Source organism: Gordionus sp. m RMFG-2023, chromosome 3 (assembly GCF_954871325.1).
Source record: "Gordionus sp. m RMFG-2023 chromosome 3, tfGorSpeb1-WG-v2, whole genome shotgun sequence".
Taxonomy (NCBI): Eukaryota; Metazoa; Nematomorpha; class Gordioida; order Chordodea; family Parachordodidae; genus Gordionus; species Gordionus sp. m RMFG-2023.
In genome coordinates, this window is record NC_088777.1 from 27,477,845 (window position 1) to 27,622,023 (window position 144,179).

The 144,179-nt window shown below is 28.5% G+C and overlaps 4 protein-coding genes and 3 long non-coding RNA genes across 15 annotated transcripts; 5 read left to right on the top strand and 2 right to left on the bottom strand.

The window, feature by feature from the left end:
* Positions 1-42,131: 42,131 nt before the first annotated feature.
* On the top strand, positions 42,132-44,004 carry LOC135926840 (52 kDa repressor of the inhibitor of the protein kinase-like). The gene is made up of 5 exons (XM_065462771.1): positions 42,132-42,192; positions 42,609-42,694; positions 42,740-43,591; positions 43,634-43,814; positions 43,856-44,004. The coding sequence occupies exons 1-5, from the start codon at positions 42,132-42,134 to the stop codon at positions 44,002-44,004; spliced, it is 1,329 nt and encodes a 442-aa protein (XP_065318843.1).
* Positions 44,005-50,923: 6,919 nt separating this feature from the next.
* Positions 50,924-52,068, top strand: LOC135926841 (uncharacterized). Its single transcript, XM_065462772.1, has 4 exons — positions 50,924-51,175; positions 51,262-51,510; positions 51,621-51,727; positions 51,981-52,068. Exons 1-4 carry the CDS (start codon positions 50,924-50,926, stop codon positions 52,066-52,068), a joined length of 696 nt encoding a protein of 231 aa, XP_065318844.1.
* A 26,155-nt stretch (positions 52,069-78,223) lies between these two features.
* On the top strand, positions 78,224-78,837 carry LOC135926567 (uncharacterized). Of its 2 annotated transcripts, none has more exons than XR_010571914.1 (4): positions 78,224-78,303; positions 78,354-78,425; positions 78,616-78,682; positions 78,729-78,837. It is a non-coding gene; the product is annotated as an uncharacterized LOC135926567 (long non-coding RNA). The 2 variants fall into 2 exon arrangements; XR_010571915.1 differs by having other exon boundaries at positions 78,237-78,311.
* A 1,111-nt stretch (positions 78,838-79,948) lies between these two features.
* LOC135925854 (protein mono-ADP-ribosyltransferase PARP16-like) lies at positions 79,949-93,650 on the top strand. 4 transcript variants are annotated; one of them, XR_010571745.1, is made up of 8 exons: positions 79,949-80,116; positions 80,156-80,293; positions 80,334-80,522; positions 80,565-80,724; positions 80,769-80,889; positions 93,030-93,142; positions 93,233-93,299; positions 93,349-93,414. XR_010571745.1 is itself a non-coding variant. In XM_065461380.1 (7 exons), the coding sequence occupies exons 1-7, from the start codon at positions 79,955-79,957 to the stop codon at positions 93,379-93,381; spliced, it is 870 nt and encodes a 289-aa protein (XP_065317452.1). In that variant the 5' UTR covers positions 79,949-79,954; the 3' UTR covers positions 93,382-93,650. The 4 variants fall into 4 exon arrangements, 2 of the variants coding, with proteins under 2 accessions (XP_065317452.1, XP_065317451.1); XR_010571744.1 differs by having other exon boundaries at positions 93,233-93,366; XM_065461380.1 differs by lacking the exon at positions 93,030-93,142 and having other exon boundaries at positions 93,349-93,650.
* Positions 93,476-109,624, bottom strand: LOC135925856 (uncharacterized). Of its 2 annotated transcripts, XR_010571747.1 has the most exons (8): positions 109,454-109,624; positions 109,332-109,384; positions 94,601-94,661; positions 94,458-94,551; positions 94,267-94,404; positions 94,085-94,193; positions 93,729-93,832; positions 93,476-93,687 (listed from the first exon to the last, which is right to left on the bottom strand). It is a non-coding gene; the product is annotated as an uncharacterized LOC135925856 (long non-coding RNA). The 2 variants fall into 2 exon arrangements; XR_010571746.1 differs by lacking the exons at positions 94,085-94,193; positions 94,267-94,404; positions 94,458-94,551; positions 94,601-94,661.
* Positions 109,625-112,369: 2,745 nt separating this feature from the next.
* On the top strand, positions 112,370-116,386 carry LOC135926842 (uncharacterized). Its single transcript, XM_065462773.1, has 5 exons — positions 112,370-112,605; positions 112,857-112,929; positions 115,566-115,733; positions 115,836-116,189; positions 116,232-116,386. The coding sequence occupies exons 1-5, from the start codon at positions 112,370-112,372 to the stop codon at positions 116,358-116,360; spliced, it is 960 nt and encodes a 319-aa protein (XP_065318845.1). The 3' UTR covers positions 116,361-116,386.
* A 751-nt stretch (positions 116,387-117,137) lies between these two features.
* LOC135926397 (uncharacterized) lies at positions 117,138-118,641 on the bottom strand. Of its 4 annotated transcripts, none has more exons than XR_010571852.1 (8): positions 118,265-118,640; positions 118,154-118,222; positions 118,057-118,093; positions 117,967-118,008; positions 117,877-117,918; positions 117,787-117,828; positions 117,610-117,738; positions 117,138-117,407 (listed from the first exon to the last, which is right to left on the bottom strand). It is a non-coding gene; the product is annotated as an uncharacterized LOC135926397 (long non-coding RNA). The 4 variants fall into 4 exon arrangements; XR_010571853.1 differs by lacking the exon at positions 117,138-117,407 and adding an exon at positions 117,539-117,565 and having other exon boundaries at positions 118,265-118,641; XR_010571854.1 differs by lacking the exon at positions 117,138-117,407 and having other exon boundaries at positions 117,488-117,738; positions 118,154-118,180; positions 118,265-118,641.
* Positions 118,642-144,179: the final 25,538 nt, after the last annotated feature.

The following is a 144,179-nucleotide window of genomic DNA, read 5'->3' on the forward strand; positions in this document are numbered from 1 at the left end:
AGGGTTGACTCGAGGAACATCGACATGTTGTTCGACACAGGGGCTAGCATTTCCATAATGTCTAGAAAAAATTATTATAAGTATTGGCCTGGGGGTAAACTTGAAAAAGAATCTATGTGTGTCAGACAATTTGATGGGTCTGAAATTGTAGTTTTGGGAAAAACTAAGTTGGGAGTAATTCTCCATGATACCACATTTTTCCTAGATTTATGGGTAGTAAAGAAAGATGTGGAAACTTTTTAAGTATTAAATACAAAAAGAATAAGAAGAATAAGCCTTTAATAATTCCTGAATATGTTATCCGAATTTTACACTCTTTAAAAACTTTATTTCATACTCATAAAAACAAAAGTTACAAATTTTTTCAATGAATTAATCTTTACAAAATAAAAACTAAAATTATATAATTATTATTTCTTCTTTTTTTTATAAATTTAACAAAAATTCTTCAATTAATTCTTTTACAAAAAAAATAATATATTATCTTTTTTAAAAAAATATATTATCATAATATTTATTATCTTTTTACATTACATAATAATAACTCTTTTTTTTTACCAATCAGATGTCTATAATTCATCTGATTGACATTTGGAGCTTATCTATATATATATATATCTATTTTTTACATACTAAGACATGTCACCCCTTTATGGGTCAGTGACACTCCTTTAACAAAAACGATGGCGATAATATAAAACAGATTTTACAAAAATTATTATACGACAATAAGAAATTTTTATAAGCAATTACTATACTACAATAAAAATCTTTATAAGAAATTACTATACTACAATAATAATAAAAAAATTTTACACCTTCTTTCATTCGCTATCTGAGCTACATTAACAGTAGATCCTCCCATAGTTCTTCCTCCTGATCAGTTGATGCCAGCATACCGGTCGTTACCGTCAACGGGTTGGATTCAGCTGCTGCAGGCGCTACTGGACCCATCTTACTCGCTGCTCGATGCTGCTCCATCACTGTCCGAATATTTACGTGATCCATTCTTCTGATACTGGCCTCTTGGTTCACTAACTTTGCCGGCGTAAGCTGAGAATTATCCTTTCTTGTTCCGCTGATCACACTATCGACGAATTCTCTGGCCAATCTTTTAGTCATCCTTTGTTGTGTGCCCCAAATATTCGTGTCTTGTGCCCCCAACGGTACCCAATTCTTTTTAAACAACGCCGGACATTGATTCTTCAAATGCGTTTCAAACTGGCAATTGAAACATCGCCTTTTCTTAATAAGTAAATTGCTTGATGTGGACGGATTCTCCATTGGGCGAATATCCACATTATTATTCAAATCCATAACCTTAGGGATCAACGTGATCTGAAGATAGTGGTCCTGGAGATGTATTAATTTGTGTTGGGTTTGCACGGTTTTTTTATCAGGCAACATTTTAAAGAAGAGGAAAAAATAATCTTATTCAAAAATGCAAACTAATTTATGTCTTTTTTTTTCTTGTTTGTTTCACAATTGGGAAAAAAAAATATTATAACCAATATTTATTCTTTATCTTTCCTTTTGTCTTTCACAACAACTCAGGATTTTAACAACAAATAAGACAAATACTAAAAAAAAAAATATTATAACCAATATTTATTCTTTATCTCTTCTTTTGTCTTTCACAACAACTCAGGATTTTAACAACAAATAATATAAATACTTATTGATCACAAATCCCAACCTATTTACTACAATTTGTAATTTTTATTTATTTTCCTTTCCTAACTTATAACCATACTCACATCAAAGTGAACCGTTCGTGAAAACAAAAAAAACATAACTTTCTTTTTCTTTTTCCACTGACCATCCATCACAAAAATTTACATTTTTTTATTAACTTTTTCTTTACTTTCCTTGAAAACAAAAAAACAACTGCTCGGTATATAATATAATCATAAACGATTCCCTCGTTATACCATTTAATAACTTATATTATACTCCAATCACTCTACAATGAGGATACTTGAGTATATAAAATAATCAATAAATTAATAAAATACTTTCCTCTGATGGATTTTAATACCATTTAACCGAAAGCATAAATTACCAAAACACCCCCAGTTACTCAGTATTCAACTAATTCATTAATTTATATAATTTTGTTTTGTACTCCACTAATTTTATCAATTACGTGATTATTTAAATAACCAAAGGAATCTCTTCCTTCAAGGGAAAACAAAAAAAATTGTCTTTGCCCTTCAATACCCTGAGACTCAATTATAATCCCGTATAATTATAGGATGTTGAGTTCTCCCTCCGAAATATAAAAATCCCTTTATTTTCCGGGCTTTTCAAAGTTTCAATTAAGCATCCTCTAATGGATTCCATTAACACTTAATCCCAAAGAGCCTATCCCTATCTTTATGATAGTATCTTACTTCCAATACTACGCAAGTATCGTTATCAGAGTATCCCAAAAGAATCAATATTTTCATTATTCACATTTAACATATTATGCTATATTACTATAATAAATTTCACTATTCATCTTTAACACATTATGCATTATGATTCCAATAATCTAAGATTCTGGAAAAATAATCAGATAAGATTAATATTTAAGCATTTTCACATTATCCTTATCCTTTCTTACTTTCTCCTAACCTTACGTGATCATTATGTCTGATTACCGTAATTCCATTTATTAGCAAAATTTCATTTAATTTGGAACCAAGGTTTTCTACTATACGACCTTTTTCCCATTTCTTCCCTTTGTTATCAAACAAACGGGCCCATATAATTCTTCCCACAGGATATTTTATTACAATCTTATCAACCGAAGGTACACCAGTTCCATCTTTGGATTTTAAGAAATCCAACGGCATTCTGGTCCTTCTTCCCAAAAATAACTCCACCGGAGTAATTCCCTCTCGGTTTCTGGAATTATTATAATATAAATGGGGCATCCAAACATCATTATTTTCTTGTTTGGCCTTTTTAATCCAATTTTTCACGATAGCTACCCTTCTCTCCGCCTGTCCATTGGAACTGGGATGATATGGTGGAGCTAATACGTGTTTAATTTCCAACGCATTACAAAAATCTCTGAAACTTTCACTTACAAAGGCCGGACCTCCATCAGACACAATTGTCTTTGGAATCCCAAATCTAGCCCATAACCTTTGTAACACTTTGATAACAATCCTAGTGGTTAATCCATGAACCTCTTCATACTCAATCCACTTAGAATATGCATCAACAACTAAAAAATACGACTTCTTGTTTAAGTCAAAATCCACGAGAATACGCTCCCACGGCTTTACAGGTTTCGGCCAATAACTACCTATTTCCTTCCGGGGCATAGCGGCACACGAATTACATGGAATACAACTTCTCGTAATTTTTTCAATATCATTGCTTATTCCAGGCCACCGTACATACTCACGAGCCCAAGATTTCATTTTATCCCTACCCTGATGTCCTGCATGCAACAATCGTACAATTTTACTCCGTAATTTCAACGGAATCACGGCTCTATTACCCCGCATCAAACAATCATCCACTACGGACAATTCCTTTTCAATTTTTTTATAAACTTTACTATTATTTTTCCACGGTTCTTGTCCCGTCAAAAATAATTTTACTCGACCCAATTCCTTATCCCCTAAGGTATTGCTTTTAAGATCCTCCCAATTCGTAGGACCACCCTTTAACATATGTGATAAAGAACAAATTAATACCCTGTCTTCATTCACCATTATACTTTTGTTACCGTCAAGATCCCCTTCACTGGATCCTAACCTAGATAAAATATCAGGCAAACAATTTTCCTTGCCCCTGCGATATCTGATTTCCACATTAAAACTTCCCACCAGTAACAACCAACGTTGCAACCGGGAAGACAGCATTAACTCTTTATTATCTTTTTTAAATAAATGAATTAACGGCTTATGATCCGTGTAAATTATAAATCTTTTACCGATCAAATATTCACGACATTTGGTTAATCCAAAGATAACCGCTAGGGCTTCTTGTTCAATAACCGAATATCTAGTTTCCACTTCCATGAAAACTCTCGAAAAAAATATGATGGGTCTTTCCACACCATCCATTAAATGTAACAATGCACCTCCAACCCCCTTGTTGGATGCATCAACTGCCAATGTGATCTCTAAATCATTATTAAAACATACCAAAATCGGTTCCTCACCAATTTTTCCTTTTAAAATATCAAAAGCATTTTTCTGTTCAATTTTCCACACAACATGAACACCTTTCTTTAATAAACCATACAATGGAGATGCCAATTTTCCAAAATCTTCCACAAAACGATGATAATAATTTACCATTCCCAAAAATGATTACAACTCCGCTTTATTGGTTGGCGGATTCATATTCGTTATATTTTTTAAATTTTTTTCCAGAGGTTTCACCTCCATTCCATTTATGCGATGTCCTAAGTAGATAACTTCCGTTACCCCAAGAACACTCTTTTCCTTGCTGGCCCTCAGACCCTTATCACGAATCCGCTTGAAAACCTCTTCCAAACGTTGATTATGTTGCTCTGGTGTTATACCAGTCACCAACACATCATCCATATAATAATAAACTCCTTCTAGGCCCTGGAAAACTGATGCCATAGTGCGCTGAAATATCGGCGCTGACACACTTAATCCAAAAGGTAGCCTACAAAAGGCAAATAATCCTTTCGGAGTCGTTATTGTAAATAATTTATGAATTTCTTCTTTCAAAGGCAATTGCAAATAAGCCGAAGAAAAATCAACCTTGGAAAAATACTTGGCACCTTTTAAACTGGCCAAAATTTCCTCAATCCTAGGCAATGGATATTTTAACTCCACTACCCATCTATTTAATGTTACACGGAAATCAGCACATAGCCTTAACTTTCCATTCGATTTTCTAACAGGTACCAATGGTGTGGCCCACTCACTATATTCCACAGGAATAATGATGCCATCTCTAACCCATTGATCCAATTCTTCATCGATTTCCCTTTTCCACTCAAAAGGAACTCTTCGACAAGCCAAAAAGATGGGTGAAAACCCTCTTTCAGTTTAACGTCTACTTGATAATCATTTAAACGTCCTAATTTTTCTTCAAAAATTATACCATATTTTCTAACCAAAACAGGTATAGCCAGATCGATCTTTTTTAATCCATCGATTTCAATTTCCATAAATTGATCCCTATCAATTTTACCATTTATTTCTGTATGATCAGAACTGATCCCTACCCTTTCAGGAGTTTCAATAAAATTATTATTACCGACAATCCTATTTTCATCATTCAATAATTTATATATCCCTTCTTTCTGAAGTTCATCTCGGATATTATCTGCCATTAAATCTCCTTTATCACTAGCTAATCCGCTATCAATAATAAATAAATTCCAATAATTATTATAGGGTCCAATTGTGGTAATCCAATCCCACCCCATAATAGTTTCCACTGCTTTTCCCACTATCCATAAATCTAAACTTATGATAGTATCATTAAAAACCACATACCATTGAGTTTTACCCAAAACCTCAATTTCAGAACCATCGAACTGTTTTAAACACATATTTTCCTTAATAATCACGCCATTAGGCCAATATTTATAAAAATTTTCACAAGACATTATCGAAATGCTCGCACCAGTGTCAAATAGCATATCAATATACCTGCAGTCAATTCTCAAGTTAACCCTAGGACATTGACCCAGTCTATTTATTCCATCAGTCCTTAAAATTTAACAAGTTTTAAGGGGCTGATCGCTATATATTCCCTCTGAAATATGCATTTTATTAAAATTTAAATTTCCTCCTAAATTCAACTCAGAATTTCGAGGCTTTTTACTAATATAACTATATTTTTCCATAATATCCCGAGGATATTTCTCCCATTTAAAATTATCAACATTTTTCCTATTTGTATATTTCACAATGCTCCCAGGAAATCTTTCCCATTTAAAAGCATTATTTTTCATTATATTCACATTAAAACTATAATCAACCGTTTTAACTTTATCTTCATGATAACAAACATTTTCATTAAAACCATTAAAATTATGAGAATCCCATCTCTTTTTATTATTATAATATACTTTCTTAAAATTTTTATTTCCCTGTATTCTAACTGCTATATGATTACATTTGCTATCATATAGTCAGTGTAAATCACAATTTATAGCTATATGTCCCGTCTCTTTACATTTAAAACATAAACGAGACCCATCCAAATTCGATTTCAACGAATCAACTTTATTTACATCTAGGCCTGAAATCTTCCTTACATTGGAATTTTCTCCACTAGTTTTTGCAATGGAAAACCCATTCTAAAATTCTGTTCCTTTACAATACAGGTTTTGGCATAATGACCCTTGTAACCGCACCGATTACAAACTATGTCAGCAATAATTTTTGGAAAACTCTTTCCATTCGAAATAATTCTATCACCGAATTGTTTCTTATCCCCTTGATTATTCATACTAATCAACCTGGATACATCACTATAAATATCTTTAATAGATTCTTTTATATCTTTTAATTCCTGGAGGATAACCACTGATCTCTCCATAAATTCCAAACGATCATCAATATTATCTTTCATCGTTTCAACCATTCCTGGTTTGCCGTTCTTGATTTCATTTAAAATTCCATTTAAACTACTTTCCAAGTCCGAAATTCTTTTAAAACAATTCAGACACCAGAGTGTCCTTTTTCCAATTACCATATACCTAAGTCGCAACCAAAGTACATTTTCCACATAAAAATTTCAAAAGTATATATATTGAATATAGAATTATTATTAATCCTAATGTAACTAAGTGATGACCTATATCCAATTCATTAAGGTTCTGATACAAGATTTTATAACCCATATCCTTAAAGATGGCAATTTTATTAATAAAAGTAGGCTCAGAATACTTATCGAAATACACAACCATCGCATATTACAAATTTCTACTTTAAAATTACGTTATTACAAAAAGAAAAAATATTTTTCCAAACTACTTTGTTAATTAAAATTCACAAAAAAAAATTTAAACCACAAAAACGTTATTATTGCGTTGTGTCCTAGGGTAACCTATAATATGTAAAATAAAAAAAAGTTTTATTTTTTTACCTTAAAATAATGAATACCCTTGAATTTCCAGGTTCGGATCCTGGTCACGGCACCACTTTTTAAGTATTAAATACAAAAAGAATAAGAAGAATAAGCCTTTAATAATTCCTGAATATGTTATCCGAATTTTACACTCTTTAAAAACTTTATTTCATACTCATAAAAACAAAAGTTACAAATTTTTTCAATGAATTAATCTTTACAAAATAAAAACTAAAATTATATAATTATTATTTCTTCTTTTTTTATAAATTTAACAAAAAATTTTCAATCAATTCTTTTACAAAAAAAATAATATTTATCTTTTTTAAAAAAATATATTATCATAATATTTATTATCTTTTTACATTACATAAAAATAATTCTTTTTTTTACCAATCAGATGTCTATAATTCATCTGATTGACATTTGGAGCTTATCTATATATATATATATATATATCTATTTTTTACATACTAAGACAGAAACCATCATGGGGTGGGATTGGATTGTTCAGTTATGTCCTTTCAATAATTATTGGAATATTTTTGCGTTAAAAGAAAATTACAAACTATCATTGAATCAATCTTCCACCTATTTTTTTAAAAAAATATTATACAAATAATATAATTATAAAAAAATGTTTCAAAATAAATTAGTCATTATTATCAATTATCGCGATATTCGCTATAATATTTTCGTGATATATGTTCCACGAAATAATTGTCGCTATATTGTCTTCGCGGTTTGGGTTTCGCGATAATAACTTAGCTATAAAATTTTCGCGATTATTGATTCGCGAAATAATTGTCGCTATATTGTCTTAGCGATTTGGGTATCGCTATAATAACTTGCTATAAAAATTTTCGCCATTATTGATTCGCGATAAAACTTTCGCGGTAATGTATTCGCTTTAAAGGTTTCGCGATAAAGGTTTCGCTATAATTTTCGCGATTATTGATTTGCGATTAAAGTTTCGCGGTAATGTATTCGCTTTAAGAATTTCGCGATAAAGGTTTCGCTATAAAAAATTAGCAATATTTGTTTCGCGGTAATGTATTCGCTATAAAGATTTCGCGATAAAGATTTTGCTATAAAAAATTTGCGATATTTGTTTCGCGATATTGATTTCGCGGAATAGTATTTGCTATTATGGATTTGCGATAAAATTTTCGCTATAAAATCCATTCGCGCGAAAAAGTGTTTCGCGATAAAAGTTTCGCTGAATTGACATGAAACCTCTAAGGAATCTTTCTATGGTTTTCCATAAATCTTTATCTTGGTGATTTTTTACTCTTAATTCTAATATTTTGGTTCCGTAATCCCGTATTCCCATTCTCTAAGGAGTTGATCACATCCTTGACAAGAGGGAGTTTTAAATTTTTGAAAATATGTTTTAAGTTAGGTCATCTAGTCTATTTTACAATAGCAGTACAACTTGTGTTTTTATTTATCTAAATGTCACTTTTAATCATCATTTGTCATTTAATTATTTTATGATCAGAATGAAATATTGATGGTAATAGACTTTTATGCCGTAAACCCAACTATGAATATTAGACAATATAAAATCAATATGTGAAAAGTAATTATTCCTGCAAGGTGAAAATTTGTTAGTTTTTGGTTCTTGTTTTTACAAAATTCTAGTAGGGAATAACTATCTGGACTGTTAGGGCAAGATACAGTCACATTGCCAATAATATTATTTTAAAAATAAATTTCGTCTTTACCAAATTTAATATTAGATCTCCTTACATTATCTAAATGTACTTGAGTAATGCAACAATGACTTTTCTAGTTCATTATAGAAAATAATTCTGGGCATGACTAAAATATGCGCCTTCGGAAACTACGCGCTACCATGCGCTCCCTATCAAAAAAACGTTATTTAAATAATATTAATATAGAATCGTGTTTAGCTTAATAAGATGATTTAGAAAATGTTTTTTTTTAATTTAAAAAAAAAGGTAACAATAAAATTTAAAAAAATAATTTTTTTTACATGACTAAAATATGCGATCCTACGCTCGCTCTCAATAAATATGCACTATTTATAAAAAATGAAGGCAGATATAGCACATTAAAAGATTCAGAAAATGTTGATATTAAATTTTAAATTATAACTTATTGGGCTTTTGAAAAGACCCATTTTTTTGACAAAACTACGCGCTCTTGGACGCGCTCTCGGTAAATATGCGCTATTTTTAAAAATAAAAGCACCATCATGTTTTTTGAGGAGATTCAGAAAATAGTAGTATTCATTTTTTTTTAAATATTTAATTATCTAAAAATAACATTTTCTTTAACTAAAATACGCGCTCTCAGTAAAGATACCCTATTTTTAAAAAATGAATGCAGAATCATGTTTAGCTTTTTAAGAAGATTCAGAAAATAGTAATATAATCATTTTTTTTTTAAATTTTAATTATCGAGAAAAAAAAATTATTTTGACAAAAATAGGCGCTCCAAGGCGCTCTCGGTAAATATACCCTATTTTAAAAAAATGAATGCAGAATCATAGTTATATCTTCAGAAAAGGGTAGTGTTCATTTTTTTTATTGACTAAATACGCGTTCTCGCTAAATATACGCTATTTTGCATGTTTAGCTTATCAATGGAATCTAGTCATTGTAATTTATTTTTTCCAATCATGTTATAATTCCATCCGAGCCCTCGTTATATATAAAATAAGTTTTTAAAAAAGAGAATCAAATAGAGCCGTTTAACAATACTACTTATGATTTGAATATATAATGTAAAATTAAATATTATTGGATTGAGCTAATTTTTCAATGATTTCATTAATGCTTAGTGTTAACTCCTTATGTATATTAAGAAGAGCTAACACCTATCCAATCTAGTAATATTTTTAAACAGCTCAATTTGAGCTGATTGGTTTTAGTACATGAATGAAACATATTTTAACTATTTAGTTGAAAATGTTTTTAAGGTATTTAATTGCACATCTCATTAACCAAAATTATATTGTTAATACATTATTTTTTATTAGTTTTACTGCATTGACAATAATACTGTAATATAGTGATAACATTTTTCTCATATGTTTTTATAATTGAATCCCTAACAAATATTATACAAGCTCAATTAAACTATATCAACTAGTGATCTCGGGCCTAATTTTTCAAGTCCGGACTTGCCCCAATTTTTACAATTTCCTGCCCGGCTCGGCCCGAATTTATTTAATTATAGAAATTGTAATAATTTTTTGATTGTGAAAAATATATTCTACAAATAAAATATATTAGCGTCTTATTAAATTTTTGTATATACATATATCAATAAAAATTGCTTAAGTCTTGAGATTTCGCTAATAGATGTCTTTAAACCTTTGCGACATCTATGTACAATATCTTCAGGCATACATTAAATTTTTTGGATAAAATATTGAGTTAGCCATTTTAAAAATCGTAACATTTAAAAAACTCAACAACACTAGTCACTAGACATAATAAATTTATAAAGTTTAAGTTATTCTTATATTACTCCTAATTATATTTTTAAAAATTAATTATTCCCCCCACCCTTTACAACTGTATCTTTAATTAACACATTACAATAATAAATTAGAAAGTTAAAAAATTTATGATAGATGTTATTTTGTAAAAAAAATTAGTTATATTTACTAATTATCAGCGGTTTGTCTTTTTTTTTATAATAAATAAAGAATAGTTGGGGGTTAATATATTAAAACAGTTGCATAAATTTAATGATAATTTATAAAGATCTATATTAGTTGGATTTTTTATTTATTTTGATTTATCGTAAAAATATTTTTCCAAAAATATTTTTTTTTCCAGTAATAATGTTTTATTAGAAAGTGTTGGCACTTTGCCAAAACCGAAAATTTAAAGATCATGTTCTGAAATTTGGCAATTATTTAGAATTTAATTTATGCTTTAATATTCTCCAAATCAAATATCCCTATCACTAACCGTAACCGTCATATCCATTTAAAAATATGGCGGCACACCAAACAAAAACTAGGACAGTGACAAACATCCTATTATTGCCATTATTTAGCTATAAATTAGTTAATTTAAATTACGTAAATGATTTGGTTAACCACATTATAAATTAATTTTTATAAGGTATATAACTGCTAAAATTCAAATTTTGACCTGAGAAATTATAGAAGCATTAACGATGAAACTTATATCATTCTTTAGTACACCAAAGTGCTTTAATCAGTTTAGTAGCCGATTAAAATAAAAAGTTACTAACAAAATAAACAAAAAAATGACCGCACACAAACAAAAATGAGTATTAATTTATACGGAAGGCACTTATTTTATTATTAAATTTTATTTTATTAACACTCAAAAATTATATAAATTTATTGTCTATATTTAAAATAATATTATTTACAAATTAAATAAGTTTTTACATATAAGTTTTTAAAAGGTTATATAAATCTATTTCAAAAAAACGAAAAAGAAAGAATGAATAAAGTTCGTCCGAACCTTATTTGTCAAAGGTCATTTAAATTATTTTACAAAAAGAAAAAGAAAGAAAAATATAAAAAGTTTTAATATTCAAAAAATATATATTTAACATTTCCCTCTTTTTTCAAGTGACTTCTTTCCTCATTTTCTTATCTTCACCACCAGTCATTTGTTTCTCAATTGCTCCATTAGTCATTTGTTAGTACGTCTTGAGTTTGTTTGTTAGACCATAGAATTATCATTTGTTGAATTGTTTATTGAACATCATTGTTAAATTGAAACATCGTTGGTTGAACATTGTTTGTATTGATCATCCCATTTCCATTTAGCTTTCAAATTTTTATATATATTTTATTATCAAATTTTTATTTATTTATAACAATCATTTTCTAGGTCGTAAGTCATATTCTCGCTTTTGAACTTGACTTTGAATTTTCGAATTTTGAACTTGAATTTGTTCACTTCTTCCCCCTCTAAATGTTTTCTCCTTGGCGTACGCAGCGGGGGGGGGCCCCCAAAGCCAAAAAATGCAGATGCCGGATTATATTTTTCAAAAATATTATTGTTAATATTAATTTATATTTGTTAATATGTATTCCTATCTCATATATATATATTTAATTAGATTTATTTATCACATTCATCGACTAAGTTATTTTATCAATTAATTTCGATTTCAAGTTTTCCTATTTACCTATTATTTTCAAATTTTAGTGGCGTAATATTTATCTAAATTTCTAGTCAATTAATAATTATCTCTGAAACTCCTTGTCCAACAGGGAGAAAGAAATTGCAAGCTTGCCCAACGAGATCGAGTCTCCACCATCAAGCAGTAACAGCAATTATGGAGTTAGAAGAGCCGATTATTAATGCTATTACTGAAATATCACAATGGCTTGAAAGAAATATTTCATCAGAAGCAAGAAAATTATTGGATTCAATACTTATTCCAAATTTTTTTCTCATTAGAATTTATTATTTAATTATACAACTATTTTATGTAATACTTTTCAAAAACATAACATTGACTTGATTAAGAAGATGAGAATAGCGGAGAGCATTTTATTAGAACTCAAGGGAATTAGAGCTAATGTTGATGAAGAATTTCATATATTATATGTTATTGTTGAGTCAAAAGAAGAGCTAAACGTGTTTAATATTTGTCCCCCTCGACTTGCAGCAAACAAGCTCATCGTCAAAACATTAATATAGGATCAGTAGAAGAGTATTATAAAACAAATGGCCCCTCTCCCAACCTTTTCCATATGGTGATAGAAAAAAAATATAAATATTTGTTAGATTTTTATCATGAAGATGTTAAAATATCTATGCCTTATTAGCTGAATAACTTTGATTAAAAGATTAACTATGATTGATACAGTCCCAAAAAATGCTACGGATGCTTTGCATTATTTCAAACACATTTTAGATTATACTCCCAATGTATTAAAATGGTTATATATATATTAGCAGCTCTTTAGTAAACTAATGAGAGAATATTCTCTTTTTTAAGAAGAATAACAGAGCCTTGCAGAGGTACCATTTGCAGGACACGGCTCAGATTCTTTTTAAAAAATTTTTCCGGCTCGGGTTTTTTTAAAAAAATATTTTTAGGTTCGGCCCGGCTTTTTTGAAAATAAAATTTTCAGGCCCGGCCTGAATTTTTTTAAAATAAATTATATTTATTTTTAATTTTTATAGCTAATAATGGCGATTTCAAATATTTGGTTTTAAAATATACAGCTCGGCCCGGATATTTTTTCTAAAAAAATTTTCAGGCCCAGCCCGGGTGTTTTTTTTTAAAAATTACGGGTCCGGCTCGGGTATATTTAAAAAAATTAAAATACGGTCCGGCTCGGGGGCCAGGCCTGCAAGTCTGTGAAAAACATACCTATGAAATACAACATCTGAAAGTAGATTGAATGATTTGATCTTTTGAATATTCAAAGGCATTTAACGCAAGCAAGGATAGATAATTGAAAAATTAGCTCAAAACATACAAAATACAATTATTCCTAAAAAACTTTTTGTGTATTAATTTATATTTCCAACATTTAAATTTTTTATACTTTATATATTTTAAAAGCTCAAAAAATTCAAATTTCAATTTTGGGTCATTTAAGTGATTCATATCGTGGGTTATATTCATAATTCACATTTATTTTATAGTTTTTCAATGCCGGTTTATATATATAATTTTTTTAATTCACATTAGTTTAAAATTGTGTATTAGAAAAGTTATTAGTCCTAATAAATTTATGCTTAGTATTTTTAATTAACAATAATATTTCTTAAAAAAATTTATTATCCCCCCCAAACCAAATTCCTGCGTACGCGCCTGCCTTTGTTGTAGAATTTTCATTTGATATTATGTTTGTTGTTTAGCCTCAGTCATATATTTTTCATTGGTTTGTTCGTAGCTTGTGTCTAATCATACGCTTGAACATCAACTCACATTAGTTTATTCATCTCGTTATTATTATCATTTGTATTTATTTATCAATGTTTGTAAATTAATATTATGATCAATATATCTCGAATAAAATAATTTTGGAATAATTGAAATGATAATGGAATAAATAAATTATCGAAATCATTCATAAGAATAAGAATCATAATTTGGAATATAGAATATTTTGAATCTCGTTTTATATAATAATTTTTTATTTATTATTTAATTATTTTTATTTTTAAATTTTACTCCTTTATTTTTCAATTTTAACAATTTTTTTATATCATAATTCATCTTCAACTTGTTCTTTATAAAAAAAATTCTCTTTCTTCCATTTTCGACATACGATCTCCTTCTTCATAGCATACTCTTAAAAACTTTTTCAACATCAAGATTTTTAATCACCTTGATTCTCAATATTTGTTTTAATTTTCTTTATTTCAAAGAAAGAAAGAAAGAAAGAAAGAAAGAAAGAAAGAAAGAAAGAAAGAAAGAAAGAAAGAAAGAAAGAAAGAAAGAAAGAAAGAAAGAAAGATAAATTTTTTATTAATTATAAAATTTTTTATTTTATTATTTTCTTTAATTTTTATTTCATTATTGTCTTTAATCACTATTATTTCTTCCAGGGTTTCGAACCGTTAAGCATAACGGTTCGGTTTGTTCCGGTTTTTAGTTTAAAATTTTATAAAGGTTTTGTTCCATTTCGGTTTTTTTAAAAAAATTCATATCGGTTCGGTTCGGTTTATAATTTATAACGGTTCTTTTCGGTTTGTTCCGGTTTTTATAAATTTGATTTTAAAAAAAATTAATCATTAACCATGTATATATTAATTTTAGAGATCTTTTCAATTTATAATTCCTTATTTAATTTAACCATGATAATCTAATAGATATTTTTATTAAACTTAGTAAATATAAATTAGACAAATTAATTTTTTTTATTTTATAAATAAATAAGATAAAAACAAACATGAGTAAATACAATTAATAAAAGGTATACTATTTATGTTTAAAAAGAGAAATAGAACGGATGACTAAAATATTTTATAATATTTCAGGATTTAATTTAGTCCCCTGCGCAGAGAGTATAAACTTAAGGCTAGAAAATGCTCTTTCTACGAATACCTGCATAACTGGAACTGCTAGCACATTTATAGCTAACTTATAAAGTTCTGGCATAATATTCTTTACATTTTCCCAATAATTCAAAAGATTAGTATCTTTTTCTAATCTCTCTATATTATCAAATGACCGAATTGTATATACTATTTCTATACATTTATTATAATTTTCTATGCCCTGAGAATTATTCTTATTAAGACTTTTATGCGACTTTAATAAATCTTCAAAATCATCGTCTAAATTATCTTTCTAGTGTAAACACGTAGGCATAGTATTTAGAATTTCAATATTCTGATTTAGACTTTGTGTCAAGTTCCAAGTTTTACAATGATGTTTTCTGGCGATCTCTCTTTCTTCAAATGTTAAAAATATTATTTTAATAATAAATAATTTATAATGACTTAAATGAATATTAGAATTCTGAATTTAAAAAAACAATATGATTATAAATAAAAAATTATCATATCATTAAAATATTGCTGACCATTTTATTTATTGTCATTTAAATTGAATGATCCAAGTTTTTATAATGAGATAAAAAATAAACCACATAATATAAAAAAAAGTACCCTATTTCTATTAGATGTTAGTTATTAATAGTAGATTTATTTTATTTTTTCCTAAATTATTAGCAAGTATTATTATAAAAGCTATTAATAACTTATATATATAAACTTGTAAATTTAGCCAAGAATAATTATGTGTGATTTTAAGATATCTTATCTAATTAACAGATAATTAGCCTAATCTCTAATAAAATAAGTATTTAAAGAAAAAAAACAATAAACTTGGTATTAATTGATATATAATGTTGATAATATAAAAATATTTAATTTGAAAAGAAATCACCAATTTAAAAACTTCCCCCAAAGAAAACTAAAATTTAGATTAATAATTTAAAATTAATTATTTTTTAAAACCGTTTTGAACTGGTTTAAACCGGTTCAAAATATTTATAACCGTTCGGTTCGCTCTTTTTATATTTTCTTTATAACGGTTCGGTTAAGGTTACGGTTCAGAAAATCATAACGGTTCAATCCGGTTTAGCGGTTCGGTTCAGTTCGGTTCGAACCCCTGATTTCTTCAATTGTTATCATATGATTTATTTCTTTTAATTTATAAGAATTTATTTCTTTTTTAACATTTGGTATTCATTTACATAATTCAATTTTATTCAAGTTTTAATTATTTTGACTTGGATAAGATATATTATTAGATCTAGATTTTTCATTTATCTCCTTTACCTCTTTATAATTACAAAAACATTTTAATATATATGTCGTAATTTTTAAAGGGATCATGACTATCTGGGATCTTCACGGGATTTAAAGGGATAATAAAAATTAGGGTTTTAAATTAAGGAATGATAATACGGATTATCACGTTTTAATCGTGATAAAGAGGAATCTTATTTTAAAAGCGTTTTCCACGAGTTTCGTTGCGTTTTTTAATTTTCAATTTTGTTTTTTTAGGCCTTATGATATAAGATATGTCTAGTATAGGGTATCAATCGATAGCTAATCAAAAGATCTATTCAACTGGAGGTCAATCTCTGCCCCATAATGGGCGGTCTAGGTGGTGGGGGATGGGGGGGGGGGGGGGGTAAAAAATAATTTTTTTGATATGGGTATTAAATAAAAGCTAATTTTAATATGGTGTGACTGAAAGTCTTTATTCCTGGTCTTGATGGGTATGACTTGGTCTAGGGAAGTGGGGGGGGGGGGGAGGGGGGGGGTGTAAAAAATAATATTTTTTGATATGGGTATCAATCGATAGCTAATCAAAAGATCTATTCAACTGGTGGTCAATCTCTGCCCCATAATGGGCGGTATAGGGGGTAGAGGTGGGGTTGTAAAAATATAAGTTTTTTGATATGTGTATCAATCGATAGCTATAAAAATATATATTCAACTGGATGTCAATCTCTGCCCCATAATGGGCGGTCTGAGGGGGGGGGGGATTGGGGGGTGTAAAAAATAATTTTTTTTTGATATGGGTATTAATCGATAGCTAATCAAAAGATCTATTCAACTGGGGGACAATTTCTGCCCCATAATGTGCGGTCTAGAGAGGTGGGTGAGCGGGTGAGTTATTAAAAATATTTTTTTGATATGGGTATTAAATAAAAGCTAATTTTAATATGGTTTGACTAAAAGTCTTTATTCTTGGTCTTGATGAGTATGACTTGGTCTGGGGGGGTGGTGGGGGGTATAAAATAATTTTTTTGATAGGGGTTAAATAAAAGGTAATTAAAATATTTTTTTTATTGTAATAATAATCACTATAGAGGGCGGGTCTAGGTCTTGGAGGGTGACGAATATTTTTATCAACATAAAATTGATTATTTTATTTCGGTTTGTCTGAAATTTATTTTTCCATATGGGTTTTTCATCGAATTTAAATTTAATAAATGATATCAATTAGTGATCTGCTTCGGAATTAATATTTTAAGCATGATCCATTTTTTTAAAAAATTTGTTAGGCTCTGCCCTATCCCCATATTTTTCATATATTTGTCCAGAAAAACGCAACCCAATATAAAAATTATTTGTCCGCCCGGCTCGGTTCGAATTCATTTAAATATAGAAAAAATTAATAATTTTTTAATTGTAAAAAATAAATTTATAAATAAAAATATTACGTCCTATTTCTTGCAAGTTTTAAAATATATTAATTTATTTCATAAAATTGAATAATAAAGCCTGACCCAGGCAGAATTTTTTTTAAAAATATTAGGCCCTACCCAGTCAGAAAGTGCGGGAGGACCATAAATCATGGATATTATTTTAATGTTAGATAATTTTGCAATTTTCATTTTAGATTATTTTACAATATTTTTTTTAAGATTATTATAAAATAATTTATCATTTTCTAATAATATACAAAAAAATAAATAAATTTTAAGTAAATCTATTTTATATTTCTAATTTGATTTGGAATTTGTCAATTATGTTGTGGTTAGAAATTTAAGGGAAAAATTTTTTAAGAAACCGGTAATCTTTTTCCCCAAATATTTAGGAGTGAAAACAACTATCAAATCGATTGAAACAATATATGCAACTGTTCCAGTGAATAAGCTCAAAGATTATATAAAAAATTGCGAGGTATGCTCATTGAAGACGACGTTGCCGAAGCCAACTGGTAAAGCTTTAAAGTCAACGGCAGTATGGGGTCGAGTTGTAATGGATCTTATTGATTTTAGTAGCACTCCTGATGGAGAATTTAAATACATAATTCACTTTAAAGACCATTTTTCTAAATTTACATACGCAAAGCCTCTTATATCAAAACAAGGGGAACAAACAGTAAAAGTTATACGGAAATTGTTTTTTACTTTTGGTCCTCCAAAAATTTTACAAAGTGATAATGGACGAGAATTTAAAACTAAATAAAATTATTGATTTGTCTAAAAAAAACTTGTAGATTAAATAGTTGAATCTATGTTAAAGGATGAACCAAAGGTAATATTTGCACATTCGCGACCACGCCACCCAGAAATTAATGGTTTAATTGAGCGAGCAAATTGAACTTTAGAGTCAAGAATAAGCGGATACATGCTGGAGACAAAAAAACATTATTGGGCGACTGCGCTCCCTAAAATTGTATTTAATATCAATCTAGGATATTCTAGAACAATTAAAAACACCCTATTTAATGTTTTTTTCGCTAGAACACCGGAACTGACACAAAAAATAGTTGATGTGGATTCTGCTCATGAAGAAATGAGTAAAAATTTATATTATTTAAGAGGGCTCAGTTTAAAAAATAATCTATCGAAATTTTTTTTAAAAAATTAAAATTCTTAAGGGACCCCATAATTTTCAGAAAATTTGAACCTCCGCATCGCCACACTACTCCAAATAAAAAAATGATTATTTTATATTTATAAAGGTTTGGTTTATACTCTTCCGAGGTTAACATCAAGGAAAAACTCATTGATAGAATATGATCCTGATGAAATCGGTAATAATAGAACTAAATATTTAATTGTAACTCCTAAATCTTTTAATAGTTTAATTCAAAATTATCGATATTTATAAAAAATAATATTAATATTTTTACAAAATTTAAACCTCCGCATCGCCACCAGTCTTTAAATAAAATATGATTATTTTATTTTTAAATATATTTACCCCCTAATTCTATAAAGGTTTGGTACTCTTCCAAAACTAACATCAAACGAAAATTCATTGATAGAATGTGATCCTGATGAAATCAGTAATAACAAAATATGCTAGAATAAAAATATAAATGTAACTCCCAAATTTTTTAATGGTTTAATTCAAAATTATCGAAATTTATAAAAAATAATATTAATATTTTTACAAAATTTAAACCTCCGCATCGCCACCAGTCTTTAGATAAAAAATGATTATTTTATTTTTAAATGTATTTACCCCCTAATTCTATAAAGGTTTGGTTCATACTCTTCCAAGACTAACATCAAACGAAAATTTATTGATAGAATGTGATCCTGATGAAATCAGTAATAATAAAATTTGCTAGGATTATAATATAATTGTAACTCCTAAATTTTTTAATGGTTTAATTCAAAATTATCGAAATTTATAAAAAATAATATTAATATTTTCACAAAATTTAAACCTTCGCATCGCCACCAGTCTTTAAATAAAAAATGATTATTTTATTTTTAAATATATTTACCCCCTAATTCTATAAAGGTTTGGTTCATACTCTTCCAAGACTAACATCAAACGAAAATTCATTGATAGAATGTGATCCTGATGAAATCAGTAATAATAAAATATGCTAGAATAAAAATATAATTGTAACTCCTAAATTTTTTAAAGGTTTAATTCATAATGTTACACCTAGTTCAACGTTCAATGATAACTTATTGATCGATTCTAATCCTGATGAAATGAGTAAAAATTGAATGATAATAAATATTTTAAACTTAAAATTAAAAGGTTTAATTCAAAATTCTATACCAAGCTCATCATATAATGGCAATGGATTGAGAAATCATTCCTTTTATGATGAAAGTAATAAAATCAATAAATATTTTACTAACTCTTATATTTTTTATTTTAGACAAGATTTCACCATAGTTTCTAATGAGACTTGCAATAAGTTATACCTACTTTATAACAATAATACTGATAAACCTGAGGGTGTTCTGATTGCTTACAAAATAAGAAGGGCAAATTCTTATGAATCCTTTTACAATATTGAATATATTCTTTCGGAGGGAACAAAATATAAAATTGGAAATATAATATTATGGAAAGATGATTATACTACAAACTCGATTGGCAACAGAATCAAAAATATTTTAACCAGACTACCTTCGTTCATTTCATATTTAATAGATAGGAAGAAGCAAGAGAATGCTTATTAAAATTAAAAAGATAAAATTTTGCATTGGGAATCACGTACTGATCCCAATAAATAAAAATGATAGATCTAATCTATGCCCCAAAAATATTGAGGCCGAAATTATACAAATGGAGGGCGAGAAATTATGGGTTGGAACTAATTTGGGAAAAATTGATTCCCAATTTTTAAAAATGAACATTCATAAATCAATAAAATTTACCAATTTTACCATTCCTAATAAGACAATCTCCATAATAACAGCATCAAGAAGTGCATCTTCTTATGGTAGTTTTAAATCAATTTGCAATTGCCAGAAAAGTTGCAACAATAAGAGGTGTTAATGTTTTAAAAATGGCATTTAAATATTATTTGTGTAAATAATAAATAATTGTTCATATATTTTAAATTAGTTATCGAAATCAATAAAATATGTTGTTGATTATATGGCTTGAAAAAAAATATGATAATATAGATGATTTGCTTATAAAGAAGTGCAATAAGTTATAACTGCAATAAGAAAAATTTATAATATCATTTTAAAATTTGTTCGATGGTTTCTAATATAGCCAAAATTTTGAGATTTAAAAATATTACAAATTAGATTAAGTTGCTAGCAAATAATTTTATCATTAGGCTACAATGAGTTTATAAATAGCAATGACTATATTTAACCCCTGCTTATAATTGTATTTAATAAGGAAGTCTAAATGTATTTAACTTTTATTTAATACCCATGTTTATGTTCTGCGTGAATAATAATATTCATTATATCTTAGGATGCCCGCTTAGCCTGATAAAATTAATATATTCAAAAGATTTTTTAATTACTATTTATTAGATACCATAAAAATTCACTATCTTATGGCCAGTTGAAATATAGTATGTTTAGATTAGGCCAGAAAATCAACTTTCACTTAAACTCATCTAACTCAAAAACTATTATAGATGCTCTAATTTTTTTTAAAGATTAAGAATTGAGCTATACATTGATATTAATTTTTGGTTGATATATTACCTTTAAATGTTTTCTCAAGTTGAAGCAACTAGTTTTGTTTGATGATAAAACCTCGGCCACATTTTACAGCAAAATTTATATATTGTGTTAATTTTTTTTATCGAGATTAAAATAATTTGTGAATTAAGGAAAAGAAAATTCCATATCATCATCATTTTCAAGGGATATTTCTATGTCGATATGATCTGTACCAAAATTATTTTCATTATCATTCTATACTGTCGACTAAAAAACCCCTAAACAAGCACACAAACTAAAACAAAAACCAAACAACTAACAAAAATAACTCAAAAAGAAAACTACTGTCACGGAAAAGGAAAACTATACGAAACCCCAAAAATCAGAAAGCAGGAACTTAATCAATGCTCTTATATATATAATTAATTAAACACACTAAATTTTCACGAATTATTTTCTTTATTAATACTTTTCACACAACAAATAATAAATCTTTTAGTAAAAATATCTCAAATTAATTCACACAAAAAAAAACAAAAATCTTTTTTTCTTATATAAAAAGAATTAATTTCATAAAAAATAATAATAATAATCAAAATGATTTTACATATATGTATTACATCTAATCTTTCTATCCAATCAACCTTATTTTAATTGGTTGATTGGCATTTCGCGTTAAAAAAAAGTATAAAACATTCACGTATTTACAAATACGACATGCCACCCCTTTATGGGCTCGTGGCATGTCGGCATATACATATTTTTGTTAAAAAAAATAATCGATATATAACGGTGTTGCATGATCAATCAAATTGCTATAACAAATTTATAAAATTTTATAAAGTCCTTCAATTTTATATAATTAATTCAATAATATCATGATTACCTTGAATATTTCAAAAAAAAATAGCTAATTTCAATGTGAATGATCCATTGTGATAGTGGATATAACTATGAGAAACACCAATCCGAAAGGAACAATGGATATTTCCTAAAGTATTCAATTTCAGAATCGTCATTAATATTATTTTACACATTAACATTAAGTTGTTTTGCCGGTGATAATACAATCCTTGTCAAATCATCTGCTACGTTTCCTGCTTCCTTTTTTTTTCTTTTGCGATATCCATTCATAATAAAGAAAGTTCATTGACTAATCATTGATGGAACTGTGATATTCCTTCGTGTACTGCTCAAATCAACGACGCAGAGAAATATAGCCGGGTGGTTGTCATTGCTCCGATTAGTTGATTAAACGCTAATTCATGAGCATTGGCTGGATAATTAACTTGACACGAGTTTGTTAAGACTGTAATCGGTTAATACGAGTTTTTTGGAGAATTTAAAAAAAATAAACAATTTTATAATTAAAAAAAAAATCTTTTACAAAAAAAATTAATTAAATAAACACTTTTATAATTTAATTTTCATAAAAAAAATTAACACTTCATACACAAAAACAAAACCAAATCATGATTGCATTCCGAAACATAAACACATTTTAAACTTTTCATATTTCCTTTTACGGTATTCCACACATACACAGACCATTAAATTATAAACAAGAGAAAAGGGGGGAGGGGGGGGGGGGGGAAGGAAAAAAAAACTCAAACAAGAACTTTTAATTAATTATATTTTTTTTACTTAAAAAAAATATTTTCCCAGTACCAATACCAATGTTCAACAACCATGATTTATCCTATAAGGTTATGAACAAAAATGTATTCACAAAATGAATTACAACTTTTCTATTCCTTTTATTTTTTCACACTTTTATTCATTTACAATACATATATTACCACAATTTCAATCTTTTCCCTTGTTTATTACCGACAGCCGGAACATTAAACCAGTTTAACTTAACATTACATATACATACATATACTTCAATTTCCCGTAATATTACCGAGATAACCTCCTTATTCAATTTCACTTTTTTACATAACATCTATCAATAAATTCTAATACCATCATATATTTTACTCCTTCATGCTTTAACTTTGCATAAATATATATATTTACCACTTTAAGATGAGCCCCTCTCCTATTTGATCCTTTAACTTCCCATTCTCACATACAATATGTAACCCAAACCTTCATTTACACATTATATATTTGCTCGGAAACGAGTCTAATCCTTCGGGATGCACCTTCATTTTATTTATACATATATTTTCATATTTATATAATCATATGAGGTACCTCAGATTTACTTCCGCGGTCTTATATGATCATTGTGGCGCATCACTGTGCCGCCCATTTCTAATTGAATCAAATTCAACTTTGAACCTCTGTTTACCTCAACAATGCCCCTGGCCCATTTCTTGCCCTTCCCGTCAAACAAACGAGTCCATACTTTTTCTCCAACTTCAAACCTAATCCTTCGGTCCTCCAAAACTCCCTTCTCGTGACTCTCGGCCCTTAGAAAATCTAGGGGAACCCTAGTCCTCCGACCCAAAAACAATTCAGCAGGTGTCACTCCCTCCTTATTCCTAGAATTGAGGTAATACAACTGGGCCAAATACACCCCATTCCCCTGATTGCCGGCCTTTCTTATCCAATTCTTAACAATTGCTACTATCCTCTCAGCTTGACCATTTGAGCTGGGATGATAGGGCGGGGTCAAAATGTGTCGAATCCTAGACTCTTTACAAAACTGCTTGAAATTTTCGCTAACAAAGGCAGGTCCTCCATCAGATACAATGGTATCCGGCAATCCAAACCTGGCCATTAATGCCCTCAATTTCCTTACCACAATTTTCGTGGTATATCCATGTACCTCCTCGTACTCTATCCATTTCGAATACGAATTCACTACTAAAAAATACGACCTTTTGTCTAAATCGAAAAAATCAACATGTAAGCGTTCCCACGGTTTTCTTGACCTAGGCCATATCTGACCCACCTCCTTTGGGGGCATCGCCGCACACGAATTACACGGTTCACATGTCCTTGTGATATTTTCAATATCTTTTCCCATACCCGGCTACCAAACATATTCACGGGCCCACGATTTCATCTTCCCTTGACCTTGATGTCCAGCATGTAACAAATTTAAAATTTTACCCCGTAATTTGAACGGAATTACAGCATGATTACCCCTCATTAAACAATCATCTATCACAGACAATTCCTCCTTAACCTTTTTAAAAACTTTACAATCCTCCTCCCAAGTCTTTTTCCCCATTACACATAACTTTATCCTAGTCATTTCTCTATCTCTCAATGTACTCAACTTAAGATCCTCCCAATTGGTAGGACCCCCTTTGAGCATATGCGAAAGCAAACAAACCAGGGCTTTTTCACTGTTCCGAACCTTATCCTTGTTCCCTTCATCATTTTCTTCCCTTAATCCTAATCGGGACAAACTATCAGGCAAACAATTCTCTTTCCCGCAACGATATCGGATCTCCACATTAAAGCTGCTCACCAACAACAACCAACGTTGTAACCGAGGAGACATCATTAACTCCTGATTGTTTTTCCGAAATAAGTGAATTAACGGTTTGTGATCAGTAAAAATTACAAATTTTTTACCAATCAAATATTCACGACATTTTGTCAACCCGAAAATCACAGCCAGGGCCTCCTGTTCAATCACAGAATATCTGGTTTCCACCTCACGAAAAACACGCGAGAAAAACAATACAGGTCTCTCCAAGCCCTCTATTACCTGTAATAACGCACCACCATCCTTTATTTGAGGCATCCACCGCCAACACAATTTCCAAGTCATTATCAAAACACACCTAAATTGGCTCTTTTTCAATTTTTTCCTTTAAAATTTCAAAAGCAATCTGCTGTACATCCTTCCACTCATAATGAATTCCTTTTTTCAATAAATCATATAACGGCGCCGCCACCTTTGCAAAATCTTCCACGAACCTATGGTAATAATTGACCATACCCAAAAAAGACTGCAACTCAGCCTTAGTGTCAGGCCGTTTCATGCTCGATATATTCTTCAAATTTTTATCCAAAGGTTTCACTTCAATTCCATTAATCCGATGACCCAAATATTCAACCTCCATTACCCCCAGAACACTTTTCTCCTTACTAGCTCTCAAGCCTTTATCACGAATTCTCCTAAACACTTCCTCCAAACGTTGATTATGCTGCTCCGGCGTCACTCCAGTGATTAACACATCATCCATATAGTAAAATACTCCTTCCAATCCTTGGAAAACTGACGCCATGGTCCGTTGAAAAATGGGAGCAGATACACTCAACCCAAATGGTAATCTACAAAACGCAAACAACCCCTTTGGAGTCGTTATCGTCAATAATTTACGGATTTCCTTTCTCAAAGGTAACTGCAAATACGCCGACGAAAAATCCACCTTGGAAAAATATTTCGCACCCTTCAACTGAGCCAAAATCTCTTCTATCCTAGGCAATCCTCCACCACCCATCGATTTACCGTGACCCTGAAATCCGCACAAAGTCTCAATTTACCATTTGCCTTTTTAACTGGCAATAACGGAGTTGCCCAATCGCTATATCCCACAGGAATAATAATGCCGTCCTTCACCCATCTATCTAATTCCTCATCGATCTCCTTCCTCCATTCGAAAGGAACTTGCCGACAAGCCAAAAAGATCGGTTAAAAACCCTCCCTAAGTTGAACATCAACTTGATAATCATTTAAACAACCTAATTTTTCATCAAAAATAATGCCATACTGCCTTACTAGAATAGGAATAGCTTGATTAACCTTATTCCAATCCTCTTTTCCCCCGGCCACAATTTGCTTCTCATTTCCCTCATCATTATGATCCAACTTACTCGATTTCTCTATTATCTCTTCCGAAATTTCACAAATTTTATTATCAGTATTATCCAAATTTTCACTCTCTCCAACATCCATTATTACATTATCACTAGTATCAAAAGTATTCCAATAATTATTGGGAGGACCAAGCTTGGTAATCCAATCCCACCCCATAACAGTCTCAACATTTTCCTTTTCTACCCATAAATCAAGAAAAAATATAGTATCATTAAGATTAACCCCCAATTTGACCTTTCCCAACACAGCGACTTCCGATCCATCAAACTGCCTGACACACATAGCCTCTTTTTCCAGTTTGCCCCCAGGCCAATACTTATAAAAATTCTCCTGCGACATTAGAGAAATACTAGCCCCGGTGTCAAATAGCATTTCTATATTCCTATGATCAATCCTCAAACTAACCCTCGGACACAAACATGGTCCATCTAATTTTTCCGTCATTAAAATATTATATGTTTTAATCGGAGACTCAGCGTTTATTTTATCTAAAATAATAATTTCATTGGCATTCTCATTGCCCCTTAAATTCAACTCGGAATTTAAATTTTTATTACTGACACTTACATTTCTTTTAACAAGATTCGTGGGACATCTTTCCCAAATAAAATTCTTAACATCCCTTCTAAAAGAATAACGGACAATATTCCTCGGATATTGTTTCCACCTAAATCGACTAACTTCCCTCTCAGGGAAATTACGAGAATGATTTCTTATTTTAATTCTATCCTTTCCCTCATTTCGACTAATAATATTAAATGTTTTATTATACAAATTTTTCCGAACTCTCGGAGCCCCAACTCCTATATGATTCACCTTGCAATCATATAGTCAACACGAATTTCGTGATACTTCCATGCAGTCCACAGCTACATGTCCCGGCCTTTTACATTTAAAACATAATCTGGCCCCATTTAAACTAACCATTATTACATTAGCATTTCCTATTTCAGGTCTCTTTAACGGAAATCCATCTTTAAACCTTTGCTCTGGGACTACGCAGGTATCCCTTTTATGTCCTCGCCATCCGCAACGATGGCAAATGATCATTTCAACAAATCTTTTATTTTCCTCGTAATCATTAAATTTCTTATTCATATTTCTATCACTCACCTGGCTCTTAACCGGACCTTTGCTCTCCTTCATCAACGCATTGATGGCTTCTTTCATTTCTTTCATTTCCAGGAGGATCCTATCTGACCTCTCCCCAACATTTCCAGCCTTGATTTCCTCTAAAACATCTTTTAGATTACTTTCCAAGTCTGCTATTTTCTTCCCATAAATATCTGATATTAAATTAAAATATGTTTCCTCCATTTTCTTTTTATAAACATCTGACACCGCAGTGTCCTTCTTCCAATTGCAATACATGCCTGCCAGTACCGCAGTACCCCTTTTTACCAACAATTTCAATATAATAATCAATAAATACATCATTAATAATATTCCCACAGTAATCAACTGTTTACCTAAATAAAATTCATTAAAGTTCTTATACATAACTTTATAACCCAAATCCTCATAAAAGAGAACCTTATCCCCAAAACTATGCTCCCCACTAGGCCTAAAAAAATAAACCATTTGCTCATAAATTTTTTAATTAATACTAATAATCAATTACAAAAATTTAAATATTTGTAGAAAATATTAATACAGCACCTTAAATAAAAACTTCTCTATCAGAATCGTATAATGGTTAGTACAAATGCGCAGTCAAGAATTCTTAAAAAAATTATATAATTAAAAATTTTTTGTTTTACCTTCTAAACCGAATAACTTCTAGGAAACTATCAGCGTCACAAGGCACCACTAAAAAAACCCTAAACAAGCACACAAACTAAAACAAAAACCAAACAACTAACAAAAATAACTCAAAAAGAAAACTACTGTCACGGAAAAGGAAAACTATACGAAACCCCAAAAATCAGAAAGCAGGAACTTAATCAATGCTCTTATATATATAATTAATTAAACACACTAAATTTTCACGAATTATTTTCTTTATTAATACTTTTCACACAACAAATAATAAATCTTTTAGTAAAAATATCTCAAATTAATTCACACAAAAAAAAAAAAAATCTTTTTTTCTTATATAAAAAGAATTAATTTCATAAAAAATAATAATAATAATCAAAATGGTTTTGCATATATGTATTACATCTAATCTTTCTATCCAATCAACCTTATTTTAATTAGTTGATTGGCATTTCGCGTTAAAAAAAAAATATAAAACATTCACGTATTTACAAATACGACATCGACATTTAAAAAATTTTATTTTTTTGAAAAATATTTTGCATATTTTTAAATGTAAATTTAAATTTTAAAATTAAATAAAATAAAATTAAATAAAATAAAATTAAATAAAATAAAATAAAATTAAAAGATTATGATTTTAGAATTAATTATAAATATAATAATTTTTGCTATTTATTTAGTCGAGCTACCGTTATCTCTCTTTTTAAAAAAATGTTGCACGCTAAAGATATCGATTAAAAAAAATACCTATGGAATATCGTGCTAATATAGAACACTGCATATTATATATTTTAAGTTCAGGATTGGAACCGAAAAAAGATTTAAAAAATTGTTTTATCTTCATTCTCTTTTATTTCTGTAAATTCTATCCAACTAGACATTTTGTTAATATGTTGACCCCCCCCCCAGACCAAGTCATACCCATCAAGACCAAGAATAAAGACTTTCATTCAACCCATATAAAATTAGCTTTTATTTGATACCCATATCAAAAAAAATTATTTTTTACTCCCCCCCCCACCCCCATTTCCTAGACCGCCTATTATGGGGTAAAAATTGACCTTCAGTTTAATAGATCTTTTAATTAGCTGTCAATTGATACCCATATCAAAAAAAAAAATTTTTACACACCCCCCACCCCACCCCCACCCCAACCCCCCTAGACCGCCCATTATGGGACAGAGATTGACCTTTAGTTGAATAGATCTTTCGATTAGCTATCGATTGATACCCATATCAAAAAAAAAATTTTACACCCCCCCCCTCCCATCTACATCCCCCAAACCGCCCATTATGGGACAGAGATTGACCTTCAGATGAATAGATCTTTTGATTAGCAATCGATTGATACCCATATCAAAAAAAATTATTTTTTACACCCCCCCTTCAGACTGCCCATTATGGGACAGAGATTGACCTTCAGTTGAGTAGATCTTTAGATTAGCTATCGATTGATACCCATATCAAAAAAAATTAATTATTTTTTACACCCCCCCCCACCCCCTAGACCGCCTATTATGGGGCAGAGATTGATTTCCAGTTGAATAGATCTTTTGATTAGCTATCGATTGATACCCATATCAAAAAAAATTATTTTTTACACCCCCTCCCACCTCCCTCTAGACCGCCCATTATGGGCAGAGATTGACCTCCAGTTGAATAGATCTTTTTATTAGCTATCGATTGATACCCTATACTAGACATATCTTATATCATAAGGCCAAAAAAACAACATTGATAAAAAACGCTACGAAACTCGTGGAAAACGCTTTAAAATAAGATTCCTCTTTATCCTTTAAAAAATTGAAATTTTAAAGGGATCCCTTTAAATCCCGTTAAGATCTGGAATAGTCATGATCCCTTTAAAAATTATGACATATACATTGCTTTTTCATAACTTGAACTTCCATTTCGGTAACATTGCGTCCATAAGCAAATATAAGTCATCTGGTAGATTAAATGTTAAGCTCAAAACATCTTTACTCTCATGATATATTAAATAATCTTCTAAATGCATTTTGTTTTATTCTTATTCATATTTTAAATATTTTATTATTAAAATTTTATTAAATTTATTTTTAATTTTATATTTTAATCATCTCTTACGTGTTTTAGAATTAAATTAACATCATTTTCCATAATCCTCTTTCTTGTAGTTCTGCCACCATATTAATTTATACGGAAGGCACTTAATTTATTATTAAATTTTATTTTATTAAACATGTGTTTAGCACAGCGAAAGTTGAACACTACGCACTCTTTTTATCTGTTCAAATTTTAAAAATCATGGGTTGTTAAAAATAAATAAAAATTATTACAAAAATATCTTATCTTATAATATATTATTTTATTTATAATTTATATAAATTATTATAAGAAGATATCTTAATATATAATATTTAATTTTTAAGTATCGAGTACGCGTTACTTTTTTAAATAACCAGTAAAGCGCTTTCCTTTTTTCACAAGGTAACGAGTAATGCGTTTCTTTTTTGAAGTAGTGTTTACAGCAATAATTCTTAAGGACATGATTAAATATCCTATAGTGAAAAATAAAAATATTAGTTCGAATGATATTATTAATATCATTTTGTATGTGCAATTTATGATACAGTAATTTAAATTAACTAATATATCGCTAAATAATGGCATAAATTGGATGTCTGTCCTTGCTCTATGTTAAATATATATTTTTTGAATATTAAAACTTTTTATATTTTTCTTTCTTTTTCTTTTTGTAAAATAATTTAAATGACCTTTGACAAATAAGGTTAGGACGACCTTTATTCATTCTTTCTTTTTCGTTTTTTTGAAATAGATTTATATAACCTTTTAAAAACTTATATGTAAAAACTTATTTAATTTGTAAATAATATTATTGTATATATAGACTGTAAATTTATATAATTTTTGAGTGTTAATTAACTGGCACAGAGAATAGCAAGGTTGTATTATATTGGATAAATAAACATTTTAATTGGGGGAATTTATTAAAAATTAAAGAATAATCTTTATTATGGAAAAGCTTGGTTCTTCTTCAAAAGAATCTTCATTCCTCATCCAATTTTTTTTTATCTTTATTAGAAAATAATCTGTACGTGTATTGTTTTTTAAAAGAATCAAATCTCTCTTTTATTTGTCAAGAAGATCTTTTCTCAAATAGGAAATAATTTCAAACCTCCTTCATTCGCTGACATCTAGTTTTATGAGGATCATTCTGATTCAAATAGCGGGTGAATTGTTGCTGATAATATATATTCAATTGAAGTATAATATTATCAAAATATAAATTGTGAAGAATACTTAAACTGTATACCTTTTATCTTTGTCTTGCAGAATTGCATTAATAAATGGCTTACAAAATGAAATTATTTAAAGCCATTTTTTAATCTATTATAATAATCTCAAAAAACGTCAATCAAATTTAGCTAATAGAGTTATTTTAAAAAATATTCGTCCAATAAAAATGATCATAGCATATTCGTCAATGATAATATCATACCAAATTCAAACATTCATGCACTTGCTACCATTTACACATCATAAACATCTTTTTATGCATCAAAAACATCTTACACAATCTTCTATTAATATTTTCTTCCACAATCTTCTATTAATATTTTACTTCTTACTTAATCTATATATTAATTAATTTTTTTTAGAATATCTCATATGAAAAGAAAAAAAAGCTAAGTATAATTTTTTCAGTATTTTTGTAATTATTATTTTATAAATTAGCTACACGATTCATACTACCAAAATCTACATCAATAAAAACAAACCTTAAAATTTTTAATCACACCTCAAAATAGGAAAATTTCTGATTCATTTTGAATTTAGCTAAATTATTTGACTTTTTTATAGGTATTGGTTTAATTATCCAAAGTCGTAAAATATTAATGCCTTCAACTTATAATATTTATATTAATAAAAACAAACCAAGTTAAAGATTTTAATTTATATAAATTACAAAATCGCACCTCATAAGATAGGAAAATTTATAATTCATTTAGATTTTAACTAAATTATTTGACTTTTTTATAGGTATTGGTTTAATTATCCAAAGTTATAAAATATTTATACCTTCAACTTATAATATTTATATTCATAAAAACAAACCAAATTAAAAATTTTTAATTTATATAAATTACAAAATCACACATAATAAGATAGGAAAACTGATTTATTTTGATTTTAGCTAAATTATTTGACTTTTTTATATGTATTGGTTTAATAATCCAAAGTTGTAAAATATTTAGGCCTTTATTTTTATTCATAAAAAAAACTAATTTTAAAATTTTAATTTATATAAATTGCAAAATCACACCTCATTAGATAGGTATATTTATGATTCATTATGATTTTAGCTAAATTATTTGACTTTTTTATAGGTATTGGTTTAATTTAGATCTTGGGCGGGTTTTTGAACCATAAGCCCGTCCACCCAATGTTTTAAAAGAAATATAACCCGCCCATCCATAGTTTTCAAAAAAAATACCCTCCCGCCCATTAGTCTAAAACTTTTTACCCACCCATTGGTCTAAAATTTTTTTACCCTCCCGCCTATTATTTATAAAAAAATTTAACCCAAGCCCGCTATTATAAAATTTAATTATGGCCATTTTTTCAATTTTTTAAATATCTAATAAAAAAAGTTTTATAATTTAGTAAATTACTATATTAAGCATTAGATAATTTATTTGATCAAATAAAATATTTATAAAAAGCATTTATATATAAATTTGATATATGCAATTATAATGCAAAAATAATAATGAATCGACATTTTCTGGATTCAAACACGTTCTTCTATGTTCCAAAAACCTTCCATCAATGCTAAATCCTCTTTCAGAATAATCACTAGTTGCAGGAATTGCCAATATTTTTCTTGCTAGTCTTGATAGTTTTGGCAAATCTCTTTCTTGTCGTTTCCATTAAAGTAGGATATCCGTTTGAAGTATACCCTCTTCCTCAAGTGAGATCTTTTAATAAAAGTGAAACGAATAATAATAAATTTAAAAAGTAATTTAAAATTTAAATTAATTGTAATATGCATCTTAAAAATTTGCTAAATTATAAATATCAAAACTGGTTACTTTAAGATTTAAATATTTTGTCATATCATACATTAGGTATGATACTCTCCTCTGTAACAACCTCATCTTCCCATCTGTTAGGGTTTAATTTTGATGCGAATGCTATTTGTTTCAAACGTTGAAATTAATAATTAGCTGAGCGAATTTTATAATTTATTAATAGCCTTTAATTGGATTCTCTTTGCTTTTGGGAAAACGGGTAAAATCAAACTTACATCACGTCGATATTATATTCTTCTATAAAATCCAACACGTTTTCAATATTTTTTTTTTACTTCATTAAATTCCTCCAAGGACAACATCATATGTCGGAACTTTGGAATTAAAAATATTAAAATTTTATGGAGCATATGGATTTCAAATTTTAATTATAAAATTTTTAGCTCTTTTCTTTATTAAATCTATTTCCTTTCCGCAATTTGTTTTTCCCATTATATCCATATCTATTAGACTATGCTAAAATAGAAGAAGATTTTACCTAATTTTTTTTTATAAATAAAGAAATAATATGCATAAATCCCAAAATTTTAATTTTCATACCATATAAGAACGTACTATAATATAGGCCTGCAGTCGTTCTCAAGAACATTAGTTGCATCTTTTTATGGCTCCAAATATACCATCAGTGTTTTAAACCTTCCTTTCCCATAGATTCCATTTTCTCAGTCATATCATGAGATTGTAAGAACAAAAAAATCTCATCATACATTATATAGATATTTTGTAGCATCTTATGCTTTGTATTCTATCTTATATCAATATTTTGTTGTAGCGTCTTGCTCAGATATTTTATGTTATCACTTTGTTTAAAATAAGCAACGATTTTGCAGTTGCCAAAATATTAATAATCTCGGATGCATTTTCCAAAATAAAAGTTGGCTGGTGTGTTCAACATATGCGCTGAGCAGTTTAGTCAATTTTGAAAAAAAACGGAAAATTTAGTTCTTTAAATATGAATGTTTTTTATAGGTGTATACAGAATCTCTCAAAAATATTATAATATCAACCAAATTAAATAAAATTTAATAAAAAATTCACATTTCCAGCACTTTATTAATATTTGTTCCTATGTCCTTTACAAAGATGAGCTTGGAAAAATATTCTCGGGGAACACCAAGTTTTAAAAATTTTTCCCTTCACTACATAGGTGGAAAAAACTCCCGCGGTTACATAGGTGGGGTCTATTTTACCCCAAATTTTAAATAGCTATATCTCAGAAAATAATAAAATTTAAGACCTAAAATTTTACACACTTATTGTAAAAATATTAGAGATAATAAATACAAAATTTCTAGATTTCCATTTACTTCTAAATAAAGTTATGGTATTTTAATTAAAGCTGCTCAAAAAAAAATCTTTTTTTGGAACTTTCCTTAATCATATGATATGACCAAAAATAAATGAAAGGAAGCAAATTTGATTATATATTTTATTAATTCAATATTTTATAATAATAATTAAATAAATTTTATAATAAAACATTAGATATTAAAAAAAATATTTGATATTAAAGTTCATGCATCTTTTTTAAAAACATTCACAACATGTTACATACATATGATCTTTGCATATAAATTTTGAACAAATAAATGAGGATTTCTTGTCCCTAACCCTTAGACAAGAGGAGCACCTTCCTTTTTGTTTGGTTGATATAGGTTTTAATTTTTCGATATTAAGCATATTCCCAATATTATCCCTTAGCAGTTTATTAACATGTGGGTTTTTGTACTAATATTATAAACTTTGATCTATTTATCTCCTTTAAATTATTGGACTTTAAATTATTAAAGAATTTATGCAAAATATATTCAACAAATTATAAAAAATTGCCATAGGCCATCTATTTGTTATTCTGTATATTGAATAATTTGAACATAGCTGATCCACAACATCAACACGAGCCTTGGTGAGATTGTAAAAATGTGATAATTTCTGGTTTTTTCAAATCCCCAGTTGATGTATCAATATTGTTATCATAGTGAAGGGTTGAAAGCATCATGCTTATACTTTTTTGGTACATATGATTACTAATGTCATTTAGCAGGAAAATAAACTTGAACAAATATCTTTCTTTTTAAAATTATATGATGTTGGAAACTGCTTTTTATTTTTTCTTAAAGTTCCTACTATTGTTAATGAATGGGAATTTAATAAATGTATAGCAAGTTCATAACTGGTAAACCAGTTATCTGTGGTGACATTCCTATTACTCTTAGAAATGGGCTGAATTAACCTTTCAACCACATCAAAAGGCTTATTTCTCAATTTATATGGTCCTTCAGGCTGATTGCCAGCATATAATTCTATTTTCAAAGTATAAAATGTAACTAGAATAATTCAAATTAAAAATCAAATGTTAAATTTATGATTTTTTACTCCACCGAAAAAATAAATAATATAAAATTTTCAAATTTAAAGTCATATATATCAATCAAAAAATAGATATAATTATATTTTTTTCAATTATATTTATTAACCTGACATACATAAATATAATTAGTAACAAAAAAAAATTGGATTTTAAAAAAAAATTACGTCATTACATAGGTGGGGTATATTTTACCCCAAGCTCAACAATATATCTCAAAAACTATCAAATCAATAATCATGAAATTTGGAAGTTGTATTCCTTGTTACAAAATATTAAACTACTGGAAAAACCAGGTCTGAATATCTTCTAGGTTTTGTATTACAATTATTATAAAAGTTGTGGGGTCATATTTACCCCACCTTTGTAGTGAAGGATAATTAATATCAATAATAATCTTTCCCGTCTTTTTTTCCTCTTGAAATTGTGAAATAATAAGAAATTTTTTTCTAATTTCCAATTTTATATAAATTGGATTGATAAAGATATATAATCGGTTTTTGTAAAATCCATATACCACATATCAGAAGTACATAAGCAAATGGAATTTTTTATCATTTCTGCAATTTTAGCAAATAGTATTTCCTTAAGATCCTAAGTAACTTTGGCTATGTGCCTGCTAAAGGTTGTGGGACATGGAATAATCTTTTCATCCAATTTTCCATATGTGGCCCCTTTCGATACATCTTTGTGAAATATTTACAAATCCAGGTCCTTGAATGAAATTGCCTAAAAAAGTTAAAAGAATAATTTAATAAATTAAAATACCTAATGTCTCTAGCACTATATTCTACAAAATTGGCAATTAGACCTGATTTAATCTTTTTTGTTTAATTGAGAATTGTCCACTTGGAAATATCCGGTTATTTTTTATTATCTATCAAATTTTGATAATTTGCAGATAAACATTGATGCCGAAGGAAGAAGGAGGTGCCACTTTTGTTATTATATTTATAGATAGCAATCATTGCAGCGAATCCAATCTAGCTTTTGTCATTTTCACCGAAAATGATTTTAATTGTTTCCACATTGAAGATTTAAGTTTATTGTTATCTGATTCATTTTCATTTAACTTTTAAAAATTATTTTTTATCTTTTTTGATATATATTATTTATTCAGAATATATTTCAAAATAAAAATTAAATTAAAAAATATTTTTTTGTTAAAAATTATGTTAAAAAAATAAAATTTATATATTATATAAGAAAATAAAAATGAAAATAAATAGGACAAATATAAAGATAAACAATCATACTAAAATAAAATAATACAATGCAGACCCAAAAAAGGAAATTTTAATTTTCAATATCCAAAAATGGGTATCACGTCAATTTAGCGCGGAAAATTCAGCGCAGCGTCAAATCATCGCGGCGACAATTCGGCACAGCGTCAATTCAGCGTGGCGACAATTTGGGGCAGCGTCATTTCAGCGAAGCGACAATTCGGCACGTATCTAATACAGCTGCAATTTATTAATTTATTAGTATAAATAAAAGATGATTAAATAGAATTCATTTTGAATGTTAGTCCTATTAATTATTTCTTATTTTTTTACAAATGTCAATTTTATTTACTATATGTGTAATATAATATCAATAAAAAAGTTAATAATATCAAAAATATTAATAACCAATATTTATACCGATTTCTTTGGTGGACCAATTTACCACATTATAAGGTATACACATTATTTTGCCTAAAATCTTAACGACAATTTTTAAAAATAGACCCAAATCGGCCTTTTAACATTAATTGTGATCCAAAAAAATTAAAATTAAGACTGACTCATTTTTTGATTTATTAAAAATCCTTAAAATAATTCGGTATCATGTCAATTCGGCGCGGAAAATTTGGCACAGCGTCAATTCAGCGCAGCGTCAATTAAGCGCAGCGTCAATTAAGGGCAGCGTCAATTAAGCGCAGCGTCAATTCAGCAAAGCGTCAATTAAGCGCAGCGTCATACAGCAAAGCGTCAATTAAGCGCAGCGTCAATTCAGAAACGTCAATTAAGCGCAGCGTCAATTCAGCAAAGCGTCAATTCAGCAAAGCGTCAATTCAGCGCAGCGTCAATTCAGCAGGGCGACAATTCGGTGCAGCGTCAATTCGGCGCCTATCTAATACAGCTGCAATTTATTATAAAAATTAGTATAAAAAAAGGATGATTAAATGCAGAGACCTGCAGGCCCGGCCCTAAACCCGGCCCGGGCAGGGCCGGGCCGTATTTTAAATTTTTTAAATATACCCGGGCCGGGCCTAAAAAAAATTTTTTAAACATATCCGGGCCGGGCCGGCCGGGCCTAAAAAAATTTTTTTAAATATATCCGGGCCGGGCCTTAATATTTTTTATAAAAATTTTTACATTATGAGTTAATGGTTATAAGATTATATTATATTATAGTTATGATTAATATAATATTGGGTGATGGTTAACACTACCTAACAACCCACATATCGATCTAATTATTAATTTCCTGCAAATTTATTCAAAGTATTAATATATTTTTTTATAATTCATATCTAAATTTTTACAACATATTTTACCAAAACAATCAAATAAAGGAATATCTTAAATAAGCCCCAATATTCAAGTATTATTAATATATTTTTTTATAATTCATATCTAAATTTTTAGAATATATTTTACCAAAACAATCAAATAAAGGAATATCACTTCTTAAAGTTTGTAATACCTTTCAAAGCGAAAAGGAGAAATAAAATTGATTTTACTTAATATAAAGCATTTTTTAATTGAAAAATTTGTTTTACTCAAGTATCATTTTATTTCCCTTTTTCTCTGTCCCAAATTCAAGCAATTACGTATGTAGTCAGAGACAGATCGCAAAATGACGAAAAACTATATAAAAGATTATATTAAATTACAAGAGGCTCAGGAAGTAAATGAAATACCATCGACCAGTCAAATTACGACTGTTGTTAAACAAACTGAATCGTTTTATGACAAATGGGGCGATGGTAATTCTGGTAATATGTCAATACCCGATCATGAATATTATAATTACATAAATAAAAAAATAGATGAAACATTTAAGGTGGATAATTTGTTAGAGTGGTGGGCGGCTCATCAAAGCGAATTTCCAATTTTAGCAAAATTGGCAAAACGGGTATTGGCAATTCCTGCTTCAAGTGCAAGCTGTGAGCGGAATTTTTCCACTACTGGGAGAATTCTTGAAGAAAGAAGAAGTAATCTTCAACCTAAAAAGGTAGATATGCTTCTCTTTATTCATGATAATTTGTGAATTTTTAATATCTTTCTTGAGTATAGGGTTTCGTCAATCATGCTGGTTTTTTACTTTGCAAACGGTCAAATATTTATTGCATTTATTATATTTTACCTTGACTCATAAAAGTTTTTAATCCAACATTTTTCATTATTTTTTTTTACAATATTATATAATACAATTTATCTTCTTTTGTTAAAAATTTATATTATAAAATAAATTATATTAATATTGTGCAATTAGATTATATTTTCAAAATACTATTTATTATACATGCATTTTTTTAAATAGCGATTTATTTTTATTTTATAAATTAAATAGTAAATTAAATACAATATATTATATTCTCAAAATATTTTCCATTTTTATAAATTAAATATTAGTTTTATTTTTTTTTAATGTAATTATAGTATATGACAAATATTATTACCATTTTTATGAATATTAGTTTTATTTTTATAAATGCAATATAAAATATAATATATGCTCAAAATATCCATTTTTATAAATAACAGTTTTATAATTTTTATAAATTCAATATAATATTCTCAAAATATTAGCTTTTTACATGTATTTTTTAAATAATAAGCGATAATACTCGCTGAAAAATATGGTAAAATACCTCATAGGTGAATTTTTGTATATACCAGGTCGAATATAATTTTAAAAAATTCCGAGCCGGGCCTGAAATTTTTAAATCCGGGCCGGGCCGGGCCTGGCCGTAAAAAAATTTTTTAAAAAATATCCGGGCCGGGCGTTAAATTTTAAAATCCGGTCCGGGCCTAAAAAATTTAAAACAGGGCCGGGCAGTTCAAATGGTACCTCTGCAGGCCTCTGATTAAATGGAAGTCATTTAAATGTTAGTCCTATTAATTATTTCTTTATGTTTTTTTACAAAAATCTCAATTTTATTTACTAAATGTGTAATATCAATAAAGAAATTTAATAATTTCAAAAAAAATTAACAACCAATATTTACCGATTTTTTTGGTGGACAATTTATCACATTATAAGGTACACATATTATTTTGGCTAAGTTTTTAAAAATAGACCAAAATCGGTCGTTAAACATTTTGATTTGAATCTATAAAGAGAGGTCTACTTTTCTTTAAGATTTTGCTAATTCATCAAGAATTAAATTTTTATCTAGAATCAAATTTTTATCTAGAATAATCTTATAAATATTTAATAGTAATCCATAGATTTTTCACTAGTAGTATTTCTTAAATAGGTTTTTAAACTTGAAAAAGACCTTTCATTAATGCAGGTACTAATTGGTAATGTAGCTAAAATAATTAATAATGTTTCAATATTAGGAACCTAAATTGCAATTACATTTTTTGGTCTCAAAGAATACTCTGTTCTGTAAGGATTACGAAAATCAGAAATAACTTATGATCTGAGCTTACTATATTGAAATTTTCCTAATATCCTCTCGTGTTTCAAGCGTAATCAATTAGACTCAACCAGCAAAAGAAAAAAAAATTTAAATAAAAATATGGCTAATAAATCTTTCCTTTAATTTAAATAAAAATGTATCAGTAAGATGAATAAAAATGTTTATTTTATAAAAATCCTAGACCTGTGCGCCGATGTCTCAATCAACGGCGGCATTTTTTTTTAATTTTTTTATCGGCGTTTGGCAGCGCGCCGATTTTGCCGCCTCCTACTAAATTGTCGGCTGCGGCGGCGCAATATTTATTTTAAATTTATTATCCTTTAGCCACTGTTGAAAAACGAAGATATTATAATTAAATAGTAAACATGAGCGTCAAGAATTTAAAAACAATATTGTGATTATTGAAAGTTAATAAAAACATAAATATTTAATAAAACCTATACAATAAGTTTAATCTATTTATTTTTTCAACTTTTAGGTAGAGATATCACCATCTAATTTTATCATCTAACTCAATCTACCCATGGGAAAATTCAAGAATTAGGATTAGAATCAACATAACGATCCATCGTTATGTTTATTTGCAGAAATGATCGACGGATAAGCATTCTTAACTGTGCATGATGTCAAACGAAGGATGGAATATTTAAAGACGGTTGTATCAGATGAAAATAGAGAATTATTGTTATATTTTGATAAAAATTATGTGAATGGAGAGTTAATAAATGTAAAAAACTCGCAAAGGCAAGTAGAGCCATTGTTTCCACCTAAAACATGAAATGTATTCAGAGTTACGATTGCTGGGGAAAATCCAACACATAATGTATGTGAAGGGTGGAATAATCGATTTCTGCATATTATAGGTCACAATAAATCATGGCAACTAAGCAAAAAAATGAGGATGGAAATAGCCGTCGATATGGGCAAAATCAGCCAATGGAGTATTGAGACCTGCACTCCCAAAAAAATCATAGTTACATGACAAAAGGGACTTACCTAATTTTCTCTATTCAATTGGATAACATATAGATATACGTTCTAGAATTGTTTCATTTGAATAGTATAATTTCGATTGTTTCATATATCATTTTAATAAAATATAATTATTTATTTTCTGTAAATTAAAAAAATTCATAAGCAAAATAATAATTGTAAGATTTGAAACATATAATATTCAGTGCTGATAATCCTCTGAAATAGATGTTTTTTGATTAAAATGGTCCATTTTTTATTACTTTAGGGAGTATTTAATTTAAATTGGGCAGTTAAAAAAATATAATTTAGCAAGTTTTATATTGATTTGGTATTCAGCCAGTTAAATTCTTATAATTGACATTAAATACTTCATTAAAATAATTTTTATCATATAGAGATGACCAAGTTTAATTTCAAATTTCCTATAGAATTTATATATATAATTATATCATTCAAGCGCCAGTCATTAGCATAGAAAACAAAAAGGACGCTATTTAAGAGTTAGTAAAGGCCATGCTATTATTTTTGCTAACTAATGGCAAATATCAAATTTGTGATAAAGAACACAATATATTTTATATTCTAAAAATTATCATATCAGAAAAAGATTTCACATATAGCATAACAAAATTATACCAATTGAAAAATGGCTCACTATTTTTGAAGGAAATTGTGAAAAGCCTCTTATCATATTTCTAAAAACTTCATGGAAATGAATAATAATTTGTGAAAAAATAATAATTTTTTTAAAATAAATTTAATTTTCCATAAATATTTAAAAGTTGATAAAAATGTGTAAAAGTGAACTACATTGGCGTACGCAGCGGGGGGGGGGGGCAGAGAGACAAATCCCCCCCCCCCCCCAAAGCCAAAATGCAGATGCCGGACATATTTTCAAAAATATTATTTTTTATATTTTTATATTTTATTATATTTATTCATATCTATTTCTTTTTAAATTTTTATATTATTACCTTTTTCATTTACTAATTTACTTTATCAATTAATTTCATTTTCAAGTTTTCCTTGTGGCGTAATATTTATCTATTATTTTTAAATTTCCCGGTATTATAATTTTCAAATTTCTAGTCATGGATATTAGACTTTTTTTAAAAAACGCTGAAGGTGAAAATCATGCCAAAAAGCAAAAAAGTATAGTATAATAATTTAATAATATTTTAATTTAAAAATATTTTTAGCAATTAAACCCCCCCCCCCATAATAGCTAATAATTAAAGAATTGTTGAAAAAATAATAGATAGTCAGCATATAGAGCCATCTAAAGGTCAGTTATTCTAAAAATATATTTGGTATTTAATAAATAATTTTACATTTTTATGTAAATAAATAATTATACATTTTTATGTACTTTTGGAGATTTTTTTAAACACCTACTTTGAAAATGAAATGTTAATTTAATTATGTAATAATAAAATAACTGAATTTTTTAAGATTCAGCATAAGATTATTTTGAAGAACCTTGTAAGGTATTTAATTTAGTAAAAGAATGAGATTGCAACAATGTGCAGCAATCATTTTTTTAAAAATAATTTTAATTTAATAACTAGAGTACAATGATCATCCATATGATATAGCCAATTTTTTAGATAAAGATAATATTAGCCTAGAAGAAAGACATATACTTCTTAAAAAGGTATATATTAAAGATGCCTATGATAAATATTTTATTTAATAATAGATTTATATTCCACCCCTTAATTTTCAATATCCCCAAACTTTATGTGCTAATCGAAAGTTAAAATTTCAAAATAGCTATTTTACAAGGTGGTTATGGCTAGCACACTCCATCCGAAACAGTGGAGCATATTGCAAAATATGTGTCCTGTTTGGACCACGATATGCTGGCATAAATCTAGTTAAGCTTAACACTCTTGTTAAGACTCCTTTCAATAAATACAAAGATGCGGGGGAGATTTTTGACAATCATCAGAAAACAAATTATCACAAAAGCTGTGAATTGATGATTTCCTCAAAAGAATCAATTCAAAAGGGGGATATGATTCCCATTTCAGCAATAATTGATAAAAATAGGATTAAAATTGCAAAAGAAAATAGAGGCAAGATAAAACTAACTATTGAGGCTATTTTATATTGTGGCTTGCAAGGCCTAGCACTTCGTGGCCACAGGGATTCAGGAAGCTTAAATTTTAATAATAATGATAACGAAGGTAATTTCCGTGGACTTTTAAAATTTAAAGCATTAGGAGATCCTGTATTAATGGAGAGCCTCATTAGTACCAATAAAAATGCTACTTATCTCAGCCCTAGGAATCAAAATGAGATAATTGATATTTGCAACAATATCATTTTAGAAAAATTGATTGTTGAAATCAATTCTGCCCCATGCTTCTCAATTTTGGCAGATGAGACCACGGACATTGCTGGCATTGAGCAGATGTCGTTGTGTGCGCGATATGTAGATACTCATAAAAACATTATCAAGGAAATGTTTCTCCAATTTATTCCTGTTTCAAGCATGACTGGGTCTGCTTTAGCTGATATAATATTTGTGAATCTTAAAAAATTAAAAGTAATAATTAATCTTATTATATAATTATTTTCAAAAATATAGCTAAATATAAATATGATACGTGGGCAAGGGTATGATGGAGCACGTGCAATGATACAATTCAATGGGCTTCAGGCATTTATTAAAAAAAAATGCCCCGCTATATATTTCCACTGTGCTGCCCATTCACTCAACTTAGCAATATCGGATTCATGTTCTTTACCATTGATATCAAATTGCTTAGGTTTTTAATTATTAAAATTAAATTTTCTATATTTATATCAGGTAAAATATCTAGCATCTATGAGATGTTTAGATACCCCAAGCGTCAAAATATTTTGAACAGAATTATATCTGAAACTCCTGGCCCAACAAGGAGAAAAAATTGCAAAAAGCTTGTCCAACAAGATGGAGTCTTCGACATCAAGCAGTAAGAGCTTTTATCGAGTTAAAAGATCCGATTATTAATGCTCTTACAGAAATATCACAATGGTCTGAAAGAGATATTTCTTCAGAAGCAAGCAAGTTACTGGATTCAATACTTATACCAAATTTTTTTTTTCGCATTAGAATGTATTAATAAATTATTTAATTATACAACTATTTTATGTAATAGTTTTCAAAAACCTGATATTGATTTGATTGAGATGATGAGAATAGCAGAGACAATTTTATTAGAACTCAAAGAAATTAGAGCTAATGCTGATGAGGAATTTCATATTTTATATGTTAATGTTGAATCAAAAGCAGAGCTATATGAGTTCAATATTTGTCTCCCTCGACCTGCAGTAAGGCAAACTTATCGTCCAAATATTAATATAGGGTCAATAGAAGAATATTATAAAATAAATGTCTTTATACCTCTTTTGGATACATTTATAACCCAATAAATGAAAGGTTTTTAAATCATCAAGAAGCACTTATTAATCTGCAGATATTACTTCCGCAAAAGCCCTCTGAACCTTTTTCAGATGGTGATAGAAAAAAAATAAAATATTTGAAAGATTTTTATCATGAAGACATTAATGTATATCATAATGCTTTATTAGCTGAATGCCAACTATGGTATAAAAGATTAACTATGGTTGATATAGTCCCAAAAAATGCTATGGATGCTTTGCATCATTTCAAACATCTTTTAGATTATTTTCCCAATATATTGAAATTATTATATATATTAGCAACTCTTCCCATTAGTACTGCAACTAATGAGAGAACATTCTCTTCTTTAAGAAGATTAAAAACGTACCTAAGAAGTACAACTTCTGATAGTAGGTTGAATGGTCTGGCCCTTTTGAATATTCATAGGCATTTGACGCCAAACACGGATGAGATAATTGAAAAATTAGCCCACTCCCAACGAAGATTGGATTTTACATTATAAAAATATAATGTTTCTATAATATTTTTTGTGCTATCATTTTTTAATGTCTTATATATTTTTCTTTTACATAAAAAATATAATTATTGATATTTCCAACATTTAGATTTTTTATACCTTATAAATAAATTTTAAAGGCTCAAAAAAATTTAAATTTCTATTATGGATTATTTATTTTATAGTCATCATATCCTGGTTATATCCACTTAATATTTTATAATTCAGATTTATTTAAATTATTTATATGCCGCCGGTTATATCCGTCTAATATTTTTTAAATCAAATTTATTTTTATATACCGGTTTATATATTTAATTTTTTATAATTCATATTAATTTAAATTTGTATATTAGAAATAGTTATTAGTCCTAATAAATTTATGCTTGACATTTTTAAATAACAATAATTTTATTTTAAAAAATTTAATTATCCCCCCCCCCCCACACCAAATTCCTGCGTACGCTACTGGTGAACTAGATTTATTAACCTTTCGTTTAATTATTTAAAACCTCAAATCTTCGAGGGAATTTGAATTTAAAAAACATTTTGATTTAATTAAAGCATTGCAGATCCTGGTCAAAAAATGGTATGTTTATAAATCCGGGCCAAAATAAAAAATTTGAGCTGGCCATTATCATTACCTTAGCGTATAATAATATTTTGTATAATATCACGGAGATTAGGTATCCAATTCGTTTATTTTATATATATTATTTTGTTTAATATTCACCAAACCTTTGTTCGGGATAAAGCCATAACATTATACATTATATTGGTTCCCGTGGAATTAATTTCCGGTTATTCCGGAAATTTTTTTTCTGGGAATTATTTTACTAGATTCAATGAATTGTTTCTAAAACGCTTGCAGTGCAAAGAGTGACGACACTTAGATTTGACCGATGTTTGACAATATGGTGATAGTGTGTCACTATATCGCAATTGAGTCTGATCAATGGCATAACATAGCTCACGTTGCTTAGGAGCTGGTCAAGATTTCGTGATGAGAAATTCTTGAGAAATTTGTAGCCACCTGCTGCGGAATGGAGAAGAGTAAAGAATGGTCCTCAGGTTGGCTCCCCCATTTTAGGTATGCAACGCAGTTGCAAACTATAGCAAGCAGTTGCCAACGCCGATAGGATAGACTAATGAGAGAGATTTTGAGTGATCAATTGCTTGCAGTAGCAATGTTGGTAAGGTAGCCTGTAATCAAGATAGATCCCAAATTAAAGATTGAGTATATCTTCTGTGAGGCTCTTAATCTCAAGCACATCATATTGGAAGATTCGCGACTATCAGAGTGTATATAAAATTCTAGAAATTAGAAGGCATTTCTTCAATAGGAAGAAAGCTTGGTGGGCTGGGAGGTGCGATAGTGTATAGAGCATTGAAATATTGGCAAAGAACTTGATAAAGGACTCGTCTTTACCTATTGGAGATTTGAGATGTATCAAAGAGTAAAAGGTGTTTGATTAAACATAAGATCGTTGTTAAGGTCAATGATTCCAAGGGTTGCAATATTATCCTAAACCAGTGTAGGATGGGACGCATTCCAATATAATTGGTAAGTTTGACGAATATGGAATTAAAGTTTTAATGTTGACAAAAGCTGCTCTATTTTATCAATACATCTTGTTCCCTGTCAGACCAAACCCAGGAACTTTTAATGCTTGTTAATTTATGCAGTGGATTGGCAATAACATGCAATATGGTAAAAATCTCTCTTGTTAATTCCCAAGTCCTAAAAAAGATCGCAATTGGTGTATATTCTTAGGATTTGGTATCCTTCGAATAGCATCTATTTTTTCTTTCACTGGGTGCATTCCATTTTTATCTATTACAAATCCTGGAAAAGAAGCTGATTCTTTTAAAAAACGTATTTTCGCCCATTTTGCCTTCATACCAACCTTTTTTAATTTCATTAATTTCACATTGTTTAAATGTTCTACATCATTTTTTCCCGATATGATAATATTGTCCAGGTATATTCCTGTCATTTGGCAGTCCTGTAATAGATTATCTATATCGTTGGAAAATAGTCGGCCCACTAAAAATGCCGAAAGTCCCAAACTGCTCTTGCTGGCTTTTATTATCTTGATTGCCTTCATCACTTCATATGGTGGGAATCCTAGTATACAGTCGTCGATATATCAATTTTAAAGATTAAGCTTGCATTGGTCCTTTATGTCTCGTATCAAGCTATTAATGACCAGACAGAACAAAAGGGAACCGAGATGGTCACCTTGTTATATTCCATAGCTAGAAGGAGTCAATTTATCTCCAAATTGAAGGCGCAAGAGACTAGCAGCAATCGAAGATAAATTGCGATTCTGGGTAGAGAGTGAGAATAGGATTTTGAAACGCGCTCCGCCTTTGATGGTTAAAGGAGTTCGAAAAGTCTATTTTAACTAGGATATCGTCACTGGGGTCTGTTTGTAAATACATCCAAGTCATGTGAAGGGATACCACACACAGGTGACTGGATATCGTGAACAATATTCTGCTTACTACTTTATTGAATTAGACTACATATGACTTTATTATTGCATTCACTAGAAAATATAAAATGTCAATCATCATGATGATATAATCTAAATAGAATGTAATATAAAATGTATGAATTATAATAATATCTTATATAGTATTTATCACATTTCCTCACACTTAAGATTTAAAATCTCCTCAATCAGACGATGTGTAGGCTTCCTCAATTGTTGTGATTTACCCCTCATTGTTGTTTCTAGTTCTCGGGGTAATAAAAACATATTCTGTTGACCCGAATTTTCATCAGTCTTTTCCGTTACGCCGTTATCTCTCTCTCTATAGCTGATCCTTCTACATTTTCCAAATTCTCAATTATTTCTGACTACGTAATTTCTTCAATTTCTTCCTCACTCCCTGACCTCTCCATTTCTTTTGTTACATCCAATTCACGCTGCCTTATCGTTCTATCCTTACTTTCTACGAAATAGGAATATCTACCAGTTCTGGATTTTATAATTCCTCCTCTCCAACCTGAATTGATTTCATTATGTCCCCATACAGGTTGTGGGGTTTCGAATTCCCTCATTTGAATGTGTTCATCGTGCGCTGTCTCGTTCTATCCTTACTTTCTACGAAATAGGAATATCTACCAGTTCTGGATTTTATAATTCCTCCTCTCCAACCTGAATTGATTTCATTATGTCCCCATACAGGTTGTGGGGTTTCGAATTCCCTCATTTAAATGTGTTCATCGTGCGCTGTCTTTTGTCATATATTAAATTATTCCATCTCATTCTGATATATATGGTAACCAATCTAATCCAGTTTTTAGATTGCCGCCCAAAAATAATTTTGCAGGTGAACGTCTAATTGATTGGTGCTAGCCCTTTCTGTATGTTATCAATTTCCTCTGTCTCTCTAATATTTTTTCTAGTGGCAAAATATCGACTCTTAAGTGTTCGTATTGTTCTTTCAGCTAAACCATTCGTTTTGGGATGGTAAGATGTTGAATATGTTAATTTAATATTTTTCTTTAAACAGAATTTTCGAAATTCTCCAGAAATATGAGGGCCATTATCTGGCACAATTTGTCTTGGTGCTCCAAAACGTGCTCATTGTTGACTTGGTCTCTCTCATCGGCATCTATGAATGACTGCACTATGTGCATCAACTCAAACTAACCATGAATACGAATCGATAGATCCCGCGAAATCTAGATGAATGAGTCCCCATGGCATATTAGAGATGTTCCACGAATATAAAGGAGCTCCTTTATTATCGACCGGTTACTTTAACATGGCATATATTGATGAACATGTTGTTCGATGTCTTTATCGCAAGGTAACCAACAATACATTCTAAAAATTGATCCATAACATTTATTCCTGGATACCCTCTGTGTATAATAGTAAATAGTGATTTACTCAACGCGGTTGGAATTACCAACTTTCCATTCCATTCAATGACATCACGATCTATTGTAAATTCCTCGCTACGATTATTAAAACAAATTAACTCTGCATCATTTTTCGCATCAAACCCTATCCATCCTCACTCAATGTTTTTAATTACTTTATTTAGCAATCTATCTTTCCTTGTTTTTTTCTGGAGTTTAACTTGAAGAAGATTTATATCGAGCAAATTTATAGCTCAAATTTTTGATGCATGTTTCTGATCGTTATTTGACTCCATACTTGCTACTGGCAGTTTAGATAATGTATCAGCCATTATGTTTTCCTTTCCTGGACGATAAATCAAATCATATGCTGACATTTTCCGTGGCCAGCGCGTTATTCGACAAAGGCTAGTTATCTGTTTGCAATATAATCCTAAACCAGTGTAGGATGGGACGCATTCCAATATAATTGGTAAATTTGACGAATACGGAATTAAAGTTTTAATGTTGACAAAAGCTGCTCTATTTTATCAATACATCTTGTTCCCTGTCAGACCAAACCCAGGAACTTTTAATGCTTGTTAATTTATGCAGTGGATTGGCAATAACATGCAATATGGTAAAAATCTCTCTTGTTAATTCCCAAGTCCTAAAAAAGATCGCAATTGGTGTATATTCTTAGGATTTGGTATCCTTCGAATAGCATCTATTTTTTCTTTCACTGGGTGCATTCCATTTTATCTATTACAAATCCTGGAAAAGAAGCTGATTCTTTTAAAAAAACGTATTTTCGCCCATTTTGCCTTCATGCCAACCTTTTTTAATTTCATTAATTTCACATTGTTTAAATGTTCTACATCATTTTTTCCCGATATGATAATATTGTCCAGGTATATTCCTGTCATTTGGCAGTCCTGTAATAGATTATCTATATCGTTGGAAAATAGTCGGCCCACTAAAAATGCTGAAAGGCATACATTGATATCGAAAATAATCAATATGGGATGTAATAGTTTTAGGTATTCCTTTGAGCTCACTTTTATTGGTAGCTGCTAATAAGCATCTTTTAAATTATTGACAGTAAATTTCAACGCCCCTTCTAATTTGGCCAATAGGTCATCCACAGTTGGTATTATATGGTAATCATATAAGATAAATAGGTTAAATGTAACCTTAAAATCCGCATAAATCCTGAATTGTCCATTTGTTTTGCGCAAGTTTATGTCGTCATATTCAATCTCCTTGAATATTCCTGATTTAATCAATCTATCAAGTTCTATTTCAATTGGTTTTCGTAATGGAAAAGGTATTCTATAGACTCGGCCTTGCTGCCTCACTCAGATATATGCTAACTAACATATCATTCACTCTTCTATGTTTATCATCGAAAACACTGACAAATTCTGTCATCATGACATCAATTTGTTTATCAATTGCTATAACATCTTTACTTGTGATACTGCGTATGGTACCTTGTCGTGGAATTTTTTTTTAAATGCCAGTATCCATGGTAGTTCAAATATTGCCAGGGTTGCCCAGTGGGTTATGATGTATGCTTGGAAACAGAAGGTCTCAGGTTCAATCTGGTAAGGAACGTAAAGTTTTCAGGTTTATCTTCGATGACTGATGTGTAAAGACATATAATAAGATAAATTCCGGAGCTTAGAGATGACACCCTGGTCACCGACAGGCTTGGACAGCCAGGTTCTAAACTTATCCAATAAACAAAATGAAGGAAACGAATGAATATGAATATATAGGCTAGGGCGTTTCCTACAAGCGACGTGCAGGGTGTAGACCTCCATCCTGCGAAAAGTAAATTAAAGGTCAAAGCAAAGAAGACAAGGTTAGCAAGTTTGAATATTGGTACACTTAAAGGTAGACGAGAGAATTGGCATCAATGTTGAATAAGAGAAAAGTTGATAAAGCGTGCATACAAGAGACGAAATGGAAAGGTCAGAAGACTTTAATGATTGGAGATGGGTATAAATTGTACTATAATTGAACTGTTAGCAATAGGAACGGTGTCGGTATCATCCTCAGTCAAGATCTAACCTCCTCAGTAGTAGAAGTCAACAGGATCTCTAATAGACTAATGAAGATAAACCTCTGCATTGGTCAATCAATACTACACATACTTTCAGTATATGCTCCTCAAATTGGTTGCGAGGAAAAGGAGAAAAATGACTTTAGAGCTATCCTTGATGAAGCTGTAATGGAAATCCCTAAGGATGACCTAGTCATAATAGGTGGTGACTTAAATGCGCATGTGGGAAAAGCAAGAGATAGCTACAAAAGGCATCATGGTGGCTTTGGATATGATGGAAGAAATGATGAAGGAGAGCATGTACTAAAATTTGCGCAAGCCTTCGATATTGCCTTAACCAACACCTACTATAAGAAAAATGACAGTCATTTAATAACATATGAAAGTGGTACAAGGAAAACCCAGATAGATTACATGCTTATCTCGCGCAGAGATTAAAAGATGTAATAGACTGCAAAGTCACCCCAGGAAAAGATATTGCTGCTCAACACAAGCTACTAGTCATGGATTTACACATCACAAATAACTCTCAAAACAAGATAAAACTTGAACAATGCATCAAATGTTGTAGATTAAAATCAATGACAGATGCCTTTGCAATCAATGCAAACATTGAAACAAAAGATTCCTCACAAGTCAGTGAAAAAATGTTGACTTTCATCCAGATTAATAGACACTGCCAAATCGATATTAGGCTTGACAAGGGCAGGCAACAAATCATACGATGTACAAACCACTATAAAAGAGATGGTACAAATCAAAAAAACCAGATGACAAGACTAATTACAAAAAGTCCAAGATAATAGCTACAAAGGCGGTGGCTAGGGCCAAAGCTATGGCATACGATGACATGTATGAACTACATACCAAAGAAGGGCAAAATAAAATATACAGATTAGCCAAACAGCGAGAAAAGAATTCTAGGGATATAAACGGAGCTCCGAAAGTAATCAAAAATAAAGATGGGAAATTGATAATAAAGGAAAAAGAAATAATGAATAGATGGAAAGAATATTTTCAGGAGCTTTCAACTTTAATCCCCACATACTACACCTAGATGAACACTCCCTTTGTAAAACTCAAAACTTTGTACAACCAAAAACAGAACAAGAAGTAATCAGATGCCTCAGGCATATGAAAAAAACAAAGCTAGGGGTCCAGATGATATTCCAATAGAAAGCCTTAAAGACTAGGAAATGATGAAATACATTTCCTCACAAATCTGTACAATAAAATACTGGGAAAAGAAGAGATTCCTCGAAAATGAAGGCAGAGCTATCTAGTTCCTATCTTCAAAAATAAAGGGGATCCACACAATTGACAAAATTACAGGGGTATAAAACTAATGTCATACTGTTTTAAACTCTAAGAAAAATAAATAGAAAAAAGGTTAAGAAACATAATAGAAATAGGAGAGACTCAGTTTGGCTTTATACCTGGAATCAATGACTGATGCAATCTACGCAATTAGGCAAATGAGCGAAAAATACAGAAAAAAAGAACAAAAGGCTACACATGGTTTCCTCGATCTATGAAAAGGCCTTCAATAGGAACCAAAGAAAACCTATCTGGTTGGCGTTATGCCACAGCAAAGTTCCCGAAAAATATATAAGAATAATACAGGATATGTATATGGGCCATACAACAATGGTCCGTAGCACAACTGGTACTTCAACAGGCTCCACAATAGCCGAGGGAGTTCATCAAAAGTCGGCTCTCAGCCCACTTCTCTTCATAACAGTAATAGATGGATTATCACAGTTTATACCTCTCGTGGAATATGATATTTGCAGATGAAATTGTGATACTTGCCGTATCCAAGGATGAAATGAAAGAAAGATTAGTGAGTTGGATAAATATGCTAGAAAAGCACAGACTAAAAGTAAATAGAGAAAAGTCGCAGTATATGGTGATAGGAGAAGATGAAACAGAGAGCATTGATATAAATGAATGGCAGATATCGGCAATTAAAAGCTGCAAATATTTGGGCTCCACTATACAAACAATCGGCACGATAGAGAAAGAGATCAAGAGTAAAATTAATCAAGGGTGATTAAAGTGGAGATCTTTATCTGGAGTGCTTTTTGACAAAAGAATCCCACACAAATTGAAAGGAAAAATTTACAGTTCCATAGTACAATAGTTAGGAAACATGGCCATCCAAAGAATAAGACGAGAGAAGTCTACAAACTATAGAGATGAGAATGCTGAGGATAATTGCTGGAATATCAAGAAAGGATAAGGTGCGAAGTACAAGAATACTACGAAGTTTAAAGGTAGTGCCTATTAAGACTAAGATAATGGTGAACAGACTTAGGTGGTATGGGCACACAATGAGAAGGCCTATGAACTACATAGGAAATAAGGTTAAGAGTTTGGAAGTGATGGGCAAACGTAAAAGAGGTAAGCCAAAACTTCAAGGAGGCCATAAAGTTAGATCCAATATGAAGAAGTATAAATTAGATAAAAGTGATAGTATGAATAACATAAGGTGGAAAGAGATATTGATGGAGCTTACCACCAGAAGCGGTGAAAGCTAAAGAGAAAAAAAATCCATGGTAGTTCAAATAGTGATATGATATGAACGGGTAATCACAATCGGTAATGATCTGCATATATTCAAGTCGCACTCTTACAATAGTTCACCAAGGACGTCCAGTTGTTGATTGCCATAAACTGACAATGGTTTTGTTGGTCCAAGTTTTGGTCTGCCAATTTCATCCCAGTATTTTTGTCCAATTACCTATACCTGTGCGCCCGTATCATAATCAAATTCAATCGGTACTCCATTTATCCTAACGGATATCTTAGCACTATTTCTACCAATTTGAGATATGTTATTATTTGAATCTGATTATTTATTGTCATCTTGAATAACATGTAGCTTTTGGCAATTGTAACATTTCACCCTTGATTCAAACCATTGGAATGAGGTGTGAGTTCTTCCACACCGTGAACAGTCATTTCCAATTAATTAAAATTATAAATTTCTTTTTAAATTTATTATTATACGTTTCACTTTTACTTAAAGATCTCACTTGAGGAAGATAATATACTTCAAACGGATATCCTACATTGATGGAAACCAGAAGAAAGAAATTTGCCAAAACTATCAAGACTAGCAAGTAAAATATTGGCAATTCCTGCTACTAGTTATTATTTTGAATGAGTATTTAGCATTGATGGAAGGTTTTTGGAACAAAGAAGAACGTGTTTGAATCCAGAAAATGTCGATTAATTATTATTTTTGCATTATAATTGCTATATCAAATTTATATTTATATTTTTTTCATAAATATTTTATTTGATCAAATAAATTATCCATAATTTAAATTGAATATTTTTTTATGCTTAATATAGTATTTCCTAAATTATAAAATTTTTGAAGAGGTGTAAAGCTGAAATTTTTTTATTAGAGACTTAAAAAATTGAAATGTCCATAATTAAATTTTATAATAGCGGACTTGGGTTAAAAAAAATTTTTAAAGTGGGTAAGAAATTTTAGACTAATAGGCCGGCGGGTATATTTTTATACATTGGGCGGGCGGGCTTATGGTCCAAAAACCCGCCCAATGCAGACCTCTTTGATTTATTATTTTCTTACTGAAATTTATTATTAAAATTAATCATATATGTTAATCTCTATACTTTTAAAAAATTAATAAATAAGAATAATATTTATATTTTACTTGTGAAATTGTAAGATATTATGGTAAAAAAAATTCACTTAATATTCAAAAATAAAAGAAAAATTTATGGTTTTTTATTATTTGTTAATAGACAGATCTCTTTTTAATTGACATTTGTCAGAAAAAAATCAACCATAAACATCATAATAATATCAATTATTGAATTTTAAAAGAATATAATACAAATCATAAGTTATCCCTCAAAAATCAATATTAACCCCCTAAAAATTAATGTCTACCCTCAAAAAAAATATCTACCCCAAAAATCTATACTTAACTCCTAAAATGCCAATATATTTTGGGGACATTTGTCTCCTACCCACCTCGGCCATGTAGACACTGTCTACACCCAAATATAAAAAATGCCTAACCATTAATCAGCATCTATATGACAGGATTTTCACTGGATGCTTAGCCACCTCAAATTTCTACGCCTACCCACCTAAAAAAAATGGTTACATGTCAATCCCGCGAAAATTTTAGCGCGAAATGTATTATCGCGAATGCATTATCGCGAATGTCGATTACCGCGAAAAGATATTATAGCGAATGCATTACAGCGAATGCATTATCGCGAATATAATATAGCGATTGCATTACCGCGAATGCATTATAGCGAATATAATACAGCGAAAATATTATAGCGAATGTATTAGCGCGAATGTAATACCGCGAAAATGTTATCGCGAATGTATTATAGCGAATACATTACAGCGAATGAATTATCGCGAATGCATTATCGCGAATATATTACCGCGAATGCATCATAGCGAATGTATTATAGCGAATGAATTATCGCGAATACATTATAGCGAATGCATTATAGCGAATCCATTATAGCGAATGCATTATAGCGAATGAATTATCGCGAATGCATTATAGCGAATGCATTATAGCGAATGCATTATAGCGAATGCATTATAGCGAATGCATTATAGCGAATGCATTATAGCGAATGCATTATAGCGAATGCATTATAGCGAATGCATTATAGCGAATGCATTATAGCGAATGCATTATAGCGAATGCATTATAGCGAATGCATTATAGCGAATACCATATCGTGAATGGAGTTTCATGAAAGTTACAATTTTATATTTATCGACTTTTCGACTGACTTAGTTGAATCTGAAAATTAAGTTAAAATGGGGATTGGCTCTAAAAACATTTTTTTATTGAAATTAAGGCTAAGGCTTTTCTTTTTTTTGACTCAAAATATATAAAAAAGATTCTAAGTAATAAAATAGATTTCTCTTTTTCATCTAATCATTTTAAATATTAAACATCAAGTTTTTTCTTTTTAATTTATTGAAAACTTGTAGGGGAGAACAGGGTTATGGCAAACCCTAAAGGCAAACCTTAAGAAAATTATAAGTACTTTATCATTTTTAATAAAAAATATCTCATTTTGTTCAGCTCTATTAATTTTATGATATGTTTAAATTTCAAAAATACATCTCTAATAATTTTTTCAAAATATCATTTTTCCTGGAATTTTTTTTGGTAACCGAGTGAACCCTACCCGGGGACGAACAAGCCCTTGGTCGAGGCTATTATAAACTCTGCTTAATTTTCCATATATAAAAGTTATATATTTTTTTATTAGGATATATTTAATGATTTAAAACATAAAAGTGTTATATAAAATCATTTAAAACATTCACAATCTTTGCAAAATAAAAAAACAATAAAATTGCAAAGTGACATTGAAAGCAGTCTTGATTGTTATGCTTGATATAATTTATTTGTATACCAAACAATTATTTATCATATAATAACATTTTTCGATTTTTTTTCTTTTAGTTGGTCTCTCCTTGACTTTTTTTTCCATGTCAAATTTTTAAAAAATAGCAAAAAAAAAGGTTCTACCTAGCCCCATAAAAATAGCCCCAGTACCACCACTTTGATTAAGATCATATTTTGAAATATTTATATTATCAATTTTGTTCGGGTAAATTGTTATTCTATAAAATAGGATTTTTTCTTTTATATAAAATGATTTTTGTGTGGTAAAATTGTATATTAATCTTTATTTTTGAAAAATAGTAAAAGTGTAAAAAGTTACTTTTGAAGGTACGAATGATATAAAGCATTATAAAAATTCTTCAAGCGGTTTGATAGAAATAAAAATTATAGCCGCATATGCAATATATAAGTATATAGTTTTGGTAAAAAATTATCTCTTAGAGTTTAATACTCTAGAAAATAAAGCCACTCTCACTATAACCCTGGTTTCATTATAACACCGGTCTCCCCTAATTATGGGCATCAGAAATTTTTTAGCTTTAACTGATAACATAAAATACTATCACAAAGTTCTTTCCAAAATTGTCTTACTTTGTGGAATAAACAAAAAATGTCTACCAATATGGCAGGTAACATCAAGAAATCGGGTAGGTATCTTATAAATTCTAGTGAAATTCGTATTACGAATCTATGGTTTTGCTTGATAAAATCTTAGTTGAAAAACAAAAGGAGATTGATGAGTTATATGATAACCATGGGGTTAGCTTGGTAAACTGGATTAATATTTCACTTTTTCCTAGAGAATTCAGGAATTAAACTTGATTCCAATTTTTATTCTCATGTCAAAATTTCATCATTATCAGATCTTTGATAAAATACATAATTTAGAAAAATTATCGTATGTTTATATTGTTAGTGGTATTTAATAATGAGATTTGTTTAATAATGCCAAAATATTTTATGTTATAGTTTATGAATTTGAAGAAATCTTTAAAAATATATATGTCCTACTACATTTTTTTATCTTAATTTTCTAAAAGCCACTTTATAAAATTTAAAATATTTTGTTTTTATCTTATAGTTTATGAATTAAAGGAAATCTTTAAAAATATATATGTACGACTACATTTTTTTAATCTTAATTTTCTAAAAACCACTTTAAATTATATATTTTGAGAATATTAAGACAGGAGATTTCATAAAAAACGAATGACACGTTTCGGAGTTAATAAGATTTCAAAACGCGACGTTTTTTAGCCGCCCGGTAAATAATCAAAATTTTTGATCTCATTATCAACTTTCTTCCAATAGTAGGAATAGGGCTAGTAGTCGTTTTTGTCAATATCATCATAAGCTTTACAATTTATAATTGAATTTATTAAATACCATGAGATAGCCCAACAAACACTTAACTTAAGTTATACGTTAATAAATATTTTTAATATTTTATATTTTAAGATTGATTCTAGTAAAAGTTAATTTTTGCCCCAACAAGCCCCAAACCCCAGGCTTGTAGATTATATTGGTTTATTAAGTCTCCTATAGGATAATTGTTATTATCAATAATACAACATTTGTATATTGTGGCAATATAGTGAATTGATCTTTAATAATATATGAAGAGTTTTATAAATAAAATTAAATTCTATATATAAATTGAAACGCGAAAGTGAGATTTAAAAAAATTACTAATCAAAAATATTAAGGGCTGTAAACATTAATAAATTTTAATATAACGAGTTAGATTTCAGGCACTAGTCTAGATCCCAAGTTCAGTTAGGGTTCCTTTAAAAAAAATTAAATTATTATTTTAGAGTAATAAAATATAACAAAATATGAGTTAATAAACAAGTCATGTAATCTATTTATAAATTTTATTTCGTAGTATCATCAATTAACTTATATAAATCTTTAAAAAAATTGAAAAAGAATTATTGCACCTTTCATCTTTTTAAAGTAAGGTGCCAGAAGTAAATTATAGTTTGGTAATAACTTTATTTTTATCCAATTCCAAAAATGTCTAAAGATTTTAATAGAAAAATATTATTTCAGCCGCTGGGTTATTTTTGAAAGGATAGCTTTATCAACGCCAAAAAAAATTATACTTTTATTAATATTTAGCTATTTTTTACAGTACAGACAAAATTGAATTTAACATATTTCAATGTCATAATTAGTAATAAAATAAATAATATAAATGTCGTAAATTAATATACCTGTGTTCTTCGGTCTGCATTTTTTAGCTCTGATTATTTAAAGCCCTGCCCTAAATTTTCAAATTTCGTTATTTTGAATATTTTCTCTGTATTTTATAAATTGTTTTATACGGAATTTAAGATAAGTAAATAATATTAAAGCATAATTAAAATGTTTTTCACTATAATATTAAACGGCATAAAAATATGGATTTGTGGCCTTCTGTCTCTTTTAAAGTTGAAATTGTTTTAAACCGTATCATGAATAATAAACCAATTTGCACAGTGAGATTTAAAAATAATTAAATAGACAGAATATGAAATTAAAAAATCTTCTTTTCCCATTTCAGAAAGTCTCATAATCATTATGTTTAAAAATATTTATTGTAGGCATTCCCTTTCAGGCAGAATAATATGATTTGAAAATAACTTACAAAATATTAAATTTGAACTAAATTCACATATCATCTCTATTGAAACCACCAAAATATATAATTAAATATATTTTTTATCTTAAGATTTATATTTGAAACTGGAGTTGGCATTTATTATTTTTAAATTTAACAATGTTTAAATTTAAAAAGATAAGATTTTATGTTTTAAAGCTATAAAATTAATAATTTTGACGATTACAAAAGATTTAATAAGATAGAGGTCTCAATCCAATGTTCCCCTTCATCTAATCTTATTTAAAAAATTTTAAAAATTATCAACATATTTTTTTAGCGCTGGAAAGGGTTAATCAAATCAGTAACTAGGGGCTAGTAGAATTAGGTCGAATTAATTATATTATGCTTAAAAATATGATATAATAAGTATTCATTGGCTATTATAGCTTTAAATTCTATTTTTTCCCCTTTAACTTTTACCTTTTCTGGTGGTTGATAATCAAAAGAATTAGAAAAAAAATTAAAAAATTCATTAAAACTTAAACATTTTTTTAAATAAAATATCACATTTTGAAATTTTTTATGAATTATTTATATACAAATGGTGTATTATTGATAATAACAATTATCCTATAGGAGACTTAATAAACCAATATAATCTACAAGCCTGGGATTTGGGGCTTGTTGGGGCAAAAATTAACTTTTACTAGAATCAATCTTAAAATATAAAATATTAAAATATTTATTAATAGGGTCTTTTGTAAAAAACGACTTAATCTAATCGTTAAAAAAATTGAGTATACCAAATTCCACATATTTCTTAATAAAATACGAATTTCATAAATAACAAGTGACGTGTTTTAGAGGTAAATAATTTTAAAACGCTACTTTAAATAAATATAGACAATTAAGCTGGTTCTCTGGTTTTTTGGAACTTAATAAATGGGTTATATATAATTTTGTCAAATATAAATCACTATTGCATTGTGATAATGTTAGTTGTAATGCATTCGCGATAATGCATTCGCTGTAATGTATTCGCTCTAATACATTCGCTATGATACATTCGCGATAATACATTCGCTGTAATGCATTCGCTATAATGTTTTCGCGGTAATGCATTCGCTATAATGCATTCGCGCTAATATATTCGCTATAATACATTCGCTATGATGCATTCCCGATAATGCATTCGCGGTATTACATTCGCTGTAATGCATTCGCTATAATATTTTTGCGGTAATGCATTCGCTATAATGCATTCGCGCTAATATATTCGCTATGATACATTCGCTATAATGCATTCGCGGTAATGCATTCGCTATAATATCTTTTCGCGGTAATCGACATTCGCTATAATACATTCGCTATGATGAATTCGCTATAATGCATTCGCGGTATTACATTCGCTGTAATGCATTCGCTATAATGTTTTCGCGGTAATGCATTTGCTATAATGCATTCGCGCTAATATATTCGCTATAATACATTCGCTATAATACATTCGCTATAATACATTCGCTATGATATTCCCGATGATGCATTCGCGGTATTACATTCGCTGTAATGCATTCGCTATAATATTTTCGCGGTAATGCATTCGCTATAATGCATTCGCGCTAATATATTCGCTATGATACATTCGCTATAATGCATTCGCGGTAATGCATTCGCTATAATATCTTTTCGCGGTAATCGACATTCGCGATAATTCATTTCGCGGTAAAAGTTTCGCGGTATTGACGTGCGAAAAAAAATTCGTCGTCTACGGTGACTATTATTCCCACATTATTAATCACACCTTTTTAATTAAAACGGAATTTTAAAAAGAATAACTTCAATTATTTTAGCTCAACTACCAAATATCAAAATATTGATTTTTAATTCACTATTTTATACCACAAAATTCGCAGAAAGAATTTATTGATTTCTTATTAAAGGATAAAATAAATTCAAGTTTTTATATTTATTTTTTTTTATTGGTTATATTTTTATATAGATAATCGGATTTACAAGAGTTCTCGGAAAATACACCAGATATTGTTAACAATCTTGGCAGTAAATTATTTTTATTAGATATTTATATATTTTTATCAACAGAAATGAGAAAATCTTTGTGGATTTTAAACAAAGTATGTAAATTAAATGCAATTGAGAAAATTGGAAATAGTATATTAGTTTGCAGTGATGATATACTAGTTAAAACAACAATCGATATGATATGCGATGCCTAGAAAATAACGATGTAGATATCGATATCCTGAAAACCCATTTTACACTGAATGCTTGGAAAAAACTTCAAAATTTATATAAAATATACTAACAAAACCATGGCCATGCCAAGAATCTCATATATTATTAAATGATGATTTATCAGTCATGCGGGATATGTGTCTTAATTGGTACCATTTATCGTTGTGAAAATATTTCTAAAAAAAACCTCGAAAAAAAATTTGGTTTGTATTATATATCGTTAACTGTATTTACACAATGTGATTGATTTTGGTTATTTTAAATCGAAATGTTGAAATTATTTAATGTTTTAACCCTTCAATACTCTGGTGGGGTATATGAAATCCCAGGCCTGCTAGAAATGATATTACATAAAAACGGTTAAATATTTAAGATTTGGATTCTTCAGTAGCTTCACATCAAATATATCTTAGAATCTATATTCCAAATTTCATATATTTTGGTTCAGTAGTTTTTAAGATATAAGCATTTTGTGACTGATTGGGGTTTGTGAGACCCCACCAGAGTAAATTTGTAATTTTTTAAGAATTTTTTTTTAATTATAAATATATACTACTATATTATAAAATTTATTAAAACAAAATTTAAATATCTTATATTTTGAATGAGATATATGAAAAAGAAGAGGAAAAGATTTTCTCTGGTGGAGTTATTTTAGTATTTTTTTTCACCAGCTGACTCATTTCTCAAATTATATTTATCATTTATAGATTTTTGCAGATTCTGAAACTAAATATATAATTATTTAAGATGTAATATCATTTTATTTTATGTGATGACAATATAATTAATAGTGAGGATGAAGATTTTATATATGATAGCGATCATAATACACAATCTAAATTAGATGAAGAAGAAATGTTAGTTGAAGACAATAAACTTAATATTATTTAGGTAAATATGAAATCATTTATCAGAGTATATTTCTCTTAAAATTAACTAAAAAAAAATAAGTTTACTAAATGGAAAAAGGATCTTCCCAATCAAAGAATAAGAACTCATCAACAAAATTTAGTTATTCATCTGCCAGGAGTAAAAGAATAAGGGAAGAAGCTGACACTCCAGAAAAATGTTTTAACTTGTTCATAACACAAAAATGATCGAAGAGATTATTTATCATACCAATGAAAAATTAAAATTATATGTAAAAACTATACTGAATAATATGAAAGTGTGCTACTAGAGAGGGTGATGTAACACAATTCAAGACATTATTGGAAAATCTTTATTTAGCTGGAATTTTTAAATCTAACCATCAAAATAAAAAAAACAAAATTTTTTTTTTCAAATATGTAAAATAAATTTATGTTTAGAACACACATTAATGTTTTATGTATTAAATGTAACATATTTCAATGTTCTAAATTTTTTTTATGTTTGAATGTATTAGTGTAATTTTTTTTTATATTGAAGAATAAAGATCCATATTATGAATTATCATGATTATATGATAGCTAATTTAATTTTTTAATTTAATATTTGAAATTTAAAAAAAGTAAGCTTTTTTAGAAAATTTTGGCACAAATTATAATTATCCTCATCATCTTTAATCTAAGCTTAAAAAATAAAAATAAATAAATATTTTATCAAGTCTAAAGTTAGTTCTATCTTATATCCAAATATTAAATAAAAATAATATATAACTGGAGATATACATTTGATATTGGGATCTATTAAACCCCATCCGAGTACTAACGTCATTTTTTTCACCGGAGTATTGAAGGGTTAAATTTTTGTTTTTTAAATATTCGAAATAAAAATGGCTGTTAGACATGGTTTTCAAATTATTAATAAAATATATGGTATTCTTAATATAGAAATATATTTTATATTTACCTCCATAAATTCCATTAGCACCATAGATGAGGTTATAAGTTTGTATTTTTCTATTTACCCCAATAAATTCTAGTAGCACCATAGATGAGGTTATAAAGTTTATATTTTTATATTTACCCTTATAAATTTTATTGGCACCATAGATGAGGTTATAAGTTTATATTTTTCTATTCACCCTTATATCTATTTGTGCCATAGGTGAGGATATAAAATTTATATTTTTCTATTTACACCCATAAATTCTATAGGCGTAGCCAGGGGAAAAGGGGGGGGCAAGAGGAAATTCCCCTCCCCCCTTCAGAAATTTATCAGTTTTTGTGAATATCATTTTAAGCTAATAAAAAATATCTCCCTTAGTCCTCCCCCTACTCCCTGATCCCAAAAAATGTATGCATATATCTTAAACAATAATTTGAAAGAAAGAATGTAAAAGTTGATATTTTTCTATAAGGCTATTCATCATAATTTATAAAATTTTTGGAAAAAAGCATTTATATATAAAAAAAGTGAACCAAAAATATTTTTAAGAAATAGAATATAAGCCAAAGATAAGTCTTAAGACAAAAGTGAAATGTATTATAATTATTAATAGTAATATAATATATCAAATATAATTTTTTTATAAAGTGAGTAATTTTAATTTATTTATCTTAATAAAAGTATAATATAATTATAAAACTATCGATAAAATTAAATCATAAATAAAGCACAATACAAACAGTGGAATATTATATGTCGTAGATTTACAGTATATCTAATTTTATCAATTATCATATGACAATCAAGTAATTCTTACTAATATAGCGAATTATATATACTACAGAAATCCATAAAATATTGATAAGGACATCAGAAAATATCTTTTAAAGACATTGTGGGATAAATAATATGAAGATTAATTTTTAATATCATTTTTTAATAAAATAAATAGATGGCGTTAAATGATTGAATGCAAATTGTTGCTAATCAAGAGCATTAATTAGTAAAATTTGTTAAAATATTAACAGTAATATATTCTCTAACTGTCAAAAATGTCTGTAAAAGTGGAATTTTACCTAGTAACTAATTCTATATAATAGAGGAATATTAACTATATGTCTACTTGCTTTTTATAAATAATTTTCTTATACTTGTTTGGGATAAATTATTACCATGCTTTTATATTAATGTATAAGTTATTTATTATATTTTATATGAACTAATAAAAAATAAAAATATATTTCATATTTGTTCCAGGCTATTTTATTTTATTAAAATTAACCTCCTATCTTGTAAAAATATTTTATGACTATATATAGACTAAGGTAACCCGGCCCTGAAAAGAATGATAAACATAGGATGGAAAATCTTATGAAATTGGGAAATAGGGATTTCAGGATTTCTATCTGCAAAATTTGTCGAAAGATCCCTCGACAAATATTTAGTTAATTTTCTATTTACCTCCATAAATTCTTTTAGCACCATAGGTAAAGTTCTAGTTTATATTTTTCTATTACCTCCATAAATTTTATTAGCACCATAAAGTTATAAGTTTATATTTTTCTATTTATTCCCATAAATTCTATTTTCAAGGGGTACGTAGAATTTTTATATTTACCCCATTTTTTTTTTGGGGGGGGGGGGCATACTTACACCCTTTAATATTATGAACCTGATAAGATAATAAAAAACCTGAATCGTCAGGAATTTGGAATAACCATGATTAAATTACAAATGACCATCTAGCTTTAACATCCAAACTTAAATTATATCTTTAAAGCATTCAATTTAAATAAATTTTGCAGAAACCCCAAAAGTAATTTTAAAGCCAAATACAATTTAGAAATCTTGACTTTTAGGCATCCTTTCCCAATTATATAGAAAATTTAATACATTACAATTTTCATAGATAGATTAAATGTTAAGCCACTCAATAATATTAAAATTTGTCGTCTTCAATCTTAAAAGTAGAGGTAATACTTTCTATTTTGCATAAAATAGATGCTTAGCTTCAGATATATTCTTAATAATATAACAATTTGTTTTTTGTGCCTATTATAAATAAATATGTAATATTTAATAAAGTGTCTTAGTTATTTTATTAAATTTTCTTAAGAGCCAATTTTAAATGTTTTTTATATTATTCATTATATTTATTATAATTAAAGAAATAAAATACTTATGAATTTACTATTTTAATGAATTGTGCTAGTTGGATGATATTAACTATTTAACCCTAACAATTAGCAACCCTATCCCAGTTATGGAGATAAAACATTATTACTTTTATTAGAATATCTTATTCCCTTGTATATTCTTTATCACTTGTTATTTATTTTTGACAATTAGTTTCATTTTATAATATAGTTTTTATTATTCTGTGTTCGTAATTGTATTTACTCATTTTATCATCTTTTAAAATATTATTTACAAAATCATTACCTATATTTAAAAATGAATTGAATTCATTATATTATTAAATTATATATAACAATTTTTCTTGTATTTTAAATTGATATAAAATGATGTATTTTTTGTAAGTAAATGCTAAAACCTATATAGAAGGGTATATAATACACAAATTAATATCTGAAAAATGTAACATGTTATACCTGTATCAAAACAACACTCTGGTATTATAACAACAAACAACTACTTTTTATGTATCTATGTTTTTTTTTACTTACTTCAATAATTCTTTTCTCTTGAAACACGAAAATCGATAATTGTATTTCTTTATTTTTCTTTCCTTAAAATATGAAATCGTACATAAAAATAATAATAATTTCTTTTTTTTTCGCGCTTATATATTTATTTTTTTTACAAAATCATCCCGTTTATTTATTATTTTATTTATCAAAGTCAATCAACTTTTTTTTAATATTTATTTATTCAACTCCTTATTATTCGTATACTTTGCCATTATCTTTTTAGTGCTAGGCCTAATAGCTTGCTCCCTTAACACGCCCCTTCAGAAAAGACGATCCTCCGCCTCCTCCTCCCAGAGGTTGCCCCACTCCGAATCCTCTACCATGACATCCAACCAGCCTCTAAGCTCATAAACATCGTCCAGAACTGCCACTAGCTCCCTCCATTCCTCGGTTCCCATCACTCCTTGATTAGTTCCTTTACGCTCGGCAGCCGCGATACCCTCTCCCCTCGTTATATCGTTTCCCGCCGTCATATCGTTTGTGCCCTCACTCTCGACTGTTAAATCAACTATGGGCCATTTGATCCACGCTAGCTGTTCTTGGACGATGTTCAAGCTGCTCCTCTTCTTCATCTATCGGAATTTCTGCGACGGGCCTCGATTCACCGCTTCCCTCTTCTTCATCTCACCTCGTTCTCGGAATTTCTGTGACGGGCCTCGATTCATCGCTTCTTACTTGCTCCGTCCGAGCCCCCACAATTGCCGCTATCTGCCTCGCTGGTACCTCCTCCACCCTTGCTCGAGCTCGTTGCAATCCCGTCCGATTACCATCCGCCCTTCTCTCCCAATTCCATGAGCATCTATATTGAATATGTCCACGTTCCTGGCAGCGATAGCACCGTCTTCCGTCCTCTATAGTTCGTCTTATCATTCCCCGTCCGCTTCCCCGACCCCTACCCCCAGTCCTATGAGGCCGCACCATAAGTAGCACTTCATAATTCCCACAGATCCAACTTCTACGCAAACCCGGAGCTTTATTCTGATCCATTTTGATTACCCACCTAAATATATTCTATACTATATAATCCTTACAAAATACGTACTTTGTAACGAATTCCTTTTTTACAATTCGAGGTAATCACTAATTTTATTTAACTTACAAAAAAAAAGAATTATAACTTTTAACGAAAAAAAATTTCTTCACAAAAATAAATAATTAATAATTTTTCTCTGTTCCTCTTTTTTTTTTGGCCCACTGCCTCCTAAGCCTATGCTTTGAACGCCTAGTAATTAATTATCTTTTCATCAAATAATTTGGGACACCGCCCCTTTCCCGTCTCTAACATATCCAAATTTCCCTTCCAATAATATGATCCCAAACAACATATCGTTCCAACTCTTTTGACATTTTAATTATCACAACAAAAAAAATTACACTTGTTTTCTTCGACAAAAAAATTTGGGACTATACAAATTTACATTTGTTCCCTTCGACAAAATTTCGACTATCAAAAAAAAATTTACATTTGATAAAATATGACTATTAGAAAGAATTTACATTTGATAAAAATTGACTATTAAAAAGAATTTACATTTGATAAAAATTGACTATTAGAAAGAATTTACATTTGATAAAAATTACTATTAGAAAAAATTTACATTTGTTTTCTTCTCCAATTCTATTCTCCCTCCTCTACACCTAATTCTTATAGGCTCTTTTATTCTTCCAAAAATTGTTACGTCTCTCATTCTATATGCTCTTTTATTCTCTCAATTATTATTATATACGACTCTTTATCTTCACACATGCTGACTCCCCTTTTCCCTCCTGACCTGACCTAAGTCTTCCGGGGTTCATTCCTCGCTTTAACTGATTCCCATGCCTTATTCCTTCTCGCCCGTCTGGGAACTTTATCCTATGCAATTTGTGCCCCACGTTCTCTCACCGGATTCCCATTTTCGGGTACCCCCAAAAATTCTAGCCCAAACCGTTTGCCCTACCACGAATTTGCCATGAATTTGCACGTATTATTTCTTGAATTCATCTCTGGAGGTACCTCTTGTTTTAGCAAATATAATTGAATGCGAGTTCTACGGCCCAAAAATTTTTCCACCGGTGACAACTCCTCCCCTTTTCGACTATTATTATAATAGGCCACGGCGATTAGTCCTCCCCCCGGCCATATTTCGATTTTCTTAACCAACTTTTAACCAGAGCCACCATTCTTTCCGCTTGTTCGTTTGAGCTTGGATGATAAGGAGGTGCTAAGACATGTTTTACCCCGGTTTCCGCGCAAAATCTTTCAAATTGTCTACTCACAAAAGCGGGACCGCCGTCGGACACGATCGTCCTCGCTACCCCAAAACGAGCCCATAAATTCTTTAAGGTCTTTATTATAATTTGCGTAGTTAACCCCCTTACTGCCTCGTACTCTACCCATTTGGAGTATGCATCTACCACAATTAAATATATTTGCCCCTCAAAGTCAAAGAAGTCGATGTGGATACGTTCCCACGGCTCTGTAGTGAGGCTTACTCGCCCATAGGTTACACATTTCACAGCTTCGGCTTATGTCCTCAATCTCTTTGTTCATCCCTGGCCACCATACATATTCTCGGCCCCATTGTTTCATTTTCTCAACTCCCTGATGCCCTACATGTATCATTGCCAAGACCGAATCTCAATTTGAACGGTACTATACCCAGACTTCCCCGTACCACACAGTCATACACGATAGCTAATTCCTTTTCGATGTTTTTAAAAACTTTATCTCCGTCGCTCCAAGGTTTTCGCCCCTTTATACACGCCTTAACTCGAATCAATTCACGATCCTTTAGTGTTGCCCTTTTAAGTTCTTCCCACGTTACCGGTCCTCCCTTGGCCATTTTGAACATCGCTCTAATTAGTCCTTGCTCCTTTCCCTCCTCTATATCCTCTTGAGCCATTTCATATCCCTCTTCTCCAGCTCCACACCTAGAAAGAACAGTTTTCCCTTCCCCGTCGATATTTTAATTGTACATCAAAACTTCCCACCAGTAAGAGCCATCTTTGTAATCGGGGCGATAACATCAGCTCCTTATTATCCTTTTTGAACAGGTGTACCAACGGCTTGTGGTCTGTATATATCACAAATCTACGCCCAATCTAATACTCACGACATTTCGTCAGTTCAAATATAACAGCCAATGCCTCCTTTTCAATCACGGAATATCTCGTTTCCGCGGCTCTGAATATTCTCGAGAAAAACAAAACCGGTTTTTCCATTCCATCTATATAATGCAATAACGCCCCACTTACTCCTTAAATCGACGCATCTACCGCCAACACCACCTCCAACTCGTTGTTAAAACACATAAGAATGGGCTCCCTTCCAATTCTAACTTTTAATTCTTCAAACGCATTCTCCTGTTCCTCCTATCAATCAAATTTCTCACCCTTCTTTAGCAAAGTATATAATGGCGCAGCTATTTGGCGAATCCCTCTACAAATCGGTGGTAGTAATTTACGATTCCCAAATAAGCCTGAACCTCAATTTTATTATTCGGCCTCAAAATATTCGCAATTCCCGTCATATTTTTATCCAATAACCTCTTTTCCAAATATACGTCCAACGGTCTAACCTCTTTTCCAAATATACGACTTCCGTCACTCCAAACACGCTTTTTTTGGCACTGGCCCGCAAACCCTTTTCTTTAATTCTTCGGAATACCTCCTTCAATCTTTGCTCATGCTGTTCCGGAGTTCACCCCATTACCAATACGTCATCCATATAATAGAATACGCCTTCCATCCCTTGAAAAACCGCAGCTATAGTCCTCTGAAATATCGGAGCGGATACACTTAATTCAAAAGGTAATCTACAAAACGCAAATAACCCCTTGGGAGTAGTAATGGTTAACAACTTTCTTGCTTCCGATTTTACCCGCAATTGCAAGTACGCATTGGAAAAATCAACTTTTGAAAAATATATACTTCCCTTCAAATTCGCTAAAATTTCTTCAATTCTCGGTAACGGATATTTAACTTCTACGACCCAGTAGAGTCACTCGAAAATCAGCGCACAGACGTAGTTGACCATTAGCTTTCTTCACAGGCACTAACGGTGTTGCCCATTCACTATATTCCACAGCACATACGATGCCTTTCTGTACCCATTTATCCAATTCCATTTCGACATCCTTCCTCCATTCAAACGGTACTCGCCTCAAAGCACAAAACTTTGGTACACATCCCTCTTTTAATTTGATATCTACTTCGTAATCATTCAGACAGCCCAATTCGTTGTCAAAAATTTCTTGATAATCATCCACCAATTTTCTTACTCCCTCCTGCATCCTGATTACTTCCAATTCTCCTTCCCGGTTGCAACATGCCGTTTTTTGGCTCGGATTCTCCTGTCATTTCTTTTTTTATTATATTTTCATCGTTATTATTATCCTGCAACTTCCCTTTCCCGTTCTTCGCTTCATTATCTGTTGTCTTCTGGATCTCCCCCTCCCATTGCCTGTCTTTTTCCTTACTCGCATACCCATAACTCCTCACCGCTAATTCTCCCTCGTAATTCCTTCCCACCCACCCCTTACAATTATTTTTTTCCCTTCCTTTGTACAAATTTCTGCCCCCATCTCCTCTTCACTATTACTCGCCTCTACTTCCCCCTTGGAATAATACGCCTCTATTCCTCCCTTAGAATTTGGAATTATTTCCTATTTCCCCCTTATAATTATTCCCTATTTTCCCTTTAGGATTTTGCGCCCTTATTTCCCCCTTAAACTTATTAGCTCCAATCCCTCTTATGATATTATTCCTTTCCACTTCCCTTCCCCACTCTCCGCTTACCTCTCCACTATAACTATCTCTCCTAATTCCCTCATTTCTAAACCTTACTCCCCGACATCCATTCCTAATTTCTTCCCTCATTTCCTCAACTCCCTCCCGCTCCCAATTGAACAGGTTCTCAATTCTGGGCAATACTTCCACGTCCTCATACGTCCTCCTCCCATATATATCATCACTCACCATTGGAACGAATACCCCCCACCATGCAAATACCCCCCCCCCCCAAAAAAAAAAACTATACCATGGATTAATCCGGGTGATCCAATCCAATCCCAATACCGCTTCTACTCTCCTATTAATAATCCATAAGTCCAAAACCTCTATCCCTCCTTCCGTCATTGCCTCTATTTCCACTCTTCCCATTACTGCTATTTGCGATCAATCGAATTGTCATATTCTCAAGCCTTCATTTGCTATCATTTCGTCGGGCCAAATACTCCTATATCTCTCATAACTCATTACTGAAATAGCTGTCCCCGTGTCAAATAGTATAGGTACCCTATTCCCATTGAAGTCTATTATTACTCTAGGACAAGGATCATGTATTACCTCGTCTTGTATCATCCTTACATTCCCAATTAATTTCTTTGTCCTCGTGAATATATTTTGTTTGTTTACAATAACCCACTCTCTTGGCCACGTTTATCATCTTTTTTACCATCAAATAGTCACAAATTAGCACAATCCTTTGCCACATGTCCCCTTTCTCAACATCGAAAATATTCCACTGTTTGATCTTCAACTCCCTCCGGAAATACTCCTCTTCCCCCAACTCTGGCATCCTCAATGGTTCGCACAGTTGAAGTATTTGGTCCAATTACTCTCTGGGGAAAACCTCCTCGAGTATTATAATTTCCCGTATTACATTCTTCTATTGTAACCAAATCTTCCGCAACCCGCACATCGTAATTTCTCTTGTTTTCCTGGACAATAAGGGGCTATATGACCAAATCTACCACATTCGAAACACTTTGCCTCACTACAATCTCTGGCCATATGTCCTTGTCTTCCACAATTATAACAATTCATTCTTCCCCTCACTCTCGAATCAAAACTGGGTCTTATTTCCCCTCTCCGTCCCTTAAAATTCTCCCTTGGTCCCCTATAAGGTCCCAATCTGTTATCATTATATGCATCTCTCCCATCAGGTTTACTTATTAATTTATCTACCTCACTCTCTGTCCATTCATTAATTAATTCTTGAACCGGCAACCATGTTACCTTTCCCATAACATCCTCCTCTCCATTATGCCCCTCTATTGTTAATGTCTGGCCCTTTATTCTCACGCTAAGACTCTTTTTAACTCTTCTTCCCCAAATCAAACTACACATCCAAATCACTAATATGACTAATGCTCCCACAATATTATATTGTAATTCCCAACACTTTATAAATTTAAAAGTTTTTATTTTCTCTCTATAAAAAATTAACTTACTTTTAATATAAAGAGTTTAACTATTTGCAACGTTAATAAATTAAATACTATTAGAATTGTAAACAAACTAAAGATGCAACTATACATATATCTTGTATGTCGTACAAGAAGTTTATTAATCCGGTTTTCCTTCTTTTTTTTAAACCTTTTTTTAATTTTTTTCACACTGGTTTTCTATCTTTTATCTAGAACTTTCTACTACAAACGTTTTCTTTATTTTTAAAAATTCTGGTTTTCCAATTTTTTTAAAACCTTCTATGTTTTAATTTTTAAAATACTGGTTTTCTATTTTTTTTTAAACCTTCTACTATGTTTTCTAATTTTAAAAAATACTGGTTTTCTATTTCTTTTAAAACCTTCTACTATGTTTTCTAATTTTAAAAAATACTGGTTTTCTATTTCTTTTAAAACCTTCTACTATGTTTTCTAATTTTAAAAATACTGGTTTTCTATTTCTTTTAAAACCTTCTACTATGTTTTCTAATTTTAAAAATACTCTTTTTCCCGTAATACGTCGGGGTCACCAATATCAAAACAACACTCTGGTATTATAACAACAAACAACTACTTTTTATATATCTATGTTTTTTTTACTTACTTCAATAATTCTTTTCTCTTGAAACATGAAAATCGATAATTATATTTCTTTATTTTTCTTTCCTTAAAATATGAAATCGTACATAAAAATAACAATAATTTCTTTTTATTTCGCGCTTATATATTTATTTTTTTACAAAATCATCTTGTTTATTTATTATTTTATTTATCAAAAGTCAATCAACTTTTTTTTTAATATTTATTTATTCAACTCCTTATTATTCGTATACTTGGCCATTATCTTCCTTAGTGCTAGGCTTAATAGCTTGCTCCCTTAACAACCTGCACATAGGCGTAGCTAGGTTATTCATAATGGGGGGGGGGATTAAAAAATTGCTGGTGGCTTCGCCCCCAGATCCCCTTTTGGGCGGGTCTTCGGCCCTCTTTTGCATGGGCTTCGGCCGGGTTACCTTAGTCTATATATAGTCATAAAATATTTTTACAAATTTTAATAAAAATAATAAGCCTGGAACAAATATGATTTATATTTTTATTAGTTTATATAAAATATAATAAATTACTTGTATATACATTAATATAAAAGCATGGTAATAATTTATTCCAAATAATCATAAGAAATTTATTTATAAAAAGTAAATAGACATATAGTTGATATTCCTCTATTATATAGAATTAGTTACAAAATACTAGGTAAAGTTCCACTTTTACAGACATATTTGACAGTTAGAAAATATATTACAGTTAATAATTTATCATATTTTACTATTCAATGCTCTTGATAATAAATAAAATATAGCAACAATTTGCATACAATTATTTAACGCCATCTATTTTTTTAAGATAAAATGACATTAAAATTTAATTTTCATATTATACATCCCACAATGTCTTTAAAAGATATTTTCTGATGTCCTTTTCTATAGTTTCTTGTAAAATATATAATTCGCTATATTGGTAAAATTACCTGATAAAATTAGATATACTGTTAATCTACGACATATAATATTCCACTGTTTGTATTGTGCTTTGATATTTTTATTAATTTATGATTTAATTGTATCAATAGTTTTATAATTATATTTTACTTTTATTAAGATAAATAAATTAGAATTACTCACTTTATAAAAAATTATATTTGATATATTATATTATTTAGTAATTTTATGGATCTATTATTAATAATTATAATACATTTCCCTTTTGTCTTAAGACTTATCTTTGGCTTATATTCCATTTATCAAAAAACATTTTTGGTTCATTTTATATATTTATAAATTTATTTTCCCAAAAATGTATAAATTATGATGAATAGTTTTATAAAAAACATCAACTTTTACATTCTTTCTTTCAAATTATTGTTTAAGATATATGCAAACATTTTTGAGGGTCAGGGAGTGGGGGGAAGACTAAGGGGTATTTTTTATTAGCTAAAAGTGATATTTACATAAAGTGATAAATTTCTGAAGTGGAGGGGGAGATTTCCCTTTGCCCCCCCCCTGGCTACGCTTATGTACCTGCATAAAAGCTATGATCGATAATCAAAATCATAAAAATAGTAATGCTTATAATTTAATAAAAATAAAACACAATAAGGGGTTAATAATTCCTTCTAAATGTGATAAATATTATTACAACTTTCTGAAAGTGCATTCCGTGTTTTTGAAGATCATTGCTAATAAAAAGAAATTATTTTTTCAGAAGTAAATCAAACAAATGTTTTTGATTATCTTATTTATCATATACCTAATCAAGAAGCACTCTTTACCTATTGTCAAATTCTTATAACATTAATAATTGAATGTTATTTGAACATCCGATGATGATATAGGTTTTCATAAAAATATGGTTATGTTTATTATTAATTAAATATAAATATAAAATTACATGTTACAATATAATTAATAAAATTTTATTCTTGATAAAGAATCTTAAAAAAAAAATAATATTTATGTTTTAAAACAAAAAAGAATACTTATAATATAATAAATAAAATGAATTTTAAAAAATTATTTTATTAATAGTTGAGCATGTATTGTTGCTTGATGTACTGCAACTTATATCAATCTATCTTTAAATTAAATAAGATATATTATTTGTAATTATAAATTAAAGATATTTATAGACAATTTAGGAAAATTTTAGATATAATTTTATCAAATAAGCATTATAATATAGAATCCAGCTTAATGGAAATTTGACTGTTTTCATAAATATTCTTTAAAGCTAATAAAAATCCCCCCCCCCTTACAGTCAAAATTTTGCAAATATTTGAATATCAATTTTCCAACATAAAACTTATTTTTTAAAAATAAATTTTATTAAAATTTCCTTTCCTTGTGAGTATATTAACTTTATTCAAAAACATTAATAAATTGGGAAATTTTTAATTAAAGCGATAGAAATAAAACGGAATTGTTTTATCATTATGATTATTTCTAGTTTATCTATTATGATTATTTTATCAAATTCAAAATTTTTAGTGAGTTAGGAAGTTTTATATTATTTTAATTATTAATAAATATCTAGAATTTTTTAAATGTTGTTCATTCTTTAATTTTATAGAACAGAAGAAATAGAAATACAAAAGTTAAATAAGGCTAAGCATGAAACAAAATGAACAAATACAAATTGAAGAATATTATGGAAAAGGTAGGTAGCATATATTTTATGAAAATCAGGTTAAGTATTAGTTATAAAATCGTTATTAAATTAAAACTATTACCTAAAAACCCTTCTTCATTTCTTGATGCCACTATTGGTAAAATTAAATATTTAGCAAATTTTATTCCTATAATATTGTGATGCTGAAATCATTTTAATCTAAGAATTCGAATGTGGTATAAATATAAACTACGTTTGGTTATATTATCTGAGCATGCTATTGATGCGCTCAATCGGTGTAAGGAAACCTTAGCTCAATTTCAAAATATTTTGAAGTTGTAATTCTTGAATGTTTGCCTAATACAACATATACGAATGAAAGGACCTTTTCCAAATTGAGAAGATTAAATATTTATTTATGATATACTACTCCGGAATCTCGGATAGATGAATTAGCTCTGTAAAATATCCAAAGAGATTTGGTTCCAACGACAAACTAAATTCTTGATTAATTGGCAAATTTCCCATGAAAATTAAAAATCACATTATAATTATAGTATTTAATAATTTTTTTGTATAATTTTGTATTTGCTAAGAAGCTTTAAAGACTGATTTTTTAAATCATTTTCTAGTCAATATTTTATACATACTACAATTAGTATTTTCAATAAAAAATTTTTATTCTACTTATATAGTATGAGAATTTAAGCTTAGGCCAATTTTTAAAGCAAATTTTTATTTAAAAAAATGTCACTTAGCTTTATTTCAATTTTAGATTTAAATGTTTTTTTTATTAAATATAGTACACCTAACTTAAAATAATAAAAAATTGGGTTATAACCTTTATTTCTTCTTTAAATAACCATAAGCGCGAATTAATAAAAGTTAAAATATTTATAGAATTTTATTTTTAATTATATAATTATAAATTTATAAATTATATTATTTTTAATTAGGTTTTATGTAAATTAAATAAGAATATATTGTTTAAAAAAAAAAATATAATTATTATTAAATTATTTATAATTTAATTGAATAGTTCAAACATAAAACCCGGCCGAAGGCAGGAAAAAAGGTGGCCGAAGGTTAGCTAACTGGGGTTTGGAATCTTCGCCCTAAAAAATCCCCCGCCTACCCATAGGAAATTTCTGGATACGCCACTGATAGAATCAGATTTAATTACTCAAACTAAAATATTCATAAATAATGGACTATTTTTAACAGATCATGGCATTAATAACTAACTATGGGAAAATAATTATTTATAATATACCATAGTATTTATTAAAATATTTACTTAAATATAATATTTTACTTTAAATGTTAGGTACTAAGACAAATTATCATAGGGGCAATTAAGATGGTGTTAATGGCATCCACCGCTGATTTGAATTCATATAAGCTTAAAATTGCATTTTAATGAATGAATCGTTAGTCTATGTATTATTATATGTCATAGGAGCGGCATTCCTTGAGCACTATTCACTTTTTCAAAAACACCTAAATCAGGAGCTGTAGCTGAAATTAGCTCATTTTAGGGCTGAAGTGGAGGAGCGCCGCTCCACGGCTCTATTAAATTTAATGTATTAATTGAATTATTTTTTAAATAAAATTTAAAAAAATTTTATTTTATTTTATTTAAATTTATACAATATTAAATGTTGAGCCTTTTATAATGTTTTTTAATCTAATCAGTAAAAATATTAAACATCAAGTTTTTCTTCCTTTTTATATTTAAAATTTCTTGGAAAATCTTGTAAGTCATATTAATATTCATTTTATAGATATATGAAAAAAAATAGTTTTTGATATTATGGATCCAGACATCATAGAAGAGGAAATCGACATAAAAAATAAATTATCTATTTAAATGACTTTAATACAGATTTTCAAATGTTTATAATGATGAAAATGCTATTATCCATACTGCATTCAACTTTATTGGGTATTAATAAAATGTGCACAAAATATGGAACTAAAATACAAATTAATTAATTTCAAATTCCTGATGTCAAAATAGCTACTTTCACAGGAACCTTGCAATGATTTGGATTTTTTTGGATTTCATGAAGATAGTACAAATATTTTATAAATAATGATATCAAAATTACTATTTTTGATAAATTTTCTGAATTAGAAAAGCTTTCCTCTATTATTCCTGTTGAGCGCCTATTTAGTATTGTTAAACAGGTTTTTGGGTAGTAGCGTGGATTAGATTCAAATTTAAAAAATTTATTATTTTTAAAAGCTAATAAAAGATTAGAAATATTTTGATATATCATTTAATATAAATAAAACATTTTTGATAAAAAAAATAAGATTTTGCGGCGTGTACATTCTAAAAAAATGAAAATCAAAGGATGGAGTGGCACTCCATTACTTGGAGCGGGAGCTAGCTCCTTTTAAAAATGTATAGCGGGAGCGGAAGCTTGCTCCTTTTGAGAAGGTAAGATCGGGAGCTAGCTACTTTTATAAAGGAGCGTTAACAACTTTGATACTTAGCCCTATTTTATTTAATAGAAAACCCCCGAAAATATTTATCCTACCCCTCTTAAAGATGCCTACTTCCCTCCCTCTCAAAATAATTGGATGCAAACTATTCCTACTCCCCCCCTATCCACCCTTCTCATGTAGACGCTGCCAATAATCATACGGGTTTCCTAATGTAATTTTATATTTATGCATTTAATGCTCCTCAGATTATTGTTAAAACCCAAAATAAATACACACGAACTTGAATGAGTTATTAAATTTACTGCATTTTGTATTTTACGCCTTGATTTCGCTTTCTATGAGTGCAAGATTACGCTAGATGTCAGTGACAGGTTATCAGCCATCTGCCTTGCAAAAATCTAGTATTATATTGTAAATTCGGGAGGGCCTCCTTTGATCGTATTATTTTGATCGTAAAATGGTACCTTTGTCCATTTCAGGTCAAAATGGTCGATTTTTTAATTCATATTATATGCACGTAATTTTTCTAATTCTTTATATCAGATTAATGTAGTAATGTATACCTATTAATAAACATATATCAATGTATTATTTATTAGATAATGAAGAGCTACTGATTTTGAATGCCTTTAATTGATGGAAATAGAAGCAACTATAAATATGATTACAATGTATACCTATTAATAAACTGATAAAAATGATTAAAATTTATTATTTATTAGATAATGAAGAAAAAAGAGCTACTGATTTTGAACTCCTTAAATAATGGAATTATTTTTCTAATTCTTTATATCAGATTAGTGTAATAATGTATACCTATTAATAAACATATATCAATGTATTATTTATTAGATAATGAAGAGCTACTGATTTTGAATGCCTTTAATTGATGGAAATAGAAGCAACTATAAATATGATTACAATGTATACCTATAAATAAACTGATAAAAATGATTAAAATTTATTATTTATTAGATAATGAAGAAAGAAGAGCTACTGATTTTGAATGCCTTTAATTGATGGAAATAGAAGCAACTATAAATATGATTACAACGTATACCTATTAATAAACTGATAAAAATGATTAAAATTTATTATTTATTAGATAATGAAGAAAGAGCTATTGATTTTGAACTCCTTAAATAATGAAATATTTTTCTAATTCTTTATATCAGATTAGTGTAATAATATATACCTATTAATAAACATATATCAATTATTTATTAGATAATGAAGAAAGAAGAGCTACTGATTTAGAACTCCTTAAATAATGGAAATAGAAGCAACTGATAAATATGATTAAAATTTATTATTTATTAGATAATGAAGAAAGAAGAGCTACTGATTTTGAACTCCTTTAAATAATGGAAATAGAAGCAACTGATAAATATGATTACAATTTATTATTTATTAGATAATTATAACTTATAAATAAAATTAATTGATAATTTGGTCAGAATATTATATTTTATTATACATCTATATTATAATTATACATAAGTTTTAAACAAATAAATATTTATTTATAATTTTTAAATTATATTGAGTAATTAGATTTTGAATATTCTTTTCTTTTGTTATATATTATCCATCATGATACAAGCACAAATTCCCTTTTGAAGTTGGAATATATTGTATATCTAAAAATTACAGTGTCAAAATATAAATTATTTATAATCAGATTATGTAAATGTAATAATCAGATTATGTAAATGTAATAATATAATTTATTTACTTAAATTTTCATTGTTGGAATTATGTAAGTCTAATAAAATTCCTGCATTGTTAATGTCTTCCAGGTCTAATTATATTAAAATATAATTTAAAAAAAATATTTGTAATCTACTTGTAAAAGTAGTTTGATTATTAGTGTGGTTAAATGCAAAACTTTGTATTTGGGCCACATTTGTTAATATATATAAAAAAATGTTTATTAATTTATACAATTAATTTTGTTACTTGAAATTGGAGGGTAAAAGTTATCTCTAGTAATTGGTTGTAATATTTGGGGCTGTATATGTTGTGGTTGTATTTGTTGAATTGTATTAGCTTGTTTATTCAAAAATAATTATTTTATTTGTTACTTATTGATTACTAGATGAGCTACTGAGTTGGCTAATATTCTGATCTATATTACATGGAGAATCTTTATCTAAATTAATGTATGTAATCTAGATAAGTTTAGTATTAAATATACCTTCAGCTGTTAGATGATTTTGTGTCACTCTAAAAAAATATTTTTTTAAAAATCAAATTAAATATATAATACTTTGTAATGATTCATTTCTTCTTTTAAAAAATAGTCTTAAATTATCAGCTACAGTATTAAGCATAATGTTTTTAAATGATTTTAATTTACCGCGATTAAATAGACCAATCAGAGAAAAATGGACAAAATTTACGATCAAATGACTTTACGATCAAAGTTAGGCTAATCGTAAATTCAAGGAAAAATGGTGAAATCATCAATCATTCTTAATTCCGATACACTCTATTCTTACGATATTATTTTATCGGCATTTATATCTGCATTTCATAGCTATAGAAAAGATAAAATTTTATGTCCTTTTCCTAAGGACTACATATATAACGGAGAAAAAAATTATGACCAATTGGTAATATATCCATAACCATTAAAGATATCTTTATTTTAGGGTAAACATATAGCAATGATACCACCTTTAATAGAGCTACTTAAAGAAAATTATAAAATTTATGATAAGATTCAAATGCTTATATTTTCAATTATAAATATGAATACATTCAATATAAAATTATGCCAAAATAATGAGGTAAAATTTGAATTTTTAAAAATTTGCATTAAATAGGTAGTTTAACAACATTAAGAAGATAACAAAACAACATTTTAATGCTCCAATCCCTCAATTTATATTTAAATTGATTTACCAAGAACAAATTTTTGTTTTAAATTGTTCAAAAAAATTATATGCATATCATGGATCATCATTAGATAATTTATATTCCATTTTATCAAATGGTTTGTCATCTCAGTTTAGCAGAGTATTAATATCTTTCCAATTAAAATATTTAATTTTATTTCAGGATGGCTTATTTGGTGATGGAATTTATCTGTCCTCTGAGCTTTCTATGGTATTAAATTATAGTCGTCGTGGTAAATCATGGGAGAAAAGTATTATGGGCCCATATATTTCTTTTGTTTTAGTTTGTGAGATATATGATAACAACTCATCAGATTTAAAATGTAAACCTTAATTAATATATTATGTTTTATTATTTAAATATTAGATTCAAATGACAAAAGCACTCCTGATTCATATTTTATTGTCAAAGATTGTAGTCTGGTTAAGATAAAATATGTTTTAATTTATAGGTATCCAGATCAATATTCAGAGTCTATGTCTAATTTGTAAGGGAAATATGATAATTTTTTTATTAATGTTAATATTAGATTAATTATTTTAATAAATTGCTTATATTAAATATACAATATCCACTTCTCTTGGATTGGCAGCAGACATCAAATAAGAAATTCCCTGTAAAAATTGGCCAAGGATATTTGCCTCTTGGGGGTAAATAGCATAAAATTATAGTTTCACCTTGAGTAGGCATACCATTTTTAATATTTAGAATGGGTAGTAGAATTTTAAAAATATAAAATATATTTGTCACCTTGGTGATAATTGTCACATCAGTGGGTAAATAAAATAAATATAGAAACAAAAATATTAGATTTGATGATAATATAAGCTCCCTCCCTGTGTTAATAGAATAAATAAAGAAAATATGAAGTTGCCCATGGTTAAATAAAATAAATATAGAAAGGATAGAATTAGTTCCCTTGGTTAATATATTTTCCACCTCAATTGGTAAATAAAATAAATATAGGGAAAAAAAATGAATTTCCTTGGTGATAATATTTGCCCCCCCCCTAGGGGTATATAAAATAAATATAGTTAAATTGCTACCTTGATCATAATACTTGCCCCTCATAAAAATAAAATAAATATAGAAAAAATGAAATTAGCTCCCTTGGTGAGAATATTGAATAAGGATAATATAATTATTTATTGTGCAGAATTTTATCAACAAATTATTTTTTTCAAAGGAACAATATTTTACACCAGGATTTGGGAAAAAATAATATTAAATATTAGATATAAATTAAATTTTCTATCTAATTTATAAATAAGCAAAAGAAAACTCATGGTTAATTTTTTTATTAACACCTATTTATAGAAAACCATTAAAATTATAGTCCAATATAGTGTTGTGTAATCGGCTAAAAACTACGCCTAAGCCTAAAAATCGGCTAAACCTAATTAGGTTAAGCCTAAAAATTGGCTAAGCCTATATAAATCTGCTATAATAAAATTAGTCAAAATTCTGCAACGATGCTTTAGTATTAATTATTATTTATTTATTTAATAAAATAATTTATTTTATTTATATTTAATGTAAATATTTTATTATTATCATCAACAAATAAACATGATATGATTTAATATTTTTTATTTCTATTATTATATTTTGAAATGAAAATAAATTTATTTATTTGATGTTATTTTAATAAAAAAAATAATATGCTGCTATATTGTAAAAATGTAATATTCTTTTTAATATAATTTATTAGTGATTTTCACAATCTTCTTTATAAATACATCTTTTATTGAGGAATTATATTGTAAATTTTATTAGATAAATAAACAATCTTTTAGGTGAAATCTTTTATAATTTTATTATCATTTTTTTAAAAATATCTATTTTTTATTAAATGAGGTGGATTTTATGAAACTTTTTTGATGATTTTATATGATCTTTTTAAGGATAATATTTTAATGTGACAATTGTCATAATCGTTATTTTATAAGTTTTTTAATTTTTTGAAGAAAATAGGTTAAAATAAGTATTAATAACATGTGTAAATATAAATTTAGTGAAGATGTACCAATGAAAAATGACAATTGTCATAATCGTTATTTTTAAAGTTTTTTGAATTTTTTTGACGACAATATGTTAAAATAAATATTAATAACATGTTTAGATAAAAATTTAGTGAAGATGTACCATAGAAAATTGACAATTGACATAATCGTTATTTTATAATTTTTTTGAAGAAAATATGTTAAAATAAGTATTAATAAGATGTTTAAATAAAAATTTAGTGAAGATGTACTATAGAAAAGTGACAATTGTCATAATCGTTATTTTATAAGTTTTTAAAATTTTTGTTAAAATAAGTATTAAAAACATGTTTAAATAAAAGTTTAGTGAAGATGTACCATAGAAAAGTGACAATTATCATAATCTTTATTTTATAAGTTTTTTGAATTTTTTTGAAGAAAATATGTTAAAATAAGTATTGATAACATGTTTAAATAAAATTTAGTGAAGATGTACAATAGAAAATTTACATTGTCATAATCGTTATTTTTAAAGTTTTTTGACGAAAATATGTTAAAATAAGCATTAATAAGATGTTTAAATATAAATTTAGTGAAGACAATGAAAAGTGACAATTGTCATAATCGTTATTTTTAAAATTTTTTGAATTTTTTTGACGAAAATAAGTATTAATAACATGTGTAAATATAAATTTAGGGAAGATGTACCTATGAAAAGTGACATTTGTCATAATCGTTATTTTTAAAGTTTTTTGAATTTTTAAGAAGAAAATATGTTAAAATAAGTATTAAAAACATGTTTAAATAAAAGTGAATCATAGAAAAGTGACAATTGTCATAATCGTTATTTTATAGTTTTTTAAATTTTTTTGAAGAAAATATGTTAAAATAAGAATTGATAACATGTTTAAATAAAATTTAGTGAAGATGTACCATAGAAAATTGACATTGTCATAATGGTTATTTTTAAAGTTTTTTGAATTTTCTTGACGAAAATATGTTAAAATAAGTATTAATAATATGTGTAAATATAAATTTAGTGAAGACAATGAAAAGTGACAATTGTCATAATCGTTATTTTTTGAGTTTTTTTGACGAAAATATGTTAAAATAAGTATTAATAACATGTGTAAATATAAATTTAGTGAAGATGAACCAATGAAAAGTGACAATTGTCATAATTATTCTTAAAGTTTTTTGAATTTTTTTGACGAAAATATTTTAAAATAAGTATTAATAACATGCTTAAATAAAAATTTAGTGAAGATGTACTCTAGATAAGCGACAATTGTCATAATCCTTATTTTTAAAGTTTTTTTAATTTTTTTGACGAAAATATGTTAAAATAAGTAATAATAACATGTTTAAATAAAAATTTAGTGAAGATGTACCATAGAAAAGTTACAATTGTCATAATCGTTATTTTTAAAATTTCTTTGATGTAAATGGGTAAAAATATAGATTGTAAAATTAAAATTGCCTGAGTATGTGCCATAGATAAAACATATGGTAATAATAGATTCTTCCCCAAAAACAGGAGCAAATCGGCATTTTATTACATCCGTTCATCGGGTCAGAAATTAATATGCAAAATTTATATCATAATATCTAATCCTAAGTTAGAAATTATTATTTTTTTACCAATTTTCACCAGACAATCTTATTTAAAATTTGGGTAAACTTTTTTTTTCTATTTTAAAATCAATATCGATGGAAGTTAACTATTTTCGTCAAAAAAATCAAAAAACTTTAAAAATAACTATTATGACAATTGTCGCTTATCTAGAGTACATCTTCACTAAATTTTTATTTAAACATGTTATCAATACTTATTTTAAAATATCTTTGTCAATAAAATTCAAAAAACTTTAAAAATAACGATTATGACAATTGTCACTTTTCATTGGTACATCTTCACTAAATTTATATTTACACATGTTATTAATACTTATTTTAACATATTTTCGTCAAAAAAACTTTAAAAATAACGATTATGACAAATGTCTCTTTTCATTGGTACATCTTCACTAAATTTATATTTACACATGTTATTAATACTTATTTTAACATATTTTCTTCAAAAAACTTTAAAAATAACGATTATGACAATTGTCACTTTTTATTGGTACATCTTCACTAAATTTATATTTACACATGTTATTAATACTTATTTTAACATAATTTCGTCAAAAAACTTTAAAATTAACGATTATGACAATTGTCACTTTTCATTGGTACATCTTCACTAAATTTATATTTACACATGTTATTAATACTTATTTTAACATACTTTCTTCAAAAAAATTCAAAAAACTTATAAAAGAACGATTATGACAATTGTCACATTAAAATATTATCCTTAAAAAGATCATATAAAATAACATCAAAAAAGTTTCATAAAATCCACCTCATTTAATGATAAATAGATAATTTTAAAAAAATGATAAAAGATTTCACCTAAAAGATTGTTTATTTATCTAAAAAATTTAGAATATAATTCCTCGATAAAAGATATATTTAAAAAGAATATTACATTTTTAAAATATAGCAGCATATTATTTTTTTTATTAAAAAAACATCAAATAAATAAATTTATTTTCATTTCAAAATATAATAATATAAATAAAAAATATTAAATCATATCATGTTTATTTGTTGATAATAATATAATATTTACATTAAATATAAATAAAATAAATTATTTTACTAAAATAAATAAATAATAATTAATGCTAAGCATCGATGCAGAATTTTGACTAATTTATTTTAGCCAATTTTTAGGCTTAGCCAATTTTTAGGTTTAGCCGATTTTTAGGCTTAGCCTAATTAGGCTTAGCCGATTTTTCCACCTAAAATCTCGGCTAAGCCGTTTTTTAGTCGGCTAAAATTAGCCGATTACGCAACACTAGTCCAATATATTGAACCTAGTGTTATTTTGGGCATTTATTTTGCTTGATTTTTTTGGAAATGTGTTATAGTGGTAGGCACGATGAATTGGTTTTTTAAGGCTATGTCAGGCTATATCTATTTTATAAATTTATTGGAGATTAATTTATTATTTATAAATTTATTTTTATAATATATAGATTTTGTTAGATATATTTTTTAAATAATATTTATGATGTTAAGGTTTTTTGATCTTACAGTATTTTTTAAATATATTTTTTTGAGGTTTTATATTATTTTTTTGAGTTATTTTTTTTTATTATATTTTTTGAGATAATTTATTTTAAAGGGTTTGACTAATGCAAATGTTTAGGTAAAAATTTTTGATATATATTCTATTAATTGGAGTAAGATTCATTTTCTTATGATATGTATAACTTATAAAAATTATATTATTAGATATATTCAATAATAAATGAATAGATATTAATAGTTGTATTTCCTTTTATCTCATAATAAATAGTTTAAATCCTTTAATATAAATAAATTAAAAATAATTATAATTACATTTTAAATTTCATTAATATTAAATCCGCAAGTTGGCGTATTATTATTTTAAGAAAAAAAATACAAACTTTCTTTGTTTTAGTATATTTTAAAATCATATATTATTATTTAAAAAGTTGTTTGACGTGTTTCACATGTTTGACTAAACTGCAAATGCCAAGGTAAATTGCAAATGCTTTGGTAAATTTTTTTAACATATTCTTTAGAGTGAGTTCATTTTCTTATGATATGATTAACTTATAGAAATTATATTATTAGATATAATCAATAATAATTATCTTAAAAAAAGTATTATAATAACATTTTAAATTACAAAAATATAAAATCCGCCAGTTGGCATACTATTATTTAATTTTTTTCATGAAATAATAATACGCCAATTTGCGGATTTAATATTAATGAAATTTAAAAGGTAGTTATAATTATTTTTAATTTAATTATACTAAAGGATTCAAACTATTTATTATGAGATAAAAGGAAATACAACTATTAATATCTTCATTTATTATTGAATATATCTAAGAATATAATTTTTTATAAGTTATTTATAGAATAAGAAAATGAACCTCGCTCCAATTAAGAGAGAATATAACAAAAAATTTTACCTAAGCATTTGCAGTTTACCTTAGCATTTGTAGTTTAGTCAAACCGTTTTTTAATATATTTTTTTTGAAATAATTTATTTTAATCATTATCGCCATAAAAAGGTTCCCGAAAGATATATAAGAATAATACAGGATATGTATATGGGCCATACAACAATGGTCCGTTGCACAACAGGTACTTCAGCAGGCTTCACAGTAGCCGAAGGAGTTCATCAAGGGTCGGCTCTCAGCCCACTTCTCTTCATTAGATGTATTAGCACAGTCTATACCTCAAACAGTCCCGTGGAATATGATATTTGCAGATGATATTGTGATACTTGCCGAATCCAAGGATGAAATGAAAGAAAGATTAGTGAGTTGGATAAATATCCTAGAAAAGCATGGACTAAAAGTAAATAGAGAAAAGACGAAGTATATGGTGATAGGAGGAGATGAAACAGAGAGTATTGATATAAATGAATGGCAGATATCGGCAATTGAAAGCTGCAAATATTTGGGCTCCACTATACAAACAAACGGCACAATAGAAAAAGAGATAAAGAGTAATAATCAAGGGTGGTTAAAGTGGAGATCTTTATCTGGAGTGCTATTTAAAGGGAAAAATTTACAGTTCCATAGTACAACCAACTATTCTATATAGTTTGGAAACATGGCCAACCATAGAATCAGACGAGAGAAGTCTACAAGCTATGGAGATGAGAATGCTGAGGATGATTGCTGGGTAACAAGAAAGGATAAAGTGCGCAGTACAAGAATACTAAGTAGTTTAAAGGTAGTGCCCATTAAGACTAAGTTAATGGTAAACAGACATAGGTGGTATGAGCACACAATGAGAAGGTCTATGAACTACATAGGAAATAAGGTTCAGAGTTTGGAAGTGATGGGCAAACGTAAAAGAGGAAGGCCAAAACTTCAATGGGGCCATATAGAGCCAATATAAAGAAGTATAAATTAGATAAAAGAGATTGTATGAATAACATAAAGTGGAGAGAGATGTTGAAGGAGCTTACCACCATAAAAGGTGAAAGCTAAAGAGGAAAAAAAAAATTATCTTTTTAATAAATTTATTTTAATGATTATATTATCTTTTTAATAAATTTATTTTAATGATTATATTATCTTTTTAATAAATTTTTTTGAAATAATTTATTTTAATGGTTATATAATTTTTTTGAGATAATTTATCTTAATGTGTTATATAATTTTTTTTTATGGGTGTACCTATACCACTTTTTGGAGCCTAATACGATACCCGATATTAAATTTATATTGGTCAATTACATACGCGATATCATATCTAATTTTATATTCTGTAAAGAAAGATACCAATGATTTTAATTTTTAATACTTTTTTTAGTATAACATCTATAATGTCATTTAAATATATTATAATGATCAGTTTATATTCAATTTAATTGCAATTCTAAAAGCATATAAAATTTTTTTATTGAACCACTTATTTTAAGTAATAAACAAATATATTATGAAATTTGAAATAAATATTTTAATTTTTTAAATCTTTATTCTTTTCTTCTCCTTAATAATTAAAAGGAAAATTAAATTATATAATAACCGATAATGAATATATGAGCGTATAAATAAAGTCTATTTTAAAATGGGACAAAAAGAATATGAACAAAAATTTTTTAAAAAAACAATGAAGACTGGGAATGATATAAAACTAAGAAAAAAAGATAGGAAGTAGTAAGGGTCTAAAATAACTCTTTGGCTAGTAGACTATCATTGAAGCTAATGTTATTGGGTTTAAGGATTGCTATGGCAAGCTTTTGTCGACCCTTCTCGAGGTTCTTCTAAGTGTTTGCTGATTTGAGATTCTACATTTATGAAAAAAGCTAAGGCAAGTTTGCCGAAAGTGGCAAGTGTGGTAGAAGATTGGAACGAAACAATGGTTATTAGTAATTTCTGTATATTTCCAGGTTAAGCTCTTCCTTCTGCTCAATGATGTTGAGGGCTTGGTTGGATAGGGCAAGAGGGCCAATACATGAATAGTCCCATACCAATAATTGGCCTCTCCTCCGCGGAATTTAAGTGATCCCGTCAGGTCAATTCCCATCAGATCTGAAAAGACCTTCCGATTTTATTTAAAATGGTTTAAATTTTAATCTAAAATCTTTTACAATAATAAAATAAAAGTATTTTAGAGTTGAAATTTCTATATAATTACTATTATTATTAAATGAATTTTTATAATTACTCAAAATAAAAGACATATGTTATATGGCGTCTAGTTTTATAAATAAAATCAATTATTTTTATTTTAAATAAAAAATTCAATATAAAATTGATAAATGTAAATATATTTTAAAAAATTTCCAAGACCCCATACGGCCCGATTTTTTTTAAAAATATTAAGCCCGTACACACCAGGTCAACTTTTGCATATCTCTAACTCATATAATTGATCATGAAAATTTTCGAGCATTGCATAGATCTAAATGGGTCGGTCTAGATCTTAACATTTTATTTTTAACTTATTTATTATTGTGAAAAATATTTTTATTTGAATTTCGCGGCTATTTACCACATGTAATATCTATAAATTATAAATCGTTGCTGATATATAAATAATGGACGAAAATAGAAAAAAATATATCCCAAAAAAATAAGGGATTTTTTTTTAGAAATAAATGAATTGCCGGGGTGGCCTAGTGGGTTATGATGTGCGATTGGAAACAGAAGGTCCCATGTTCGATCCTGGTAAGGAACGTAAAAATTTTCGGATTTTTCTTCGATGACTGATGTATAAAGACATATAGTAAGATGAATTCCGGAGCTTAGAGATGACACCCTGGTCACCGACAGGCTTGGGCCGGGTGCTAAGGATACTTGTCCAATAAACAAATGAAGAATACAAACGAAAATATGAATATGAAAGCTAGGGCGTTCCTTCCAAGCGACGCGCGTGGTGTAGACCTCCATCCTGCGAAAAGTAAAATAAAGGTCAAAGCAAAGAAAACAAGGTTAGCAAGTTTGAATATTGGTAAACTTAAAGGTAAGACGAGAGAATTGGCATCAATGTTGAACAAGAAAAAAGTTGATATAGCGTGCATACAAGAGACGAAATGGAAAGGTCAGAAGACTTTAATGATTGGAGATGGGTGTAAATTGTACTATAATGGAGTTGTTAGCAATAGGAACGGTGTCAAGATCTAACCTCCTCAGTAGTATAAGTCAACAGGATCTCTGATAGACTAATGAAGATAAACCTCTGCATTGGTCAATCAATACTACACATCCTTTCAGTATATTCCTCAAATGGGTTGCAAGGAAAAGGAGAAAGATGACTTTAGAGCTATCCTTGATGAAGCTGTAATGGAAATCCCTAAGGATGACCTAGTCATAATAGGTGTAGACTTAAATGTGCATGTGGGAAAAGCAAGAGATAGCTACAAAAGGCATCATGGTGGCTTTGGATATGAAGAAAGAAATGATGAAGGAGAGCATGTACTGAAATTTGCGCAAGGCTTCTATATTGTCTTAACCAACACCTACTATAAGAAAAAGGACAGTCATTTAATAACATGAAAGTGGTACAAGGAAAACCAGATAGATTACATGCTTATCTCGCGCAGAGATTAAAAGATGTAATAGACTGCAAAGTCATCCCAGGAGAAGATATTGCTGCTCAACACAAGCTACTAGTCATGGATTTACACATCACAAATAAATCCTCTCAAAACAAGATAAAACTTGAACAATGCATCAAATGGGGTAGATTAAAATCAATGACAGATGCCTTTGCAATCAATGCAAACATTGAAACAAAAGATTCCTGACAAGTCAGTGAAAAAATGTTGACAGACCTTTCATCCAGATTAATAGACACTGCCAAATCGACATTAAGCTTGACAAAGGGAGGCAACAAATTATACAAGGAACTATGGTGGTAGAATGAAGATGTGCAAACCACCATAAAAGAGAAAATAGCCCTATATATAATATGATATTAATCAAAAAACCCAGATGACAAGACAAATTACAAAAAATCTAAGAGAATCGCTACAAAGGCGGTGGCTAGGGCCAAAGCTACGGCATATACGATGACATGTATGAAGAACTACATACCAAAGAAAGCCAAAATAAAATATACAGATTAGCCAAACAGCGAGAAAAGAATTCAAGGGATATAAACGGAGCTCTAATCAAAAATAAAGATTGGAAATTGATAATAAAGGAAAAAGAAATAATGAATAGATGGAAAGAATATTTTCAGGAGCTTTTCAACTTGAAGAACACTCCCCATGTCAAAACCTTATACAACCAATAACAGAACAAGTAATAATCACATGCCTCAAGCATATGAAAAACAACGAAGCTAGGGGTCCAAATGATATTCCAATAGAAAGCCTTAAAGTTATAGCACTAGGAGATGATGGAATACATCTCACAAATCTCTACAATTAAATACTGGGAAATGAATAGATCCCTCAAAAATAGAGGCAGAGCTATCGTTCCTATCTTCAAAAATAAAGGGGATCCACATGTCAAAATTACAGGGGCATAAAACTAATGTCACACTGTCTTAAACTCTACGAAAAAATAATAGAAAAAAGGTTAAGAGACATAATCGAAATAAAAGAGACTCAGTTAGGCTTTATGCCTGGAAGATCAACAACTGATGCTATCCTCGCAATTAGGCAAATGAGTGAAAAATACAGGGAAAAGAACAAAAACTACACATGGTCTTTCTCGATCTAGAAAAGGCCTTCGATAGAATCCTAAGAAAACCTATCTGGTGGGTTCTACGCCACAAAAAGGTTCCCGAAAAATATATAAGAATAATACAGAATATGTATATGGGTCATACAACAATGGTCCGTAGTACAACTGGTACTTCAACATGCTTCATAATAGCCGAGGGAATTCATCAAAAGTCGACTCTCAGTCCACTTCTCTTCATAACAGTAATAGATGTATTATCACAGTCTATACCTCACGTGGAATATATTTGCAGATGATATTGTGATACTTGCCGAATCCAAGGAAGTAAAAGAAAGATTAGTGAGCTGGATAAATAGCCTAGAAAAGCACTGACTAAAAGTAAATAGAGAAAAGACGGAGTATATGGTGATAGGAGGAGATGAAATTGAATGGCAGATATCGGCAATTGAAAGCTGCAAATATTTGGGTTCTACTATACAAACAAACGGCACAATAGATAAAAAGTAAAATTACTCAAGGTTGTTTAAAGTGGAGATCTTTATCTGGAGTGCTCTTTGACAAAAGAATCTCACACAAAATGAGGGGAAAAATTTACAGTTTCATAGTACAACCAACTATTCTATATAGTTCGGAAACATGGCCAACCAAAGAATCAGACGAGAGAAATCTACGAACTATGGAGATGAGAATGCTGAGGATGATTGCTGGGGTAACAAGAAACTATAAAGTGCGAAGTACTAGAATACTAGGAAGTTTAAGTAGTGACCATTAAGACTAAGATAATGGTAAACAGACTTAGGTGGTATGGGCATACAATGAGAAGCCTATGAACTACATAGGAAATAAGGTTGAGTGGAAGTGATGGGTAAACTTAAAAGAGAAGCCAAAACTTCAATGAGGCCATAAAGTTAGAGCCAATATGAAGAAGTATAAATTAATAGTATGAATAACATAAAGTGGAGAGAGATATTGAAGGAGCTTACCACCAAAAAAAGGTGAAATTTTAATCTTATGTTACTCGATTTGAGTCTTTCATTTGGTTAATTCTGACATAAGATTTTTTTTAAAAGAGAAATCAGACATGTTTTCTTTCCTTATTCCATATGAATAATATATTGTAATGTTTAACCCTTCATTGCACAAGTGAAAAAAAAAATCACGCAAGGTGTGGTTTCCTCAGACCCCAATTTAGAAATTCTATCTTTCATATTTTGAGATTTTAATAATTTAATGTTATCTTATCATTTTATGACAATTTTTGCTAAGTGAGTCAAAAATATTCTTAAAAATGACTCAAGTTATTAAATACCATAAAATCATCAAAAAATGAAATATTGATTAAATCGCAAAACATGTTTATCTAAAGTTAATCAATGCCAAAACAAGAAAAATGTTACATGGATGAACAGATAGGATCTATGTGACCCCAAACGCTAAATGAAGTTTATAACTTACTTAAAAAAATCAAAATTAAATTTGCACACATATACTTTATCTAAAAATGTTAAGCTACTAAAAGATTCAGGCAATAATATCGAAAGAATTTTAAGTAATAACGTTTTTTAAAATGACTGGGATCTACATAACCCTTCTTATGCAATGAAGGGTTAATGTATGTAAATGAAATAGTTTATGAATGGATAATGATAGTGAATAAGGTCCTTTTTTTAAATATACCCCCCCCCCTCCTCATTTACACACCTGATTTGTAAATATTCGCAATTACTTCTAAATATTTGAATTCAAGTATATATGTTCCTTGCCGAACTTTTTATTGCTTTTTTTCATAATATAAATGTTAAGATCTAGACCCGTTCATTTGGAGCCATGCAATGCTCAAAAATTTCATAATTATATATGAGTAACCATATCAAATATTTATTTTTACCCCTCCCCTTTTCCAGGTCGTATACGCCATATTAAGTTAGAACTAGGCTTATTTGATACTCGTCCATCATCATATCAGTATTGGTGCTTATAATTTAAAAATGATAGATCAAGATTATTTTTCAAAAAGGTAATAAGTTATAATTTTACATTTATTTTATAAACTTATTAAGTATTTTCTACGATTGTCGCTTGTATTAAATATTTTTATTTAAAAAAGGTTGCCCTTACGCATTGCACCTTCTCAACCCCATTTGATCTCACTCAGGAAAATGATTAAAAATCATGTTTGGATTATTATTTTACTATTATACGTGATAATTCTTATTATTATAGCTACATTTAATTCAAATTCACTTCGTAATTTAATCAATAAAACCTTTTTGATTAAAAGGAAATCACTACCAACCAATATTTATTAATATTACATAAACCTTTTTTTACATATAGATTGTTGGCAATGCTTTATATATAAGAATAAAATATTGAGTTGTTAATTATATAATAATTAATACATATCATGGTGTATAATCTATATTAAAAATTAATGCCTTCGTATTATCTCTTAATGCATATTTATTTATAGTCCTATTGCACTCATATAATGTTGATAAATATTGTCCTCTGTGATTGAATAAATAAAATGATGGTCTTGTTATAATAGATTCGGTATTTCTATTTAAAAAAATATACATTGAGTATAATATAATATTAACTTGTTTTCTATATCATTTATCAACCGCACTTCTTTGAATTCACCAACCAAAATAGATAGAGTATAACACGATATAATTAGGCTAATTATGGCTTGCAGTTTAATCTATATAAAATATATTTAAGTTAGTAAAAAATTGGAATAAGTGTGCCGATCGCTTGATATTTCAATTCATTGGTGCATGCCCATTGGAATATTTTAGTGTATAAATATTTATTATTTTTATTTTTTAATTATCATAATTTTTATTTTAAAATATATTTAACTAAGATTATAATGTTTATTAAAATTGGGTAAAACAAAAAAAAATCATTTTAACTAAGCCCAATCCTGCTTATACAATAAATTATGGCGTACTTATTTTTTTCAGATTTCCAAAAAAATTAACAGTCTTGTTAATCATTTTTTTTAATGAATCATGATCCTTTTATATGACACAAATTGCGCGCCTCTCAGTCATCTCTTTCTGTATTATATTAGTTAGACATAAGAAAAACGAAATTTGAACTCGCTAGCTTTTATATTATGAGATATTTTACCTCTTTTGACTTGTGTTCTTTATAATATGATTTAGAGGGCAAATATTTTCTTTCTTATTATTTTAAGGAGTCTCGTGTGAAGGTGACACGGAACGAAGTGTATTATTTATTGAGTATTTGTTCCTTTTTTGTTTTCAGCTAAAGTACAACAATTTTCATTTATAATGTGTAATCTTATCTAATAAATAAACCAATCTCCCGACGGATTAGTATCAATACATCAGGGTCTTATAGTTGGTTGTGTCGAGACCTAGGGATAAAACAAAAATCAATTCGAATTTGCGCCTATTAGAATTTAATATTTAAAAAAAAAATTATATTGTTTATCAACTACCCAATGTTTCTTTCAATATATCCAGTGCTGTAGTCTTAAGAGTGGCGGAGGCTCTATTACTCTAAAAAAATAAGTAGGAACAAGCTAAAATGTCTACAAAATAAAGGAATTTATTTTGAGGGGAAATAAGAAAAAACACTTGAGGTTTAAAAAAATTAAATTATTTTAAAGGATTCAAGGACTTATAATGATTAATCTTTATTTTCATCGGTTTTGGCGAATTGGAAAGGACGTCATTTTTTGCCATATCGAAACTGATTGAATTAGGGGCTAAAATATTAAATTGCATAGATCCTCACAACATAATAAACATTAAAAGTTTCATTTGATTTAAAAGAGGTCCAAAAGCCTGATCGATTTCACATAGACACCCTACCACTTTCAACCAACTCTTAGTTGCCGAGTTAACTTCTCAATAGGGCTAACACTTCTCACACGTTCTTGGTATTTAAATAAATCCCTGCCCTCATCACGCACACCATCAGCAAGTTAAAGGATCAAAACTTTCCACTTTTAAAAGTTCCGCCCGATTCCTCCCTTCAACCAAGACAACGAGAATGGTAAATTGGGCATGGAGTTACTACAAAAGGTTGGAAGCAATGGCTAAAATCTCGGGTTTTCAGTTGAAAAATTAAGAATATCAATCGAGCTCCGTATCTTACATGCTCCTTTTGTAACACTCTACTTTTGTGTTACTCTTTTTAATATTTTGAAATTTTATTATATTAATTTTATATTTGCCAACATCTAGACTGGAGATCTGCAAAGTCCGGTATTTAAGATATTGCACAAGTTACATTGCCATTTATAGAGATGGTGTGCTTGTTCAATAAAATTTTTTTACTAATTTCCTAGCCTGGCGTTTAAAAATTTATTTCGATTAATTTTCACGCTATTAGTTTACAATGCCTTATATATCTCATTTTTCCCAATGTCAATGAAGTCTCTAATATCTCTATAACATTTTGTACATCAATTGCGTTTTGATATCTCATTAAAGGTCGGCAACGGGCGGATTTTTAGCAAGCCCGCCCAATTAAGTGAGTGGGCGGTCTAAAAAATTTTAAAGAATGGACCGGAAGGTTAAAAAATTTCAACTTTTTTGTTATTTAAAATCATTAAGTAAAAATTTTAAAAAATATGCTCCATAAAATTTTAACATTTCTAATACATTCCGACAACTAAGGATGCTGTCTTCGGAAGAAAGTAATGTAGTAAAAATCCAAAACATGTTGGATTTGATTTGCATGGAAGAATATAATATCGAAGAGGATGAAAATCTAATTTCAGTTTCCCCAAAAGCAAAAAAAATTTAATTAAATATAACGCGGTTTGAATAATCAAAATTAAACACAACAGATAGTGAATGAGATTGTTACAGAGGAGAGCACCGTACCTAATGACATAGCAAAATATTTAAATCTAACATGTTTGAATTGAAGATTTTAGGCATTAGTTTACAATTACAAAGAAATAATAAAGATTTTAAATTACTTTTATTTATTTATTAAGTTTAAAGATCTCATTTGATAAAAGGGATATACCTTAAACGGATATCCTAATTTGGTGGAAACGACAAGAAAAAGATTAGTTAGAAAAATATTCGCAATCCCATCAACTATTGCTTCTTCTGAATGAGAATTTAGCATTGCTGGAAGGTATTTAGAACAAAGAAGAAAGTGTTTGAATTTAGAAAATGTGGATTCATTATAATTTTTGCAATATTACAAAAATATTAAATATTTTTTTTTTCATAAATATTTTATTTGATCAAAAAAAACCTTACCCGTAATTTAAATTGAATATTATTATAATGCTTAAATTTATAATTTTCTAAATTTTAAATTCTAGGGGTGTAGCGTAGAAACTGAATCATTTTTGGTAATAGCTTTAAAAAAATTAAAAGAATGGGCATATTAATTGGGTTAAAAAAAATTTTATAAATAAGCGGGCAGTGAGTAAAAAATTTAAGATTAAAGGGCAGGCGGGTAAAGAATTATAGGCGGATGGGTATATTTTTTAATCTATAGGCGGGTTGGGCAGGAAGTTTAAAATTTGGGCCAAAAACCAGACCATTGCAGACTTTTAATTTATTATATTTTTTTAAATTAGTTCATAGAGCACAAAATTTAGATATAGTTAGTCCTTCAGCTGCTACCGGATGAACACATTACATAAAGATGAACATCTTTTAAATTTATTTAAATATATAATTATTTATATTTCTAACTAAATTTTAAATGGAATGAATTTGATTATCTGTATTTCTATATCATTAATAAAAATAAATAATAAAAATATTATACAAGAGATTTAATATTGGAATGTTATAATTTTGCTCCCACTGTCCCTCAGTTTAAGTGGTATATTTAATAAAAATTCAAAATATTGTATAAAATGTAAAAATTTTAACAATAATCTATAATTTCATGTAGATATTTTATGCAAATTAAAATTTCAATTTCTGGCAAAAAATGAATATCCTGGAAGAGACGATAGCATAGCCAGGGTTTCCACATTTTATATATATGGTGAATTCCATATCAAATCAACCAAAAAAAGTCGATTCTCAACCCGACCCCCTTCAATTTTTTAAATTACATTTGTAAGGATAGCAGAAAGTTTTATTTGGAAAATAACGTCTATGATTGTTTGCAATATATAGATTTGGTTGATGAATTGTATTATAATAGGTCTAAAATAAAAGATTAATTTTTAGAGCAAATAAATTTTGTCCTATTTGATCTCAAAATTTGATAGATAACCCCCACCCCCAAATTATCTTACCCCCATTAAAGCCGCCTACCCCCTTCAAAAAAGGATGCAATCTGCTCCTACCCCCATTCATGTATACGCTGTCCCAAACTGATTTTTTTTATATATACAAAAGAGGAGATTAGTAATGTCTTCTGAAATTTTTATAAAAATTAAAGGCATTATTATTTCCAAAAATTTGTTTTTAATCCACGTCAAATCGATCACGATTCGGCCGACCCCTTTTAAAATTGTTAAAAATTTCCTGAATTATTTAGATTAGTGATCTGCATCGGGCCTAATTTTTCAAGCCCGGCCCAGCCCGAAATTTTTTTTAAAAAGTTTTGCGGGCCTGACCCGAACCTGATTTTTTTAAAAAGTTCTGCCGGCCCGGCTCGAACCCGATTTTTTTTAAAAAAAAATTTACCGACCCGGCTCGAATTTATTTAAATATAGAAATTAATTTATATAATTACTCAAAATAAAAGGCATATGTTATATGTCGTTTAGTTTCAATAAATAAAATCAAATATTTTTATTTTACATAAAAAATTCAATATAAAATTGATAAATTTCGATATATTTAAAAAAAATTCCAAGGTCCGACCCGAATCTTTTTAAAATAATCGGGTTTAACCCGAATTTTAAATAGAATTAGGCTTGATTCCGGCCCGAAGCCGTTCGGACCAGGTACGGACTGGGCCTAACAGCAGATCTCTAATTTAGATAGTTAAGAAAATGAGAAAGCCATTTATTTTAGCTCGCTAGCAAGGCTCCCGAGATATAGGGGCTCAAAGGTCCAAAAAAGAGCCACTTTGGAATCTGTAAAATTTTTAAAATGCTTATATCTCAAAAAGTATTCATAGTAAAAAAAAATATTATATATCAAATTGTAGGTAAAAAAAATCTCTAAAGAGCTATTAAAAAACAATAAAAATTGGCGCCAATATGAGCCATTAACTTCCAGTTTACCTATTAAGCTTTACCTGTGATTTTAAGCAAAAAAGGGAGTTTGTTTTCGAAATTTTTTTATTGATTTTTATTTAGACACCTTTGCTAAATATATATATGTCAAAACTATCGACTCCAAAAATTGATGTAAAAAATAGATAGCGATTTATGAAATTATGGATTATGGTTAAAATTTTGCTGCTAACTTATCAATAACCGGATATTTTCACTTTTTATACTTAAAAATTTTGAATTTCTAATAAATATACAAATTAAACTGAGGAGTAGAGTAGGTAAATGCCCATCAGACACTTAATGTAACAAATTTCCAATACTAAATATCTTTCATATAATTTTTTTAATTTTTTATGTATCTAGAATTTCATCGAATTTTTTATCATTTGATGAAGATAATGGTATAATTTTAGTCGTTAAAGCTTTTTTTTACTCTAGATATTTTTTTCTTCGAATATTTCTTTTCACATAAGCGTTTTCTCTTAATGAGGGATTCCCCTATTGATTGTAGGGATATATTAATCAATAGCCTCTTGATTAATTATATGAGGGGGAGAATCAATATCTACATTGTCATTTGAAGTATAAGGAATGTTTGCTAATTTTTGTCGGCATGAAGAGCATATTAAATATCTATTGAATGGTAAATTTTTTGGGGTCATCCAGAGTAGAATCTTTCTTAAATTCACGCGATAATAAGCATGCTTCTGTAGATTAAATGAGTCACAACATTTTAATAAATGGTACATCCATCTGGATATAAAATAAAATTTTAATTGATCTGCACCTAGAATATGTGTTTTTGCACTTTCCAAATCCCGGATAAAATAATAAGCTGCAGATGGGTTGAATTATTTAAAATTAATCTGAACGGACAAGTTAAAAATATTACGCAGAAAGAGAGATCGTTTTAAACAGTTTATTTTGTAAAATATAATCGATAATATGCCTAATAAAATATTCGTTTTTACTGCAGTTGTTATACATTATTGAGCTAATAAGTCATTCGCTATAGTAGCAATATATATTATCCGTTTTGACTGCAGCTGTTATACATTATCGAGCTAATAAGTCATTCGCTATAGTAACAAAGTAGAGATCTAAAAAATGTAAGATCGTGGAGGGGAAGGGGGGTCAGAACTGGAAAATTTTATCACATTTCTTATATAATATTTTTCAACCATTAGCGCCATTTCTTAAATTTTTGGTAAAATTGTATATTTCGGAAAAGTTTGACATTGTATATAATTTATAAAAGGTGTCTAAATAAAAAGCAAAAAAAAATTTCGAAAACAAACTCCCTTTTTTGCTTAAAAATACAGGAAGCATTATTTTTTTTTTTTCGATAGCCCTTTAGAGATTTCTTTTACCTACAATAAGATGTATTTTTTTTACTATAGTTTTTGAGATATAAGCATTTTAAAAATTTTACAGATTCCAAAGCAGGGTTTAACATTTGCTCAAAATTCAAAAATTTTCACAGATCGTTGCTCTTTTGAAGATCAAAAAATGCGAAGATTTTTTCGCTAAAAAAAATTTTGAGCTTGCTCAAAGAAGATTTTTGAGCAAAATAAAAAATATTTTTTGTAAAAAAATCTTCTATAATTTTGAGAAAATATTTTAGAATTTTATAATAAAATAAAATCTTTTGTAATGAAATCTTTAATAAAACATTTTTGAAATTTTGATCTTAAATTTTTTTGGTAAATTCTTTAAAAATAAAATTTTTGATATATATTTTTTTTTTATTTTATGTTAATGAAAATATTTTTTTTGAATAGGTTGTAAATGTGAGAATCGGTCATAATTAGACCTGTGCGCCGATGTCTTAATTGACGGCGGCGGTTTTTTTAAAAATTTTTATCGGCGTTCGGCGGCGCGTCGATTTTGCCGCCGCCTACTAAATTGTCGGCGGCGGCGGCGCGATATTTATTAAAAAAACTTTTTTTAATAAATTTAATTTATAAATCAATGTACATTTTTTTATAATTTGGCGCTCTTTTCTAACACATTGTTAACATAGTTTATTTCTTAAATTATTTCCTGTCTCACTTCAATTTAAATTCATGTATTTTCTCATTCTCAGAAAAAGACTAAGGAATTGCATTTTCACTCAGATCAGAGTCACATAAACAACACATATTAGTAATATTCAATTGATTTTTATTATAACAAATATATATTTGGAATGCAAACAAAATATTAAGTAAGAAATATAATAAATCAGAATTCAGATTTAGCTAAATTATAATTATCATGAATAAATAGAATTTTATCAAGATTGGTGGGACATAAAGAAGTCCTTTTTGCATTGAGTATTAATCCAGCAATGGAAAAAATTCTTTCGCTGGGTGTACTGGTTGCAGGTATACAAAGAACCTTCCTAGCTAAATTAGCAAGCCTAGGAAGTTCCAGTTGCTTTTTCTTCCAAAAGGTTAATGCATCCTCTTCTGGGATATTATTTTGGCTTAGCAAAATATGGCATTCTTGTTCTAAATTATTTATATTGTTATAATCACTGCCTAGAATGGAATGTTTACGAGCTATTTTGGCGATATAAGAACTGGAAGTCTCCCCATTATCTTCAACTTGGATTTCACTTTGTGCATTTTTATCATTTTCCAAAAGTTTTAAATGTCTTGTTAAAAATTGCAATTATGTAGAAGATTTTGAATTTAAATATTCTGACACAATTTTCAGATTTTGAAATCTGGGATCAAGGAGAGTCGCTAATATCTAATGTTCAAAATATAATTTTATTAATAAAAATATAAAATAACTTGAAGTTCAGTAATGGGAAACCTATGGTCAAGCTTTTTTTGCATATTTTCTTTTAAACAAATAATATCTGAGGAATCAGATATATTGATCTGTATGTGGGTTTCTATTTCACTGCGAACTAGATTCCACCGACTCTCGGAATGGAATTAATACGGCATAAAGCTCGTCAATCATATCCCATTCATTATTAAAAAGTTTTAAACATTGTTTTCCTATTTTATTCAAAACATTATTAATAGGATTTTTGTTCACGCTACGAACACTTTCTAGCATAATTAATATGCTGTGCAAGCGGGTAGGGCAATTTAATTTTAACGTTTTTGTATTATATAGATTGGTTGGTGTAATGACATTTCTATTATCCGCTTCGTTATCAAAATGGTCATCAAGGTATGGATCAGAATCATCAATATCCAAGATATGACCTGTCTCATAAATTGACTGGAGACATTTACGATGCTCATCTTCAATTTCACATTCCAAATCAGCTACTCGATATCTGAGGGCTGAAATAATTTCTCTAATTTTTTTAAGGAGATTATCAATTCTGGCAACTTTTTTTATGCCATCAACTGTAACCAAATTATGCAGTCCATGGCCCAAGCATAAATGATGCTCACAATCCCCCAATCTGACGCTTCTTTTGACATTTGCCCCTGCATCAGTTACCATTTGTATTATTTTGGCTTTTAAATGAAACTCCTCTTCGATACCATCAATCTCCGATAATATGGTTTCCCCAGTATGCTTTTGAGTCACATTTCGGGTTGCCAGGGTAAAATATTTTAAATCAAAATTTTCATCTAAATGATGAAGACTAAATGTAATATAATTTCGCCGCTTGAAATGATAGGTCCATAAATCATAAGTAATGGAACAGAATTTTGGACCAGCATCAATCAGGTTTAAAACATGTGCCTTAGAACAATAAACATCATTAAGTGCTCCTTGACTAATAGTTGTCCTATTAGGCAATTCTGATGAGGAATCAATTATCTTATATTTCTATTTTTTTAGGCAATTCATTTTTTAATAATCATTTTATTTAAATTTTAAACCTTTAGAAAATCTGTCATCCCATTATTGCTTATAGAATCAAATGGCAATAAATCTAAGCAGCACATCAAAACATAATTTCGCCCTATTAGAAAAAAGATATTTAAAAAAGAGAAACAAATAAAAAATTTGATTTAGTTTTGAACTTTCAAAATAAAGTTTTACATAATTTAATAAAATATATTTTTAGTTCATTCATTAAAAAGATCTCAAAATAGAGCTGACAATAAACAAACTAAAAATTTAGTTGTTTTAAAGTTTTACATAATTATTTTAATAAATTTAAATTATACATTAAGTTTATGTATTAAAAGGATCTCAAAATAGAGCTGACAATTAACAAACTAAAAAATTAGTTGTTTTAAATTTTACATAATTATTTTAATAAATTATATATTAAGTTTGTACATTAAAAAGTTCTCAAAATAGAGCTGACAATAAACAAACTAAAAATTTAGTTGTTTTAAAGTTTTACATAATTATAAAAATTTAGTTGTTTTAAAGTTTTACATAATTATTTTAATAAATTATATATTAATATACATTAAAAAGATCTCAAAATAGAGCTGACAATAAACAAACTAAAAATTTAGTTGTTTTAAAGTTTTACATAATTATTTTAATAAATTATATATTAAGTTTTTACATTAAAAAGTTCTCAAAATAAGAGCTGACAAAACAAACTAAAAAATTTAGTTGTTTTGAACAAATAGAGCTTAATAAAATTAATTTAACAAACCAGTTAAAAATTTAAAATGAATATTAATAAACATTAATACTAACCTAAGAGCCATTTTTTATCTTTTATATTCTTGCTACATGTTGAAAATGAATATTAATAAACATTAATACTAACCTAAGAGCCACTTTTTATCTTTTATATTCTTGCTACATGTTGGCGTTGGCTTTAGAAACATTTTTAGAGTTTGAATAGATTTATTATTATTAGTTTTTTCTGATATTTTATGCACATTAAGTGACGAGAAAGGTTCCTCGTACTTATATTTTTGCTATAACATTTGATATCATAACTAAAATATAAATTATATATATATAAATCTAAAATTAAAATAAATTACTGTGAAAATGGATTATTTTTATCCGAATCTTCCTCATCTTTTTTCCCCAATTTTAAACAAGGTTCACAATAAATATAATCAGGCATTATCGTGCTTTTCTTATTCTCATTCTTCAAAATAAGATTTCCAAAGTACTTACACACATAACTTGATTTTTGATTAGTAGAGAGAGTTGTTATTTTATAATTGTATATAGGGTGGTTTAAAACGCGCAAATCCATAAAAATAATTAATATAGCCGAAATGAATATGGTGTATGAATGAATGTAAATGATATACACTATTCTATTATATAAAGCAATAGAATACAATTCATGTTATATTATATTAATGTTAATATTCAAATTTAAATAATAATAATTTAATATATAAATATAATTTCTAAATATTATACACGCCGCGCCGCCGCCATAAGAAAAATCGGCGGCTGTTCCGGCGTGAATAAAATTGCAGGTCTAGTCATAATACCGACTGCATTTTTTTTAAATATTTGGAATAAGTAATAATGATTATTTTAAAAATTTTATGTCATAATTTTAATGTTTTATATTTAATGTAAACTATAAAAGTGACAATTGTCATAATACTCATCTCAGAACCTTTAAAAATAATTATAATTAAAAAAGGCTAGTTGAGCATGTTTTGAGATGGTTTCAGTGATTGTAAAGCATATAAAGGTGACAATTGTCATAATACTTATTTCACATATGTTTTAATTGAAAATAGAGAAAAATGATTAAATGATTGTAAAAATGAGAAAAATTGTCACAATCGTTATTTTTGAACTTTTTTAAAGCAAGTGGATAAAAATTTATTAAATATAAAATTAAATGAGGATGTACCATAGAAAAGTGACAATTGTCATAATCGTTATTTTTGAACTTTTTTTGAATCAACAGAGTAAAATAATAAATTGTAAACATGTTAAATTGAAATTTAAATGTGGATGTACCATAGAAAAGTGACAATTGTCATATTCGTTATTTCTAATCTTTTTTGAATTTTTTTGAAGCAAAAGGGTAAAATTATATATTGTAAACATGTTAAATTAAAATTTCAGTGAAAATGTACCATAGTAATGTGACAATTATCATAATTGTTATCTTTGAACTTTTTTAAATTTTTTTAAAGCAAATAGGTAAAAATATATATTAAACCTGTTAAATTAAAATTTCAGTGAATATGTACCATAGAAAAGTGACAATTGTCATAATGGCCATTTTTAATCTTTTTTAAATTTTTTTGAAGCAAAAGGGTAAAATAATAAATTATAAACATGTTAAATTAAAATTTAAATGAGGATGTACCATAAAAATGTGACAATTGTCATAAACGTTTATTTTAATCTTTTTTGAATTTTTTTTGAGCAAAAGGGTAAAATTATATATTGTAAACATGTTAAATTAAAATTTCAGTGGAGATCTACCATAGAAAAGTGACAATTATCATTTTTAATTTTTTATTTAATTTTTTTTAACTTACAGGGTAAAATAATAAATTGTAAACATGTTAAATTAAAATTTCAGTGAATATGTACCATAGATAAGTGACATATCTAATTCTCAACTCCCTTTTGAAATTATTTTAATATATATATTTTGAAATTATCACATTACTCATATCCATTATTTTTAAATTAGGTTAATATGATCTTGTTGGGAAACACTTAAAGCTCTTGGCAGATGATAATAGTATCATATATGTTAAATTTTTTGAGCCAACCGGAATGGAGTTGAACTAGAAAGATGCATCAATATAAACATTATATTTTTGGGAACAAATTTAAAAATATTTTTTCTTTAATCTTTTAAATCAATTTTAGATCTTAGAAACTACTATTTGGATATATCTAGTAAAATACGCCCCCCTCTGATTATACTATTCATACAAAAAATCTATTTATATTGTTATCATCTAAATCAGTCATATATATGAATTTTTATTTATTAAAATTTCAATATAAACAATAACTTTATAATGAAATAGGTTATATAAATAAGATTTAAAATATCACATTATTTAACAATGTACGATTAAGCTTTATAATTAAAATATCATCAAGTATAAGAATCGATTAAAAAATGCTCCTTAGAATATCTTTGAGATTTTTTTTATTTTGCATTATATATAAAAAAAAAAATTTTTTAATTTTAACTTTCTTGTTTTTTCCTTTTATTTTTATTTTCACTTGTTTATTATATTTTGAAATAAAAAATCAGGAATTAATAATGTTATATAAAATAAAAAAAATGAATAAAATAATTGTTTTATTGAGGCCAACAAATAAAACCCCCATTTATAAATTTGGGTGGGATACATTTATTTAATGTTTTTTTTATTTATATTTATAAAAAATCAGTATCGTCCCGTAGTCTCGAATTATTATTAACTTTATACGTTTTGTCGCTTTACGAAAAGGTGAAAAAAGGTGAAATTGCATACATCATCGGCATAGCATATAAAATTTAGAGAGTTGTGTATGTTATTATCATATTGTTGATTCAGATATCGAGGGTTAAGAGCATATTCTTGTTTGAAGGATTTATTCAGAATATCGTTCATTATTACATTAAATAGCATAGGTGATAAAATGCATCCTTGTTTCAGCCCTCTGTTGGCCTTAAATGGTTGTGATTTTAAGTTCAGATGTTGTGGTATCACGTTATGATTATCGTATATTATTTTTATAAGCGAAATCAGATGTTTATCTATTCCTATGTCTTCCAGTAAGGGCCAGATCTTGTGCTGTATGATGGAGTCAAAGGCTTGACTTAGGTCAATCATTAGGGCAAATATTGGGGACTTATGCATTCTAGCTTTCTCCAGAATAACCTTAAGCGCCATGGTTAGTTCCGTCGTGTTCCTGCCCTTCCTATATGATGTGATGGCGTTTGAGAGGTTTCCATCGATGATTGGTTTAATCCTGACGGCTATAATATACGTGAACATTTTTAGGGTAACTGGGATCAGTGCAATTCCTCTGTAGTCCTTCAGGCTAGTCGGGTTCTTATTTTTAGGGAAATTAAGTATTATCGATGTCATCCATTCCTCTGGGAAATTGCCAATATTCCATATCTCATTAAAGAGGGGAAGCAGTAGACTAGCACTTAAATCAGCATCTATCTTCCAAAGTTCCGCAAAAATCCCATCGATTCCGGCTGCTTTATGGGTTTTTAGTCTTTTAATGGCATTTATTATATCTATTCTGTTCAGGTTCCGATTAGGTGGTTGGAAAGGATAGTCACATAATGGTTTAGGCCACCTTGTTCTGTAAAGGTTCATGTAATGGTCTGTCCATATCGCTAATTGTTCCCTGGGGTCCGTTATAATTTTATTATTTTCAATGTGTAATCTTGGTAGAGGATTGGATTTAAAGGTAGTGAGTAACTTAAGAGATTGGAAAGCCTTGTAAATATTATTGTTGTCAAAGCTATATTGTATGGATCTAGATAAGTTGGCAATAAAATATCTTTTATCTGTTCTTATGCAGTGAGTTATGAACTTCTGTGGTGTTTAGTATATTGGTTATAGGAGATATTTGTTGTTAAGTTTTTAATTATCTGTATTGTTGAAGGGGATAGCCATTCTTTACGCTTAATTCGTGGTCTTAATAAGCATGAATTCATACAGCTTGATAAACTTAGTTTCATATCCTTCCAAGTTATATTAGGATTGATCATGCCATTTTGGGTGTTTCTCCATGTTGTTAGATTGGTGATGAACTCTTCCTTTATAACCGGATCATTCAGCTGTGCCAAGTCTTTCCTCATTATGAAGTGTGTAGAGTTAAGGTGGCTATGTTGATTTCGGTTTGGAAAAATGGTATTTTTTATCCTTAGCTCGCATCCTAGTGGGTAATGGTCCGTAAATAAGGTGAAGTTCAGTTTGCTGATGACTTTGATGTCCTTCACCCACTTAAATATATTGTTGGAAATTACAAAGAAATCAATTTGTGAGGTAGTGCCAAAAGATGGGCTTTTGTAGGTCATGGTGTGATGGTTAGGATGATTGAAGAAGGTATTTCCTATTTTCAAAATGCCTCGGTTGGGAAGCCTAACAATTCTACCTGCCTCGGGAACGCCACTCTAGTACAAAGTACGAACACTAATGGCAAAAAACTAATAGAAATCTGTGAACACTTCAATTTGAAAATAGGAAATACCTTCTTCAATCATCCTAACCATCACACCATGACCTACAAAAGCCCATCTTTTGGCACTACCTCACAAATCAAAAAAGATTAAAAATAACGATTATGACAATTGTCACTTTTCTATGGTACATCCACATTTAAATTTCAATTTAACATGTTTACAATTTATTATTTTACTCTGTTGCTTCAAAAAAATTCAATTCAAAAATAACGATTATGACAATTGTCACTTTTCTATGGTACATCCTCATTTAATTTTATATTTAATAAATTTTTATCTACTTGCTTTAAAAAGTTCAAAAATAACGATTGTGGCAATTTTTAAAATCATTAAAACCATCTCGAAACATGCTCAAAAAAATTTTTCTTGCCTATTTTATACCTAAAATTATTTTTATAGGTTCTGATATGAATATTATGACAATTGTCACTTTTATAGTTTACACATTAAATATTAATTCATGTTTCAAATAATCATTTTTCACTATTTTCAATTAAAACATATGTGAAATAAGTATTATGACAATTGTCACCTTTATATACTTTACAATCACTGAAACCATCTCAAAACATGCTCAACTAGCCTTTTTTAATTATAATTATTTTTAAAGGTTCTGAGATGAGTATTATGACAATTGTCACTTTTATAGTTTACATTAAATATAAAACATTAAAATTATGACATAACATTTTTAAAATAATCATTATTACTTATTCCAAATATTAAAAAATGCAGTCGGTATTATGACCAATTTTCACATTTACAACCTATTCAAAAAAAATATTTTCATTAACATAAAATAAAAAAAATATATATATTGAAAATTTTATTTTTAAAGAATTTACCAAAAATCTTCAAATTTTTATTTGAAGATTTTTGTAAAAATCTGTTCAAAAGTGCTTCTTTTTTGCACTTTTGAACCCCTATATGTCAGGAACCAGGTGTGCTAGCGAGCTAAAATAAACGGCTTTCTCGTTTATATACCTATCTAAATAATTCCAGAAATTTTTAACAATTTTAAAAGGGGTTGGCCAAAAATGTGCCATTTTGATTGATTTGACATGGAATGGCCCATATATTAAATAAAATTGCCTGAAATTGGAGAAACAACAAAAAAAAATTTATATCCAAAAGTATAATCATTGTAAGCAATTTTGACATTATATTTGTAATTTACAATTATGTAGTTTTTAAAAATGAAGGCAGATATGATGATAAAAATACATCATTTTGCCAATCTAAACCCTAAAATCCCCCAAAATAAATTAAGGAGTCTAAAATTTTGGGAATTTCAGTTACATTAACTTTTTTTGCTTATTAATTTTTTAAAAATCAAAGGGAGTCCAAAATCTCACCCCTTCTGCTCATTTATATAGAATGATCATTTGCCTTTATCTAAATTAAATCTTTTAAATAAGGTGTGATCTTGCAAAATTTAAATAAATAAACAAAAGTAAAAGGATTTGAATAATTTTTATTTTATTAAATATATATATTTAACTTTATTTTAAGTAGTAAATAGTTATTTTTTAGTATCTACTAAAAATATAGCAATAGAATTAGCTACTTTTTTTTACTATTTTAAAAATATAGCATACTAATTTAAAAGCATTGCTATTTATATCTCAAATCTTATAGCAGCAATATAATGACTAATAGAAAATTTTCCCAAATTACTATCACTTGTCAAGAAGTTAATAACATTACTTTTTTTTTAATATAAGTAGAATCATAAGAAATATACCACACTACTTTAAAAGCATTGCTATTTATATCTCAAAATATCTTATAGCAGCATGAGTAATAGCAAATTTTAACATTTATATATCTATATACCCAAATCTATCACTTGTCAAGAAGTTATTAACATGATTTCATTAAAAAAAATATTATTAAGTTTAATTTTAATGTAAAATTATTTAACATATAACTTGTAAGTACATCAAAAGGAAGAACAGTATATTCTTGTTCGGTCAGTCTAATGAACTTTCTATCTAATTAATTTATAATATTAAAATTATTTTGAAGTTATTTATATTAAAATAAATAATATTATATTATACATTGAGCTGCAGAGTAAGCCGAATGAAATAATGATATAATGGATATTATAAAATAAATCTTCATCCAGTTCATAAGGTGTTAAACAAATAAAATGAAATGGTTATGGGCCGCTATTACGGTTCGGGTATACTCTTAAAAATATCAAAAAGACAAATAAGCTAAAATGGCTGTCAAAATGGCCCCTATAAGTTTGAAGCGAGAGATTTAAAAAAATATCAAAAATTTGACTTTTACAGATTAGATAGTTTTTTCTATTTAATTATTTAATATTAAATTAATATCATTATAAATTTTAATAAATACCTTAATCAAATATTTAATATCATTATAAATTTTAATAAATACCTTAATCAAATATTTAATATAATTATAAAATTAATATTAAAATCATTTAATATAAATTTTAATAAATCTATAATTGTAATATTTAACATAATATATTATTAATATAATATTTAAAGTAATCAAATTAATTTGATATAAAGAAAAATATATAAATTGTTGTAATATAAATTATAAATTGTAATATTTAACATAATATATTATTAATATAATATTTAAAGTAATTAAATTAATTTAATATAAATATAAATATATAAATTGTATTAATATAATTTTAGTAATATATAATTATAAATTTTAGTAATATATAATTATAATATTTAATATGATGTAATCATAATATAATAATGAATATTATTTACATAATTAATATATAATTAAAATAGTAAAATTTATATTATATATTTATAATATTATTTACATATTTTATATATTTATAATATTATTTATCTATTTAATATAATTTATTCATAATTCAATATTATATATAATACAATATGGTTAATATTACTACGAACTCCATTAATAAAATTTTTATAGTAGAGATTTATACTTATTATTCCTATAAATATCAGATTTACTCATATTTTAATTTTTTTTCTAGATTTCTAATGATTAATGGGAATATATTAATCTCTTTTCCTACTAGGAACTCCATTAATAAAATTTTTATCGTAGAGATTTATACTTATTATTCCTCTAAATATCAGATTTACTCATATTTTAATTTTTTTTCTAGATTTCTAATGATTAATGGGAATATGTTAATCTCTTTTCCTACTAGGAACCCATTAATAAAATTTTTATCGTAGAGATTTATACTTATTATTCCTATAAATATCAGATTTACTCATATTTTAATTTTTTTTAGATTTCTAATGATTAATGGGAATATGTTAATCTCTTTTCCTACTAGGAACTCCATTAATAAAATTTTTATCGTAGAGATTTATACTTATTATTCCTATAAATATCAGATTTACTCATATTTTAATTTTTTTCTAGATTTCTAATGCTTAATGGGAATATGTTAATCTCTTTTCCTACTAAGAACTCCATTAATAAAATTTTTATCGAAGAGATTTATACTTATTATTCCTATTCAGATTTACTCATATTTTAATTTTTTTCTAGATTTCTAATGATTAATGGGAATATGTTAATCTCATTTCCTATTAGGAACTCCATTAATAAAATTTTTATCGTAGAGATTTATACTTATTATTTTTATAAATATCAGATTTACTCATATTTTAATTTTTTTCTAGATTTCTAATGATTAATGGGAATATGTTAATCTCTTTTCCTACTAGGAACTCCATTAATAAAATTTTTATCGTTGAGATTTATACTTATTATTCCTATAAATATCAGATTTACTCATATTTTAATTTTTTTAGATTTCTAATGGTTAATGGGAATATGTTAATCTCTTTTCCTACTAGGAACTCCATTAATAAAATTTTTATCATAGGGATTTATACTTGTTATCCCTATAAATATGAGATTTATTTTGTTAGAGGTTTCTAGTCACTTCAATGATATCATTGAGTCACTTATCTTACTAGGAAATCTATTTATCATACGTATTTATTCATTCTGATTACTTAAATATTACTTTAAGATATTGTTAAAAGCAGGGATTCGAACCGAACCCGAACCCGGAGAAGTGAACCCGGGTTTTTAGAAAAAAACTCTGAACCCGAACCGAACCTGAACCCCATTTATAAAATTTCCAAAACCCCGAACCGAACCCAAGAATTTTATTTGAACCCGGGTTCAATCGGGTTCAGTGTATTATTTAAAATCATATATTAATATATGTAAATACAAATATTATATTTTCAAATTTCCAATTAAATGAAGTCTTAATAAATTTTAAACAATTTAATTCATTTATGCCATTTTTAAATTTATTCTCGATTCCTATTGGAGTGTTAAAAAATTTTAAACAATTGAATTAATTTACGCCATTTATTTTTAAATTTTTATCTTATTATTCTTAAAGATTATTAATTAGAAGAAAATGGTTAACAAATCAAAGTAAAAATTATTATATTGTTAATTTAAAAAATTCTAAACATCTAACTTAAAAATTGTTAAATGTAGGGCAGTTTTTGTGAACTTATTAAAATGATTTTAAAATTTATATATGCTAATCATTTTTTTTTGGTTCAGTTTAATTTTTACAAGATATTAATGAAGTGCATATTATAAATGAAATTAAATTTATAAATATCTCTTTTTTAATTCTGAAATCATTGCTATTTAAAAAAAATTGTTCTCTTTTTATAGATTTAAGATTAAAGATAAAGTCATATTTGATAAGCATTTTACCCTTAATAAAATAGAAAAAAAAATCAATATGTTCATATTGCAAAGTAAAAATGTCTGGTAATCACTTGTCAAATTTAGAAAGACACCTGGAAAGAAATCACAACAATGAATATTTAAATTTTTTAAATGAAAAAACCAAATATCAGGAATTGTTATTGGCAAAAAAACCTAAAATTAATATAGAAACCTTTTTTTCAAAAAAGCATATAAGTATAAATATATCATCTAATGGTTTGATGAGTTCTATACTAGAACTTGTTACTGTAAATGGCCGGCCTTTATCTATTATTGAAGATTCGGGATTTCAAAGAATTATAAATCCACTCCTATCTGGGCTCAATTTAGTTATAAACAAAGAAAATTTATCCAGAACTATTAATAAAACAGCCCAATCAATTAGAGACAAAATATCGAGAGAGGTAGAAGGAAAATTAATAAGTTTAAAAGTTGATGCAGTTCAACGACTAGATAGGTCAATTCTTGGTGTAAATATTCAATTTATATCAAAGTCCATTATAAATTTGAGGACTCTTGGAATTGTAGAGCTGAAAGAGAGATGTACAGGAGAATATATAAAAGAGAATATATAAAAGAGAATATATAAAAGAGAATATATAAAAGAGAATATATAAAAGAGAATATATTAAAAACTTTACTAAAATTTAAAATTAATATTCAACAAATATACACAATTACTTCTGATAATGGTTGTAATTTTTTAAGAGCTATAAAGCTCCTGCAACCTGAAACTGATTATGATATAAGGAGTGAATCAGCAGATGAGGAAAATATGGATGTAAATGTATATAAATATGATATTGATGATATACAAAATACTTTTTTATCAACTATTATATCCTATCCGATTTATAGTGTACGGTGTGCACACACTTCAGCTGGCACTTCAAGATGTTATAAAATTATCACCTATTGTGGAAACCATTGCAAAAGCTAGGAGCCTAAATTTAAAATTAAGACATCCCACTTACCAAAAGTTATTAAAAAATATGAAACTCCCTAAGCCTGTGTTAGATTGCCACAGATGGCATTCAACCCATGATATGTTAGAAAGGCTGATTTTACTAAAACCCAATATCGAAGATTTTTTTACAGAATCTGATTGACTGAAGATTGGAAAGAGATAATAACGATTGTTGAAATTTTAAAACCGCTAAAAATCGTAACCAAACTGTTGATTGATTTAAATTTGAATATTATTTATTTTATATATTAACTATTTAAGTTGATTATTTAATATGTTCAATTAACTTTTTATATTTATATATATATAATGTTTTTTAGATAAAAGATATATAGTAATAAATTCGATTAAAATTTAAATAGTAATAGTTGATTATAAGTCCTTTCTTTTATTTCTTTTATGGTGCCCCGGTTACGGTGGTACGTTTTTCGTTTTAAATTAAAGTTAAATGATAAAAGTTTTTAAAAAAAAATTAAAAAATATCCTTACCTTGAATTCTTTAGTAAAAATAAAAAGTAAACGAATTACTTATCAAATTCGTCGTTCGATATTGGAGATGATATAAGGACAAATAAAATTTTTTTGACTTTTCTTTTCGATAGTCAAAATTTTATCCAAATTTACAAAATTATAAAAGGTAAAAAAATTTTATTTAGAATAAATATTTGTTAACTTCTTGTTTCTTTTATGGCGCCCTGTTATGTTTTTGTAAAAAAAAAAAAAAAGAATAAAATATAGAAAATTTGCCTAAAATTAAAATAAAAAGTATAAATTAAATTAAATTTGAAATTGATGACTACCTTATTTATTGATTTGACTACCTATTGTGACGATTGCTTAATCCATTGAGATGACTCTATTTATATGACTACCTATTGTGACGATTGCTTAACCTATGGAGATGACTACCTATTATGACTACCTTATCTATTGTGACTACCTAATCTACTGAGATGACTATCTAACCTATGGAGACTGCGTAACCTATGGAGACTGCGTAACCTATGGAGACTGCTTAACCTATGGAGATGACTACCTATTATGACTACCTTATCTATTGTGACTACCTAATCTACTATGACTATCTAACCTATGGAGACTGCTTAACCTATGGAGATGACTACCTATTATGACTACCTTATTTATTGTGACTGCCTAATCTATTGATATGACCAATGCCTAATCTATGGAGATTTTAGCACGTTCTTTCATGCAAAAAGCTTCTTTCTTCATGGTGTCCCAGCTCTGGATGTTGGACTGGAATATGATAACCAGCACCTAACCTAATGTGACAACCTAGGAAGAACTGATATGGAAGTTGAACGATAGGTTATGAATTCTATTTTGTGAGACCAATGATATTAAAGTGTAATTAAAACATATGAATTAAAAGGGATTGATTTAAATAACCCTTATAAGTAATACTTAATATGATAAAAATGTTTTTGAAATAAAGCTTTTGAAGACAAAAGGTTATGTAAAAATTAAACATCATTATTTTAGAAAAATATTGTGTGAAATTTAAAATTTTTTTTAAGAGAGGGAAATGTGCATAATATTTGCATATTTTAACCTCGGAGATTGAAAATAAATAAAAATAAATTAAGTATTAAAACGCTACTAATTAAATATGGAAACGCTAAAAAATGTAAAACGCAAAAAATATAAAACGCTAAAAATATAAAACGCATAAAACGCTAAAAGTATAAAACGCTATGATTAACTTAACACCTAAAAAATAATATAATAATCATTTATCATTCCTTATTTTGGATTTTATTCCTTATTCCTTAAATTATCATTCCTTATTACATATTTTATTGTTCCGAAATTCAAAATTTTATTCGTGCATATTATTCATACATTTGATTTGATCAACTATTCCAAATTATATATTCCGATTTATTCCAAATTCCAATATTCAACTGGATTAATGATAATAACAATTTTGAGAAATGTGAACAACATACGATAAGGATATCAAACCAACGATAACGTTCAACGATTTTATCAAACCTACGCGATTGATTCAAGCCTACAATAAACGTACAAACTCACGCAACTCTAATAAACGATTTTATCAAACCTACGTGATAGAATCAAGCCTACGAAAACATTTGAGACTTATGCGCTAACCAAGATAAAACCGAGTACAATCGAAACAGGAAAAACTTCTAGGACAACAAGCTCTCGATGACTGCTGAGAAGAAACTTCGTTATTTGTAGAAGAGGGGGAATGTTGATTGATTTAAATTTGAATATTATTTATTTTATATATTAACTATTTAAGTTGATTATTTAATATGTTCAATTAACTTTATATTTATATATATATAATGTTTTTTAGATAAAAGATATATAGTAATAAATTTGATTAAAATTTAAATAGTAATAGTTGATTATAAGTCCTTTTCTTTTATTTCTTTTACAAACAATTCCAATCTGAACAGTTAACACTAACAGATTTTTATGCAGCATGGTTAAGATGCTGCATCGAACTGGAAAAAAATCCAAACCATTTTGCTCAATTACTATATTCTTGTCTTAAGAACAGAGAAGAAAGGTTTATAAAGAACGAAATTCTCTTAGCTGCCATATACCTGGGCCCAAGATACAAGGTTAATTAAAAGCTTAGTAAATTAATTATTTTAGATTTATATTAAAATTGTTATTTTATGAAATATTTAAATATAAACAATATAAATCCTTAAATATTACAGGTATTACTTAGTGATGATGATAAGATTTGTGCGAAAAAACATCTTGTCAATTTATGGAGACGAATTAAAAGCTTAACAACGCCAATTTTATCTGATGATATTAGTTCCGATGAAGTTATTGAACAAGAAGATGATTTAGAGAAATTGATACAACTTAAAGAAAGGCAGGAGAAAATACTTAAAAGAGGGCCAACGATTGCTGAGAAAAGTATTGGAACAATAATTACTGGATTTAGCGATTATATAAGATTAGATAAGAAGGAAAATATTTTGCATTTTTGGGAGTCTGCTAAGCTGGAACACCCTGAATTATATATTTTATCTAAAATCTTATTTGCTGTTCCTGCAACCCAAGTTAATTTTTCATATTTTCACATATAAATACATTTAACATAGGTTAGCGTTGAAAGATCTTTTTCACATTTGAAATTCATTCTTTCACCACATAGATCGAGGATGAGTGAACAACTCTTGGAAGATATTATGCTAATACGTCTAAATAAAATTTTTAAAATTGATACATGACTATATGCTTTGTATTTTTAACTATATTTGCCTATAAATAAAATAAAAAATTAATTTTTTATATCAAATTTATGTCTAGTTTTTTATTATGATTTAAATATAGAATTTTTTTTATCAACTCAAAAATTCTTGAACCAGAACCGAACCAAACCCGGGTTCAAAAATATTTCCCTGAACCGAACCCGAACCGAACCCAACTTTTTTTTTATACCCCGAACCGAACCCGGTCTAAAATTTTGTCGGGTTCGCATCCCTGGTTAAAAGGCTCGATTTGAGTCAAGTTTTTAAAAACGGCTAACTCAAATTTTCGCTAGCAAAATATTGACTAAGCATTGAGATTTAGCTAATAGATGCCAAACCTTTATGCTACCTCTGAGCAAGGTCTGCTGGCTTGCCTAATATTTTTTCGGATAAAATATTGAGTTAGCCGTTTTTAAAAATCGGCTCAAATCGAGCCGTTTAACAACATTACTTATAAATAATATGATATTATGAATAAGCATGCATGTTGTAAGAATAATGAAATATAAGCCTAACAATTTTATTATTACTTTTGCAATTATATCAATAGTATATATAAATATTATTATTGTAATTGATAAATATAAAATGATTGCAATTGTATAATAATGCTATATAAAATAATGATTGCAATTTATATATCAATAGTATATAAATTTATATTTATTGAGACTATATATTGATGAAAGTATATAAAATAAAGATTGCAATTTGCATATCAATTATAAAATTATATTTATTAAGACTTTATATTGATGGTAGTGTATAAAAATTTGTATATATTGCAATTGAATATTAATTGTATATAAAATGATGATTAAATTTGTATATCAATAGGTGGTATATAAAATAATGATTGCAATTTGTATTTCAATACTAATATATAAAATTAGGGTAATTACTTTTTGCATATCAATATTATATAAAATGGTGTAAATTTGATATAAAAAGCATTAAAAAATGAAAATTTTGACAGCATGATCATAATATTGATAAAGTGTGATGTGATGAATTGAAGGTAAAAACCTAATAATTAATAAATATCTATGTATACATATAATAGTTTTCTCTATTTTGAGAATATAAATAATTATTAGAAAATAGTAAATTTTTATTAAATTTAGATTTTATAAATTTATATTGGGCATTTTGCTTTAAAAAAATTAATTGATTTATTGAATAATCTTCAATGGCTATAAAAGAAAATAGCAGCATATTTTAAATTTACCTTGATTGGTTGGAGTTCCTAAATGGATTATAAATGATGCTAAGATTAAAATTTCCAGGTTAACGAGATAGCATATTTTAAATTTTCTTTGGTCGGTTGGAGTTCCTGATTGGATTGTATCAAGTGATGCTAAGATTAAAATTTCCAGGTTAACAAAATAGCATATTTTAAATTTACTTTGGTTGGTTGGAGTTCCTGAATGGATTATATCAAGTGATGCTAAGATTAAAATTTCCAGGTTAACAAGATAGTTTATTTTAAATTTACCTTGATTAGTTGGAGTTGCTGAATGGATTATATCAAGTGATGCTAAGATTAAAATTTCCAGGTTAACAAGATAGAATATTTTAAATTTACTTTGGTTGGTTGGAGTTCCTGAATGGATTATATTAAGTGATGCTAAGATTAAAATTTCCAGGTTAACAGGATAGCATATTTTAAATTTACCTTGATTAGTTGGAGTTCCTGAATGGATTATATCATTCTAAGAAGAAAATTTCCAGGTTAACAAGATAGCATAATAGTAATATATTCTATATATTACCTGGGTTGGTTATGGTCTCAAATGATGCTGGAGAAAATATTTTAGATAAACTTTATAAGCAGGCAAGAGCTATAATATGATTATTTTATATAAGATTAACAAAAAATATACCAGTGCATTGTTTGGATATAAGAAAGATATTGTTTTTAAATATCCCTTTACCCACACATTATGGCTTGGTGCATTTGTAATACATAGTAGTATTATAACTATCATATTTTCTAAAATGTAAAAGATAAGGTAATATTTATATATAAAGTATATATTATTGAGCAATCAGCTTTTTAAATTGAGCATACAAATTTTAAGCTTAAGCAAAATTTAGCAAAAAGTCACGCGACAAAACATCAAAACACAAAAAAAAGTATATCATGCGGCACGATACGCGCTAGGCCTATTCAAAAAAAAAATCGAATATTCGATTCGAATAATTCGAATAGAAACGAATAATTACGAATACGAATAATTACGAATACGAATAATAAATTATTTCTTTATCCGAATACTAATAATAATTTATTCGATTCGAATAAAACGAATTATTCGTAATATTTATTAAATTGCTTTTTTTTAAAATAAATCTAACATTTGTCATATCTATTTGATAACCTGCCAATCTGACAGGTGATGTGTTTATAAAAAGACTAGCAAAAATTTTATTAATTTCCCGTATTTTTTCAAAATTAATTATATTAAAAATTACATAAACCAAAAGTATATAAAAATATATACAAACCAAAGGTATATAAAAATATATTATATCTTTATAATAAAATATTGTTAGCTAGCCTAATTATGTTAGAGGAGAATGATTCTGATGAAATAGTTATGGTCAGTGGCGTAGCTTGGAATTTTCCTTAGAGGGGGTCCATACATATAAAAGCCTGAGGGGCTTCGCCCCCCAGATCCCCTTTAATTTGTTTTATAATTTAGTAGATTATTCTCAATGACTTTATAATAATACTATCCAGAATAATTTCAATAGTAATATAATATCCTTCCACAAACATCAAAACCAGAAAAATATAAATATTATTGGTATTTATTTGATATAAAGTCACCACTTAGAAGTCTTTTGAACGTATAATCTAAAAATAAATTTTTGCTCTGGGAGGGGTCCAAACCCGAAAACCACCCCCGTAGCTACGCCACTGGTTATGGTTGATGTTGACAAAATTTCTTCACAAAAAAGAGCGATTATATGGGATCAATATCAACTCCATGGTGAAAAGGCTGCTTGCAATCATTGCAAGAGCATTATTAAATGCAAAGGCAAAACAACATCGCCTCTTATTAATCATTATAATAGGTTTCATTCACATCTCTGTAAAAACAGTAATAAAATTGACACTTTTTTAAAGCCTATATCACCTTTTTCTTTATCTAAAAAAATTAATTATAAAGATAACTTACTAAAATTATTTATTAATAATAATTTATCTTTTAAAATTGTTAATTTACCTGATTTTAAAAATTTTATAAATGATCTTGATTCTTCTATAAAATCAATATGCTCCAATACTCTTAAATTGCATATGTATAATACATTTGCAGAAAAAGAACAGTTGGTAAAAGATATAATATCCAAAAATAAAAGTCAGATTAATTTTTCATCTGATATTTGGACAAGCCCAACTCAGGTTCCTTTATTAGGGTTAACAGCCCATTTTATTGATGGTAATTTTAAAATAAATAACATTTTGGATATTGCTCCAATATATGAACAACTTTCAGGTGATAACATATTTAAAGCCTTTATTAAAATAATTAAAAATTATAATATGGATAATAAAAATTTTTATATAACTCTAGATAATGCTACTAATAATAAAACATTTATTAATACATCTTCTTTAAAATATCCATCAATAAAAATAGGGCACATTCGATGCTTTGCTCATGTTATTAATTTAATATCCAAATAAATTTTAAAACTACGAAACATTATTAGGATGATACGTAATTCTCCTAATAAATTAAATTTATTAAAAAATATATGTAGTTCACTACATCTTCCTATAAATTTTTTAAAACCCAAATTGGATTGTGAAATAAGGTGGAATAGCACCTACCAAAAGGGGCTTATTGTTAAAGCCTGCTATAAAAAAATTAGTTAATGAAGTTATAACTAATATTATAATTCTTCAAGAAAAACAATTATCAGAGGTAAACTAAAATTTATAAATAGGTAAATAATACTTTATTAACATAACATACAGGAGGAATGGGACGTTCTTGTAAAAATTAAATCTATCCTATTGCCTTTGTATGAGACTACAAATATGGTTTGTGGGGAAAATTATCCTACTTATAATTTGGTTATACCCTATTATATTCTAATTCTTGAACCCTTAAAAAATGAGAAACCTTGTTTCCATAAAACCTCTAACAATGATTTTAAAGTGGCATGTGATAAATTGTTGGGCTATTACAATTTAACTGCAGATGATGCAATAATAGCTATAATATTGGATCCCAGGCTTAAAATAGAATATTTTAAATCAATATCTCTTGATTATGATATTGATATATCCAGGTTAACAGACAAGTTTAAAGAGATTTACAGCAGATATACAGGTATTTAATTTACCCCCATTTAAATACATATCATTTTATTTTATAAGCTGATGATAATTACAACTGCCAAAATAAGGAAGAAAGTCAACAAAACAGGCTTGACTTTGTTTTTAAACAAAATTATGTTCAGCTATGTGAAATCGATTTTTACCTGAGTGAACCAAGATCGTGATACTGATCCATTAATGTGGTGGAAGACAAATACACATAGGATCCCCATACTCTCAAAAATGGCAAGAGATTATTTATCTATACAAGGAACATCAACTGCGTGTGAAAGACTTTTCTCAGTTGGCACTAATTTGTTGTCAACAAACCGCATGTCGTATAAAGAAGAAAATATAAGAAAAACCCTTTGCCTTAAAAATTGGTTTAAAATTATAAATTAAATGAATAATATAATATTTTAATTTTGTTTATAACTTGATTATATTTATTTGTCATCGGATTATTATAATTTTTTCTGTTTGAAATCAAATTTGCAATAAAAAAATTTGTCAATATATTTGAGTATGATTTATTTTATTAAGAAAATTTATTTCAATTATTCGAAAATTATTGAATCGAATACAAATAGTAGATTTTATTATTCGTACGAATTCAAATAGTAAATTATTCGATTCGTCGAATACGAATAATGCACTATTCGATTCGAATACGTTTTTGAATAGGCCTAACGCGCTATTACTACTATTAAAAAATGTTTAAAAAGCAAATAAGCTAAAATGGCTGTCAAAATGGCCCCTATAGGTTTGAAGCGAGAGATTTAAAAATATTAAAAATTTAACTTTTACAGATTAGACAGATTTTACTATTTAAAATAATTTATGTAATTAAAAATTTAATAATATAAATTTAAGAAAATATACAATTCTAATATTAATAATTTTAGTATATATAATTCTAATATTTAATATAATTCTAATATTTAATATAATTCTAATATTTAATATAATTCTAATATTTAATATTTAATATAATTATAATATAATTATAATATAAATATAATTATAATATTTAATTTTAATATAATTATAATTTAAATATAATTCTAATATTTAATATAATTCTAATATTTAATATAATTATAATATAAATATAATTATAATATTTAATTTTAATAAAATTATAAATTAAATATAATTCTAATATTTAATATAATTCTAATATTTAATATAATTATAATATAATTTTTAAAGCAATTTTAATGTTATATAAAGAAATTTATATAATTAATATAATATAATTAATATTAAATTAATGTGATATAAAGAAATTTAGTGAGATAAATAAACTTTAAGCTTTGGGCATATAGACTTTAAGCTTAATATTTGAGCATACAAATAATAAGGTTAAGCGAAATTTAGCGAAAAGTTTGCCGACAAAATACCTAATTATAACTAAAAAATAGTAAAGGCGGTACGATACCAAATGAAATTACCAAAAGGGAAAAAACAATTGAATTTTCCAAAATAAAACGATTGGCATTCTGTCATTACCTGTCAAATTTATAACAATGATAAGTTATGTAACCTTGACAGATCTTTAATTTATAACATGTTCGAATGTCACATTATATATTTTATATTAAAATTCCAAAGCAGATTTTTAAATTGCAATTTACAAGCTCAATCGTTTTTTAGCCCTATGTAAAATAACAGAGCTAAGCCTAGCACTCATCCTATCTAATCAGTGGCGTCACTAGGGGAGGGGGGCGCACAGGCGCTCGAGTCCCCTGAAAAGTTTGAATAGCCCCCTGAAGCAAATAATTTTTTTTTAATGGTTCCTTAATATCCCCTTGAGCTAAAAATAAATGTTTTTAATTGCCCTCTGAATAATTTCTTTTATAATTCTATTGAGTAATATATCGATTTAATTTTATTAAAAAATTAATAAGACTATCTTAATTTTTATTAAATGAAAACTATTCTAATTATTAGATTAGATTATTACATATAAATTATACTATGTCTAAAAATATAACAATATCACTCACTAAATATTAATTTAGCATTAACAGTTGAAGCATAATTGACTTTTATTATTTAAATTATTATATAACCCTAATTAAATAAATATAATCATTTATTAATTGATTCATAATTTAATATTTTAGCCGAGTTCAAAATCACTAATCAACTATATTATTGATTTTTAAATTTAATTATCATATCTCTGTCCAAATTCAAATAAGTATAAGAGATTTATTTATAAAAAGTAAGTAGACATATAGTTTATAATCCTCTATTATATATAATTTTTTATAAAATATTAAGTAAAATGCAACTTTTACAGACGTAGCTGACAGTTATATAATATATTTGTCATATTTAGTGCTTTATCGTTTTTTTTATTGTATATTTTTTTTTATATATAATATTTATTATTTTGATTACGCGGAATAATATGGCTTTGTAACATCGGCGTGTTTTTTTTTGGCTTTGAATTGCAAGACTCAGGATGAGTCCTATTATTTTTTATTTTTTTATTTTAGAAAATTATTTTGTTATTTATTTAATTATAAGGTATAAAAAGGCCGAGTTTTATGCAAAATATGTTAATTTTTTTATTTTTTCAAAATTTAATAAAAAGTTTATTTTACATTTGCGTCTTTTATATTAACTTAGAAAAAAAATGAAAAAATCTTAATTTTGTTTTCTTGAGCAAATCCTGTGAGGAACTTATAGGTCTATTTTAGTCAACGGATTTTATTCCCCGGTTCGGCACCATGTCAATATTTGGTGCCGTGACCGAAAAATAAAAAGGTAAAAATTTTATTTTTATATTTATATTTTTTTTAAGTTAATAAAAAAAGGAAAAGGGATTACTTAACGTTGGTTAAGGGCACAGTGGTTTTACTGTGGTATTGATTTTGATATTTTTAAAATCATAGAGGTTCTGTGGAATTTTTTTTTTGAAGAAAATTCGGTAGAATATCGTGGTTGTTGTTAAAGTCACAGGTGTTCTGTTATTATTTTTTTTTTTGAGAAAATTCGGTAGAATACCGTGGTTGTTGTTAAAGTCACAGGGGTTCTGTGGAATATTATTTTTTTTGAGGAAAATTCGGTAGAATACCGTGGTTGTTGTTAAAGTCACAGGGGTTCTGTGGAATATTTTTTTTTGAGAAAAATTCGGTAGAGTACCGGAATTATTAACAGGGATAGGAAAAATTGTAATTTGGGTTACAGTTGAGTTTAAAAGGGTTTAAAGAGTCTGATGTACTGTTGTGTTGTCTCGGTATTAATTTTATTAATTGTATCCTATTGTTTAATTCTTCAGGTAGTTAAGATTTTTTTAGTTAAGTTAATTATTAACTTTTTGTAGTTAATATTTTAAGATACATATTTTATTCTGTTAGAATATTTAGTATAAATTAATTAATTAGGGATATTTTTGTCCTTTAATCATTTTATTAATAATATTTTTGTGATATAAATGAAAGGTTTTAAATTAACTAAATATGTAGAAGTACAGTATAATATACTGGGGGCGATAGTAATCTTGTTGATTTGGTTGGGAAGTTTGTATTTTGGCAGGAGAGAACGCCGGAATAGGAGTATTAAGATACGAGGGCAAACGTTGTTGATAGAAGGGCACAACGGGGAAGAAGATAGGTATAAAAGAGTTACGTGGTTGCCGGTGCAAGAAATGTTGCAAGGATGGGCAAGTAATGAGGATTTGAAATGGAGCAGGGAAGGAAAAGAAAGTGGAGATGGAAGAATGGAGATATATAGAGGTCGTGGGGTTTGACAAGGACGTTTAGGACGGTAGGGCAGAGAAATAGGGATATTGTATGTTATAAATATGGTATAAAAGGGCATATAGCCAGTAATTGTCGGGACATTAAATGTTTTGAGTGTGGCCAGGGTGGCCACATTTCGACGTTTTGTCCCAGTAAGCAAGACAGATTGAGATGCGCTGGATGTGGTAGATTTGGCCATCGGAAGGAGAATTGTAATGTAGGAAATGTCAATACGAGAGGAGGGTTCCCGCAGAGGGGAGAAGTATCGGGCGCCACTAATGTGAGGATGACAGAAATTGAAAACGAAGGCAGAGGAGCAACGACTCTGGAGGTAGTTAAAGAGAGCGGAATTGTATGTTTTAAATGCCGGCAGGAGGGGTATTGGGCGAGGGATTGTAAAATGAGGTGACTGTATGATGGCAAGGCAAAGAGAATGCCGGCCGGGAGATGGGAACGGAATGAGGGGAGTATGAGGACCAGGAAAAGCAAAGGAGATATGCGGGGGTTGCAAGGAGAGAGAGAAGGGAGTTTGGTGTATGATCCCTGTCCGAGGGTATGGTTTAATTTAAATGGAAAGGTGGTATCAATGTTGTTTGATACGGGAGCGGCTATATCCGTGATGGGGTATGAGGAATATCGCAGATTATGGCCGAGGGGTGTTATAAGCAAAGAGGAAATTTGTGTAAGACAATTTGATGGTTCGGAAATAACGGTCAGGGGCCGGGTAAAGATCGGGGATTTGTATACGGGGGAGCTACAAGTGCTGGATTTATGGATAATGGATAGGAGGGTAGAAACAGTGTTGGGATGGGATTGGATCAAGAGATTTGGTCCGGCTTATGATTTTTGGGGAGTATTTGCCAGATGGGGTGTATTTGTTCCCATAGATAGCGAGAATAGAGAAGTAATCATGAAAACAGTCATGTATGAATGGGAGGAAATGGAGCCGGAGGGTATGGTGGAGTGAAGAGAAGGAAGGGATAACATCGAAATGGAGAAGGGCGATTCTCTGTATTGGGGTGAAAGTGAGGGAATTACAGTGAAAGATAGTATAGACGCGGTAAGGGAATATCATATGTTGGAGGTTGACCCTGTTCGAGGTGTAGGGAATGGGGAATTACCGTGCGAGGAGATAAAGGAGCAAGTGGACGAGGGAAGATGACTGGAAAGGTTGGAGAAGGAATTGAAATGTCTGCAGAAGGAAGTAGAGCGATTGACCAGGGAGTATAAGGAAATTTTTAATGAGGAGTTGGGTTGTTTAAGAGATTATGAGGTGGAAATACGGATGAAGGATGTATGCGTTCCAAAATATTGTGCAGTTCGGCGAGTACCTTTTGAATGGAGGCAAGAGGTAGAGCGAGAGTTGGATCGTTGGGTAAAAGAGGGAATTGTGGGCCCGGTTGATTACAGTGAGTGGGCGACGCCTTTGGTACCCGTTAAAAAGGCCAATGGGAGTTTGCGTTTATGTGCAGATTTTCGGGTAACGGTGAATCCATGGGTGGTGGAGGTAAAATATCCGTTACCCAGGATTGAGGAAATATTGGCTAGTTTAAAAGGGGTAAAATATTTTTCGAAAGTGGATTTTTCGAACGCATATTTGCAGTTGCGGGTACCGAAGGAGATGCAAAAATTGTTAACGATAACTACTCCGAAGGGATTGTTTGCCTTTAGAAGATTGCCGTTCGGGTTAAGCGTTTCAGCGCCCATATTTTAGCGGACTATGGCGGCCGTGTTTCAGGGTTTGGAGGGGGTATTTTATTACATGGATGATGTGTTAATAACAGGGGTAACGCCGGAGAAGCATAATAGAAGGCTGGAAGAGGTGTTTCAGAGGATACGAGAGAAGGGGTTGCGTGCAAGTAGAGAGAAAAGTATATTTGGGGTATTGGAAGTTGTCTATTTGGGGCATCGAATAAATGGAGTGGAGGTACGGCCGTTGGATAAAAATATGGTGGGAATTGGAAGTATGGTAAGGCCTCAATGTAAGGCGGAGGTACAGTCCTTTGTAGGGATGGTAAATTACTATCATCGGTTTGTTGAGAATTTCGCCGAAATAGCAGCGCCGTTGTACAAGTTATTAAAAACGGGGGTAAAGTTTGAGTGGGGCGATGAACAGGAGGCCGCGTTTGAGGGTCTGAAAAGGAAAATTGAGCCAATTTTGGTATGTTTTAACAACGAGATGGAGGTGATTCTCGCGGTAGATGCATCCAGTAAAGGCGTAGGAGGGGCGTTATTACATGAGATAGATGGGGTAGAGAAGCCAGTGTTATTTTTCTCCAGAGTGTTTCGGGATGCGGAAACGAGATATTCCGTCATAGAACAGGAGGCTTTGGCAGTGATTTTTGGACTGACAAAGTGCCGTAAATATTTGATTGGGCGGAGGTTTATTGTATATACGGATCACAAACCGTTGATATATTTATTCAAGAAGGATAACAAAGAGTTGATGATGTCTCCGCGGTTGCAGAGGTGGCTGTTGTTGATAGGAAGTTTCGATTTGACGTCAAAATATCGAAGAGGACGAGAAAACTATTTGCCGGACATTATGTCGAGATATGTGGCAGGTGAGGAAGTTGAGGACAACAGTGAGATGGTGGAGGAACAAAGAGAGATGGTTATGGTAAGGGCGATGTCGAGAATTTTAAAAGGTGGTCGCGTGAACTGGGAGGAAATTCGGGCTTCAACATTGAAAGACAGAGATCTGTGTCGAGTAAAGGAGTGTATAATGGGGCGTAGGCCATGGCGAAAGGGAGATTAAAGATACCAGAATGTAGGAAAAGAATTAACCGTATTGGATGATTGTGTAGTACGGGGAAATAGAGCGGTTGTACCTAGCAAGCTGAGAGAAGCCGTAATGGCAATGTTGCATGCGGGGCATCAGGGAATAGAACGGATGAAACAATGGGGTTGCGAATATGTATGGTGGCCGGGAATGAATGAAGAAATAGAAAAGCTGGCTAAACAATGTGTAGTTTGTAATACCTGGGCCAGTATGCCTGCGAGGGATAAAAAGAGTACATGGCCGAAAGCTTCGGGTCCTTGGGAGAGGGTACACGTTGACTTCTTCGAGTTTGACCGGAAAGAGTATTTCTTGGTAGTAGATGCATACTCAATTTGAAGTTGTAGGGGGGTTAACAACGAAAATTGTGGTCAGGAAGTTGGAAAATTTATGGGCGAAGTTTGGAGTGGCCAAAGTAATCGTGTCCGATGGAGGTCCGGCTTTTAGTAGTGAAGGGTTTGGGAGGTTTTGTGTGGAAAGTGGGGCGAAACATGTGCTGGCGCCGCCTTACCATCCGAGCTCGAATGGTCAGGCGGAGCGGATGGTGGGAATTGTAAAGAGTTGGCTGAGGAAGGTCAAATTTGGAGGAAGTGAGGTATGGGTATCGGTGGCTTATTATAATAATAGCAGGAAAGGGACGGAGTTGTCGCCGTCTGAGAAATTTTTGGGTCTGAGAACGAGGATGGGTTTTGATGCATTGAAACCAGGAAAAGAGAAGGAAATGGAGAGGATTGAACAGGAAAATGATGGAAAATTTGAAATAGGACACACAGTGTGGGCCAGGTTATATGGGAGTGAAAGGAAATGGGAATCGGGAGTGGTGGTGGAAAAAATGGGTAGAATGCTGTGCCGTATAAAGTTCCTGGATAGAAGAATAGGGGTCCGACATGTTGACCAACTGAGGAAGGGAATCGAACCAGGGCAATTGAAACCCGGGGAAGTCGAGCCGGGGCGGCTAGAGTCCTAGGGGCAAGGACGGAAATAAAAGGGCAGTGAATGAACAATTTTATTATTTTTTTCAAGGTCATTGCATAATCAACGGGTTCCTCTTTTCCAGAAAAAAGAAAAGATATGGTATGCAATCGTATGCGTATTGATTTTATATATATAAATATGTTCCTGCTTAAGATTTTTTTTTAATCGCTTATAAGTCATACAAATATGGTATTTATCTTATATTTTTTTTTCTTCCCCACCAATATTAATGTTCGATAAAAAATGTTCCTACTTAAATTAATTTTTTTTAGATCTTGTAAATATATAAGAAAGATATGATGATTATATCCTAAGCCTAATTAGTGCACTCGTTTTATTTCGCCAATTAATTTAATCTTATAGTCAAATTGTATAGTTATTTTATATAGCGTTCTATCGTTTTTATTTTATTGACGAATTTATGGTGTATAAACTTTCCAAGAAATAGGGCCCGAATAAATGATAAATAGTCGAACTCACGTATTGAAATAATTTGTTTGTAAATATAGTGGGAGGGGTGGGTAAGCGGTGAATAGGTCGTTTTCTTTTTCTGGTGTTTGTGTGAAAATTAAAAAAAAATAAAATAAAGTAATCATTAATAGTTTAATAGTAATTTGATTTAGGTTAAGTGAGAAAAACATTATCTTATAGCGTTTTTTTTTTCTGATAGTTCGTGTAAAAGTTATAAAAAAAATTTTTTAAATAAATTAATCGTTAATAGTAAAATGAATTTGATTTAAGTTAAGTTAAGAAAAACATACTTCATAATAAAATGATGTATTGTGGTTGAGAAAGAAAATTGTTTTTTTATTTGGTTTATGTTTCGAAAATTTTTGTGAAGTTGTTTATATGTTTGAAGATTGTTTTTTTTTTCTAAATTGTAATTTATGTGAGATGGGCGGAAGAGGGAGTAAATGTTAAGAAAATTTTATTAATATTAAGGAAAATTAATTAAGGGGAGCAATATGTGATTTATAAAAAAAAGAGGAACAAGGGAATTTTAATATTGAGGTAAAATTCTATTTTGAATTAGAATTTTTTTTTGTTGTGGAGAATAATTCAGTTAGTATAATATCAAAGGAGTTGGATTTCTTTTTAAAAGATCTCCATAACATACCTGTAACGAAAAAGTTAGTTATGGGTTATTTGAGATTTTTGTTTTGTGTCGAGTTGTTTTTGTAGGGTCAGATATTTGAAATAATTTGAGGTAAATTTATTTGATTTAAAGGTAGTTTGGTATATAAATCGGTGTAAAGTAAGAATTGGAAATTGTTTCCCTTTGTTTTTAAAGTGAATAAGAATAGGGTTTTGAGAATAACTTTGAGAATAGGATTTAAAAAGAAAAATCCACGAATATGTATGTTAATGTCTTGTAATTATGTTATAATAAATGAGATTGTTTTTTTTTGGGAAAGAAAATTGTTTTTTTTTAAATTTTTTTTTTAAAGAGGAATAGAATAATGATTTATGGTAGGAGTGTGAGATAAAATTGAATGGGAATAGTTATTTTGTAGTTGAGTTTGTCAAGGTTTAATATAAGGAATAAGATTGTTGCTTAATAAGGAATTAGGGGAAAATAGCAATGTAAGAATCAAGGTTTCTTATGAAAAATAACATTATTCTTTTCCGAAAATTATGGTTAGATAACAAAATGATGTCTTAGAAAGGAGTGGGGGTTGGCAGAGGGAACGTAAATAATTTGTGTTGAGTTAAGAAAATTTTTTTTTTAAAAAATAGTTAGTTTTTTTTTGTTTGATTTTGAAATAAGATTTCTTTCTTACATAATTTAGTTTTGAATTAAAAAGAAAAATTTTTTTTTTAAAATAATTCCTGTAAAGATATTATTTTTATTCCGGGGTTTATAATAGCAAAGGGATATACAGCGTTCTTGTAGATTCTTAAATATGCCAATAACAAATAGGTAAGCTTTAAGGTATTATAAGTGTTATATTTAAATGGGGCGGTAAATTCTGGATGGTAAAAAAAAAGGGGGGGGGGGAAAGGGGATTAGGGAGTAGGGGAATATTGAAATAATAGATATATAGTCTTTATGTCTTTATGTCTGAAGGTATATAGATTTGGGCACCCATATGTTGCGTACCACAGTAATTAGTAACAATATGGAACCATTAGACAGTGAGTGGAGATTGATGTCTCGGGAACAAGATGAACGTCATCCCAGAGCTCGAAGCGTGGATACTCGTGTATTGCCGGCGCCCAGATGGGAGACAAGAGTACAGTACTTTCGTTGTGGGGTGGAGGGACACGTCCGAAGGGATTGCCCGCAAGTCAATGTGCCCCGGAGGAGGGACCCCAGCCTGGGAGGTGAGGAATCAGCCACCGTGCAATCAACTACCGTACAGGGAATATCCATTCCTTCCCAGTGGAGGCCAGAGCCGACGGGGGTAATGGCTCAACAGAGACTACCCATGGTTTTGGAGGGGCCGGGACGGCAGGCGATCACACATGAGGAGTATTTGGACCTGGGGGTGAATACCCAGGAGCTCAATAATTTATTTCAGACCTAGGGGAGATCTCTACTACCCCTGGCCCGAACTTTGGAGTAGGGAAGGGGGGAGATGTCATATTTAGTGCTTTATCGTTTTTTATATTGTATATTATTTTTTTTATATATAATCTTTATTATTTTGATTACGCGAAATAATATGGCTTTGTAACATCGGCGTGTTTTTTTTGGCTTTGAATTGCAAGACTCAGGATGAGTCCTATTATTTTTTATTTTTTTATTTTAGAAAATTATTTTGTTATTTATTTAATTATAAGGTATAAAAAGGCCGAGTTTTAGGCAAAATATGTTAATTTTTTTATTTTTTCAAAATTTAATAAAAAGTTTATTTTACATTTGCGTCTTTTATATTAACTTAGAAAAATAAAAGGAAAAAATCTTAATTTTGTTTTCTTGAGCAAATCCTGTGAGGAACTTATAGGTCTATTTTAGTCAACGGATTTTATTCCCTGGTTCGGCACGACGTCACTAATATTACAGTTAATATTTTAAAACTTTACTAATAAATGATTTTGACAATAAATATAAGTAATAATTTGCTTACAAATATTTATTTCCATCTATTTATTTAAAATATAATTAAAATTAAGCGTATTATTATTCATCCTACAATGGTGTAATAAATTAGATATCTTTTCTTCTCTTTTTTAAGTGTTTTTAGGAAGCTATTTTCTTCTTCTTCGGAATATAGATTTGAGTTAAATTTTTAATACGAATTTATTTTTAATATTATTACAAACTACTATCATTTTAAGATATAAATATACCAACTAGAGATGGTGCGACAATAATATATAAAATCTTAATTGCTTTCATGATATAACTCTGGTTCTTATTTTGTAGTTACAAAATGTTTCATTTCTAATATGGCATTTTTGCCGTGTAAATAACTCAAGGCTTCAATATATTTGCATAATTTATTCTAAAGGTTTTTAGTGTTTTTGTTTTATCAATTTATCTAACAGAATAAATTCTGATATGGGTTATCATCGTGAGTGTCATGGCTAGGACTGCAAATTAATCAGCATCTATTATTTGTGTGGCTATGTAATTTAAGATTATTACTACAGCTGCTGAGAGCATATGATCGCATATTTTAGATAAGCAATAATGGTCAACTGTGTACTAGTTTATATATCATTAAAAATGGAAGATAATCTTATAGAAATTTAATATCATACAATAATTTCTTGATTACTTATCTAGCTTCCATCATGTCATCTAAGAGGAAGCCATAACCACCATATAGTTTTATGATTTGGATTGGTCGTTTATATTCTCTTCTTCAAGAATTGTTGATTTGGTAAGGTTTATAAATTTTTTCTTATTATTCAATTCTTTAAACATTGTCTAAAATGGTAATAGACAGTTATATTAGTTCCATGACCTTTTGTCAATGTAAGTTGCTAATATTATATTATGTAGTTTTCAAAAACCATTATCAATTGAGGCATATATATATGAATTAATTAACCTTTTTTATCATTTATAATTCTTAAGGCGCAAATTTTTATATCAACAATCGAAAATATTTTATACTGTAATAAATAGATTTTGTATTAAAAAATATTATTTTTAGCAATGTCTTGTATTATTTTAATGATTTATATGCTAGTTTATTTTAATGCAAAATATAATAAATAACATTCAGAATAAATATTTAGAGTTAGTTAATTAAAAAAAAGTATAATATACCACCAAAAAATTTTTTAGTTGAGCCCCCTGAGGTTGTAAAGGCTAGCGACGCCCCTGCATCTAATTGGTTTAAGAAATTTGGGTTTAGCCCAGTTGTCCCACTGGGGAGAAAGGGGGGCTCGAGCCCCTTGAAAATTTTGAAGAGCTTCTTTAAAATTTATAAATTTTACCATTAAAAAAAGAATATGTCAGCTATAAAAAAGGTAATTTTGGATAATGTTTGCTAAAAAAAAGTAATTTCAGATAATGTTAACTAAAAAAAAATAATTTCGAAAATCATTTTAAAAATTTTTTGAGCCTCCTAAGATAGACTAGTGACGCCCCTGAGTTAGCCTATGAGATGAGCCATCCACAATTGTTGGGCAGGCTACAGTTACCTGTGCACGCAAGAGGCAAAGCAGCTTACTTAAACCCCTACGGGAAGTAAGATGGGTGAAAACCCTGTACCCGATTAAATAAAGTATTAATTATGGAAGAGTATTGGTTGATTTTAAGTTTATTAAATATAATTGCCTTATTATCTAATAATATACTAGCTAAGAGAGGAATGAAGTAGGATAAGATGAGTATGTTGTTGGCTAATTATATAAAAGTTTATGTAAGTAAGGTATTTTATAATTAAATAATATGTTCTTACCATGATGGATAGGAAGGTGATGCTTAAGGGGAATGGAAAGGCTTGACGGGTTAAGATAATTCGATTTAATTATTATAAGTTTTAGATCGAGTTTTTATCAATAATACTTATGAAATGATCCATCGCCAGGTTTAGGCTTATCTCTAATTGTTTTGTAGAGTCAGTATGATTTATATTTCCCATAATTTTTTATGTGTTTCGATATACGTAACAGGCTGGTATTTGACACTATTCTTGTATAACCGTTAAGCTGATGTAAGCAGCGCTTAACGAACACCTGTATTCTCTGCATGGAATTTATTTATCTCCGAGGTGTCGTTGCTATAATAGGGATAACTGTTACGTTGAATATACGGAGTCTCGTTTTGACTGAGTTTTATCATGCCGTCCATAATTTGTTGTATTTCATGAAAATTATCTTAACATTTTATAGTCTGGCTGCAATTTCGTCGCTATTAATCCCTTTATTATCAATTTGACACCGAAATATTTTAAATTAGTAACGATTTTAATCTCATTATTTATGAATAATATATTATGGTAACCAACTTTCTTATTATTGGAAATGTCAATTTTAAAAGGAAAGCGTTTGACCCCCTGATATGTCAAAATATGTAGAGACCTACAGACGATTAGGACTAAAAAAATCAAATTATAAACCAAATTCTGGTAAAAAAAAATTGACTTAAATATATCTTTATCAATTAAATCAGTTGTAATATCATGTGACGAATTATTCTTTCGCCTCTCTTTTTAACCTCCCATTGAAAATTCATTTATAAAATGCAGGCAAAATTATTGCTGTTTAAATTAACCTATCTTTGTAACATACCCTAGAAATCTTTTTTAAACTACGGCTTGTTTTGAGCCGATTTTTAAAAACTACTAAGTATTTTATCATGAAAAATATTATGCAAGCCGTAAGATTTTGCTCATAGATGGCACAAAGGTTTGAACATCTATTAACAAAATCCCGAGGTTTAGGCAATATTTTTATAGTTAAAATATTGAGTTCGCCGTTTTTTTTAAATTGGCTAAAATCTAGCTGTTTAACAACACTTTGGCGACCCAATATATAAATTTGCCAAACTTAGTGGATTTAATAGTAGATAAAAAAATTTAAAACCCCGTTCTGGGCTGTAAAATAATGACAATTTTATAATCCGATCTAAGTTAATTAATCATTGTAAAAAAATTTTAAGGTTATAAGAAAATTACAAACTATGTGAATTAAAAAAATATTATTCAAATAATATAATTATAAAAAAATGATTCAAATTGTGATTAATTATATTCTATTACATTCATACGAGGTATATAGGCCTACAAATATTTGACGCTCAAAAAAAATATTTTTAATTATTTACGTATATTGGAGATTCTATATACATTTATACTAAATATTAATTAATAGTAAAAGTAATATAAATTTTTCGCTCAAAAAAATGTTTTTTATTATTTTCGTATAAAGCATTTTTAGGCATGTTAGTATTTTTATTTATGTTATTGAATTTTGAAGCAAATAAAGGTTATTTTCATTCATAGGAAGTTATAAATGTTGGGACATTTAGAATTGTCAAGATTCTATATACATTCATACTAAATATTTATTAATGTGATAAAAATTCAAATCTTCTTTGTAAATATATCATTTTTGAAGAATTCATTTGTGAAATTTATTATAAATATACAATTTTTAGGTGAAATCTTTTATAGTTTTTTTATCATTTTTGTAAAATTATCTATTTCTTAAGTATATTAAAAGAGGGGGGTTTTCTAAATAATTTTTTTAAAAATATTTTTATTTAACTTATTTATGTTATTTTATGATCTTTTTCAGGATAATATTTTAACGTGACAATTGTCATATTCGTTATTTTTAAGATTTTTGAAATTTTTTGACTCAAAAAAGGGTAAAAATATCATTAGATGTTAAATTATAAATTCAATGAAGATGTTTCTTGGAAATATGGCAATATCATAAACGGTATTTTTAAACATATAAGATATTTTTTTAACGCTAATGGGCAAAAATATGTACTTATGTTTAATTATAATTTCAATTAGGATGTACCATATAAAAGCGACAATTTTTTGACGTAAATGGGCAAAAATATAAGTTGTTACATGTTAAAATAAAATTTCAGTGAAGATTTACCATAGATATGAGTTTAAATCGTCATAATCGTTGTTTATAAAGTTTTTTGAATTTTTTTGTTGTAAATGGGTAAAAATGCTTAAAAAATTTCATGAAGATTTACCATTGAAAAGTGACAATTGTCATAATCGTTGTTTATAAAGTTTTTTGAATTTTTTTGTTGCAAATGGGTAAAAATATAGATTGTATTCATGCTAAATTAAAATTTCATGAAGATCTACCATTGAAAACTCACAATTGTCATAATCGTTATTTTTAAAGTTTTTTGAATTTTTTTGACCAAAATGCGTTAAAATAAGTATTGCTAGTATGTGTTTGAATAAAACTTCAGTGAAGATGTACTATAGAGATTTAAAGTTAAAAAAATTACACATTGCCGGAATTTTCACATTGCCGCTAACATATTGACCAAAATGCGTTAAAATAAGTATTGCTAGTATGTGTTTGAATAAAACTTCAGTGAAGATGTACTATAGATAAGTGACAATTATCATAATCATTATTTTTAAACTTTTTTTAACGTAAATGGGTAAGAATATAGCTTGTAAACAAGTTAAATTAAAATTTCACGAAGATGTACCATAGAAAAGTGACAATTGTCAAATCGTTATTTTTAAAGTTTTTTAAATCTTATTGACCAAAATGGGTTAGAATATATATTGCTAGCATGTTTAAATTAAATATCAATGAAGATGTACGCTAGATAGGTGTATTTATCATATTATTTTTAAACTTTTTGAATTTTTTTGACGCAAATTGCCAAAAATATAAATTGCTTACCTATTATAATAAAATTTCAGTGAAGATGTACCATAGATAAGTTAAAATTGTCATAATCGTTGTTAATAAGATTTTTTTGAATATTTTTGTTGTAAATGGGTTAAAATATAGATTGTAAACATGCTAAATTAAAATTTCATGAAGATATACCATTGAAAAGTGACAATTTTTATAATCGTTATTTTTAAAGTTCTTTGATGTAAATAGATTGTAATCCATTTTAACCATAATAAAATCTTAACATTAAATTTATAGGATGTTGATTGTATTATATTGCTAAATAATATTCATATGGTTTTTAAGTTCTTTCTATAATCCTACCCTGAATTCAGAGAATGCATATAAATGCCCGATATGTAATTGCATGTGAGGCCATGTGGAGATTATTAGAAAATCGAATGCATGATCGATCTCACGGTATGATTCGATTAGCAATACACTTGCCATTTCATCAACCGGTATATTTTATAGAAGGACAAGAACGTCAGGCATTAGAGAAATCTGCTAGCAGAAATACTATATTAACTGCCTGGTTTGAACTAAATAAAATAGATGTTAATGCCAGCCAATATTTATATGTCACTATACCATATCATTATACTTTCTTTGCTAATAAGTGGAAACCTAGACAAAGACAAAACAATATAATTTCAGGGATGTATACTGTTGATCCTATATCCGGTGAGAGATTTTTCCTACGTTTATTACTACTTCATGTTGTTGGCGCCACAAATTTTGAATATTTGAGAACTGTAAATGGAGTTTTATTTGATACTTTTAAAGAGGCGGCTTTTAAACGAAATTTATTGATTGATGACAAGGAATGGGAAACATTTATGGAAGAAGCTCAACATTTTATACCCAGACAGTTGCGTCAAGCTTTTGCCTTTATTTGTATTTTTTGTCAGCCAGAAAACCCAAGTAACCTCTGGAAAAAATTTAAAAAATATATGATAAGAAGATTTCGCACTAACCCATACAGATTCTGCTGCAATTAATATGGCCTTATCAGATATAGAAAATGTTTTGCATGACCATGGTTTCCGTTGTAGTAATTTTAATTTGCCAGGTCAGAAATGTTTATAATATTGAACTGGAGGCAGCTGAGGCATTGGAACTAATTTATAAATTAAATTTTTTACAAAAATCAACTTTTAATTTAATCGTTCAATCTATCGAAAATAATGATTTTCCTCAGCGTTGTTTTTATATTGACGGTCCTGGTGGATCGGGAAAAACATTTTTGTACAATAACTTAATGTGCTACATTAGAGGAAAAAACCAAATAGATTTACCGTTTAGGCATTGCCGCTATTCTTTTAAGGGGGGAGGGGGGGGGTGGATAGAACACTACATAGTGGATTTAAATTACCTATTCCAATTGTTGATAATTCTGTATCACGCATGAGTCTCCATTATCCTGAAGCTACTGTCATTAAAAGCTCAAAATTAATTATAATCGATGAAGCCACAATGATGACTAAATACGCTTTACGCTGTATCGATAGATTACTCAAAGATATAATGCAAACACAGTTATATTATTGGGCGGCGATTTTAGGCAAACCTTACCTGTCATTCCAAACAGTTCAAAAGCAGATATTATTGAATCGTATCTTAAAGTCTTCTTTTTTATAGGTTTATTTTAAAGTTATCCACTTGAGAGAAAATATGCGGCTATCTTCTAAAGATGTTGAGTATAATTCTTGGCTTTTAATGTTTACGATTCTTTACTCCCTCCAGATTCCATTGAAATCCCAAATTCATTATTAGAAAATTCATTAATCAATTTAATATTCTATACAAATATCTGATATTAACCTATAAAAAATTATATTAACCACTAAAAATAACATAGCCCTAAATTTAAATAACGAAATTAATTAAAAACTACCAGGAAATTCTAAAATATATTATAGCGCTGATTCTATAGTAACACACCATTGATTAAAGTTGGGACAATAATAATGCTTCTTCGCAACATGAATCCCAGCAGAGGCTTATGCAATGGGACACGTCTTCTTATCAAAAATTTGCATGATAATTTCATAGATTCTGAAATATTATACGGGACACATAATGGCTCTAGCGTTTTTGTTCCTCGAATTGATATAGAGCGATTCCCGGTTGCCTTTCATATTAAAAAGACGCCAATTTCCTATTATTCCTGCTTTTGTTATAACTATAAATAAAAGTCAAGGTCAAACATTTAACAATGTCGGCCTTTTTCTTCCAGAACCTGTGTAAGCTCTATGTCGCTTTAATAGGTTGCAGAGTTATAAATAATATGAAAATTAAAATATTACCTACAAAAAATCAGGGCATACTTTTGAATGATAACAGAGTATTTACTCTTAATATCGTATATCAGGACGTGTTAAATTCTGCCCCTACAAATTAATTAATCCAAAGCGATACCACATCGAGCAAAACGATTAAAGACACGACCATCATCATCAGTAAATTCTATTTTATACTTTCAATTTACACGCTTTATTTTAGGTTATTTACGGCAAAGGACGAGCAAGGAAATCACATCATCATCAAAATACCACATCGAGCAAAACCATCAAAGACACGATACCATGTAAATTCTATTTTGTACTTTCAATTTACACGCTTTATTTCAGGTTATTTACGGCAAACTACGAGCAAGGAAATCACATCTTCATCAAAAATACCACATGGAGCAAAACATCAAAGACACTATACCAACATCAGTAAAATCAATTTTGTACTTTCAATTTGCACGCTTTATATCAGGTTATTTACGGCAAACTACGAGCAAGGAAATCACATCATCATCAAAATAACACATCGAGCAAAACCATTAAAGACATGAATGACCATCTATATCAGTAAATTCTATTTTGCACTTTCATTTTACACGCTTTATTTCAGGTTATTTACCACAAACTACGTGCAAGGAAATCACATCATCGTCAAAATGCCACATCGAGCAAAACCATCAAAGACACGATACCATCATCAGTACATTCTATTTTATACTTTCAATTTTTACGGATGAGGAGTTATTGAATTTTGAAGTAAAAAAATCTTTTTTTCAATTTATTGAAATTCATAAGAATAATAGTTATTTGAACATTTCGAATTGTGATTAATTATATTCTATTACATTCATACCACGTACACAAATATTTGACGCTCAAAATTTTTTTTAAAATTATTTACGTATATTGGAGATTCTATATACATTTATACTAAATATTAATTAATAGTAAAAGTAATATAAATTTTTCGCTCAAAAAAATGTTTTTTATTATTTTCGTATAAAGCATTTTTAGGCATGTTAGTATTTTTATTTATGTTATTGAATTTTGAAGCAAATAAAGGTTATTTTCATTCATAGGAAGTTATAAATGTTGGGACATTTAGAATTGTCAAGATTCTATATACATTCATACTAAATATTTATTAATGTGATAAAAATTCAAATCTTCTTTGTAAATATATCATTTTTGAAGAATTCATTTGTGAAATTTATTATAAATATACAATTTTTAGGTGAAATCTTTTATAGTTTTTTTTATCATTTTTGTAAAATTATCTATTTCTTAAGTATATTAAAAGAGGGGGGTTTTCTAAATAATTTTTTTAAAAATATTTTTATTTAACTTATTTATGTTATTTTATGATCTTTTTCAGGATAATATTTTAACGTGACAATTGTCATATTCGTTATTTTTAAGATTTTTGAAATTTTTTGACTCAAAAAAGGGTAAAAATATCATTAGATGTTAAATTATAAATTCAATGAAGATGTTTCTTGGAAATATGGCAATATCATAAACGGTATTTTTAAACATATAAGATATTTTTTTAACGCTAATGGGCAAAAATATGTACTTATGTTTAATTATAATTTCAATTAGGATGTACCATATAAAAGCGACAATTTTTTGACGTAAATGGGCAAAAATATAAGTTGTTACATGTTAAAATAAAATTTCAGTGAAGATTTACCATAGATATGAGTTTAAATCGTCATAATCGTTGTTTATAAAGTTTTTTGAATTTTTTTGTTGTAAATGGGTAAAAATGCTTAAAAAATTTCATGAAGATTTACCATTGAAAAGTGACAATTGTCATAATCGTTGTTTATAAAGTTTTTTGAATTTTTTTGTTGCAAATGGGTAAAAATATAGATTGTATTCATGCTAAATTAAAATTTCATGAAGATCTACCATTGAAAACTCACAATTGTCATAATCGTTATTTTTAAAGTTTTTTGAATTTTTTTGACCAAAATGCGTTAAAATAAGTATTGCTAGTATGTGTTTGAATAAAACTTCAGTGAAGATGTACTATAGAGATTTAAAGTTAAAAAAATTACACATTGCCGGAATTTTCACATTGCCGCTAACATATTGACCAAAATGCGTTAAAATAAGTATTGCTAGTATGTGTTTGAATAAAACTTCAGTGAAGATGTACTATAGATAAGTGACAATTATCATAATCATTATTTTTAAACTTTTTTTAACGTAAATGGGTAAGAATATAGCTTGTAAACAAGTTAAATTAAAATTTCACGAAGATGTACCATAGAAAAGTGACAATTGTCAAATCGTTATTTTTAAAGTTTTTTAAATCTTATTGACCAAAATGGGTTAGAATATATATTGCTAGCATGTTTAAATTAAATATCAATGAAGATGTACGCTAGATAGGTGTATTTATCATATTATTTTTAAACTTTTTGAATTTTTTTGACGCAAATTGCCAAAAATATAAATTGCTTACCTATTATAATAAAATTTCAGTGAAGATGTACCATAGATAAGTTAAAATTGTCATAATCGTTGTTAATAAGATTTTTTGAATATTTTTGTTGTAAATGGGTTAAAATATAGATTGTAAACATGCTAAATTAAAATTTCATGAAGATATACCATTGAAAAGTGACAATTTTTATAATCGTTATTTTTAAAGTTCTTTGATGTAAATAGATTGTAATCCATTTTAACCATAATAAAATCTTAACATTAAATTTATAGGATGTTGATTGTATTATATTGCTAAATAATATTCATATGGTTTTTAAGTTCTTTCTATAATCCTACCCTGAATTCAGAGAATGCATATAAATGCCCGATATGTAATTGCATGTGAGGCCATGTGGAGATTATTAGAAAATCGAATGCATGATCGATCTCACGGTATGATTCGATTAGCAATACACTTGCCATTTCATCAACCGGTATATTTTATAGAAGGACAAGAACGTCAGGCATTAGAGAAATCTGCTAGCAGAAATACTATATTATCTGCCTGGTTTGAACTAAATAAAATAGATGTTAATGCCAGCCAATATTTATATGTCACTATACCATATCATTATACTTTCTTTGCTAATAAGTGGAAACCTAGACAAAGACAAAACAATATAATTTCAGGGATGTATACTGTTGATCCTATATCCGGTGAGAGATTTTTCCTACGTTTATTACTACTTCATGTTGTTGGCGCCACAAATTTTGAATATTTGAGAACTGTAAATGGAGTTTTATTTGATACTTTTAAAGAGGCGGCTTTTAAACGAAATTTATTGATTGATGACAAGGAATGGGAAACATTTATGGAAGAAGCTCAACATTTTATACCCAGACAGTTGCGTCAAGCTTTTGCCTTTATTTGTATTTTTTGTCAGCCAGAAAACCCAAGTAACCTCTGGAAAAAATTTAAAAAATATATGATAAGAAGATTTCGCACTAACCCATACAGATTCTGCTGCAATTAATATGGCCTTATCAGATATAGAAAATGTTTTGCATGACCATGGTTTCCGTTGTAGTAATTTTAATTTGCCAGGTCAGAAATGTTTATAATATTGAACTGGAGGCAGCTGAGGCATTGGAACTAATTTATAAATTAAATTTTTTACAAAAATCAACTTTTAATTTAATCGTTCAATCTATCGAAAATAATGATTTTCCTCAGCGTTGTTTTTATATTGACGGTCCTGGTGGATCGGGAAAAACATTTTTGTACAATAACTTAATGTGCTACATTAGAGGAAAAAACCAAATAGATTTACCGTTTAGGCATTGCCGCTATTCTTTTAAGGGGGGAGGGGGGGGGGTGGATAGAACACTACATAGTGGATTTAAATTACCTATTCCAATTGTTGATAATTCTGTATCACGCATGAGTCTCCATTATCCTGAAGCTACTGTCATTAAAAGCTCAAAATTAATTATAATCGATGAAGCCACAATGATGACTAAATACGCTTTACGCTGTATCGATAGATTACTCAAAGATATAATGCAAACACAGTTATATTATTGGGCGGCGATTTTAGGCAAACCTTACCTGTCATTCCAAACAGTTCAAAAGCAGATATTATTGAATCGTATCTTAAAGTCTTCTTTTTTATAGGTTTATTTTAAAGTTATCCACTTGAGAGAAAATATGCGGCTATCTTCTAAAGATGTTGAGTATAATTCTTGGCTTTTAATGTTTACGATTCTTTACTCCCTCCAGATTCCATTGAAATCCCAAATTCATTATTAGAAAATTCATTAATCAATTTAATATTCTATACAAATATCTGATATTAACCTATAAAAAATTATATTAACCACTAAAAATAACATAGCCCTAAATTTAAATAACGAAATTAATTAAAAACTACCAGGAAATTCTAAAATATATTATAGCGCTGATTCTATAGTAACACACCATTGATTAAAGTTGGGACAATAATAATGCTTCTTCGCAACATGAATCCCAGCAGAGGCTTATGCAATGGGACACGTCTTCTTATCAAAAATTTGCATGATAATTTCATAGATTCTGAAATATTATACGGGACACATAATGGCTCTAGCGTTTTTGTTCCTCGAATTGATATAGAGCGATTCCCGGTTGCCTTTCATATTAAAAAGACGCCAATTTCCTATTATTCCTGCTTTTGTTATAACTATAAATAAAAGTCAAGGTCAAACATTTAACAATGTCGGCCTTTTTCTTCCAGAACCTGTGTAAGCTCTATGTCGCTTTAATAGGTTGCAGAGTTATAAATAATATGAAAATTAAAATATTACCTACAAAAAATCAGGGCATACTTTTGAATGATAACAGAGTATTTACTCTTAATATCGTATATCAGGACGTGTTAAATTCTGCCCCTACAAATTAATTAATCCAAAGCGATACCACATCGAGCAAAACGATTAAAGACACGACCATCATCATCAGTAAATTCTATTTTATACTTTCAATTTACACGCTTTATTTTAGGTTATTTACGGCAAAGGACGAGCAAGGAAATCACATCATCATCAAAATACCACATCGAGCAAAACCATCAAAGACACGATACCATGTAAATTCTATTTTGTACTTTCAATTTACACGCTTTATTTCAGGTTATTTACGGCAAACTACGAGCAAGGAAATCACATCTTCATCAAAAATACCACATGGAGCAAAACATCAAAGACACTATACCAACATCAGTAAAATCAATTTTGTACTTTCAATTTGCACGCTTTATATCAGGTTATTTACGGCAAACTACGAGCAAGGAAATCACATCATCATCAAAATAACACATCGAGCAAAACCATTAAAGACATGAATGACCATCTATATCAGTAAATTCTATTTTGCACTTTCATTTTACACGCTTTATTTCAGGTTATTTACCACAAACTACGTGCAAGGAAATCACATCATCGTCAAAATGCCACATCGAGCAAAACCATCAAAGACACGATACCATCATCAGTACATTCTATTTTATACTTTCAATTTTTACGGATGAGGAGTTATTGAATTTTGAAGTAAAAAAATCTTTTTTTCAATTTATTGAAATTCATAAGAATAATAGTTATTTGAACATTTCGAATTGTGATTAATTATATTCTATTACATTCATACCACGTACACAAATATTTGACGCTCAAAATTTTTTTTAAAATTATTTACGTATATTGGAGATTCTATATACATTTATACTAAATATTAATTAATAGTAAAAGTAATATAAATTTTTCGCTCAAAAAAATGTTTTTTATTATTTTCGTATAAAGCATTTTTAGGCATGTTAGTATTTTTATTTATGTTATTGAATTTTGAAGCAAATAAAGGTTATTTTCATTCATAGGAAGTTATAAATGTTGGGACAT

What these genes read in the sequence shown, in the direction of transcription:
- LOC135925854 (XM_065461379.1), top strand. Translation starts at nt 79,955, where the DNA reads ATGGTGAAATCATCAATCATTCTTAATTCCGATACACTCTATTCTTAC. An exon ending in AAAAAAATTATGACCAATTG is followed by an intron (nt 80,117 to 80,155) that starts GTAATATATCCA and finishes TCTTTATTTTAG; the next exon opens with GGTAAACATATAGCAATGAT. An exon ending in TGTCATCTCAGTTTAGCAGA is followed by an intron (nt 80,523 to 80,564) that starts GTATTAATATCT and finishes ATTTTATTTCAG; the next exon opens with GATGGCTTATTTGGTGATGG.
- LOC135926842 (XM_065462773.1), top strand. Translation starts at nt 112,370, where the DNA reads ATGAGTTCTATACTAGAACTTGTTACTGTAAATGGCCGGCCTTTATCT. An exon ending in GCAGTTCAACGACTAGATAG is followed by an intron (nt 112,606 to 112,856) that starts GTCAATTCTTGG and finishes TAATTTTTTAAG; the next exon opens with AGCTATAAAGCTCCTGCAAC. An exon ending in CAGATGAGGAAAATATGGAT is followed by an intron (nt 112,930 to 115,565) that starts GTAAATGTATAT and finishes CAATCTGAACAG; the next exon opens with TTAACACTAACAGATTTTTA.
- LOC135926841 (XM_065462772.1), top strand. Translation starts at nt 50,924, where the DNA reads ATGAAGATAAACCTCTGCATTGGTCAATCAATACTACACATACTTTCA. An exon ending in GAAATGATGAAGGAGAGCAT is followed by an intron (nt 51,176 to 51,261) that starts GTACTAAAATTT and finishes AACATATGAAAG; the next exon opens with TGGTACAAGGAAAACCCAGA. An exon ending in AAACAAAAGATTCCTCACAA is followed by an intron (nt 51,511 to 51,620) that starts GTCAGTGAAAAA and finishes CCACTATAAAAG; the next exon opens with AGATGGTACAAATCAAAAAA.
- LOC135926840 (XM_065462771.1), top strand. Translation starts at nt 42,132, where the DNA reads ATGGATATTAGACTTTTTTTAAAAAACGCTGAAGGTGAAAATCATGCC. An exon ending in GACATATACTTCTTAAAAAG is followed by an intron (nt 42,695 to 42,739) that starts GTATATATTAAA and finishes ATTTAATAATAG; the next exon opens with ATTTATATTCCACCCCTTAA. An exon ending in ATTGATATCAAATTGCTTAG is followed by an intron (nt 43,815 to 43,855) that starts GTTTTTAATTAT and finishes TATTTATATCAG; the next exon opens with GTAAAATATCTAGCATCTAT.